Here is a 144,179-nt window from a genome sequence, read left to right on the forward strand (position 1 = left end):
GCAAGCTACTTAACCCCATTGCCTTGAAAAATCTTAAAAAATCTAAATAATGAGACAGAATGGAGCTTAAATCTAAGACTTTTGACTGCCAGTCATGACTCTTCCCCATAGAGACCAAATAGCTCTGGACTTCAAAGGCAGGTCTCTAGGCCCTTGGACAACAGTACAAACATTAAAAATATCCTTCAACCAGATGTTCAGAACTCTCATCTTCCCTGCAGGTGGGGAAGAGCCACTCTATGGCTCTTCATTTTCAGGTTCTGGAATGGGTATGAGTATGGAAGGCAAATCAAGTTATCCCAGGGCCAAGAGAGGCTGGTTATGCATGTTTAGGAGAATTGATGGAGCTGTCTTCTCTTACTGCCAATGCCAGGAGCTGAAACCAAAGACATCAGGAGGGAATCTCTTTCAGGATCCCTACCCATGTGCTTAGGGAATGTGGAATCACTATAAAAAGTTTAGTCATTTTCTGTGGGTGGTCAACTTTGTTTCAGCTCACGAGGCCTCCTTTCCATGGGGTCTAGCAGAAAGCATCAGCATGACCTCTCTTTTTCACCAACCGCCCTTCTTCCTCATCAAGATCCAATTTGATTCCATGGTTCTGAAGCCAAACTGAACCTCACACCTGACTTCACTTCAGCAGCACCTGCCCAACCCCTAATTAGTGACCACTTTTAAAGAAAGGACTTCCATATGGCCCAGATGGCATTTTTTCATACCAGACAAGTAACGATGGATATTGGTTGGAAACAGGCCAAACTGTCTGCAAAAACTGTGAGAAATTCAAGACTGACATCTTGGAAGGCAACTTTTCCTGCCCTACCCCCAACGAGGTATATGAACATCTGCCAAAATTGGGTCTTATGAATGTTGTTTTCTCTGGTTATCTTCTGATTGGGAGGGTGGCTAATGTAGCCAAGGCCAGCCACCTTTCTTCTGCCCACATTGAGGCCCTGTTCTAGATCCTGCCCTGAAGTGCTCTTCTGAGGAGAGGTGTTTCCTGGAAACTTGTAATGAGAACAACTCCCCTCACTTAACGTTTCAGAAATATCCACTTGCAATTCACAATTATAAATCAAGAAATGCATTCAATATCTATAATCCAAATATTTACTTCACAGAATGAACAATTTCTTTGATTTAATCATATTCTCTCCCTCTCATTCTTCTTCATCCTCCCCATCTGAGAGAGAGAGAGAGAGAGAGAGAGAGAGAGTGTGTGTGTGTGTGTGTGTGTGTGTGTGTGTGTGTAGACCTGTTTCCTTGAGCCTGAACTTACTTCCCAGGATTATGGACACCAGATAGGGACTTTCCTGTTTTGGGGGTTTCCAGTGTCTTTTCCTCATAAAAACATGGGAGGCTATACTCATCCTACATTCTTTGAGAAAGCACTTTATATGCTTCAATTCATCTCTTAAAGGAGAAGGAGCATAATCTGAGAAGTTGAAACAGTCCCCAAAGGCCTACTTTGAATATATCATGAATGGGAGACCCTAAGGAAGTCATTTAGCAGTGGACAGAGCACTGGCCCTGGAATCAGGAAGACTCAAGTTCAAATCTAGCCTCACACACTTGTCACTAGCTGTGTGACTCTGGGCAAGTCACTTAATCCAAATTACCACACATCCAGCGCCATATCCAGTCATCCTGACCCATATCTGACCACTGGATCCAGATGATTCTAGGTTAGAAAATGAGGCTGGTGGAACCCCTTCACCGAAATCGAATTCTCATGAATGTCATGGAATTACTTCCCTGATATCATGGTCTTCTTTGAAAACAAAGGACAAACAACATTAACAACAACAATTCTAGGCAAAGCAGTGATCAAAGACAATAGAAGGACATTTCTTTCCCAGTATTTTCCTAAGTTAATGAAATCAGAGGTCTAGCCCTATCCAGTATCCACAATCCAGGAAGCAAATTCAGCCTCAGGGAAACAAGTTTTGATATACAGAGACAGACAGACAGAGACAGAGAGAATATAATCAAATCAAAGAAACTGATCTTTCTATATGACTATATAGATCATATGATTATGATTGAATGCATTTCTTAATTTTTAATAGTAAATTTCATGGGGTGGCTAGGTGGCGTAGTGCTTTATCCACTGATAAAGCACCTGCCCTGGAGTCAGGAGTACCTGGGTTCAAATCCGGTCTCAGACACTTAATAATTACCTAGCCGTGGGGCCTTGGGCAAGCCACTTAACCCCATTTGCCTTGCAAAAAAAACCCTAAAAAAAATAGTAAATTGCAAGTGAGGATTTCTGTATCATGTGATTTAAGCTATAATTTAATATTTGTTTATTCTAAACTTCCCAGTATTACTAAGCTTTTGGAAGACTAAGCACTGTATTTTTTTGCTATGTAATCATTGAGTCACTTTGGTACAGTGGTGAGAGTGCTAAACTTGGAGTCATAAAGACCTGGTTTCAGGTCCATCTATTGTCCCAAGAGCACCTAAGGTCATAAGTAGCAGAATAGGTGTTGATCTGTCTTCTCATCAGAAGGGTCAAACTCCTCCCACACCCTACCCCCAGTAAACCCAAACCCACCCATTTCCCTCTCCAATGTACCTGTTTACCAGAGTTATAATGAGGTTGAATTTTGTGGGTAAAATATTTTGGAAAGAGAATAAGCCCAGCACTTTCTTCAGCAATTTAAAAATGAATGTTATTGACTGATCCATATTCTTTTCATGTGCACCAAAGGAGGAATGCAAGGTCATTTCCAAAATGCCTGTGGATTTTTTTTGAGTGGTAATTTTTAACATAAAAAATACACAAACATTTACTTTCAAAATAGATAGAGTTCCATATATATGAAGTCTATTAAGAGATAATGCTTAGGTTAAGAAGTGTCATTTCCTCCACCCACCCACCCTTTCCAGGATGGTAACTAATGCAATCAAACATAATTTTAAGCAAGGGCACTTTTTAAAAGGTACACTTCCTTCACAGCAAGCTCCCTTTTCCATGTTTTTTCAGCTGCATATACATCTTGCTTGGAAGGGAAGGCACTCAAAGACATCCAATTTGCAAAAATTAGGAAGGACTAAAGAAGCAGCCTGAGAAAGGGCTTGATGATGGGGGAGGGAGATTTGATTTCCCAGTGTGGCTATTGGCATACCATTCTCTATTCCACCCTATTAGAAAGGAAAGGTCTATGTGTAGGTATTAAAAAAAGTCACCATTTGAGGAGGCAGAGTCAAAATGGCAGAGAAAAGGTAAAGACTCCCCCCAAGCTCTCCCCCAAACTACTCCAAAAACTTTAAATAGTGATTCTAATCAAATACTGCAGTGGCAGAACCCACAAGAAGACTGAAACAATTTTAAGGTCCAAGAAGATCCAGGGGGAAGGGTCTGCTGTTAAAAAGGACCCACATTGCAGCCTGGACTGTGTTGGAGCAAACCCAAACCAGACCAAACCATCCTGGATCCATGGAAGTGGGGGGCGGTGCTGAGTCCTCTCAGCCCAGAAATTGTAGGAAGATCAGAGGGAAAAGTCTGCTGCCCTAAGGTGAGAATGCACCTCAGCTAGCCCAGGCCTCAGCAGCGCAGACCCAATTCCAGGACCAGGAGCCCTCCTGGAGAACCATTGCATCATCAGTAGCAGATTTTTCTAGGACGTTATATTATAACTATGGAGTTAATGGTTGAGAGAAATGGGAAGGGGTAGATGGAATGGGGCAAGCTATTTCACATAAAAGGTTTTGCAGTGGAATGGAAGAGGGGAAAGGTGAGGGGGAGTGAGTGAGCCTTATTCCCAACAGAATTGACTCAGAGAGGGAATAACATACACATTCAACTGTGTATGGAAATCTATCATCCTAGAGGAAAATGGGTTAGGAAAGGGAGGGGGTGTAGATAATAAAAGGGAGGCAAGATTGTGGGAGGGGGTAGTCAGATACAAAACTCTTTTGAGGAGAGACAAAGTGAAAAGAGAGAGTGAAGATGATAAATGGGAATGGGGGGAATACAGTAAGGCAATAATAACTATGGGGAAAAATATTGAAACCACTTTCTCTGATAAAGACCTCCTTTCTCAAACATAGAAAACTATGTCAAATTTAAAAAAATAAGAGCCATTCCCCAATTATTAAATGATTGAAAGATATGAACAGATTTCACATGAGGTTATCAATGCTATCTATTTAAATCATTTTTTGAATGTCCCAACTCACTATTGATAGGAGAAAGGTGAGTCAGAGCAATTCTGAGGTACTACCTTATATCTATTGGATTGGCTAATAGGACAGAAAGAGAAAATTACAAATGTTGAAAGAATTATCAGGGAAATGAAACATTGATGCACTGCTGGAGAAGTTGTGAAATGATTCAACAATCCTGTTGGGCAATTTGGAACAATGACCAATGGACTATAAAACCATGCCTACCTCTTGTTCTAGCAATGCCACTACTAGGTCTATATTCCAGAAGAGATGAAAAACAGGAAGGGAAATGACACTTTATATATATATATATATATATGGATATAAATATAGATATAGATAGAGATAGAGATAGATAGATAGATATAGATAGATATCAATATAGAGATATAGGTATATACATATATAGATATATGTAGATACATAAATATAGCTATTTACAGCAGCTCTCTTCTGCTGGCAAAGAGTTTGAGATTTAGGGAAATGACTGAAGAAAGTGTGCTATATTATTAAGATGAAATGCTATTCTATTTATAAGAAATGATGAATGGGATACTCTCAGTAAAAATAAAAACATTTACATGAGCAGATGTAATGGGAAATTTACTGTATACAAAATAACAGCAATTTTGTAGGATGAACAGCTATGAATGACTTACCTGTTCTCTCAATATTGGGACCCTAGAGAACTCTGAAGGATGTATGAGAAAAGAAAGTCATCATCCTCACTGTCCCAGAGTATCAAATGCTGCCATTTGAGACATGGGACAAGTAGTCCCATGATACCCATTTTAGCATACATCTAATTTAGGTTGAGAAGCCATTTTCTTAGACAAGAAGATATAGAGAAAAATCTTTCAACATTCCATATGATTTGTACTTTTACACTCCTGTCCCTTTCACCCTTCCTGGACTTTCATAGCACAAAGATTTGGTGTAAAAATTAAAAAAAGGTCTGAGTTGCCAAGTTTCTCTTTCATAAGGTGAGCAGCAGAACAAAAATTTGCAGGTCCTTGCTACCTTCCAAAATTCATTAAACTCCATATCTGGGAAGAATGGGAGGGTCAGCCATATATGATTTTGTAGAAGGAGTCATTCCAACATGGTTTATTGGATCAACTCTTGTTCAATTTCCCAGTTAATAAAAGTCTACATTTCACTAATCTATTTAACCCATTAGGAAAAAAATCTCCATTTATAATAAAATATATGAGAAGGAACTCTTTACATGAAAAGAAAATAAAGTATATTCAAGAAGTATCAGAGGATCAAGGAAAGTAAAATTGATCATTTTTAGATGAAAAACTATATGCAGTCCTTAAAATTTTATTCAGATACAACCATGAGTCACATCCTCCCTGCATGAATTTGGCCAAATTCACCTCTCTGGGCTTCAGTTTCTTCATCTATAAAATAAGAGATAACATTTGAGTTGAGGTATCATTTGAAGTTCCTTCCAACTCTAAATCTATACCCTTATTCTTATGTTCTGTATTCATAAAATTTTTAAAAATGACTAAGAATGTTTTTTTTTGTTTTGTTTCGTTTTAGTTTTTGCAAGGCAAATGGAGTTAAGTGGCTTGCCCAAGGCCACACAGCTAGGTAATTATTCAGTGTCTGAGACCGGATTTGAACTCAGGTTCTCCTGACCCCAGGGCCAGTACTCTGTCCACTGCAGCACCTAGCCGCCCCTAAGAATGTTTTAAGCAACTGTTTCAAGTATCATTTTTAAAAGACTGAGAGCAGTGGAAGCTGAGCCTAGAAATGAATTTTAAATGAAATCTTTTTATATGAGTTTCCAATAGTTCCTAGACCACAAAGACCCCTTGTCCACAGAAAGCTTTCAAATTTATTCTATTGATTGGTCTGTTGAAGTGTTTCTGAATGAAACAAAAAGCCAGTTGCTTGTTACCTGGCGTACATTGTCTTGGTCAATGCCTCCTGACAGAATACCGAGCCCCATTCCTTGCAACTCTGAAGAACCATTAAGCTTTGGTAAATGTTGCATCTCACATCCTAAGGAATGAATTTGGCTCTTTAATTAGTGGGTGTCTGGTACTGGGCTGGGTTCCCACATTAACCATCTTTAGGTAAAGCTGTTCAAAGACAGTGCTGGTTTGGGATCAAGGTACATTGAAAATTAAAATCTGAGAACTTTAAAAAGAGTAGGAAAAAAGTTTGTAGCATAAATTTTTGAAATGAATACATTTAAATGTATTAACCAGTTACCATCCTGCCAAAAGAAATTAGCTTGTTGTGAAGTATCAAGGTGACAGATATTCTTTGGAGTATTAACTGTGTAGTTACTGCTGAACCTCCTACCTCACCTTTTTCTATTGGAGATTTATCTAAGTAATATGGCATGGAAGTATATGATCTGTCATGATGAGAACTAGTCATTAGCATTATGCTGTACACCTCACAGGTGGATGGATTTAAAGAGAAAAGGAAAAGAGTAAAGAAAAATTGATGACAATGTTGAGATATTTTTAAAATTTTATTTATTTAAGGCAATGGGGTTAAATGACTTGCCCAAGGCCACACAGGTAGGAAATTATTAAGTGTCTGAGGCCGGATTTGAACTCAGGTGCTCCTGAAACCAGGGCCCATGATCTATCCACTGCATCACCTAGCCGCCCCAACAATAAGGAGAGTTTTAAAGATCCAAAAAGATAGGACTGACTGTTATGTTGCATCAATTACAACGGTTTATAATGTGATTTTGAATAAAGGGTTTGTTGTTTCTGTTTGCTTGTTTTATTTACCTTTAGTAAAATCTACGTTTGGAGGATGAGGAAAATGTGTCTAGTTAGCATAAGAGTTTTAGTCTACTATGAACTCAATGGTTCTATGGAACTCAAGAAAATGGATGTGACCTTGGACTGATTGGGAGAGACCAATATCTGTAGAATAAGGAAGTGATGATCTTGCTTTACTTTGAAAAGGAACAGGCCATGACTGCTAGGTCTCTTGGCTTAGTACCATGGAGATCTGGGATCCAGCCCTACCTGTCACTTACTGGATCTATGAGCTGGGGAAAGTCACTATCTCACAGGGCTACAGATCTTTAATCAGCAAGGTGAGGATAATGAGGGCTATTGCTTTATTAGTTGATTGTTAGGATTCAATGAAACAGTCAACATAAAGCACTGACAAACCTCAAAATATGAGCAAAATGTTAGTTATTACTATTGTTCTGTCCTGACCACAACAACTCTAGAGTATCAGATTTATTTTCGGGGTGATGCCCTTTAGGAAGAACAATGGAGAGCATTCAGGAAAGGGCAACAAGAATGGGAAACAATCTCAAATCTCTGCATCGTAAGTGTTGTTGGAACTGGTATTGTTCAGTTTAGAAGAAAGGAGACTCAAAGGAAAGATAGCAGCTTTATGCAAATATTTGGAGGGCTATTATGGCGGAAAAGGTTATACATGTACTCTTTGGCCCCAGAGGGCAGAACAAGAAGTAATGGTAGAAATTGCAAAGACAACCAATTATATTTGACCTCAGGAAAATCCACCCAATGATCAGAACTATCAGAGCTAGAATGGGCTGTGCTACAAGGCAGGGGGTTCCCCCCTTTGGAAGTCTTCAAGAAGAAGCACGTGACAGATAAAAGAGCCCAATGCATGCAAGGCTTTTCAAGTGCTTTAAAATGCTATGAAAAGCTGTTATTTTATTTATTATTATCATTGCTGTTGTGGATACCAGCATCAACAATATTTATTAAGCATTCTTGTTCAGGTTCAGGTTGGCCTAGATTGCCCCTGTGGTCATTGATACCATATGATCTTATGACTATATGAAAATCCTATTAATGGAGGGAGAGAGAGAGATAGCACGTATTCATCCATGTCAGTCGTGCTGCTTCCCAAGTTTTGCACTGAACTTACTGTGCGGATCCATTGCTGTTCATAAAATATCTGAATGAATTTTAGGGGCTGCTGTGTGTGGGAGCACTGTAAACTATCATCACCTGGTGTCCTTGAGCACCAAGTGCCATCGGAGTGGACCAGGGACAGGGAAGCTATTTAAGCATTTGTATTTGGTTCAGTAAATGGAGATCTGGGAGATCTTGGAGTACTTGGAGATCTTGGCCAACTTGTCTTCCTTGTCTCCTGCCCCTTCACCATTCATCTGCGTAAGGATAAGCGAGTTCAGAAAGGGACTCAACATAATGGCACCCGAACAGGGACACAAAGGAGGAGCTATCTGAGTGGAGTCCGAGATAAGGTCCAGCAGATACAAGCAACATCCCGGAGCAGAGGACTATGGAGAATGTAACAGATTGATTTGTTATCAGGGGGGTGATTAAGGAAATTGGAATAAGGAGGTATGTAAAGTGAATATGAGAAAACAAGTATTCAACATTGAGAAGCCAGCAAGAAGTGGAGTCTCCAAGGCAGTGCTGCAGGGGGATGAAGCTTCTTCCTCAGCAGCAGTCCGTACCAGCTGCCACTAATGGGGTTCAGAGGACCTGCTTGTTTTTCCTTTTTGGCTGCAGCTGCTGGCCTGACTTCACTTTGCTCTTTAAGCACAACCCAAACCCCTAAATCTGTGGGCAACTTTAGAGACTTCTCATTGATGCAGACCCTAATGCAGACTCTGACTCCAACCCTGATGCTTACAACGAATTTCACTCCAGAAGGCACAATGAATTTCACTTTCCAGTTACTGCTGGGGGCACCTTGGCTGTTGCTCCAGCACCAGAGGCTGTGAATTGTACACCAACTGTGTTTCCTGTGTTAAGAGTAAAAATGTCACATGCTATTGGACAGTTTGTAATGGTGTTGGCCACTGTTCAGAAAATGCAACAACTCCGAATTCTATCGTTGTTAACAACTCAAGTAATTTCAAATGCTCTCTCTCATTCTCTGCCACCCCCACCTTCTGCAGAGGGAGGTAGGAGGGAGAAGGGAAATCTTCCTTTTTGGAAATTCAAAACTCAATCTATGTCTCAAAAAGCTTATTTAAGAAATCAAGGGACCCCCATGCTTTCTTCCTGGTTTGGGGAGGAGGAGGGGGTTGGGTAATGACTATGTTTTTCAATAGATTATAGATTGGGAAGCTTTGTGGTCAATTAATTAAGGAAAAAGGGAAGAAGACTTTTTTCTGGGATTGGGGAATTTAGATTTTGTCTTTCCAATGAAGCCTGTGCCTATGGCTTATATTTCTGTTGACTGGTCTTCATTGGTATGTTATGTGTATATATGTGTATTTAAACATCTACAGGACATTTTACATCTCTCCACTGGCCTGGAGAGGTGGGAAAATGTTTCTGTATTCTGACATCTGGTACTGGCCAGGTATCAATCTCAGCTTGGTAAATATGTGTCAAGAGAGGTGTTTCTGTTCTTTGTGTCTAAATTCTTTTGTGTGTGTGTGTGTGTGTGTGTGTGTGTAATTCATAAGGAAATTGTTAGGATAAATTGTATTTCTAGGAATTTGGGAATATAGAATTACATATGATCTTACTGATTTCTTTTGGGAAAGAACTATTATTTTGTAAAATTTAATAACTCATGTTAATTGACTTGGATACTTAGTTGTTTTTACTATTGTTTAATTGACATTTGTTTATATTATTTTTGAACTTTTGTTTACAACTTTTGTGGTATCCAGTATGTAATTGAATTAAGGAATTTCACTTCAAAAAAGACAAAACGGGAGATTTGTTAGGGATTATTATGTGTGGGAATACTGTAAACTATCCTCATCTGGTGTCCTCGAGCACCAGAGTCTTGTTTTACTAAGTGCCACAGGAATGGGAGTGGATTAGGTACTGGGGAGAATATTTAAGCACTTGTATTTGGTTCAATAAATGAAGACCTAGGAGATCTTGGAGATCTTGGAGATCTTGGTGCACAGGAAGAACTTGCCTGTCTTGTCTCCTGCCCCTTTAATGCTCACCTGGGTAAAGGCTAAGTGAGTCCAGAAAGGGACTCAACAAATGAAAACCAAGGCTCTAACATAGACTAAGTTCAATGCCAAAATTCCCTCCACTACTGTTAAAAATTATGCTATAATGATATCAAATTGGCCCACAAATTCAATATTTTTGAAACTCCTAAATTCTATAACTGATCTTAAATAAGTCCTCTACTTACAGAAGCTTAAGTATTCTTAATCTTTAATGTTCATTTACTGAATTTTGTCAATTCAAAAAAGAAAGGAAAGCCATGAAGGAAGCTTAAGCAAATATTATTTTGAGTCATCATCAAACTTTTGCTCCCTGACAGTACTAACAAAAAATAAATTTGGAGATGTTTGTAGTTTCAAATTCTTCAGTATTTCTATATTTTTGTAATATAATATATTTTTTAAAAAACCTTCCCTTTATCATGATTTTGTGCTTTTAGTCTTAAATTTTCACTTGGCCAGAATAAATACAGAAGAAAATGTGAACCAAAGGACAAAATAGATAGAATGCATAATTAAAGGGATTTGTTTTTCCATATCTCATGTTCATTATGGGATCTATCTGTGCATTTCAATGGTATCAGTGCCATGATGCCTTGAAAAAAATGTAATAAAAATGTATAGGGGGAAACAACTTTGGATAGAATAAAAATAGAGCAAAAATTTTAAATCTCATGCTTAATGAGATCTAAGAAGTTGGATGAAGACCCCATTTTCCATGAACAATTTGTGTTGAGTTTTGTAATAGCATTAAATTTTTCCTCCAAGTCCATGGCAAGACAATTTTTAGGAATAATTTTTATAATATTTTGAGTTCCAAACTCTTCTCCCTTCACACTCCTATATTTTAAAGTTAGAGGCATTTTGATATCGGTTATACATGTGCCATCATGGAAAACTTATTTCCATATTAGTCATAGTTGTGAAAAAAAGAAACAGATCAAAAGGAGAAAAAAAAGATGAAAAAAAAGAATAAATTGATTGAAAGAAGTATGCTTCAATCTGTAGTCAGAGTCCATCAGTTCTTTATTTGGCTGAAGATAGCATTTTGCTTTATGAATCCTTTATACTTATTTTAAATCATTGTGTTGCTGAGAAGATTTGAGTCATTTCATAGCTGATCATCCTATACTATATGTTGCTACTTCTGTGTACACTCTTTTTCTGGTTCTGCTCATTTCCATTTTGCATCTGTTCATACAAATCTTTCCAAATGTTTCTGAAATCATCCTGTTCACCATTTCTACTGCACAATAGTATTCCATTACATTTATATATCACAGCTTTTTTCAACTAATTCTCAATTGATGGGCATCCTCTCAATTTCTAAAATTTGGACTGCTATTAATATTTTTGCACATGTAAATCCTTTTTCCTCTTTAAAGATCTTTTTCGGGAAAGACCTAGAAGTAGTGTTGCTGGATCAAAGTGAATGCACAATTTTAGAGTTCTTTGAGCACAGCTAATTGTTCTGAAGAATAATTGGATAAGTTCAAAACTCCACCAACAATGCATTAGTGTCCCAATTTTCCTTCATGCTCTCCAATGTTCATTATTTTCTTTTTTTGTCATAACAGCCAGATAGGTATGAGGTAGTATTTCAGATTTCTTTTAATTTGTATTTCTCTAATCAAATGTTATTTAGAAGTCTTATTTATATGTTTATAATTAACTTTGATTTCATCCTATAAAAACTGCCTATTTATATGATTCTCAGAACTAGAGTCTGCTGGTTCTTCTGACCATGCTAAGGCAAATGGGGATCCTGTCATATATTCCACCAAAATAAGGCTCAGGCTCTATTACTGGCTTGCTGACCTGGAATACTTTCCTCTTTTACTGGAGAGAGAGACAGTATTTTCTTGACAGTCTTCCAAGTTTCATGGGCTAAACCACTGTCCCCTCCTATTTTTTTTCTGGTTCCGCTCTTCCAAAATTTGTTTTCAGTCATGATTTTATGGTTGTATGGAGGTGAATATGGGAGAGTTATAGATTTAGTACTTGGCTTCTGTCCAGAATCTTTTTTTCTTTTAAATCCCCATTGCTATCTTGCCAGAATTAAAAGTAGAAATGGTGAAATACTGGAAGAGAGAGTGAGGAAAGGAGAGAGAGAGAGAGAGAGAGAGAGAGAGATCTTAGATATTTCTGGCAAGCTGAAAGCTGAAAATGTGAAAATCAGACAAGAGGATGTTTTCTTACATGTTTAGCAGACCAGTTCTGCAAATTCCAAATGTTGTAAAAACATGTATATACATACCAACTTTCAGGAAATCAAAGGAAATATGTACTATTTGAATCTCTTGTCCAGTATTTCATGTGAACAGACCAAACCTTTCATCAGAATCAAACAGAGGGAACTTCAGAAGCAACACAACCATGTGAAAGAAAACTTTAGAAACAACATAAACAAGATAATGTATATTTTCAAGATAATTCCTCTTCTTTATTTTCAATGAAAAACTTTTAGTGTGAACATGAAGCCCATATTCTAGAATGTTAGCTCTGCTGGAAAATCTCTAATACATTCTTTTAGTTTTGTGTATGAAGCATGGAGTGGATCTATATTTGGCAAACAGTTGAGTCTCAGGAAATATCATTTGGCTCAAATGACATATTTAGCTCAAATATCCCTATGGACCTGTTAGCTCATTAATGAGAATGTTCCTTGAAACAATGTCAGCCTCAGCCTATCCGTTCCTGTCTAGGATCAGCACAAAGGCCATCCAAGTATCACCTGTAAGATGATCCTCATTGCCAAGAAGTAAGAAAATCCAGCGACTAATTCTTGGTTGCAACCTTAAGGGATTTAGATATTACAGGTAGCTTCCAGTGAATTTTCCAGTAATAATACTAGTAGTAACTGACATTTCTAAAGTCACTATAGACATGTCCTTTGGTACTCACAAGTACACTGTAGTGGAGTTACTTTAATTGTGATAATATCTATTTTAAAGATGATGTCAGGAAGACATGAGTTCAAATCCAGCCTCAGACACTACTAATTCTGTGACCCAAGGTAAGCCATTGAATTTCAGTTTCTTCAACAGTAAAATGAGAATACAAACAATGCCTATTTATTAGGTTTTTATGATGATCAAATGAGATATTTGTAGAATGCTTTGCACAATGCCCAATATAGAATAGGCTCTATATAGATGAAAATGTCCTCCCCTACCTCTTTTCACCCTGCTAGAAGCTGGCACCAAACAACCTGAAGAAATGTTTATTGACAGCCTGGTTCAGTTACTAACCAAGAATACTGTACTAACAGTTTGTTATTTTTGATATTATGTGCCACAATTGGGAGCTGCATGAGAGGAGGGATTGTCTCACTTTTTCCATTTATATCCTGATCATTTAATACGATGATTTTTATATATTAATCACTTAATATATTTTTTCATTCATTCCTTTTATTTCCATGGTTCTCCCTATTAGTTAATCCATTTGAAGGAATATAATGACAGTATTGCTAAAATTGCATTTATATATGTATGGCAATAATGTTTACAAAATCATATTACTCTACATGTGTGTTTACATACATAAACATTGGTATGTATGTGTATATATGTGATTTGGTGATCTCATTTGAGCCTGACAGTATCCTTTTGAGTTGTTTCCTTCAAAGTGATGTTGAGTGAGCTGAGTCTCAGTGGGATTGAATTTTTGATGGTCTCAAGGCTAATGTTACAGGGGTAAGAGATTCAGTCCTGGGTACTTCTCACTCTAAAGTCAACACTTCTCTAAATCATTGTTGTATAGAAAAATGGCAAAGTGATTTTCTGTGTTGTTTTTCCTTCCTTTCTCTACCTGTCTTAAATGAAATCCTTATAGAGCTTTGAAAAAAAAATCATCCACTAATTTATCTTTTCAAATTTTTGCCTTTGGAAAGTTTGGTTCCATGGAGAAAATTGAATCCCAGTCTCAGGCCCCACTATATGATCCCCAGAGAAGAAACTTAATCAATGCAGAGTAGTTCAGGCCAAAGGAAGGTCAGAGTTCTCTGGGGCCATGTTGGAAAAGAGCTGAAAATGAGTGGGATCATTGTAACAGCCATGCAGTAAGGTTCCTGTTTCCAAACCCAGCTGGGAAAATCTTCCTAATCAAATACCCAGACCACTTACTGAGCAAGAGGCATCCATGCTCAGTCAGGAGTCAGGACCAGAGCCAATTTCTTATCCTGCAAATTTCCATAGAATGACAGGACATGAGTCAGAATTACATAAATTACATAATAAGAACCCAGGTTCATCAGAACCCCAGTTCAGAGGAAAGGGTTCTAGCTTTTTATTAAGAATTGAGCCCACTTGTGAAGTCCATTAAACACAAGGAATCACACTAGCATCTCGGCTGCCAACAAGACAATCTCTCTTCTGGCAAGGACCTGAATATGCTATCAGACTGACTACAGATTCTGGGCAATTTGGGCCTTAAACCCTTCAGAAAAGGAAGAAAATATTTTTATACAATTTCTGAAGAAGTGTGATTCATTCTCATTCTTTTTAGGTGTCCTAGCAGCTCACAATTCTTGTTTTTAAGAAATTCTTTTAAAACCCTTTTGTAGTAGAAGGGAGGCAGTGTGGTGCAGTGGATAGAGAAATGCTAAGAGTCAAGAAGAGCTGAGTTTACATTTGGTTTTAAATATTTACTTGCCATTTTGCCCAGGATGCTTTAAATAAACTCTCTGGGTATTGTTTCTGGTTTCCGCATCAGAAAAATAAGGATAGTCAGAGCACCTATTCAACAGAATTGTTGTGAGGATTAAATGATAAAATATTGGTGAAGGGCTTGGCAAATTACCTAAAGTATTGAAGAATGAAAGGCAGCTCATTTTAGTAATTTAGGACTGTGGCCTCCCCTTCTCTTTTATCATGTATACAAATGTTTCTGCCAACTTTTAAAATGGGTACAACTATGAATCTTTCTTCTGAATCCACATTTCCAGGCCAAATCAGCCTTGTGACTCTCACTTTGCATCCGGAGAGTCATTTTTTAGCTCTACTCTGTATCCTTCCAATTTCACTCCGCCCCCCCTCCATGTGTAGCCCCAAAGAGGGCACAAGTCTTGGACGATAGGCTAACCCTAACCCTATACATAACATCTGGGTCCATACTATGCTTAGTTGCCAGTATTCTGAATCACTCAGGCTAATTGAATGGCTAGACTATATTTCTGATTTCTATTTAAACTATGGTAGACTACAACACTTGGAATACTTCTTCCACATTCACTCAACATTCCTTTCTTGCCTTGGATTTCTGGAAATTATTTTCCTGCCCAATTGAATTACTTTTCACTTATCCTTATTATACTTAAATCTATTTACATCCTACCACTTTCCTGACTTGTCAAAACTACTTTGGATCTCTGTCCTTCTCCACCCACCCATGACGGTGTCATCAATACTGATGGATGCTTGAGTCCATCATCTCCGTCATGAATGATAACATTCTAATATGAGTTGGGCTTCTAAAGAATTTGACTAGCTAGGAATCCCAATGTTGACACAGAAACTAGATGAAAGGCAAATACAGACAATGGCTGACCTGGACCTAGAATTTGGGAGAGTATAATCCAAAGAATTTAGAGTAGAAATAGGACAGAGCTCATGGCCAAAATTACTGCCAGGGAATTTAGCTCATGAGAAAATGTGTGCTTTTAAGAATGAAATATTGATGACAAGTAAAGCAGATTCCAACAAAGAACAAAATCTAAAGTTGTCTAAATCATCTTAGATTAAATACACTATTTTTAAAAAGGAGTAAGCAAAAAATGAAGGTGGGAGCTAAATCAGGTAACTGAGAATGAAAAGCAAAAGGGGGGGTAGGAAAATAAAAATTGAGGGACAGAATTACTCATATTTTATGTTGATTTTGCTTTAGCTCCCTAAGGGAATTCTTGGATTTACTAGGATAAAAGAAATTGGATTAGTAAGTAAGGAGCCGAAAGCCAAGGTGAACAATAGTAAGATTGTGTTTTTATAAGCTAAACAATTCAAGTCACCAGGTTTGAAGGAATTACAATTGCAAGATGATGTGGTATTGAGGTTTTGCCATCATTCTTGAAGACCATGATATCAGGGAGCTGAGGCCATGACAAGCACGTGAACTAGATTTGAATGAGGGGGACTGTGCCAAGTCACCAGTCTCATTTTCTCTTCTGCAGCCATCTAGGTGCGGTGGTCAGATATAGATAAAGCTGACTGGAGTTGGTCCTGGATAGGAAACAATCAGGGTTAAGTGACTTGCCCTAGGTCAAATGTCTGAAGTCAGATTTGAATTCAGATTCTGAGGATTGCAGGACTGGTCCTCTATCCACTGTACCACCTAGCCAAAGAGCTTATAATGAGGTAATGGCACTGCAATCAACCATCTTAAAAATCTGGTGGAGAGCAGAAGAGAACTAAAGACAAATGATCATCCTGAATGACTGCAGAAAAGTGAAAAGAGTGGATACTTCAAGGTCTACATTACTTAGCTTTATTTTAATTGCTGGTAGTATTGAAGATCTTGTTAAAGGGTTGCCATAGCAACATTTAGCAAAGGAAGTTGGGATCAATAATATTTATCAAGGTTCAGTGAGAATAAGTCATTTCAGGTTCCCTTCATCCACTTTATAAATAGGGTAACTAGATAAGAAAAAATGTAACCCTGGAATTTGGCGAGTCATGTGACAATATTTCTTGTGACATTTTCATTCACTTGCCAAGGAGACTTAGGCATGATGTCAATAGAAATTGAATGACTGGACATATAGAATGCCAATGGTTTGGTGTCAACCTGGAATCAGATTCTTAGTGGCAACTACCACACCTCTGCTTTTTCCTTTTGCTATTGGACATCGTTCTCTCTGATCAGATGAAAGTATCTATAACATTCTCTTAAAATTTTCAGTTAACTTTGAAATTGGAAGGGAAAGTCAGACTTGAAAATGCTCAGCATGAGCCATGTGGAAAGAAAGGGAAATTAACAAAATAAATATAAAATGTTATATGTGGCTTCAAAACATCAATTGCTCAAAATATATGGGAGCTGTCTAGAAGGCAATCTTGATAAAAAAAAATCAACAACTGCAAGCCCAAAATAATACAGAAATAATTCACAGTAGACAAAATACTATAATCTTGGATTTTATTAACAATGTTATAGTATTTGGTTGAAAGGAAATAATATTCCTATTGTACCTCAGTCAGAAGAAATCTAAAGCTTTGCATTAAGAGCTGGGTGATGCCACATATAAAGAAACTAAACACTGGAAATGGGCATAGGTCCAGATAAAGACAAAGATGATAAGAGAACAGACAACCATGCCACCAAGTAACTATTAGAACAACTGAAAATAGTTGATCTGGAAGATAGATAACTTAGAGGAGACATAGTGATTTCTTTGTAGTATCATAAGGGTGGGCAAATGCAAGAGAAACTAGATGTATCCCTCTTGGCCATGGTCTTGTGGTTGAATGAGTGAGAGACGCCAACAACATAGATTTCTTCTCAGCAGAAGAGAAAAAGAATTCTTGGTTGTTAGAACTTCCTTATGTCAAAAGGACTATATGAGGAGTTAGAGGGAGCCACTTCTTTTGTGGCCCTCAAATGAGAGTTTTGTGGATTCTTGAATAGAAATTCCCACCCAGGTCATTGTTAGACTGAATGGACTTTGAGGGTTCCCTCCCAACTTTGAAGTTCTATGGTTCTGCTAATACACATATTTATCTCTACTGATAAATAGGATGAGAGGATTGGGGATGGAACCCTATTTCCTCAGCTTCCTAATGAATATCTAAGTGGAACAAAGAAAAATCTGAAGATCTTCAGCATATATTGATAATTTTTTTCCTTCCTGTTTCATTGTATTGTCATGTTCTATATTGTTCCATTATATGGTATTTTTCCTGGATCGATGATTTTATCGGCAGAGAGAACTCTGGTAAGGAACTACCTCCATCAATATAGATAGACACCTGTTACATATCACATACCATTAGGAAGCTGGATGTTTCATTGCTTTTCTAGGATTCCCCATTCTTTTTTTTCCACTTAAAGTTTTACACAAGGAAAATCAAATTGATTTTAAAATCTTGTAAAACACTCAATAAACAGTATAAGCAAATAGATGGGCATGACACGGAATCAAATTAACCCACTGCTTCCTTTGTCATCTATGTTCCAATTCCCTAACTGGAAGTCCAACAGTCTTGATGATGCCTATGAGAAGACAGTTTATTTATTTCTTTCTTGTTTGTTCATTTTTCACACAATTTTCTTCTGACATCTACTTCATTGAAGACTGGCAGGTAATTTTAACTTGCCTTAATTTTTTTTAAAATAAAATGAAATCATATTTTTATCACTCTGTGACAGAAAATCCAATTATTTATTTATCCGTGCACTTTTTAAAACTTCAATGAAGTAAAACCAGCCTACATGTATAGAATCCATAGGATCATAGAAAATATTGAAATGTGCTTTCATTCCTTTTGGTTGCCTTCATTTCCTTAATGAACATTATTTTTCTCCTAAGACTTATGAGTTTCCCTAATGAATCAAGGCAAAATGAAACAGATTCAGCCTAGAAGAAAAGCTCAGTTTGACAGGCACTGGTTTAGTTCATTTCAAACTAAAAGAGAAGGATTTTTCTAACTGCTCAGCAATTGACATTAGTTTTTCCTATATTCTTAGAAAATCACAGAAATAGCATTATTTTAAAAGGATCATTTATTAAACTTTTTTTATTTTACAAATTACAATCATGTTTTCTGTTAAGGCTTTGGTGTTCTATATGGACACACATATGAAACAACATTGTGTTGCTTTATGAAGATGAGCTTAAGCTGGAGACAGTTTCTTAACTACCAACTACGCCTTAGAATTTATCCCTTGTCATTCAATGTCATATTGAAAAATAGCTACAAAAACCAAAACCTTCCCTCTGGTGAATTGATTTATTCCCATTGTAGAAGTCATACATAATATTTTACTGAGATGACTTTGGGCAATAGTTGGCAAACAGCTCTTCTGAAAGATGACTACCTTTTATGATCCTTAAAAAAAAAAAAAAACAATTTTTCGAGCTATAAGATAGGAAGAATCGAAGAGCTAGGTAAGGTCTATAATAGCCTATTAGCAGCAGTTGATAGAAAATGCAACAGAAGATTTGTTTTGTCTGTGGTACAAGGAAGGTGTGTTCCCTTTGTCTTCATCCTCCTCTACTGGAAGAAACCCAAGTTAGCATGTATGTTCTGTCTTTGGAACAAGAAAACAGAAGGGAGACAAGATGAAGATTGTCATTAGGAGTGTCTATTGCCATCAGCTAATATGAATGCTTTGCAAAAGTTAGTGAAAACAGGAAAATGCCATAAGGTAAATATATACAGAGTTAAAATACATTTCTTATCCAATAAACAGTGATTCGGGGCCCTGGGACTGTTCAGGATAAAATGTCTCCTATGTTGCTCTCCATAGCAATTTATTTTTCAGTGCAAGCGAAGCAAACAAAGACCTGCCCATCGTCCAAGGCATGGCCAACGGTGCGGAATGTTCCAAGCAAGTCCATCTTCAGCATCATCACCATGGAGGCCCCTCGGAGAGAAGTGGCGATGGTTGTCAGCCCTCTACGGCTCAAGAGGCGCCCCCAGGAGAAGCCTGGCAGGCTCCTTGCCATCGTCTCCTCCCCCTGTAAACCGTGTCTGGGTAGGGAAGGCTGGCCAGGCTGGCCTCTCTGTCCTGAGATCGGGGCTCGCTGGGCATCCCGCGCTCGCTATCATAAGTGAGCGTGCTCGGAGCTGTGGTCGCTGTCGTGGCTGTCATCGTTGGCTAACGAGTCCCCCGTGTGTGGGAGGCCAGTGGCCCCGATGCCAGAGAGCTCCGAGGGCAGCAGGGTCCCCTTTTTCACATTCACCAGTTCCTTTTCCCGGGCAGCTGCCCCTTGCTGGCCTCCCTTCACTCGCTTCCATTTCATCCTCCTGTTTTGGAACCAGACTTTCACCTTGAAAAGGACATAGAAGAAAAAAGAGGGTGGAGGGGGAAAAGGGGGACAGAGTTAAGTCTCAAATAGACATTCTTATGTCAAAAAGGGGGGGAAATATATGTTGCATCTGCTACTATAAATTTAAAATGGATACAATGCACTAAACTTAAGAAATTTCCATTACATACACACACAGCAGACAGAAAATTCTGGTAATTTTTATTAGCCATGGCTGTAGGAGAAGAAGGGATGAATTCATACCCAAACAAGAAGCATTGAATATGAATTCATTCGTGGAATAAGTAAACAAAAGATAAAAATAAAATTTCAATTAGATCAAACCAAAACGTTTTTGCATGAACAAAAGTAATTAAACTAGAATAAGAAAAGAATTGATTAGGAAAAAAATTTACAACAAATATCTCTGGAAATATTTCTGATATTTAAAATATAGAGACAACTAAGCAGATTATTCTAGGTCAAAAATTATTTTCTAATAGATAAGTGATCAAAGGATATGAGCGGTTCACAAGAAAAGAAGTCTAAACTATTATCAGCCAAATGAAAGTATGTTCTATATCATTAATAATAAAAGAAATGCAAATAGAAACAGTCATAAATTTTTACCTTATATTCTACAAATTGGGAAATATGTGAAAAGTTGGGAATGGTCAATGCTGGGATCATGCTAAGGAGAAATGGGCCATTAGAGAACTGATGTTGAAGCAGTGAAATCATCTACCCCTTCTGGAAATCAGTTTGGAATTATGTAAAGAAAATGACTAAAACTGTTCATCACCTTTGACACAGAAATTCCACTGCTAGGCATATATCCCTGGAGGTCAAAGACAAAAAGAAAGCCCCACCCTGCCCCAAAAAAATATTTATAGTAGCATATTTTATATTATCCAAGAACTGGAAGCAAAGTCAACATCCATTTTTTGGGAAATGGCTAAACAAGTTGTGGTCCATGAACTCATTGGAATGTGACCTTAATGCCAAAGGATGAATATGAGCAACACAGAGATGAATGAGGAGATGTCTATAAAATATTGAAAGGTGAAATAAGCAGAATCAGAAAAATAATAGGGGAATAGGAAAATGAAAAAATGAATAATAAAAAACTATAATGATCTAGCCTAGTCCCAAACAAGAAAAAATGCTTCCTCCTATTTCTTTAGGGGAGGAGCATATGCATCTACAACAGCATAAAATGGGAGATGCTTTTTCTAATTGTTCACAACTGCAGGAATCCCCCCCCTTCTTTTTTTATTCTTTAAGGGTGGCTATCTGGGAGAGAGAGAAAGGGAGAAGCGATACCATGGAAATGAAAGTGATATAATCATATCAATAATTATTTATGTAAAAAGAATAAATAAACATTACATCTTGCTACAATTCTTTAGACCTACTGAAATGCTTTGGAATTCATTGGAGGATGCTCAGAAAGGCAAGATTTCAGCAAAAAGCGAAAGTGCCGTGTTATGTTAGATCTGGTCCGGGTTCGGACGGCCCATTTAGGCCACTTCTCACTGGTTGCAGCCTTGTTGATCAATGAATTCTCCAAACAGTCATTTATCAACTGGAGACCAATGATTCTATCAGTGTGTGGTCCCCAGATCCACACGGCTGCCATGGAAACTACTTTTGGAGCAGCTAGTATATGTCAGGCACTGGGTCAAGTACTGGAAACCCAAATACTTCTTTAAACCACAAGGAAAAGGAAAAGGAGAGCCCAGGAGACCCCATATAGCTGCCTATGCAAATCTTATGATATCTTCCCAAACCAGCTCATGTCCCACGCGCTTCACAGCAGGAGTATGCACAGTGATGTTGGGGCCCAGGGAAATCAAGCCCTGGGATCAACTTTATAATCTAATGATGTGAAAATAATTAACAATGATTAAATTATAATTAAATCTCATTATTATTGAATCAAAATCATTATCAACAATAATTTAGCTTACTATTAAGAATTGTTATTACTAATAATACGAGAAATCATTAAGACTAATTCTACTACATTGGAAGGAGATAATATAAAGTCTAGCATTTACTCAGTTATTTATGGTTTGTGAGTTAATATATTAACTCTATTTTCAAAATAATTTTCAATTCATGCAATTATTATCATCATTTTGTGCGTAAAGCAGACAAAGGTTAAACAGAGAATCAGCATCTCAGGCAGGTTTTGAACTTGGGTTTCTTCTAATCCAGGTCAACAATCTATCCATTGAACCCCAACTTCTTGGTTTATCTCGTTATTCCTACTAATTAAGCTCCTAATTAATAACTAGCTGTTTCTAAGCCACTAACAGACTTTGCTTCTCAAATTTGAACAATGTCTAATCTCTGCAGTCTGGGGCTACAACTTTTTCTATCACCTTCCACTCCCCCAGAGCTCACTCATTGGCTGCATCACACATGTGGATCAGATCTGGCATATTTTGTGGGATTAGTTAACTTTCCCTGTGTCTGGTCTCCACAGCCAGACCACAGACTTCTAGAGGGGAGGAATCTCTAATGCTTTATATTCTCTATAGGGTGTGTAACCATGCTATGATTAACACTGTAAAAGAAAAAGCCAGTTCCTGCCTTCAGAGAGCTTACAATCTAATTGGGGAGACAAAGACAAGATCCAAATTCAACTCATCAGGGAATTGGCAGAGAGAAACCACCATGATGAAAGGGGTCCAGGAAAGGATTCTTGGAAAAGGGGAGATGAGTTGAGACTGAAAGAAAGCCAAGAGGAGTCAAGAAGTTAGAAAATGCCAGACTTGGGGGACAGCCAATAAAAGCACCTGGTATCTGGAGAGTCAGAATATTTTGTATGAGGAACAGGGAGGAGACTGAAGCATGAGTACAGTCAAGGTGAAGTTAATAATACTTTACAGAAAACATGAGGAGAGGCAGAATCCTGTATCGGGTCTGGGTCCTCTGTCACCCTACTGCTGCCTCCTGCTAGGCCTGCGCAGGTCTCTAAGGGAAACAATGTTTTGATAAGAGGATGGTTCACATTTTGTACCTCATGATCCAGTAGAATTTCCTGGGCCCCTGGGATGCTCAGATCATATATTTAGATCTGGAAGGGACTTTAGGGGTCATCTAATCCAACCTCCTTATTTTACAGATGCAGAAATTAGGACTGAGACATGAAATATCTTACCCACAGTCAGAAAGTAGGAAGGGGGAGAACAAAAATTCAAATTCAGATCCTTTGACATCAAATTTTTCTCTTTGTGGCAATGTTGCCTAAGGTCTATAGATTGAAAGAAGGGGTAGTTCTTGAATCCAATTCTTCCTAATTCCAAACTAGTCCTCTAATCACCATGCTAAGAGAAGGGAATTTTCATACCAGGACTTCCCCACATCAATTACAGTTACAGCCCCCAAACAAAATAAAATCAGATGAAAGTGCATTTTATATTCAAATTTGTACAATCACTCCCTGGGCTGTGGATATGAAAGTTTCTCTACTAACATATCATAAGCTTCTCTATTAATATTTCAAACTTGTGCAAGTGCACTTGGTCATGCCATTTGGGAATTCCATAATTAAGACGAGGTAAAAAAGTATTTTAAGCCCGCCCATCCAAAACCACTAAGCAGGCCCAAAGATAAATAGACTCAATTGTCATAGTGTAGTTTCGAACCAGCAAAGTCCACTCAACCCTGTCCAGCCTCATGTACCAAAGCCCCTTCCTCAGGGTTCCCTTCTGTTGCCCTGATTCATCAGGTCAAGTACCAAACAACTACCAGGCCAAGTCCAGATACGAACCACTCCTAATAATGCCAACACAACAGAACAATGCTTTTAACTTCACTCAAAAATGTACAGCAAAAACCTTCAGAAGGAAGCATTTAAACTGGGCTTGTATCACGCACTGAAGATAAAAAGAAAAATAGAATTTATATAAAAAAACAGAGAAAGAGTAAGATCTGAATTCTTGCTTTTTGAATATATCACTCAGATAATGGGAACGCTAGATCCAATTTAATTATGTTCTTCAAATGGCATTTAACGTTGTCTTGGATTTTTTTTTGCTGGAAAAGGGTTTCACTCTTGGCTCTACTTCAGTCTTTCCATGGAAACTTAAGCAAATGTTCCTATTTCTCAGTGTCCAGTTCCACATTTGTAAGAGGGAGACATCTGGGTTTCCCAGAATCCTCGAGGGGACATTTTCTACAGAGAAAACCCAGAGGGGATGAACACACAAAACACCATCCTCACCAACACTTAAGTCTAAAAGAAAGTCCTTTAAATTAAGTCAGTGGGATTTTGGCAGGAATTTGTGAACAACTGACTAGCCAAGCCACAATTTATATTTTTCATTTTCAAAATCTACACTCATTTCCTTTCTCCCCCCTATGTGGATTATATCCGTCTGTGAAATGCCCTGTCCCATGTTAAAGAAGGAGCTGAATACAGGGGTGACTTCACAAAAACTCTCCCTGCCTATTGCATTGTACTTCCTGTCGAGTGGTTTGTCCATTTTTATTAACGGCTCAACAAATTCAAGAAGAAAAGACTGTCCCTGCCCACAGCTAGTATCCAAAAACTATGGGGCTGAAACCCACTGCATGTTTAGCTAGTGATTCTAACATGAGAAAGGCCTTTTGAGCAGGATTTCCACAAGGGATAGATATGCATATCTGAAAAAAATGAACTTATTTTGGAAGTTGTAAAAAGTGAATAATAGGGAAAGAAAAAAGAGGTGTGGAAACTTGAGCCTGGTCTGATGAGAAACAGGAAAACTTGTGAAATCCAGCTTCTTCTCAATTAATGGCTTGTACTGTCCTTTCTGAGTTGGATCACAAATGTATGGAATTGAGAACCTTTGCTAAAACATAGTAAATGGGGGGATGGATGGGAGAAACAGGAGAGAACCGAGTCACAGGAGCCCCGGGAATTTTCTTGAGCCACCCCATAAATCTGAACAAAGAGCTATCCACAACAAATGATGATGATGTCATTTGTTGTGTTAGTATCAAATAACACCACAAGAGTTTTTAGAAAAGAAGACCTGCTGTGTTTATCCAGGATCCTCGCAGAATGGAAAGCTTTGAAGAAAACAGATTTTAACCTTTTAAATGATGGCAACATTATTGTTTGAATTACTATGGTAAAGATAGCTCCATGCCTTAGCCAGCAAGCTTATATAATGAAAGTGTGATTTGTGAAATTTGAAATAAATCAGATGTGGGTTCCCTTTCTTAATACTCTGCACTTTGGGTAAGTCATTTTCTTTTTCCCTGTTCAGGGCCTCAGTTTTCCTCCCCGGTCAATTGGTACTGTTCTATTTAGCCATCCAGCAAGATTTGAGATTCTCAGGGATTAATAGCACCTTTTTGGAATTACTTTATTTCCATACTAGTCTGTTATTTCTCAGCTCTATTTCCTAGTGTAGCCCCAATAAAAGGAAGAAAAGGAAGACTAGACCTTTACTGAGTGCCTATTCTATGGCGGTCATTGTGATAAGTATGTCACAAACATTATCTCATGAAAGCTTCATAGGGAAGGAACGCTTTCATTACGATTATTTTTTAATCCCAAATTCCTAGACAATTGCTCCATTTCAGTATTGTTCATTATATTTTAAGCCCAAATTCCTATGACTGAAAATGAACATATTTTGTTATGTCAATTTTGACAGTGGCCTCAGTTTTCCTCATCTACAAAAAGGGGGGGATTAGACCCCACAGTTTCTGAAGTCTCTGACTAGAAACCACACATAGGATATTATCAGACCTGAAGTGGAACAGACCCTCTTTCACATTCGCAAATGTCCATTTTGGAAGCCTTCAAGCACAGGCAGCATGGATGAGCTAGGTTGCAGGATAGAATAAGTTGGCCAATGAGGTTCCTTTGTTATGGAATCTGAACTCTGTGAAACTCTGAGTTTTCATTATCTTCTTGCTATACAGCAGTACCTTCAACTTTTGAGTGATTCCCTTTGAATGGAGAACAACGACAAAACATCTAAAACCGAAGGTCCCCACAGGTACAATGGCATTTTCTTGTGTTCTCTTCTCTCAGAGCTTCTATGCCACTGTGCTCTCTGGTTTCCCTCCCACTATCTGACGACCCTTCAGCCTCTTATACTGGATCTTCATCTGATTACTCCTCTTTTCATAAAGTATACTTGATCACTTGCTAATCTTACCAGTCCCTATGGATTCAATTATCCCTTTTATGTAAATAGTTTCCAGATCTATCTGTTCAACTCTAGCCTCTCTCCTGACTTCCAATCCTGCATCTCCAACTACCTAGAGACATTTCACGCTAGATATGCCACAGATACCATGTAACTCAACACACTGGATTGAATTTCTCATTTTTAATCACCATCCTCTTTCTAACTTCCTTTTTTCTGTTGAAGGCACCGCACTCTTCCCAGTCACTGAGAATAGAAACCTTGTCATCATATTCAACTTTCCAGTCTCTCTTATCCCCCTATATCCATTATTTTACTAACTTTTATCAACTCTACCTTTGCGGTCTCTTCCATATAATTTTCCTTCTCTCCTCTGAAATAGACAATAACACCTGGACTGCTTCAATAGCCTCCAGACCTGTCTACCTGTCTCAAGTCCCAACTTTCCAATACACCCTCCACTCAACTCCACATTGACTGGCCTACAACCAATGCTTGACCATGTTACTCCCCATCTCAATAGACACCAGTGACTTCATAGATTCAAAAGAAAAAATCCTTTGTTTAACTTTCAAAGTCCATTTCAATCTGATCCATATCCAACTTCCAAGTCTTTTTATACTTTTCATCCCTCCATATGAACTACAATTCAATGATACTGGTCACCTTACTGTTCTTGAATCAGACATGTCATGTCCAGACAGAGCATTTTCCTTGATTTTTCCTGTGCCTGAAAGTCTCTCCCTCCTCATTCCCCACATCCCATCCACCCCAGCTTCCTTCAAGTCTTTGCACCAATCCTACCTTCTACAAGAGACCTCTTCCAGAGCCCTATAATGCTAGTGCCTTTCTTCTGAGACTGCCTCCTCTTTATCCGATGTTTGGATTTCTTATATGGACATAGTTGTTTACAAGTCATATCCCCAAGAGAAGGTGATCTCCTTGAGGACTTTCCAGTGCTTAGCTCATGATAAGTATTTTATAAATGTTGGTTGGCTTGACTTGACATAGAAAATGAAGGCTAGAATAAGAAAACAGAAATGAGCTCTGCAGGCAGCTTCAATGGCCATCTGGAGGTCTCCATTTTACAGATGCTGAAAACAGGAGCCCAGGGAGGAAAAGGGACTTTTCCAAAGTCCACCATCCAGCCAAGAGCAGAAACCTCCTGATATGAGACCACTCTAACTAGCCTGTTTTTGCATATCAGCCTAGGATGTCCAAAGATGGATAGCACTATTTTGATTAGAACATCTGCTTATTGGCACAAATACCTACTTCCGTTTCCTTAGTTAATGACTTGTTTTGCATTCATATCTCTCAAGCTGATGACTAGGCTGTTGTTTAAATTAGTTAAGGGACACATGACCCTGTATCGAACATCTCCTTGGGAACCATGCTGCCAAGAGAAACTCATTGTGGATGATTTCTTTACATGATTTATATTGGAAGCAGAAATTACATCACTGCCTTCATATAAATATTAAAGGAGAGGAAAATGTGATACAGTAAATAATCTCCATATCATTGAAATTTACTCTGTTATAGTAAGTCATTTAAAAGACAATGCCTGAATAAAATCTTAATTCCACTGTATAGGGTCCAAATTCTCTTCCTGTCTTTTTGTAAATGGACCCCCTTTCTGGAATGCATTCCTTTTCCTTCAAGACACAGCTCAAGCACCACTACCACCACCACCACTTTGTCTTCCTCCTCCTCTTCCTCTTATTCCTCCTCCTCTTGCTCCTCCCCCTCCTGCTCCTCCTCTTCCTCCTCCTATTACTACTGCTACTTCTGCTGCTGCTATTCTTGCTACTACTTAGAATAACAATAATGACAACAATGATAATATCACGAGTAATAAAATAGCTAGTATTCATGTGGTGCCTACTATTCGCCAAGTCACCGCACCAAGCGCCTTTTAGAAATCATTGGATCTGTTCAACAACATTAGGAAGTAGGTGTTAGAAGTCTAATCAGGAGAGGGAGGGGAGGCTGGGTGGTGCAGTGGATAGGGCACCTGCCCTGGAGTCGGGAGAGCCTGAGTTCAAATCTGGCCTCAGACACTTCAAAATTACCTAGCTGTGTGGCCTTGGGCAAGCCACTTAACTCCATTTGCCTTGGAAAAAAAATCAGGAGAGGTAGATTAAGTGAATAGAGGTTAAGTGACTTCATCAAGGTCACACAGTTAGTAAGAAAAGATCTGAACTCAATCCATCCACCACACCACCTAGTTGCTTTTTCTTTCCTGGTCTCCTCAATCATTAGTGCTTTCCCTTCCAAATGACTTCATCAATTTATTTTAGATTTATGTGTAATGAATTAGATTTAGATTGTATTTCTTTTGATTCACTTTGGAAAATATTTCTAGATTATTCATCATCTCAGGGCAAGGGTGAAGTATATTGAAGACTTGTATTTATTAGTTATCTAATTCTTTCCCATTCCATTGGACTCCTCTGAGAACTTGGCATTGTACTTGCTAGGTCTGGCTGCTTCTGGAGGATGGGGCCTCTCTTTTGCCTCTTTTGGTATCTCCAGCACTTAACACAGATTGAAAGAAAAAACAAAGCCTACTTGAAGTTTCCATTCAAGTGGGAGAGAACAACACAACATGCCCAGGGAGGGGAAGCTGACACCTATGCATTCATGGTGATATACCTATAAACTGTAAGAAAGACAAATGTTTCTGTACAATTAAAAGAAAATCCTCTGACCATCTGCCTCTGTGTTCCTCCTTAGTCACCTGCATCAGCTGGGGTGCTGTGGCTCCTGACATGTGCAAACCAAGCTCACAGCAAAGGAACCTTTACCATTTGATCTTTAGGTCACTTCTTAATGAGTGTAAGCTAAATGAAGATGGGTGTCTCAATGCAGCCAGAGCCATCTCCAGGGCCTCAGTTTACCTTTATTTCCCTAGAAACGGCCTCCTCCTGGGAGGGCTGTGAGTGGAGGAGGGGGAGTTCTCACCCTGCTGATATCATCTAGCAAAGCATCCAAATAAAGGATAAAAGTATTCCAGTCAACAGCAATGAGAAGACTGTAACTGAGTCACTGATCATCCAGGAAGCCCACAAGCATGACGCAGTTGGGGCTCTAGAGACACAAACAGGACAAACAAAAGGGCTCCTGCCTTCACATTCCACAGGTTATCTGACTGCAGCTTCACAATAGCCTGTAATATAGAGACTCTAGGTGTTTGTTCCCTGACAATACACATGAGGAAACTGCAGCCTGGGCCACACAAACAGTAAATAGCTGAGACAAGATTCACATTTAAGCCCTATACTATACTCAGGTCCTGGACTTTTCTTCCTTCAAATATTCTCCTCTAATGAGTGGAGGCAGCTTGGGATGTCTGCTTCAGTAGAGAGAGTTTAAAAGTCTGAATCAAGAAGACCTGAGTTCAAGTTTGGTCTGAGACATTTACTGGCTATATGACTCTGGGCAAGTTAATCCCTGCCTCAGTTTCCTCATCTGTAAAATGGGAATAAGAACAACACTTACTTCTCAGGTTGTTGTGAAGATCAAATCAAATTAAAGGGTTTAGGGCAGTGGCTGGAACATCCTGGGCACCATTTCAATATCATTACGATTACTATTTATTTGACTGACATAGGGAAGTTCCTGGTAAGGAAACTTCTGCCATCAATGCAGGTCAGAACATTTTCTACAACTTAGAGCCTGAAGCAAGTTTTGTAGACCATTGAGAGGTAAAGTCAGTCAATAAATCTGTAGACAAAAGGAAAGGCAAAGAGAGTTCTCCTCTTAGTCATCTAGAAATAGAAGAATTGGAGATAATCAATGAGGGGGAAGAAAAAAAGCCAAAGAATAAGCATTTATAGAGCACCTGCTGTGTACCAGGAACAGGTTAAGTGATTTATAATTATTATCTCATTAGGTCAATAGAGGAAAGTCCTTAGAATTGAAAGGATTGGGGAAGACTTCCTGCAGAAAATGAGTTTAAGCTGACTTGAAGAAAACCAGGGAATGGAAGCCAGGAGGTCAAGATGAAGGAAACATCCCAGGCATGAGGAATAGCTGATGACAATGCCCAGAGCCAAGAGATGGAGGGTCTTGCTTAAGGCACCCATAGACAGATGGTTTAAGTTTCTTCTCAAATCCCAAAATTCATTGTGTTGACAAACTGAGAAGTGATTTTATTCTGGTCCCAAGGGATGTACACTGGGCAAGCATTCATTCATAGGAAGTGGGCAACGCCAGGAGAGCAGAAGGGTGCCAAGGTGAGGAAGCTGATTTAATTTCAAGTTCACTTGATTCCTTTAATAATGCTACGATTCCACCAAGTACAATTGCTCCTTGCCACTCCTCCATTTCTAGTCCATAAGCTGTAATTCCTATCAGATGACGGACTCTTTGCTTTCAGTCTGTCTAGAATTTGTTCTCCTTTGGTCAGTACAACAGGAAAAAAGGAAAGCTAGAATGACTGCTTCCTTCTACTAAAAAGAGATTTCAGGAAGGAATTTGTGACTTTCAGCAAATTCTGGAATGAGGCTTGAAATTAAATTTTCCATTTTTCTTCATTAAATTCTTTTGAAAAAACTTAAGTTCCAAGGGTCACTTCCTCAACTTAAAGGGATGGCTGACTGAGTGAGGAAATGACAGGAAATACATTCCAATTTGAGTAAGTTGGGTCATTCTCTTACACCTGATATTTCATCTGACCTACTATGAGCTGAAATGGCAGCCATGCCTTCCTCTCTGGTGTCTTGACCTCTAGCAAATGGCCCTTTGAGGTGCTAACAGTCCCTAAAGAGGATAGCATAAGGGCCAACAAGTAAATGAGCAAGTAAGTAAATCTAGTTTCTGGATTACTGTTGCACAATTGGTGCTTCTTTTATTTTTATGAGGATTGAGTCTTCTTAGTAGGAGGGAATTGGATATTTTGTGCTACCTTCCACCTTCTATTATTAGGATAGAGAAAGATAATAAAAATGATTATCATCATCCTTGTTCTCATCAATTGGGTTTTTTCCATTCACAAAGCACTTCCCTCCCTTACTGTAACCTGTGACTTGGGTGATAGGAAAAAGGGGAAACTGCCCAAGAATTGCCTAGTGTAAAGGATGAAGTGTGAACATGTCTTAAGGCTGCTGAAATATTGAGTTACATGCAGCCTACTTCAATATTTATGAGTTCCTATATTTAGGAGCAATATATGGAGGCAGAGTATGCGGATCTGGCGCAGACATCACTTTGAGTATTTTGGTGGATTGAGTATAATTGTTCCTGATGAAGTATTGCTATTCATGCCCAGGGATTATTTTAATAGTTTGGGTGTTGTTAAGAAATATTTTTTGAAAAAACCAAGCTAATATTTTCCTTGAATCATGTATTAAAAAAAGATTTACAGCACCTTAAGCAGGTTTCCTTTTTTAACCATGTCTAGGGTTGAAGTTATTTCCTAAGTAGAAAACAGCTCTGATTTTAGAATTGGTCATGAGTAATATACAATCTACATGATATAAATGTGTTTTATTGCTTATTATGATACACAGCGTGTCCCTTAAGGAATAACTGTCCTGCCGTGTGTGTGTTTGCATCAGACCTGTGCACATATATACATATTTGAGATCATAGATGTGTATGACTCTGCATTCATGTGGACCCAGGAAATAAACAAATGGCAGGTTCAGAAAGTAGCTATGCTTTAATATAGACATGCATACATAGTGTGATGAGTCTACTTGGATATATATTGATATTTTTAATCTATGTATGCATACAAATAGGTAAATAGGGACGTGGGATGATAGAAAGACGAGATAGATGAGAGAGATTAGAGAAACGTAAGTGAGTGGACAGATAAACAGAAAAAGCAAAGTAAGGAGACAGCTTCAGATCCTGGATAGAAGGACAGAAATGGAAAGTTAAGAGAGACAAGAAAAAATTAATGGATAGGCACATACCTAGATAGGGAGCTAGGGATTGCTCCTGTAATTTCATTAGTACTGAGAACTCCTCAGTGAGAAATTCTCTCCTCCAATGTAGGTCAGTTCCTTCTCTGAAGCTCATAAAGCGTTGGCTCCAGGAGTGGAATCAAACTCCAATAGAAACTGGAGCCATGAAATGGTGCTTAAAGATCCCTGTGGCCACATATTGACTTAGAAAGTGACAATCTAATATTATCTGTGTTCTGTTGAATTTTGGTTTATTTTCTTAAATTTTTTCCCAATTACATTTTAATCTGTTTCAGCTACTCTGGGGAGTGTTGTGGGCATGTTTGACAGCTCTGGTCTAGAGTGCTCAGAGTTGAGAGGAGTTGGTCAAAGTCACATTCCTATATAAGCACACAAGGTATACATATATATATATATATAGATAGATATAGATATAGATATAGATATAGATATAGATATAGATATAGATAGCTATATGTATATTCATGAATGAATAGGTACAGATGAGGTTTTGGTCCACATTTGTATAGAAGCAGCACATCTATACACAAACATTATTTGCCTATATCACATATGCATAGTCTGTATGTAAAGACATACTTTAATGCATATTTTTGTCCCAAAATTGTCTCTGTTGCCATTTGTAAATTTCCTCAATGTCTCCCTTGCCAACACTGTATGAATGACAGCACAGTCTCATGGAACAGGAGTCTAAGGCAAAAAGGGAAAACTGGGTTTGGCTTTCAGAGCAGATAACTCTTTCCTTGCAATGGCACTCTCAATAGTTTGATGATATAACACTAGGTTGGTGTGTGTGTGTGTGTGTGTGTGTGTGTGTTGCAAAATAGTATTAAAAGTCACTGTGGTTTAATACATGTAAAGTACCAGACTTGGGGCCTGAAGTCTTGGGTTTAAATCCTGCCTCTTATGCCTCAATAAGTGACCCTGGGAGAGATGCTTACCTTTCTGAGGCCTCAGCTTCCTCAGCTGTAACAACAGAGACAACAAGGTCCATTTCTATCTGAGGTCTTTGATGACCCTAAAGTCACTATGTCTCACTTCTAACTTTATACCCATGAACCTACTCACAGTCTAAGCTATAAATTCAATTCCATTTCACAAACTTTCACCATGTACCTAGTATTGGTTATATCTGATCAAGAAAAGGAACCTTCCCTGATTAAGGGCTCAGAGCACATGGCCACATGACTTTAAGGCCCTTCAAACAAGAGCATTTATTCCACAGTGCACTCAAAACTACTGTCTATTTGAGACAAAAAAAAAAGAATCATTCCATAACAGCCATCAAAAAACAGAAGACTGTTTTGCCAACAGTTGGCTTAAAACCACATGGTGATTTATGAGGAAACAATACAATCTAAGCCTTCTCATTTCCATTAATGTAATATGATCTGACTAGGTGGGATTTTTCCAATTTTGTTGGCAGAGGTTGCATGCCATGGCTCTGTTTATTCCGGTAACCCAAGCTGGTTTATGAGATTGCCAAGTTGCGCCTTTAATTAGCTTGGTGAGAAAAAGAAAAAAAAAGAGATCTTGTGCAGTGGAAAGACCTTTCATCCTTTCTATATTAGGCATTTCTCTCCTATAAAATTGGCCCTTGGCCACCTCTATTACCCTGATGCAGCTGCTTCTTCTTTTCAGCCCACAGGAAGATGTGATGACTCGGTGAGTATGTTTCTTATGCATCTGGACAGCCTCTAAACCAAGAGTGAGTTTGCCAACCTCATACATAGCCCACATAGTGGACCCAAAGACCAGCTGCTCCAAAGTGCTCTAAAGTCAGCTGCCAATACATGAAGAGATGTGTCTAAAATGGGAATGTAAGAATGGATCATGGGGGAAAGGAATTGGAATTGCAGGAACCCTCCTCTGCTCAGAGCAATAGGGTGAGGCTGAACATCTGCAAGATGCTATATTTGATACTAAAGTCTCTTTCTTTACATACCAAAAACTCTTCTCTAAGGCCTGTGAGTTAAGCTGGAATGACCCATAAATATGAGGGGTTTGTCCAGTTGGGGCCCAAGGGGTTGGTTTTTCTTACTGATTCAGTGAGCTCTCCTAGCCATGATGTGCCTGGGACATATTAGGCTGCAGAGAGGGGGGGAGACAGGGAGGAAGAAGAAGGAAGAAGAAGAAGGAGGAGGAGAAGTAGAAGAAGGAGGAGAAGGAGAAGGAGAAGGAGAAGGAGAAGGAGAAGGAGAAGGAGAAGGAGAAGGAGAAGGAGAAGGAGAAGGAGAAGGAGAAGGAGAAGGAGAAGGAGAAGGAGAAGGAGAAGGAGAAGGAGAAGGAGAAGGAGAAGGAGAAGGAGAAGGAGAGGGAGAGGGAGAAGGAGAAGGAGAAGGAGAAGGAGGAGGAGGAGGAGGAAAAGAAGGAAGAAGAAAAAAAAGATGATGAAGAAAAAAGGAAGAAGAAAAAGAAGAAAGAATACTAACAAGAAAAAGAACCAGAATGAAAAGAACAAGAACAAGAAGAGCATCAAGTCCAAGAACAAGATGATGATATTGCAGAAGATGAAGGAGGAGGAAGAAGAGGAAGAGGAGAAGGGATGGATGAAAGGAATGAAGGAAGAAAGGGAACAATGTAGATGGCAGACTGGTAGCTAAATGATCGAGGAGTGAGTGCATAAATACAAATATTTCTCAGGTATTTTTTCTAAGTGCTGAAGATACAAATACCATCCAACAAGATGACCTTTGCCCTCAAGTGCCTGAAATTCTAACGAGGAAAGACAGCATAAAACTGATATGGAAAAGGAATTAGCAGGAGAAACAAATAGGTCAGCCTAGTGAAGAGATGGCAAAGACATTGCATGGGGACCTGAATCCAGAGGTTGTAAGTCAAAGATATGGATACCTTAAGATCCCAGTGCATTAAAGTCCAACTGGGAGAGGAGGATGGACATGTTGACTAGAGAATAAAAGGCATGGTAGCCACCATTTACATTGGCCAATTGGCATCTTGATGACTTCTGTTCAATTAAAAATTGCCTACTCTGTCCCGGGCATTCTATTAGGAACATGTGAGATCACTTGATTCCTATGTCTGCCAGCCCCAGCAGGGAGCAGGGGAAAACCTTAGATGGTCTCAACTGAGAATCTAGATCTTAAAGACTTCTCCTTGAGCCCAGGCTGAGTCGAGGCTATAAAGATTAAAGTATATTTAGATGCCACATCTTAGAATTCCTTCATTATACAGATGAGGTAACTGAGACACGGAAGTTAGGTGACTTGTCAAGATTATGCTGATATGAGGTGACAGAACAGAGATTTTCAGTGGCCGGTCCATGACATTATACCCTCAGAGCTTCCATTTTCTCTTTATGTGAAATTATATTGAAGGATGAAAGGAAAGATAAATAATATTTGGGAGTGGAAGGGAGAAGAGAAGAATTTCAGGAAGAAAAAGTCAACTAGTTTCTTTTTAGGTGCTCAATCCCCGCCCCTTCCTCACAGACACCTTTCTTAATGGATAATCCAATGTCCCAGGCACACCATGGCTAGGACTGGTCACTAAATCTAAGAGATGAAGTTGACAATGATTAAGAAAGAAGATGAGACCATTTCTTATTAAAGCAAGCGGTAGGGAAGATAAACAAGTCCAAACTGACTTCACAAACCTCAGACAAGCATCTCCAGGGCTGTTTCAAAAAAGTAAAGTCTCGTTTTTGCCAAGAAGTAGGAAAGGTCTCAATCTCTACAGATAACTTCAGGCTTTCCTTAGTCATGTAAGCTCAGGACTCTAACTCTGCTTCTGGCAAAGAGCCCAGGGCTAGCATCTTATCATCCTTACATTTGGACAGAGGCATGACCGAAATTTGTTATTTCCCCCATGTGTGACATAAAACATGGTCATACTTTCTGTGAAAATAAATGCCTTCATACCAGGCCCTTGATGTGCATTTCCCCTCTCTTTTTTTCCCTCTCACATAAAAATAAAAATAAACAGATGCAGACAGATGCCCAATACAGAAAAGAATGATTTTCGATCTGCTGAGCACCAAATACCCATATGGCCTGGTATCTAATATGGTAGAAGAAAATGGATTTACAAAAATAGAAGGAAAAAATATCCTTCATATCTTCCATCATTGTATGGTACCTGAGAATGGTACCTGTCTATAATTTATGATCTTAGAGAAGAAAAATCCAGTGTTTTGTCTGTGATATAGTTGGTATTATAGGTGTAAGAACCAAGTGTGGTGGTCTACTCACTTCAGCACGCTGACTCAGGGATGTCTTAGACACTCCTCATAATCAATAAGCCAAGATATGAAATAAAGAGCTCTAAAACTTTGTAAACTCTAGACAATCAACAAATATTACTGAGTACTTCCTGCATGCTGGGCCCTGGACTAAGTGCTAGAGAGAAAGATAAAAAGAATGAAAACCAAAAACCATCCTTGCTGGCAAAAAAGCTTGCAACTATCTCCATTCACCTGCATACATTGTGTATGTGTGTTGGGGGGGCACACACAAATAATATATGCATATTCTATATGTATCTAAATCTACATAATCCCTATATCTATATCTATATATCTATATCTACATCTATATATATACATATATATGGGTTCATATGTATAAATATATATATGCAATTAGCCAATAAACAGTTATTGTATCCATTTGGTTCCAAGCAATGGGGATAAACACATTTCCTATTATTTAAATACAAGGTAATTGAGAAATGAGGATGAGGGATGAGGGAAGATTTCATGCAGAAAGTAGCTGAGGAAGAGAAGGGCTCTTTGAGGTGGAGATAAGGAGATGGTTACATTTGGGACATGTGAGACAGTCATCATTGCAAAGCCTAAAGTTGGGAGATACAGGCACCGAATGGTCAGTTTGGCTGGATCACTGGCTAGAGAAGGAAGAATAATGTCCAAAGATGTTATGAAGGTAGTTTGAGGACAGGTAGGGTGGGCCAATCATTATTTTAGCAACAGTAGTTAACAGTAATGAAGAATAAACTGTTGATAAACAAAGCTACAAAAATATGGTCTCCAATGTGGATCTTTGAGTGGAAACCCAGAAGATCATGAGAGAAAAGGAGATAATGATATTTATCATATAGAAGGACTGGTTCTTCTAGGATGGGTGTGTCTGTGTGTGTGTGTGTGTGTGTGTCTACCTCCTTCCAGTGTACAAGAACCTTTTCACTGAAAAATGCATGTGAGAGTTCAGTCTTATAGGAAAAAAGCAAAGACAAGATCAAATATAGGATAGGAACATTCTTAGGGTGAGTAAAATGGCAAAAGCAGATGGTACAAAGTGAAAAAAACATATCTAACTCTTATTCTGCATCTGTCTTATCTTTTGAGATAAATGATCATAGACCTGGAAAGATCAGAACACAAAATGGAAAATTGGAAGACACCATCCAGGCTGGAAAGAGAAATAGAAAAAGAATATGAACTGCTCTTGAGGAGTGAATGGGTTATACTTTTCTGCTTTTAGAATGGAATAGAGGCCAGCACAAAAGAGGGCACATGGGAGGTGAAAGTTCCACTGTTCTCTTCCCCCATCAGACCTAATCCGCTGTATCATGTTCAGCTCTGTGAGCCTCATTTTGGTAAGAATATTAATAGATTGAGAATGTCCAAAGGGTAACAAGTAACCAAGATGATGAAGGAGCTTGAGATCACACCCCATGCAGAACAACTGAATGCATGGTCAACCTGGGCATATTTCAGAACTGGTTGGTTTTCTGGCATCTGGGAAGAGAGAGTTTTAGGGTTTTAGGGATGGACAAAAAGTAATAATTGTTTCTAAGTATCACTATGAGGTGAAAACCACATGTATAAAAGAAACACAATGACTTTGAAGACCTTATAACATAAAATTAAATATTAATAAAAGATCCTGAAAAATGATTAGAAATAGCCAGACCACATTTTACTGTCAATTCTTCCTAGTAAGAACAAAGGTTTATAACAATTATCTGCTGATTAGTCATAATACTACAAGGGAGCAGCATAATTTAAATATATAAAATACTTTAAAGAGTCAATGATTATCAAATTATGCTTTGTTCTGAAATTTATTTTAAATGCATTTGAACTTCTTAGAAGTATGGGTCTTTCTTACATTTACCTTCCATTATCTGGTTTACTCACATCCTCCCTTGTGGCATAGAAGCCTTCATGACTATTTTAAAAGGAAGACACTGAGATTCAAATGGATGGTTGCTCTTTGGCAAGCTGGCTGTGCCTATCCCAGTTCAATATATCTATCAGGCTACTTCCAACCCCAAGCAAGACCTAACTTTGGAGAGGAGAGCTGGGAAATTCTTTCATTTCCCCATTCTGCTTCCCAACCCAGTTCCCTACCACATTGCACGTTATGCTGAGAACACACTGTTCTCTCAGAATTTGCCAAATGTATCCTGGAGCAAAGGCTGTCATTCGATGTTTGGACTTAAAAAGAGATTCTGAATTACAGTGAACAGAGAAAACTGGTATTCCAAGCTACAGTAGGTTGGCAAAGCCAAATTTGAAAATGAGGCTTGCAAGTTAACCCGAAACACGGTTGACCTCTCACTGACTCCTCTTCATACTCTCCATCCTACTTGGTTCTCTTTCCTCATAGATCCAATGCCACTCTATCATCTCTGCTCTGTAGATGACTTCATCTCCTTCCTCCAGGAAGATCAAGGCCTTAACTCAAGATTGTATTTCAACCTCAAAATCTCATAATCTGTTTCTGCACATCACCTAAATTCTTAACTAATTTTTTAACTTTCTCATGGATTTCTGTGGTAATTTAGTAAAGCCATGGAACCAATCTCTATTTTTTAAATGGTGAAAATACAGTATATACATATATATATATATATATATATATTTATATATATAATGTATTTCTTCTCCATTGAATGTTGCCTTCCCCCCACTTCCTTCCCATGTATGTCTCAGGTTTTCTATATAAAAAAGTTAAAGTTAAATATAAGAAAACATAACTTGACTATATCATCTTTCAAACTCTTCATTAATATATCTCCAATTAGAGAGTGCCCTAATAGTATTTATACATTCATCACCCACTCACTCTCTCTTTCACATATCTGAAAATAGGTTACTGTCTCAGCGTGCATCCAAAAACTCTTGTCACTCGCAAAATGATGTAAAGTGATGTGAAATGATGCATCTGAATAATTCAGGGCATCACACACAAACTTCAATGAATTGATGCAAATGGACAGAGCAGGAAAAGAAACCCAAAATGCAGGAAGAACCAGGGGAAACAATGTATTTAATGTCTATAGCAATCTAAGTGGGAAGACTATCTCCTCTAGAAAGAAGGAAAAAATAGAAACTTTATATTATGAAATTCTAATAAACAAGCCCGATCCAGTAGAAAAAAAATACATTTCCCCACCTCCCTTTCTTGTAGAAGGGGTGCTAAGGAAATATATTTACATCGTAAATATTTTCTGAATTTGATAGTGTTGGCTTGTTTTATTGAGGAGCTCTCTCTCTCTCTCTCTCTCTCTCTCTCTCTCTCTCTCTCTCTCTCTCTCCCTCTCTGTCTGTCTCTCTCATATTCTTTATTATGAGAGTTGGCACCCTAGGGAAAGGGAAAAAGAGGGGGAAAGGATAGTAAAAGGTAAAAAATAATACATCAATAAAACAAATTTAAATGATATAAAATATTATTTCACAACAGTCTGATACTATATGATGCTGGATTTTACATTCCTCAACATTAAAAACAATTTGAAAATCCTTATAATTTCTGAGAAAGTATACTTCTTTTATTTATTCACTGGCTAGCCAAGAATGGTCCATGTTAGTTAAACTTTACAGTGCCTCTCCAGAGATGAATCTTCAGTCACAATAACTTCTCATTTTCTCACTTAAAAGTGTCCCCTAGATTCTACTCAAAGACTTGTTCAAAGACTCATTGAGAATAGAGGAAAATAGGAAATTTCCAAAATGATCATATCTCATATTCTAATATTGCGTCATAGTTTCCCAATTAAAAGCTAATTGACCTCTAGCATCATTCTCACCTGTCTTTCTGTGAGATCCAAGTTCACTGCAATTTCATATCGCCTCAGCCTGGTCAGGTAGTTATGATGGGCAAATTCTGCCTCCAACTCCCGGATCTGCTCCTTAGTGAAGGCTGTTCTTTCCTTTCTGGGCTTACTATTTACTTCTGACTTGTAATTTCCTTCCTGGGAGTCTGAAAGACAGAGCAGATTATATGCAACATTATTAAACTATTGGTATTAAAGGTATTGGCTGATGTACCCTCCCTCTTTGCTAGTGGAAAAGAAAAATTAGATTGGTTGCAGAATCAATGATTGTCCTACTCTGGACTATCGATGCCCTCTTCACCAACCAAGTTCAAATCATGTCGCACATTAAAAAAATACAGAATAAAAACAACTTTTAGCAAGACTCACAGACTATTCATATCTGCCACATTCCCAGAGTTGAGTGGGTGAGATCTACCTAGAGGCTTGTGTCAAACTCCTAATAGCCTCCCTCACCAGTCAGCAACTTTGAGGCAAACCAGCCAAGCTATAAGGATCAGCCATTACCCATGAAAATTTGATCCCAATTTGGTTTTAAATGTAAAAAAAAAAACGAAAAAGAAAAACTTTTATTCTAAATGTCAATGTGGCCTCTTCATTGGTTGAGGCAAAATCATTTAGGAACAAAGAGAGAAGAATGCAGAAAGATTCCTTTTGTATGGGGGGAATTCTGGAGAATACAGTGAAACACTCAAAGTCACATAAATGGAAAAAACTGCTGAACATAATTGCAAAGAGATGAACAGATGGAACTTTTTTAAGGTGCTTTAAACCAAGGCTTAGGGTCATTTGGGTCACATAGTAGACAGTTTTTGGTTTAGAAATCAGAGAGACATCTGAGTTTCAATCTAGCCTCAAACACTTGTTAAACTATGTGATGCTCAAAATTTTTAGTCTTGGGTTCAAAGATCATTGCAGTTTGTGATCACAGTCATGAAATTAAAGGATTCTTTTTTCTTGAAAGGAAAGCTTTGGCAAATATGAACGACATACTAAAAACAGAGACATTAGTGTTATGAAAGCCCTAAAACTGAGCTCAAAGGCAAAAGGAAAGAGGGACAGCAGAGGATGAGATGAATGAATGGTGTCATAGAAACAACAATCATGGACTTGGAGAGACTTGGAGATATAATAGAGGTTAGAAGTGCCTGGTGTCTATGGGGTCATGTAGAGTCAGACACAACTGAACTATTAAAGGATGACAAACCAAGACTTGAAGGTCAATTCTGTTGAACAGAGGGGAACTTTTCTTCCTCAAAGTTGCAGTAAAAATTTTCTTTTGTTGTTGTCAGTTTGGGTTTGTCATTTCATTGTATAAGAAATTTCTGGTGAGGGAATTTCCTCCACCAGTATAGTTTAGCATCTCCTTTGCAATTTCTATTTCTTGGGAGTTGCATTGAGTAGTTAAGCAATTTGCCTAGAGTTAAACAGACAGGACCAGACCAGAGAGGCAGTGTCATATCTTTGATACAACAAAGGAGACTGAATGTGGATGTCAAGATTCAGACTGTATAACAATGGGTAAGTCACTCCACCTTCTTAGATGCAATTTCTTCACCTGAAGGGATAAGAAGTGATAATCTCTAAGGTTCCTTACAACACTAAATCCACAATCCCATGATCCTTATTCACAATGAACTACCTAAGAGCATTTTTTTCATTTTTTCCAACAACCCTGGGGTGTGATAGCATCAAGTCCATGTACAAAGGGCAACTTGTCAAAATTCAGAAGGACCATTATTCAATTAGATGCATGTCAGAATATGTTTCTCCAAAATTTCCCTATAATAAAAATTCTCCAGATAATTGCTTCATTTTCCTACCTGTGTATATACTTGCACTCAGAATCAAGCATTAAGAAATGGTACTTTTCTCTGACCACATCTAATTACATTTGTTAGACGTATTATCATGTTTTCTTGTAGGGCACAAAACTGAAGGCTATTTATCAACATTCATTTCCTTTTTGCTATGATCAAAGAATTCCTTGAGAAGTAGCCAACCCATTTTTGATGAACTTTTCCACAGTTAGACTGTCCTTTTTACACATTGTATGCATTAAGAGCAACATTGTGTGATGATCCATGATGATGGACTTAGCTCCTCTCAACAGTTTGGTGATCAAGGACAATTCTAAAAGACTTGTGGTGGAAAATGCCATCCACATCCAGCAAAAAAAAAAATCTCTGGAGTTTGAATGCAGACCAACAGATATTATTTTCATTTTTTAAAATTTGTTTTATTTTTTAACTTTTTCATCATTCCCCCCTTTAGTTCTGATTCTTTCATGACATGAATAATATGGAAATATATTAAATATGATTGTACATAGAGAACCTATGTAAGAATTATTTGCTGTCATGGGGAGAGGGGAGAGAAGGAAGGGAAAGCCAGTATATTAATCAAAATATACTTGATTGGAAATATGTAATGGGTAGGAATCTACTCCAGAATGTTTCCAGTGATGACCTGTGTTTGAGAAACAGTATAAGAGTTATCACTGAGAAAATGTGAAAAGGAGAAAGATGGGCTGACCCTTATTATATGAGTGAGAAACAAAGATGAAGAGTTCAAGTCTTCCATTGGTACCCAGAAAGTACAGAGACCCTAAGTATCTTAGAGGGAATCCTTTCTGAAAGACCATGAAAACATTAGATAAAAAAAGCAGTAATGGTATGTGGTCTTCAACCATAGAGAGAAAAAGCACATTATAAAAAGGGTCATAGATTCTGGCCTCTATTTGGTATAGTGGATAGAGCACAGACCTGGAGTAAGAAAGATCTTCCTGCAAATGTTGCCTCACATGCTTGCTAGCATTATTACCTTGGACAAGTCTCTTAACCATTGGCTTTCAATTATATAAAATTGGGATAATAATAATGAACTCTAAGGGCTATTGTGAGGAAGAAATGAACTAATTTTTATGAAGCGTGTCACATGAATTCTGGCCAGCTGGAAGATGCTCTATAAATACTACTACTGATGTTTTCATTGGTGTTGCTATAGCCCTAAAGCACAGGACTGTTAGACAGACCCCAACTCAGATTCACTTTGTGAGCAAATTGGTGTAGTTTTACTCATCCTTCACTAGTCTTTGTGGCCTTCCCCTAAACTCGTTTGACTCCATTTTGTATTCATGACATCTAAACTTATTTAGATATGGCCATGCTGCCCCTGCGTTTGCAGGGGCAGTTGTTTGAGGGCAAGGTTTGTTTGATTTGTGGACTTTTTTCCCCGGGGTCCACTATTCTACAATGTGTAGTGTAGACAATAAAAACTTGTTCATTGCTCAATTTTCCAGTGTATCCACAGTGTTGAACACAATGGCTGGTACATTGTAAGCATTTAATAAAGGCTTGCAGATTGAATGATCGATGAACATTGTTTTCTTCCAAATGACGATTTTAAGTCCAAAGATGTGGAAATACTTGGAATATATATATAGATATATAGATATATATAGATATATATATAATAAATCTCAAATATTTTGGATATGTTCTCCTTTCCCTGCTGACGTATAGCCTGTTAGAAGTTATCATGGACTGACTCGGGGCTAGGTCATGGTTATATTCTGGACTGGTTCATAATTATATCAATTCCTCTGACTCATGATTAACAGGATTGGAAGCTGACTCAAGCAATGCGTTCTGGAGCCAACAAGAGCAAGAGTCGATTTTCATCAATAGCCACTCTAACAAATCACAGAATGTGTTTTCCTGACAGGTATACAAGCTATATCCAGAATTCTGTATAAATCACAAACTGCAGTTATAGGCTCATCACTAACACATATGTTTATGGGCTCCATGCCTTGACAGAGTCCAGGCAGCTACAGTAATCTAGAGAAGTAGTGGCTATGGATCACGCATCTACTGATTGGCATCTTCCATCCCTTGGGGGAAGACTCATGTCCATTATGTAAAAGCAGGAATTAGGAGGAGACAGAGCCTGGATCTAGACAACATAAAGTCATCTGGCATCATCCAGATGTTTTATCTATGTTATTATTAGATGATGATCAATATTCAGGTATCTCAAAACCTCCAGATGTTCTAACATAATGTAGGCAAAACTCCCCAGTGAGTGGCTGCATTGTTCACTTTTCAGCTAAGAGCTTAGGATCTCATAGGATCTTGCATAGCTCATATTCATGCTCAGAAAAGACCTCTCACACCCGGCTCCCAGCACGTACACTTCTGATGCCAAACTGGACGAAAGCCCTGTCCCCAGGCTGTGGGTCACTTTTCTTTGATGGGGCAAAACCCTCTCCTTGCGTGTAGAATAAATGTGGACTCAAGTGGGAGAGCCAGGCTATTTTTTTCATAAGCAATCTGATGTGAATGATTCATAGTTTGCCTGTTTCCTTATGTAAGCATGAATGAATGAATTCACATTAGGGGAAGCTTGGGAACTTGTGTTTATTTTCATTTCTTTGAAATTGACATCCTTTAACTCTTTGTGATAATCACAACTTCCAGAAAAGCGGCTAAATCAGTGCCCCCAATTCCAGGGCAAGTAGGTTTGTACATGGAACAGATTCAACAGCCAATGGTGGGCTTCTCAAAGCCCTGACCACCATGACAAGTTTAAATCCCATAACCACTTACTAAATTTCCTTTCTAAATATAAACTGTCTAAAAACTACTGCCCAAAATATAGTCATTTCCATAGTGGTCATTCAAGTTTAGGGTAATTACTTATGGGAAAATTAAATTATAAATAATCTAACAGAGATTGAATCTGCTCCTCTCCCGTCAGCTGCAGAAGCAATGGGGAATAAGAGTTTGAAAAAACAGCAGATACACCAGATGTGTCAATTACTAAACCCTAACAATATTTCCTTTTTCAAAACTTGCTCTCTAGGCTTTTTAACATAAAGTTAAAAAAAAAAAACTTTCCCCCTTTTTCCCCCCATTAAATACAAGCTCCCTGGAATAGTGTTTTTTGGACTTGTAACCTCCATAAACTTGGATTGTTTTAATTTCCAAAGCCATAAATCTTTTTCTTTCTTTCCTTTTCTTTTTGGAATGTTTCTTTTTAACAGTCTCTAAAGGATAAAGACTGGGAGATCCCATCTCTTTCTGACCTTAAGGTCTTTGTTCATATCACCTGACTAGCTTTTCTTTGGTGGAAAATGGGTGGGAGACTTGGAAGAGGCTTTTGGCAGATTTCAAATCAGCGTCCATCTGTTTCCCAGCTGTTTCAACTGAGGCAAAAATCTCTCAGTTTTCTTCCACTACCCATATCCTAAGCCAAATGGTAGGTGTTGGGGGGGGGGATTTAGAAACTGCATCCCTTCGTTCTACCTCTCAGTCTCAAGCAAAATATCACCATCTGGCACAATGCAATTTAATGTAAAAGGTCACAATTTGAGTATTCTCACTTGGAGACCTACATGTGCACATTTAAGAAAGAGTATGTGAAAATTAGTGCACACAAGTATTCCTATACAGATATACAAATTACTCTCTCTCTCTCTCTCTCTCTCTCACACACACACACACACACACACACACACACACACACACACACACAAACCCTCCTTAATCTTTCTTAGAGAAATGTTGACTTATGGGTTCAGGTACTGGTTGGCGGTCCTTGTTCCATAACCTTTGGCTTGCTGAGACTATGCTAATGGAAGAAGTCTGTGATACTTCCGTCAAGGATACAAATTGCTCTCCAAGGATCAGTTCTGTCTAGCTTTTAGAACTTCTCCACATGTGACTTTTTATTTCACCCAGGGCAAGGCAATGCCAAAAGATAATAATGTTTTATTAGAGGCCAATGAGACAAGGGCCCTCTGTTCATGAGCAACATGTTATGGTTTTAAGCCAAAGAGTATCATTAAAGTCTGACTGACAAGAGATATTGTAATACAAAACTCAAGTTCCTTCACTGAAAAGTTAGTGTGGTGGTATGTGTACTTAATAGTATAATGAACCATCACCACAGATAACTTTGACCATAATGGTCTAAGGTTCAGATTCTGAAGAGCAGATGAATATAAAAGTCAATAATATTGTTCCCTTATGAGATTTCCCTTAAGAGAAATATGCCATTTTACATGAAGCATTGCTAAGTTGGTTCAGAAAAAATTATTCAGCGGATGAAATATAGACCTTAGTGTGGCAAATGGTAAGACACATTGAATATAAGGATAAGGCCATCTTGTTCTTTCTCAATATTTGGAGTTTACAGAATGGCCTCTAGTGTAGATCATGAATGTGCACTTTGGAAATTGCTGGAAAGAAGTGGATAGTAGATACTAGCAGAATGAGAAGTCCATATAGTGGTAAGCAGCAACAATGACCCACTTTAATAGAATCATAGATCCATCAAAATATTGAGGGTCTTGATTCTTATAAGGTGTTTTGCATTTTAAAAGATTGCCTTGTAATTTCCTTAAATCCTTCTACTTTATATTTCGTTGATTAATGGGTGTTTGAAGCTGTGAAAAAGAAAGACAAGCTTCAGGGTCCCTTCCTGGTTTGAAGAGCATACCTGGAGAGGGTCACTAGATTTCCTTTGGGTTGGCCTGTCAGGTTAGGTTCAGAGAGGTTCAACCAGCTGGCTACAGAGGAGGGATGAGGGGAAGGGGAAGGGGAAAGCAGAACAATTCACAAATATGACTGGCAAAGATGAAAACAATCTGTTTCTATGGAATAGGGGTTGACACCAACAAAAATCCAGATTCTTGAGAACCAAGATATACTTATATTAGCAAATTATCTCTTTTTTGGTAAAAACAAAGAGACCAAAATTGCTTTCATGATTAATGAACTCATAGTATCTTAAAATAATAATTCTTTTTTTTTAGGTTTTTGCAAGGCAAACGGGGTTAAGTGGCTTGCCCAAGATCACACAGCTAGGTAATTATTAAGTGTCTGAGACCAGATTTGAACCCAGGTACTCCTGACTCCAGGGCCGGTGCTTTATCCACTATGCCACCTAGCCCCCCCTAAAATAATAATTCTGGAAGTTATGATGGAAAATTCTGGAACAGGGATATAAAAGAATGCCAACTTAGACCAAGATTTTTAATCTTTTTAACATGATCTGATACCTAGCTATCTATCTCACATATCTCAGAGTTATATGCAAAAATTGAACTAACTCAAAATTTTGTTATATTTCCTATCCTTATATATTAGACACTGAAAAATCCAGACATTTACAAGGGTTTTATGAGACAAAAAAATAAATCTGATGAATGATTATAATTCCTACATTAGTTCAATCCAAATTATTGAGGCTTTTATTGTGAAAGGGATCACTAATGAGGAATTTTAGAGTTGGATGGAAGCAATTCTTTCACTGATTACAGTGAAACACAATTCCAGGGTTGAAGAATTAAGACAGGAGCTTTGTAATCTCTTTTGTGGCATGGGACGCCTTTGGGAGGATGAGGAACCCTATGGACTCCTCAGATAAATATTCCTAACTGCAAGAATTACAATGAAGAGGGTTACAGAGCCAAACAAGGCTAGGTGAAGAGGGAAATTTGTCACCATCATACTTCATTGACTCCCTTTAATCTTACCTGGGACATCTTGGGACTTCACATACCCCAGGTTAAGGTCCCTATTTAAAGTCTCAAGATGATTCCTGATATGCTAAGACAAAGTCAAGGACCAAAGCTAGCAGAGTTAGAGCAAGAGATTTCATTTCTTCATAGGCTGAAATTCTTCTTTGTTTGGTTCCCTCCTGATATGACATGAGTACTGTACTTAATGAACAGAATGTCAGAGCCCTTATGGGTATAATGAGACTAACATCTGATTTTCCCCCCACAAACATTATACTATGCAAAGGAATGATGTAAGGATGAGAGTAGGTGAAGGAAGAGAGAAAGGAGATATTTTTTCTTAAAAAAAGGTTTGGTGAGGAAGAACACAAAAATCTGGAAACTTCTACTCACTATAAAGTCATGAATACAATGAAATAAAATAGAAATGTATAGGGAAAGGTGCCACAAAAGGTCAGAATATGAATATGGATGCAAAACAAGGACTACCCTTTAAGCATTATTAAAAGCCAAAGTTCATGCACTTCAATTGAAGACTTTTCCCAAATGAAAATCATGTAAACAAGCTAGAAATGTGCTCAGTAGCAGTGGACACTGGGATTAAGAGAGACTCCAAAATGAGATTAGTTTTACCCTTTGGATTCAAAAGTACACTCCAGTTCAGTGATGGGATCATTGTGGTCCATTGTGCTCCATCAGAACTTGGCAAACACTGCTTAACAACTCTAGCCTGGCTAGATTCACTTATAGGTCTCCTCTAACATTGGACTGAGAATCCCCTCCCTGCTCTGTTCTCTACAACAAGATACCTGAGAAGTAGCTGATTGACCTTTCCTTAAAGCCTCATAGTGAAGGGAAACCTGCACATTTGTTCCAAGTTCTCTGCAATGCTCTTCTACCTCAAAGCTAACTCAGGTTTCCCTCAAGATTCAGCTCAAAACCCACCTTTTGTAAGAGAGCTTTCCTAGTTCCTATTACCCTTCACCTCCATCTAGTGTCTTCATATTCTGAAAACGTTCAATTTACTCTCTCTCTCCATATGTATAATATAAACAAGTAAATGAGCTAGGTTTAGGGTTAAAAGAATTCTATTCCCTAGTCCTAGATTGACTTAGCTTTATTGACTCTATTTTTTTCCAGATGAGCAGCTGTCTGGGTATGGATACCACATTCGGACTTAGGAAATCAATTATTTAACTCCTTGTGTCTATTCAACTTTGTCTGTTCACTTCAATTCCATCTTTTTTGTTGAGGTCTTTTTGAATCCTGACTCTATCATTCTGTATTTTAGCTATCTTTCCCTTTCAGCTGTAGGGCAGACACAAATATGATAAACATGTCATCTATGCCTTCATACAAGTCACTGACTGACAATGGGTGGAAATGAAAAGTGATAAGGGAAAGGAAAAGGAGGGGGAGAAGGAAGAAGTGAAGAGGCAGAGGAAAGGAAGTAACTATCATAGATCTTTAAGATCACTGGACTGGAGATCTCCCTCCAAAACCACATCAAACCATTCATGACTACTCTTCCAATCTAACAACCCTTCATCTAGGTCCAAATTCCCTTAATTTTAGTCACCTAGCACACATTTCCACATTTCTTCTCCTTTTGAAAAGGGAGGGAAGGACAGAAAGGGGGGGAGAGGGAGAGGGAGAGGGAGAGGGAGAGGGAGAGGGAGAGGGAGAGGGAGAGAGAGAGAGAGAGAGAGAGAGAGAGAGAGAGAGAGAGAGAGAGAGAGAGAGAGAGAGAGAGAGCCTTTGACACCCACTTTACTACAACGTGGAAAACTTCTACTTGCAGCATTCTAGAAAGTCGGTAATCCTGTCCATAAAGCAAATGTCATGAACCTACCAAGACCATTTCCTGCTGAAGTCTGTTATTTAGCTCAATTTTAACCTTAACATACTCTTTCCCATTAAGGGTTATTCCATTTCCAAAATTTTTCTTACTCTAAGCTTTTAAGACCATCTGAATTGAGAGTATTCTTCCTCTTCTGTCCTCACCCTAATTCTGAACAAATGACTCCCAAATCCTTCCCTGTAGAGGCAGATGAGTTGGTCCTGGATGTTTCAGAACAAGCCTTATAAGCAAGAATGATGATATAGACATCAATTATACAATTCACATGAAAAATAAATTTTAGATGTAGGTGGCTAGGAGTTAATTTACCCAGATACAATGTTAGGTAGGATTGGATTTTTCCTTTCACAATATGCTGCCTAAATGCCTACAAAGATGAATTATTTTGAAATCCATTTTGCAATGTACTTGTAGTTTCCCTACATCATAGTTCTGGCTGCTTTTGTTGATTACTTCCTCAACTAGTGTTCATTAAAGCATCCTCACAGTAGGTAGGTGACCATCATTTTCAAAGATAACATTAATGCAGAACAAGTCACAAATGATGAAAATGTCTTAATCCAAGGGACAGTAAAGAGCAGTGTTTGTGATCTGAAGGCCAATGTACCTAAGGTCAGGGAAGGAAGCCAGCCACAGGAGAATGCCTTTATGTGTTTGCTTTTCTTCACTTTCAGGGAGTTATGAAGACTAAATATGAAGGCACAGAGGGATTGCAGTCTGTACCACTGGAAAAAAATACACTATCTGCTAAAATTACTGATTCATAATAACTTAACTAAGTTTGGGTGATTCAAACTTCATCCAGGATAGTCAGTACAAAAATAATCTAACAATTGAATTTTAATTTTTATTTGACATTATTCTATTTACACAGTCATAGAATGTTAAATCTGGAAGAGAATTCTGAGATATTCTGGTCTAAGCTTCTCATCTTAAAGATGATCATGATGAGGCCAACAGATTGGATAAGTTTTCCAACTAGTTAGGAATTTACCTTAGCTATCAGGGGATAAAAGTCATTCCAGAACCAAAAAACATTATTTTTGAATTTAATAAGGGATCTTCTTATTATGTCAACCAAACTACTAATCAATCTACAAAAATTTATTATGTTTTTTTACCATGGGATAATTACTGTGCAAGCAATGGGGGAATTTCAAAAAGCAAAAAACAAAGAAACAAAAACAACAACAAAATAAATGTCTCAAGCCTGATTTCAAGAAGCTCACATTTTAGTGGTGGCGACTGCTCCCCATCAAAACTTCACAAGAACCAACAGGAAATACCATCATGGTGTCCTCATTTAAATTACAAGTTTAAATAGACCATCATTCTATAAAATATAATGTTTTCATTTACTAAATATTAGAAAAACTAAAACAAAATCCTAAACTGAGGAAAACTTGTAATTGAAAGAATTGTACAGATTTCATTTCTTGGCATAACCCATCTGATGGAACCAAGAGTAAATTGATAGAACAAGCAAATGAGAGTTGAACACCAAAATACAGGATGCTGTATAATGTTTGGTCAGTGAATAGTTTACATATTGCCCAGCAAAAGTTTATTTAATTCTGAAAACTGATGAACCCCTTCCCCAATGAATTTACATGTTGTTCTTGGCATTACAAAGACTAAAGTTGACAATTTAATTTTGGTTTTCCAATGAAACTATTGAAGTGACATTTTACAACTCCCAATGGGAGCCATGGTTGATTTTGGTTTCTTATGAAACTTTTACTGGGAACTTTGACAAAACTTACCCAAACCTGGCAAACCCAAAAAACTGGCTGGACTCAGTGAGTTTTTCAATTGAGTCCTGGCAGCCTGTGATAGAGTTTAAGGTAAACATGAGTCAGATACTGGCAAAAAAAAGGAAGACCATCACAACAGCTAGCTCATACCCATCAAGAGGGTAGAAGTTAAGTCAATGGCTTCCTATGGGGTCAATCCTCCTTTTCCATGGCCTTCTCGTGGCATTGAGCTACCCCTGGCCACCAAGAGACTATACTAAGGGCATTCTATCTTAGTAGGGCCTATCGAGCTGGAAGGATTTTGAGCTGGGCCTAGTGATGGAGTGCCACTGAGGAAATCTTGCTCAGAGCCAGGAATTCCTCTCCAGAAGACTGGTCCCAGGAATTATTAGGTTTAGATCTTCATGTTACACCATACACAATAGTAAGTTACAAATGGATATATTAACTAAATATAAAAGCTTTCTATCATTTTTAATGGAGAACCAAAGAAAGTACCTTTTACAAGTTTGGAAAGAGGGAAAATTTTTATCAGGAAAAAAAGATCATTTTAATTTGTAAAATTAGCAAAACTTTTATATGATTGAAATCAGTATCATTTGAACATGATCAGAAATTATAAAATAAGAGAAAAACCTTCATAGTAATAGCCTCTAATAAATTCTTGATATAACTAACTTTTACACAGAGCACTAAGGCTTGGAAATCACTTTACATATATTAATACATTTGATTCTCACAACAACCCTAGGTTATAAGGACTGTGATTACCCTCATTTTCCACATGAGGAAAGAGAGCCTGAGATTTAGTGAATAGCAAATGTCTACAAAGGAACTGGAACATTCAAGGCTAGTCACAGTGCCACTTATTTGTTTAACAACTGAAAGAGTTAGATAGATAGATAGATAGATAGATAGATAGATAGATAGATAGATAGATAGATAGATGATAGAAAGATAGAACATGCCAGAAGTCTTAGTGCTATTTTAAACTTTCATTACTAAAAACTTAATAATTTTAAGTATTAATAACTTAAATGCAGTAATATTTTGAAGACATCAATATAGTGAATTAATAGAATTATCTAGAAATAAGAGCCATTCTCCCAAAGATATGTGACCAAAAGAAATGCACAATTTCAAATAAAGAAATGCAACTTTATATGATGGTCAACTATGAATGACTTAACTATCTTTCAGCAATACAATGATCCAAGATAATTCCAAAGGACTTATGATGGAAAATGACAACAACCTCCCTAGAAAGAACTGATGAAGTCTGAATACAAATTGATGCATACTACTATTCACATTATTTTTCATGGGTTTTTTTTCCCTTTGGCCTGTGTCTTCTTTTACAACATGACTAAGATGTAAAAATAATTTACATGATTTCACTATATTGCTAGCCATATTTAGGAGGGGGTGATGAGGTAGGGAAAAATTTGGAACTAAAGTTTTTTTTTAAATGGAATAAAACTTATCTTTATATATATATATATATGAATATGTGAATATATATGGATATAGAAAAAAATATTCCAAAACTCTAATAAGTAAACTGCAAATTGAAACAATACTGAGGTTTCATTTCATACCTATCACTAGTCAGAAATGGACATTATTCAATTAGTATTGGTGAGCCTATGAGAAGATAGGTACAAATACACTGATGAGAGTCGTAAATTGATCCAAACATTCTAAGGAACATTTGGGAATCATGTAAGGAAAGGCATTGAACTGTTCATGCCCTTTGAACTATTACTACCACTATTGAACATAAAATAATGTCTGCCATGTAAGATGATAGGCACAGTTATATTCTTTGCTGCAGTTAAAAGAAAAAAATAGGAAGCTAATTGTGGTATATTAATCTATACAGACTTAGTGAATAATACATGGAATGGAATGTTGTTGTAATAGAATACTGCTGTTTCATAATAAAAAGCAAATTTTGAGAATTCAGAGAAACCTGGGAAGACTTACAGAGCAATAATGCAGAGTTGATGAAAATAAAAGTGGAACAGTATATCTTAACGCAATAACCAATAAATAATAGTAAAAACCATCAAAGTTTGTTGAATTGCATGGAATAAATAGGAGAAATGAAACAAAACTACCTCCTTTTTTCTTCTTGGAAGAGAGGCAGGGGAAAGGCTGGCTGTATGTGTTTTTTGGTTTGTTTTATTGTATTATAAGAGTTAGCTACAGGTACTCAAAGGCAAATTATGGGGGTACAAAAATGGTAAATTTTTTCAAGAAGCTTGATTTTAGGGGTGAAAGGAGCTGGCTTCAAATTGCAGTTCTGGTTCAATGTAAGGTATCACTTGCAATTTGTGCCACCTTGAGAAAGCCCCTTCTTGTCTCAGAACTTCAGTTTCCTATACTGTAAGATAAAGGGATTGGACAATCTGTCCTCTGAAGTCCCTCCTAGCTCTGCCCCAAGGATTCATCTCCAGCATGGGTATGAACCCAAAGGGCAGAGTAATGGCAAGGGTCTGGTGGCCATCTAACTTCAGAAATGGTGGGATCTTTGTCATTATTGGACTTTGTATGACATGTGTCATCACATGTGATAAAGGACAAGAAGCATTCTTGTTGGGTTTGTCATGTTTGGAACTCTAGACTGGTCAACCATCATGGGAAATAGGTTCAATGCACTTTTCAAACAAAACTTTATACAAAATGCTAGTATCCCATAAGTCTTAAACAGTGGCTTCCCTCAAGCCATGAAGAGGTCAAAGTAGAAATCTCATATTCCATGATCCAAAATCTAAGCAACAGCTTAAAGTAAAAGCATAAATTGAAGCTGGGTGGAACCTCAGAGGTTCCTTAACCTTATGGATGAGAGTGCTAAAACAAAACAGGTTAGGTGTTTTGTCCTTGGTCACCTAGAGGAAAGAAGTTAGCATTTCCCCTTCTCTCATTGGCCAACATTTCCTTCTGAATGTTAACCATGTGCACTTATACATCAGCATGAATGAGATCTGATGAACCCTTCATTCACAAAGTGTGTCTGTGTGTCTGTGTGTGGGTGTGTATGGATGTATCTACAACTGGGTTCAGTTCTTTCTATGGAGGTGGTTATCATTTCTACCATAAGTCCTTTGGAATTATCTTGGACCACTGCATTGCTGAAAGATAGTTAAGTCATTCATAGTTGATCATCATATAAAGTTGCATTTCTTCATTTGAAATTGTGCATTTCTTTTGGTCACATATCTTTGGGAGAATGGCCCTTTACCAAGCACTCCTATCATCATTCAGTTGTGTTGGTCATGGTGATTCAATTTCTACTCCGTCACTTGCTGTTGATGCCCCTCAGACCGAACCCTGAGCTACATTGGGAAGCAAGTAGAAGCTTCTTGGGCTTCCTTACTGCTACTGCCCCCAGGATTTTGTGAGTGTCTGCAGAAAAGTTGTGCTATACTCTTGCACTCCCCTTGGGCCATAGCCAAGCATTATCTCTCTGTTTCCAAACTGGAGGAGCTCTCTAAGCCTATATGTAATAGTTTCATTCCCAGTTGGACTCTAGAGCAATGTTGCTAAAGACTACTCATAAATAAGAGTGTAAAGTGTTTTCCCATATGTCATTAAATGGAATGACTTACTTTCAGAGGCCATCAAATTTTTTTTTAAAAGTGTCAACATTTTAAAAATGAAAAATGCCATTTGCTATCCATACCATACCCTGACCTACTGGTACCCAGGCAAGATCAGAAAGAAAGAATAAATATTTAGATGGTGAGAAAGATAGAAACAAAAAAGATGAGAAAAAGAGATGAGAGAGGAACAAAAAGACAGAGAGTCATGGAGAAATGAGAAAGAAAAGGGGGACGAGAGGGAAAGGAAGGGAAGGAAGGAGAGGAAGGAGAGGAGAGCACAGGAGAAGAGAGGAGGTAATGAAAGGAAGTACCAAATAATCAATGGAGGACCAAACCTGGACCCCAGAAAACATAGGTTCAAACCCTGTCTTTGATCCTATGTGGTCATGGGGAATTCACTGACTCTTAAGGCCCCAGGTAACCCTTAAAACCTCTTGATTATAGATGAGATGTTTATTGCTATTCCTAGGTGGGCACAGGCACAGAGGCATTTGAGTGTACACAACATTTCTCCCAAATTAAATTTAAATTCTTTGAGGGCAAAGACTGTTTCATTTTTGCCTTTCTACTCCTTGTCTATTCATGGTAGAAGCTTAAGGTTGACTTGATCCCCTATCCTGAAAAAAGCATTTTAATTAACAATAAGAAAATGATGACTGAGAAGAAGATAAATCCAAATGGCCAACAGAGACCATCGCCTCCAACCCATTCCTCTACCAAGGAGGGTGACCAATCTATGTAGAGAGAGACAAATTTTAATATATACATATTTGAATCATTTCTAATTTTTCTTCTGGGCTGTGACTGACCATCTTTTGAAGCTAGTCCTGGATTTAGCAAAAGATGGTACAACATTATTGGTCAGATAGTTCTATATTACAGCAAACCCCAAAAAGCTGAGCATGTAGTTTAAGATCACTTAATGAGAAGTGTATAATCATGGCCAAGTCCACAGGATGAGCATGCTAATTCAACCTTAAACAGAAGGAGTTAATGCATTATGAGCATATATTAAAATAAAGAAAATTTCATACTCTCCTTAAAGGTCTATCTTCAGGGCTGAGATGCCCTACCTAAAAACCTCCAGTAGTTCTGAATGCCTCATTTGACCTCATCTCCATGCCAGTCCCCAAGTGTTGACCAAGGCACCAGAATCTATGGTCTGGAGTGATGACCCAAAGGCAAAGATTTGAAATTGGAGAACTGCCATAAAGCTCTGGTGGTCATATTATATAAACATCTTTCCTTCTCTTCATAACTAAGTTTTCTTTCATTATGGCAAATACTCTAGATGGCAGCTAACAAGAGAGTTTGACTACATAGCAGGGTTCAGAGGTATGAGTCCCAATGACCCCACTAGAGACTACAGAAAAATAGAAGCCAATATCCACAATCTGTTCTTTGAGGTCCCTCCTAGCTCTGTCCTAAAGACTCATCTGCCGATATCCATTTTCAATAAGTCAACAAGTATTTTCCTAAAAGAGCTGACACTGTGACGGGCATTGTGCCACTTGCCAAACACACAGGATGAAAAGCTCCAGTAGTCCCTGATTTAAAGGGCATCCATTGTAATGGGAGAAAGAATATCTAAATCAATCTGCACACACAAGACTACATAGATGAAAGGGAAGCTTAGAGGTGAAAGACACTAGCAACTGAGGGCATTAAGAAAACTTTTTGGGGGGTTTTGCAAGTCAATAGGTTTAAGTGATTTACCCAAGGTCACACAGCTAGTTAATTATGAAGTGTCTGAGACCAGGTTTGAACTTAGGTTCTGATTTCAGGGCTGATGTTCTATCCACTGTGCCATATAGCTGCTCTGAGAAAATTCTTTATAAAATGGGACTGAAACTAAGTCTTAAAGAAAGTTAGGATTCTACAAAGGTGACGTGAGAGGAACCAGCCTTCCAGGCCTCCTGAGCAAAGGTGTGGAGATTTGAATTGGGGTACTATGTGCAAGTAGCACCAAGATTAAGATTGCATTGCTGAGTGTGTAAAACAGGGTAGAGGGTTACAGGTTTTAAAAAGAGCCAGGTTGGGAAGACCTCTCATTGACAGAAGAAGGGATGTTTTTCCTTTGTGAATTTCCCAGCCATAGCTTCTTAGAGCTTTGGAATAGACATCAATGGCCTCATTCTCCTCTTCAATGATCCCATGCTCCTCACTCTGGTAACACTTTCCTTTCAGAAAAATTACCCAGAATTATTTTGGTTTTTTCTACTTAGCTACCATGTGAAAATTCATTAAGATACTTAACCATTTCTGCTACTATAAATTGGCAAACAAAAACAGAAACAAAGCAAACAAATGAAAGAGAATGATCTTGATCAGTGCGGAGGGATCCTTCCAGCAATATGCAGATACGTTTTGAAGCAGCCATCTGCATCCCGCTGATTCTGTGCCAGGTGACTTACCTAGTGGGACATCACTCCAAAAGCTGCAGAGAGTTACAAACCATTGCCCAGATCACAGAATGAAGGCTCAGGAAGAGTTTGATGGGACTTCTTCTTTGTGGTAGGCTACCATGTTTTACTGGGCTGAGGGGCATCTGTCTATATAACCTGTTTCTTCTGAGCCAGGCTGACTTTCTATTTCAAATCATTTATGAGCAGTTGAAAATTCAAAGGATCTATACTATGCAGATACGTTCTTTTAAAGGGACATGGAAAAATTAAGAAGACTGCCTTCCTGTCAGAGCTGGTCCCCCAGAAATTCTGGTTGAATTGAGTAGAAGGCAAGAATGTTTAAGATCATTTCTATGTCTAACAGGGCTTTGTAAACAGATGGCTACACCACAAGACTCTTTCCTTCATCCCTCAGCCTTCTAATGAATTGGAGGCCTGCATTAAATACCACTGTGTCCTTGGACTTCTGACTCACTCGCCCACATATAGACAGGAGCAGGAGACCAATAGAGCTTCAAGGCTGTGGAGAAATATCACATAGGACACTGGGAGCCACTTACAAACAATCAAAGTCAGTTTATTTGCATTTGAGTTCTAGTTCATTTTTTTAGTGAATTCTAGAACTTTGGGGGATTTTACCATTGGAGAAAATCCTTGTCCCCACCAGCAAAGGAGGTCCCAGTCCAACTAGGGAGGGGCAATTAGGCCTAGGGAGTAGCTTGAGGTATACCAATGTCACTTGTCCTTAGTGCCTTCAGTCTTGAAAAGGATCCCTCACTTGCCATGAATTGGATTGAAGTGAGGCAAAGCCTTAGAAAAGCACCAGCCTCACTTTCTCCTCCAAATTCATTGAAGTCCAGGGATAGAACAAAAATCAAGACCTCAGTGATGGCCCCAGAGTCAACAGGAAGGAATAATAAAAGATAGACTGGAATCTCTGTTAAACTCCTTAAGTCTGTTGTGTGGAGCAAGAACTGGTGCCATTGCTTTTTCTTGGACTCGAACCCAAGAACTGTATGGACCTTGAAATGTCTCTGAAACCCTCAGGGATCTCACACAAAATATTCTCTAGCATTACTGTAAAGAACAACTTCCATGGGAAGCTTGGGTGGCACAGTGGATAGAGCACCAGCCCTGGAGTCAGGAGGACCTGCGTTCAAATCTGACCTCAGACACTTAATAATGACCTAGCTGTGTGGCCTTGGGCAAGCCACTTAACCCTGTTTGCCTCACAAAAACCTAAAAAAATATAATTAAAATAAAAAAAGAACAACTTCCAGCATGCACTGGTAAAGGATCCACCTTGCTTGGAGTTCTTTATACAATTAACTATTTCAACACCCCAAAACAAAACACACACACACACACACACACACACACACACACACACACACACACACACCCCAGAGTGAACAGAGGCAAATCATAACTTCTCTGAATCTGTAAAATGAGGTGATTCCTACGGCAGCAGATATCACATCGTGCCGTCATGAAACTTAAGTGAAATTGCATGTGTAAAACTATTTGTAAGCTGAAAGACTCCCTAGTTATCATTATTATTTATACTGCTGGCTATGTGACCTTGGACAAGTCATTGGATTTCTAACTGTCTCAGTCCCCGCATCTATAAAACAGGGATAAAAAGGGGCAGCTAGGTGGTGCAGTAGATAGAGCCCTGACCCTGGAGTCAACAGTACCTTGGGTTCAAATCTGGTCTCAGACACTTAATAATGACCTAGCTGTGTGGCCTTGGGCAAGCTGTTTAACCCCGTTTGCCTTGCAAAAAACAAACAAAAAAAAAAACAGGCATAAAAATAGGATGTAACTCCCAGGATTATGGTTAGGAGAAAATGAGAAAATGTTTATAAAGAGCTTTGTAAACCTTAAAGTATTATAAAAAGATAGTTATTATTATAATCATTAGTGCTATTGTTATTAAAGACTGAAGTTGGACGGATATCCATAAATTGAGAATGATTACAGATGGTGTTTCATTCACATTTCATTCTGACAGGTAATTATCCATTAGTTTAATTAAATTCCTTTATTGTGCACAAAATGAACACCCTATTGAAAAAATTGGCTCACTACATTTCCCGCCTTTAAAATACACAACAACCTTCGACATACGGGCTTGTAAATTTCAGCAGCTGGATCCACTGGAAACTCACCCAAAACCAAGTTGGATCACCAATAACTCTAACGTCTCCATCCCCTTGGCCCTTCTTGGAAGCTTCTAGGAGCAGGGAGTAGAAGAGGAACATGCGAGTTTGAGAATGGCTTTACCTCAGGAAGCCAAAGAACCTCCTACTCTCCCTCATTTATTGAGGAACTGCTATAAATCCATGGGTTTCAGCAACAATGATACATAATCAAACCCCCAAAGCAAAACCTCAATATGAGCCCTCGTTGCTCCTGCTTTCTTTGAAGGTCCCATTTCTTGGCCTTCTCATCTTTCCCTACAATTTCCTCCCTTAGGGCCTTGCGAATTAAGAAGTGATTTCCCAAGGCTCATGGTTCAGACCCAACACTATAAAGAATAGGAAACCGGATTGCATGGAGCATGAAACTGAAGCTGCTGTAACCCTCCTCACAGACCATTAGCAATATTACCTGATGACCGGAGATTTGGCAAAATTTATTTTATACCATTGAACAACAAAAACAATTAAGATGAATAAGGTGACACACATGTATTTCAGAAATTAATACAATACTAAAATTCTTTTCTCTTAAAATTAAAATGAGACAAAGCCAAGGGAAGCTTCTTAATTTTCCCTAAATGTTTTATCATAGACTTTAGGTATTCATCTTGGCCTAAAAAAAAAATGATGTTTATGATGATAATGGTGATGATGGTAATAATAATGAAGATAATTCTATATTACTTCCAATTTTATCTTATTTAAATCCTATAACATTTAAGTTCCTATTGAGAAAAGTTCACTAGTGCAAAAAATCACAGAAATCACTATTCATTTGGTGCCTTTCCTTTTATCCACTTCAGTAATCATGACAACAAAGCACACTCCTTCACAAGACTGAATAGCATCTTGGGACCTCTTTCCTGGATCCAGGGATCTGGATACACTTTGAAGAGAGTTTGTGATATGTCTACTTTATTGGGAAATAAAAGAGAAGGAATATTTTCTTGCACCTTCCTCCCAATTTTCCAAAGTAAGAGCCCACAGATATGTAACAAAGTTCTAAGTTACTGCCCACAATCCAGGCCGTAACAGACTCGTTATGTCATGAGTAGTGTTACAGAAATGCATTCATCCTTGTTTCTAATTGTTAAAGTTATTTTCATTATTATCATTATTATTATTTAGATAATGGATGGCTCATTAGATAAAAGGGAATATTCTGAAATAAAAATGATAGAAAAAGAAAAGATTTCAATATAAAATAAGTTTAAAGGGTTTTTTCCTTTTTAATTTAAAAATAATTAAACTCTGAAATTACAGAAAGTAATAATAGATTTGTACTTTTAAAATTACAAAAAGAAAAAAGTCAATAGAACAATAAAACCTGCCCTGGGAAACTTCACCAATGATGTTTCAACGGAATAATTCTATTGACTCCAAAAATTATACCCATCACTTTAGGAAATTCCATCATTCCATGGGTGTTTTTTTCTTTAAATAAATGAAGTGTGTGTGTTGTGTCTGTGTGGAAGAATTCATATGTGTTCTGTAACATACAGACATGTATGTGCATGTTTGCATCAATGAGATTACGAAGCCTAGTAGGACATCACCAACTCAGCTGGCTGGGGAGGGAGGAGTCTGGGGCCTTCATCATAGCCATTCACGCCCCCCCATCAAACTGTCTCCATAGTCCATTAAAATGCCAGAGGCCTTGAGGAAGAACACAGACCTGAGCCCCCAGTGGATTTTGGCCACAGTTTCAGAACTCAAGAGTTAGAGCTAGAAATAGAACCTTGCTCCATGAGGAAAAAAAAAAACTACTTCAGCATTATGTTGTACATCTGTCCTCCCTCATCTTCATCCAGGTCCCTCTGAGTCACACGAGGCACAGGAAGGAAACAGACATAGATAGAAACTGGAGAAATAAACCCTGTCCCCAGATGAGGCTGGGTCCCCTGCCTCCCCCACCCCCAACTCGCCCTGTGACCCTGACCTCTATAAAATCGGAATGATGACAAGTATCACTTATTCTTCTTCTATGTAGTGATTAATGAGATAAGATCTGCTGAGGAACTTGAGACCCCGAAGCACCCTTGGCTGAGATTTGAGGTCTCTCTCTCTCTCTGTCCCCAGCTCACTGTATTTCTATGCCCTTTCCAAGGCTCCAATGCCTCTTCTGGGAAATGGGAATTGGAATATCTGTTCCATGTCCTTCACAGGTGTGTTATGAGGACCAATAGAGGAGCCATAAAAACATGATTAGAAGAGAAACGCAAAGTAGGTATTTCATTCAAAGAGCCAAGATTGAATCCTGCCTTGCCCATTTATCTCATTAATCATGTGACCTTAAACTGATCAACAAACCTGAGTTTCAAAAACAATGAGATGGGGACTTGAAATTCTAGAATTCCATGAGAAGCTATCAAAGGGGATTTAGAAGTCACTTTCCTCTAAAGACTTCCTAGGGGTTCTTTTCTGTGAGGGGAAACAAAGTTGGGAGGAACCTAGCAGAGCAGGGTGAAAACATTAGCCCCACCCCCAAGAGGCTTAGAATGGGTCACTGGAATGAGGGAATTGCAATCAGACCAATTTCTAGGTGACTTCTATCTCACCTTCCCTTCCCTTGTTTTTTCTTGCTTCTGTTTTCTAAGAATAAAAGTTGCCCTTTCTTGGATTGCCTTCCCGATCTGGATTCCACCTACCAACCTGATCTTCTCCAGTCCTTGTACTGGCAGTGGTCCACATGACATCCCACCCTCTTCACTTTTCAAGCCACTATTGTTTGTATCTTAACAAGATTCCCTTCACTTTTCTAAAGTCTTTCTCCAGGACCCAGAGGAGCTGCCCCGCCTTCCATAAAACCTTCTAGGATCTCTCAGAGAGTATTCCCTGACTCCTCAAATTGTCAGAGTCCTTAAAATAGACTGCTTCTTGGCCTCCCTCACTATCTCATGCTTATTTGTAGATATGACATATTCCCCCCATTGGATTGTAAATTCCTTGAGGACCAAAACTACATGGCCTTTGGATTGGACAGCCCTGTTCTTCCATTATTCGTGTTTCCTTTGCAGCTCAGAACTTTGACCTTCTCCTTCCTCCTAAATGTGGATTCTCCCTCACAGCCCTATGGACCCTTCTGTTCCTTTCTCTCCTCTCTTTACAAGCTTTCCCAGGGTGATTTTTATCAGTTGCCAAGGGATCAATTCTCTCTAAACAAATAAATCAGAATTGTGTATACCCATCCCTAATATTACCCCTAAACCTTACAATTAACCAGGTGGACATGACCAGGTGATTATTCCATGGACACCCAAAACTCAACATCGTCCCAAGTGGAACTCATTAGCCTATGCACCAAAATCAATAAAACCAACAACACTACCAAAACTTTTCCTTTCCTCTAAACTTACTTTTTTTCTTTTGAGGGAGTAATAATACCTGACATTTTGTAATGATTTTAAAGTTTACAAAGCATTTTACAAATATTAGTTCATTTAACCCTTACATCAATCCTGGGAGATGGGCACTCTCACTACCTACATTTTAAAGATGAGAAAAATGTAGACTGAAGAGAAGTTAAGTGGTTTGCATAAGGTCACCTGGTTAGTGTCTAAGGAGGGATTTAAACTCAGTTCTTTTCAATGACCTTGGAGTCCTTTACTTCTTCCTCTCCCTCATCATTTGTCATAGTTCAATCTGTCTCAAAGTCTTGTGGCTTCTGCCTCTACAACATCCCTTCAAAAGATCCATTTCTCCATTCATCGTTGATCACCAATTAGACTCAATTAATAATGTTTAATATTAAGGAAAGGAGAGTATAGAGGCAATAGCTTAATTTGAGTTCAAATCCTGGCTTTGTTAATGGCCAGTGTGTATGACCTTGGGCAAATCACTTAAGTTCTGTTTGTCATTGTAACTGAGCTAAAAAATGAATCAGTTGGGACAGTTACCTATAAGCTCTCTTTCATCTCTAATTCTCTAATCTGATGTGCAATCATGGAATGAATTAAAAGCAGACTCCCACAAGTGAAGACCATGTTTCCATGAAGACATTGATTCAAGTAAAACCATTGATTTTTTTTATTCATAACAAAATATTTATTCAAACAGCAATAGAATATAGAATTTGGAGGATAAATGAATTTTTCTTTGTTTATTCCTTGAAAGTCTTTCCTAATGTGAGCTACATGTGTTTTATTATTTCACAAAAATATCAACTGAAATATGAAAGAATTGTCCTCATTTCTATATAGAGGTGCCATGAACATCGTATCATTGCAACTGCCCATCAGCCACAAAGATGCCAGGAGGAGAAGAAGAAGAAGATAGGAGGAGAAGAAGCCTAGGAGGAAGAGGAAATCCAGATAACCAATTAGCCTGAATGAACACAGAGATGGATGCAAATTGGTCTTCAAAAATGTTCCTTTACAAATCCAATCATCTCTTTTGAAACAAAAATCTTGAAAATTCTTAAACAAGCTAATGGGGAAGTTCAAGAGTATATGGTCCTGAATCATTCTGATTCAGTCAGGCCTAACATCAAGCAGGCTATGATTGTTACCAGATTTTTGCCTTAGGTTTTTCTCTTGATTTTTCTCCTCCCTCTCAGATCACTATTTCCCTATTCCTTTCTACTGGAACTGATCACTCTGCTGCTCCCAGTGAATACCAGACTGCATCAGTGATCAATTAATTCATTTTCATGGTTTCATGTGTTTCTGGATCCCAAATCTATTTCCAATCCTATGCTATCAACCATTGTCTATTTCCAACTTCTCCTGAACACTTGCCTTCAAATGGCTCACTATCGTTTTAAATTCAAATTGTACAAATGGGAATCATTATCTTCCTCCATCAAAAATATGTATATATGTATGTATGTATGTATGTATGTATATGTAAGGATGCACTTTCCCTCATTTTCTATTTCTATCAATGGTATTTCTAGGATCCTGTTCAACCAGACCCAAACTATTGAAGGAGTCTTCAAATCATTGTTTTCCTTTAGTCCCCAAATCTAATCAACCATCAAATCCTATGTCTTTGTCTTTAAAATATCCCCTAGCCATCTCTTCCTGTCTATTTCTATTACTAACGCCCCCATCCAGAACTTTGCATACCATAGTGATCACTTTTCATCTTCATCAGTCTCCCAGTTGCCTTCCCTGATTATAGGCTCTTCCTCTACAAGTCATCCTGCACACTGCCAAGGTAATCATTGTTGTAGACTGCTGTCTGCTCATCATTCCCTTAACCCTGGATTGTAAAGCACCACTCTATTTCTTCAGCCTTATTTCCTGTTACTTTGCATAAGTGCTCGGGTCAGGCCTAGATCTTCACTGTCCCCTGAAGTTATATGGCTTCTGGGAGCTCATTTGTTTTGCTCCATCCTTGAAAAATGCATGGCAAGTAGCAAGGGTTTAATCAATGCATGTTGCCATGTGGATGAAAGTGGAAAGCTCATTTGTGACTCATTCCGCAGTCTTCTCCATCCCCTTTTGTCACCTTTGGATCACATCTGATTTCAGAGTTTTCAACTCCAGCCAGTTTTCACAAGTGTTCTGGTGTGGGAGAAAGGATCTCTCAAGAACGAACCTTCCCTAGATTCTGATTTGCTTGAGCTATTTACCCACCCCAATTTCATTTTTTATTTAAGGAAAAGACTGATGATTTCACTGGCAGAGGAATTCCTTGTGAGGTAATTTTACCATTAAAAATTAACAATGGCTTTGAAAACTAGTGTCTCCAAAAGGAGCCCAAAGAACAGAGAAACTAAGTAATTGAGCCGGATCCCCCAGAGGGGGACCTCAGGCTTCCTGAAAATAATCACAAAAATAATAGAACATGTTTCTAGAGGTTTAAGGTATGAAGATCTCACATTTGATCCTCACAATAACCCTGGGAAGTAGGTGCTTTTTTTATCCTCATTTGACAGATGAGGAAGTTGGAGAGGCAGGGAAAGATTAAATAACTTGCCCAGAGCTACACAGATGGTAATTATCAAAGGCAAAATTTGAACTCAGGTCTTCTTGAAGTAAATCTGTGGCCAAGTTCAGCCTCAGACATTTACTAGCTGTGTGACCCTGGAAAAGTCATTTATACTTTGCCTGGCTCAGTATCACTCAGTTGTTGTAAGGATCAAATGAAAGACTAATTGTTGGGTGGCTAGGTGGTGCAGTGGATGAAGCACCAGCCCTGGAGTCAGGAGTACCTGGGTTCAAATCTGGTCTCAGACTCCTAGTAATTACCTAACTTGCCTTGGGCAAGCCACTTAACCCCTTTTGCCTTGCAAAAGAAAATTGTCAAGTGCTTTGCCAATCTTTAAATATCATATAAACGATAACAATTTCATCAAACTAGTTCAATTGTTTTTGCTTTTCCTCATTATCTTGTGTTTGCTTGCCAACTCATCTTTTTCACCAATCCAGTAAATGTTTCTTAAGCATTTCCTATGGATGGGGCCCTGGGCTGTTTGGGGAATAAATAGCACAGAGATTTGGTCAGGTTCTATGATTCCATCGAGTAGGTATTAAAAATACACACACACACACACACACACACACACACACACACAGACACACACACACACACAGACACACACACACACACACACACACACACACACACACACACACACACACACACACACACACACACACACACACACACACACACACACACACACAGACCTTCAACACCCAGGTAGGATGTAAACTAAATGCATCCTAAAGGGGTCGTGCTATTTCTCTTATGACTTTGCAGTGTTGATACTTAATATTGTCCTGGGCCATATCTGGAACAAAGGAAGGAAGGAATGTCGTGTTCAACCACAATTTGGGACTTGAATAAGTTTTGTAATTTTTTGAAGAAACATATACATATACATATATATGCATGAGCATATATTTATTTAAATACATATGTGCCTATATGCATGCCTTTGTGTGTGTATGTATGTGTATATATGTTTCTTCATAGAGGAAATACTTTCTAACTGGAGAATATTAAGGGTATTTCTAATATACTTCTCCCCCCAAAAAATCTAGGATAACAAACTAGAAAAAACCCCAAGTAGAAATGGAATTTCCCCACACAATGCCACTCAGGAACAATCAACTAAAGCATTCAACTCTGGTTAGCTCAACACAAAACAGGATAGTTCAGGTTTAAGCTCATGGAGCAGATTGGTCCAAAAGGAGAACAGTCCGGAATTGCCCAGCATTCTCAAGAGAATGGAGTGGAGAGGTGGGAAACAAGGCTTCCAGCAACATCAGATTTGAAATAAAGGAAGAAAGACAGAAAGAATGAGAAAATGAGGAGAGGAACTTTACAGTTTCCAGGCAGTTGGTTGTTTCAGGGATGAGTAATGTTTGAATCCCTATAGGAATCAAGCCGACTTGGACTTTCCACAGCCTTCTAAGCCAGGTCTCAGAGATCTTGGCTTCAGACAATAGAATGAGCCCCCTCTCTCTCCAAAGTTTCCAAGTCCTTTTTAATACCTAAAAAAGTGGACAAACTGTTTTCCTTTGTTCATTTAAAAAATCATTTATATGTATTCATTTGTTTTGGAGATTTGAAAGAGTCTCTCAAAGTCTCTCAATGACTATATCCTCTGTGAAAATTCCAAAAGTGGGAGTTACATGAAATCTACCAAATTTTCCCACAAATGAGAAAATAGTCCACTTGGAATCAAGATGAATTATCTATATTCTCAAAGCCAGTATTAAGGTAAGAGCCCTGGAAAGGGGAAAAAACACACAAAAAAACTAGAAGCCTCTCTATATATTTTTGGTTCAAATTTATGATTTCATGAGTGTGAAAAACTCAGAATGAAAATTTCTCCACTGATGTAGATTAGCAGGAGTAACATAATTTTATAGATTTAGAACTGGAAAAGCTTTAGAGGTTGTCTATTCTCTCATTCTAGTGGTGCGGAAACCAGCTCTCAGAGAGGATACATGATTTGTCCAAGATCAGATAGATAATTAGCAGAACTGGGATTTAAACCCAGCTCTTTTAACTCTAAATTTGGTTCTCTTTTCCAATAAAGTCTTAGTGAATTTTATGGCCCATTGCAAAGGGGGTGGGGAGGAAGGAGAGAACAAGCATTGCTATGTTCCGAGAGGGGCAGGAAGGTAACTCAGTGAATAGAGCACTGGGCCTGGAGTCAGGAAGATCTGAGTTCAAATTCATACTTATATACTCACTCACTGTGTGTCCATGGTCAGCTCTCTTTGCCTTTGTTTGCCTTAATCCACTGGAGAAGAAAATAGAAAACCACTCCAGTGTCTTTGCCAAAAATACCCCATTGACTACACAGGCATGCCATGGTCCATGAGGTCATGAACATTTGAACACCAATGAACAATGGAACCAGGAATGTCCCAAGAATCACGCAAATTGCTTCACCACTTTTGTTCTCTCTTGAGAGGTTGACGCACCCAGGATCACTACAACAGAAGGACATTTAAACCCCAATTTCTTGACTCCAAATCTGGCTTCCTTCATCTCCTCAACACACTGTCTCATAAAAGAGTATGACATACCAGGAACATAGGAAATCATTGTGTTATCATTACTTAAATAAAACAAACATAAAGGAATATTTGAGTTTAAATACTTGGCCCCACCAATAATCCCCCCAAATAAAGCCTACAGCCAGGTTTTAAAACTGGGTCCAATAAAATCTGGTTATGATTAATTCCTTTGGATAGACCTCTTACAGGAACCAGAAATAAAGAGTTGGTCCAAGGGACTGAGGTCAAGAGGCCTCTGTTTAACCAGACCAGATGCACAGCACACAGACCTAATGTTCTTTGCAGGCTATAGTTCATCGTTCAGCTGAAGACCATAGGGCCCTTTCCAAATGGGAATTATCTTCATTTTGCAGAAGGAAAATAATGAGGTCCAGGAATATGAAATGTAAGAGTCAAGTATGAAATACAAATTCTCTCTTATTGTAGCTCAATTTGCCCATTGAAATTGGCTTTTATTTTGCCTTTTCTGTTTTTAGGAGACATATACTGCAGCTATAATGACATAAATAACAGCATAATAGGAAGAAAAAGAAACCATAGGAGACTACAAAGGCCAACCCTCTCATCTTAAACATAAAGAAGGTCACTTCCTAAGGACTCAAAGAAAATAAATGATCTCTACAGGATCACTGACTGAGAACTCAAAGGTCAAAAAAGTGGTACGAGGCTGAAACAGGATTTGAACTCAGGTCATTTTTTCCTCCAAGTCCAATAATGAGCATCATACTCTATAGTTCTCTGCTTGGAGGAGGCTGTATCTTGGTTTCCATTCCCAGTGAATACTATATATCCAATCTCAGAGTTAGATTCTCCAAAGGAAACAAGGAAACTTGAAATTTGATAGTCACTGGAAAATCATGAATGGACCTTTCATACTGAAAGCTGAAGGAATTTACTGCCTGTTGTTATAAGCTCAACAGCTATTCCCTTTAAAATGGAATCAGAGAAATGTTTAGAAGGAAAAACAGGCCCTGGTCTGGTCCAGTCAATGCCATGGGCCCATGGCAGATGGACTTCCTGCTTCCTTTCCCTTTCTCCATTTCCAACGTTTTGATGCGCCAGCCTTGCTTGAAGTAGTTTCCAAAACCTCACCATTCACTTCTTGGCTGGGAGTCCTCCTTTCCCTCACATGCAGCGATTTGAGGTTTGTTTGAATTCCTGCTGGGTGGAAGTCTATGGTACTTTGGAGCAGGTGTGACAAGGCTGAGGCCCCTTAAGTTTCAACTCGTTTCCATTCACTAACCACTTTATCTCAATGGATGCAGCAAAAGGGACTTTTGTGTTTCTTGGCAGTCCGTGGCTTCAAAGAATTTAATCGTGATTTGTTTATTTCAAAGGAAATGGAGACCAGTCAGTGATGACAGATTTATTGGTTAAATGGACAACACACAAGAATGTTCTTGCAATATAGACCATGCTCGAACTGCAATCAAAGGGGTCTGGGCAAGATGGAGAGAACGCGAGTACGCGTGCTTTGACAATTCCAATTCATCTGATCCAATACCATCAAATATGTATATTCCTCTGGTGTCCACACCATGAGATTCTAGAATCTCCTAAAATAAGCAATGAAATAGAAAGCTACTGAAAAAATTGGGTCTAAAAGAAATAGTCCTTATAGACTCAAAATCCAACGACTTGGATCACTGAATCTCTGCTGGAAAAGAACTTTGAGGGGTCACTGAAAGAAAACAAAAGGTGTCACGTCCCTTGCGTTTCATTCCAGGGATTCAAGAATGCTTTGGGTGTTTGGAAAGAGGCCTAACAATGTGGAATATACATCATTGGTTTCCACAGCCATGAACTAGAGAATTTTCCATAGGAGTGATGAAATGAGAACCGTCTCTTTATCTCCCTAAATATAACATGACTTATTCTGGGAACCATTGTTATTGTGGGTGACATGGCTGATCAAATAGTCTGGAGGAATAACAAATGAGAATTTCCAGTACTAGAAATGAGTATATCTATGTGAATAATGCCCATCAATGTAACTGAAGACACAAAAATAAAAACCTTATCCCTAGGTTAGAAAGTAATTACTATAAATTTCACCATAATATAATTCCAAGGAGAAAGACTGATCTCATAGTTGGATATAAAAGAATGGAGAGTCAAATCAAGGATAAGCTGCAACTTTTGTCTATAGGAAATGAGCAATTCTATCCATGACAGAAAAAAAATCTGGTTAAAAATAAAAGAGAAGACATGATTCCAAGATTTGTAATTCTGAAATAAAAGATGACTTGAGAGATAGATTCAGGTTACACTTTTTTTCCTAGAATCTCCTAAAATAAGGAATGAAACAGAAAACTCCTTGAAATTGGGTCTAGAAGGAATAGTCCTTATACACTCAAAATCCAACGACTTGGACCATTGAATATCTGCTGGAAAAGAACTTTGAAGGGTCACTGAAAGAAAACAAAAGGTGTCAGAGTGGTTAGAGTGCATGTACACGTGTGTGTGTGTGTGTGTGTGTGTGTGTGTGTGTGTAGAAAATTTGTGTTCTCAGGAGAATATTGTTCATATGAAAAGCAACGTTGTGTGATGACCAACTATGATAGATTTAGCTCAGTAGTTCAATGATCGAAGACAATTCTAAAAGGTTTGTGATGGGACCTGCCATCCCCATCCCAGAAGAAAAAAAATTATGGAGATTGAATGCAGACTAAAGCATACTATTTCCCTTTTTTTAAACGTATAGTTTTTTATTTGCATGTTTTTTTCTTTTGTTCTGATTCTTCTTTCACAACATGCTAATACATAAATACATTTAACATGATTGTACCTATAAAACCTGTATCAGTTTACTCACTATCATGGTGAGGGTTGAGTGAAGGGAGAAAGAAAAATGTGGAACATAAAATCTTGTAAAATTAAATGTCAAAAGTTATCTTTACATGTAATTGGAAAAATAAAATCAAAACAAATTAAAAATAAGATCTCCAAAATATTAAATTAGTCTTCAATATATTTGTGTTCAGATCTTTTTGAAGCTTCTAGATTTTAAACTCTTTGAAGAAAAATTCAAGAAATAACCTAGGATCAAACATCTAGTTTGATCTGAAATGGAATCAATGCATAGCACATTGAAATGCTTGTTTCATGCATAAATAAAATAATTTCATTGAATGAAGGAAAGATTCTCAAAATCAAAATTCTGAAATTATCTGAGAAAAGAAGAGGGAGATATCTAAAAATACCAAGGGAAATTTCTTATAAAATCTTGTCTAAAATGGTCACGTAAAAGAGATAGAAGAATGTAAGATACATTTTATTCTTATCTCCATATGCTAAATGTCTACTTGTACTTTAGAAATAAATAATAGGAGAAACACATAATTAAAATTAACACACCCAAGCACACTCACTCTAGAAGCCCAGAGGCAACCCCTCACTCATTCCTCATAGTCTACCAGGGGTGTTTTTCTTATGCCAAGATCATGAGTCCCTAGTAGTATGGCTCTTCCATTAATAACGGCAATATCAACTAGTCAGCAAGATTTAATTTTTCAAAAGCAAATTGCCAAGGGGCAGCTAGGTGATGCAGTGGATAGAGCACTGACCCTGGGGTGAGGAGTACCTGAGTTCAAATCCAGACTCAGACATTTAGCAATTACATAGCTGTGTAGCCTTGGGCAAGCCACTTAACCCCATTGCCTTGCAAAAACTTAAAAAAAAAAAAAGCAAATTGCCCCAATTGTGATATAGTAAGAACACACAAATACATACATATACCCATGTGTGCACAAATTCTACTCCTTAGCCCCCCCACATATTTTATTTATTATGATTACCCACACATATGCAATGAATGATGGGAGCCCCAGCATAGATAGGTGGCTGGCTGGTAAATGGTGAAGTTGGGGAAGTTTGGAGATAGGCAAGTGTCCTAATTGTCAAAAGAGGAAATATGAGTTTTTTCAGGAACTAAATTTTGTTTTTTCTCATTTGGTCCCAAGTATCATTTTCCATCAAATTCTAGAAGTATTATTCAAAAGATGGCTTATTGACTTTTAGGGGGGGAAAATAGTGATACCTGAGTCAGCATAGGTTAATTAAAAAATCACACACTTTACAATACAGTGAGTCCTGTATTTATATATAGTTATACAGCTATTATATATATATATATATATATATATGTATATATATAATTTTATTTATTTGGTTTTTTAAAAGATCTAGAAAATGATGAGAATTCTGATGTAGATTACAGATTTTTTTCTGGGCAGATGATGATGATGATGATGATGATGTTGACTTTCATTCTCAAAGAAGACTATGGTGATGCCATAAGAAGATGAATTTAATGGGGGGGGGGTGCTAAGTCACCAGTCTCACTTTTTCCTCCAGAGTCATCTGAATCCATTGACCAGATATGAATCAATGACTGAAGATGACCCTGGATGCAAGACAATCAGGATAAAGTGACTTGCCCAAGGTCACAAAAGCTAATGTGTCAAGTGTCAGAGGCTGGATAGGAACTCGCCTCCTGCTGATTCCAAGGCCAGTGCTCTGTCCACTGTACCGAGCTAAACACCAGCTAGATAACAGGGTGCTGAAGCCCAATTAGCAACAGCTGCACAAGTTCATATAGAAGAAGAAGAATAACAATAGCGCTAACATGTGGATCGCTAAAACCGTGAGGGAGTCTCCTGAAGGGTGTGCTGCAGCGTTTTGTTCTCCGTTCTGTCTTTTTATTGGTATTAGTATTATTATCATGAACCAATGACTTAGAAGAAGAGCAATCTAAAATTAGGGAGAATATTCTCTCACCTATTACTTGGTGATAGTAGTATCTGGAAGCCCTTCATCATAGTCCCTAATGAGACACTTATAATCTTTAAAGCATTATGCAAATGTCAAATATCATAAAAATATTAATGGCCCTCTCTTTCCAAATAATCAAACACAATCTTCCTTGCTAGCTGGGTTTGAAAAAGATGTCTCAGATATCTGATAACTGGATGAATAAACAGAATGAAAAGACAAAAATGTATCAACAGATCAACAAAAGCTGAATAATATCAGTTACAGCTTTCCTGAAACAAATAAACAAGGAGTTGCTTTTATGCACATTGCACATAATTATCATTTGTTGTCAACATTTTTAATTAGCCAACATTTTCATCCACAATACAGTAAATGAAAGAAATGTCATGTGAAAAATAAAAGTGTTTGAAAAACCTTAAATCAACTCTCCTTTAAAGTTAAATACTATTATTATCCATGGCATCTCAGTACATAGAAAAGATTATTACTTGGTGCCAAAACATACAAAAGGGACAGAATGATCCCATCATTCATTTGAAAGTCTGCAGAGACATCAACCACTGAAGAGGAAGTAATTAGAGACAATTAATTTGAAGATTTGGTGTCTTATTTACCTCGATCATTTTTTTTTCCTGTGACCTCCCATGGAATCCCATGGAAATGGGCTAACCTCAAGTTGAACCTATTTGGAGATGTATTTAGACAATGACTATTAGTAAATGAGATTCTCAACTTGAAGCAAAAGCAAAATTCTAGTTTGAATGTTTTAGAAGATGTAAAATATATAATGTTCAATGATAATAATAATAATAATAAAACTCTGGTAGAATCAAGTGTACTTGACTGGTTCATTTAGTCCTGACCTAGGATTTGATCCATTGATTCAATTCAACAATGATTTTTACAAGCTAGAGTTGAAATTCAAAGAGGGCCCTACAGCTAGCATGTGTCAGAGTGCGAGACTTGAACCTTGTTTTTCCTGACTCCAGTCTGTATCTCTAGTCATTACAGCCTGCTGCTTCTGTTCAGTTCAGGCTTTTCAAATGATCAGATTAGTATCCATAACATCTTTATATAGGACTACTGGGAGAAGCTTAAATTTTTATTTATCTGGATTCTAAATATGAAGAAGAGATTGAAAAACTGAGTGTTCTGTAACTTTGGGAGCTAGATGATGCTTTGATAGAATATCAGACCTGGATCAGAAAGAGCCAGCTTCTTGAGTTCACATCTGACATCTGACCTCTGACACTTACTAGCTGTGTGACCCTGGGCAAGTCACTTAACCCTGTTTGTCTCAGTTTCCTCATCTGTAAAATGAGTTGGAGAAGTAAATGATAAATGAATCCAGGATCTTTACCCAAAAAGACCCCAAATGGGGTCACAAAGTTTTAAGCATGGCTGAAATGACTGAACAACAAAACCTCTGGGAACACATTGACTTTTTATTTCTGGGTTGTGCTTTTAGACTGAGCAAAAGTGATGTGACTGAAAAGCAATGGCATGAATTCCCCAAGGCCCAGACAGAAGTCCTCCATATGGGATGGGGGAGAGATTGGACATTCCCAGGAATGTCCACAAACAGAACTTTTTTTCCCATATTGATCTAATAGAGTTCTGGTACCAAATGGTGCTTCTCAACTCCATCACTAGGCAGAGTCTTATTAAAACTATAAAATATAGATTAAGAAAGGATCTCAGGGCCAGGTAGATAGCACCAGCTGTGGAGTAGGGGGACTTGAGTTCAAATCCAACATCAGACACTTAATAATTGTCTAGCTGTGTGACAGAAAGAGATGAAAAGTGAGAAAAGAAGGGAGAGAGGGAGAGAGAGAGGGAGAGAGAGAGAGAGAGAGAGAGAGAGAGAGAGAGAGAGGATCTCATTAACATACACTGAGACCCAAGGTTTTCTTTACCCAGATTCCCTTCTTTCATATTTTTTTAAATGACTGAAACAATGAAATATTATCACTATAGCAAAACCCTTGAATTAAAGAATGGTCACACAAGAGGTAGGAGGACAAGAAGACCATGGAATGGTATTATTGTGCTACAAGGTTTAGTGAACACAAATAGATACAGAGAAGCATGGAGAGATTAATTCAAACTAATGTAGTCAAATTAGCAGGAGCAGAGAAACAATATATGCAATGACTACAACAAATATCAATGAAAGGAATAATCACAAAATAATCAAAATTCAATGATTCAAAAGTATAAGGAATAAGTTTGAGCTCCAGAAGAGATAGCAGAAGACTCCTTTATCCATTCTTTTGCAGTTGGTGTGGAACATTTCATATTATTTTCATGGTTCAATTTATTTTCTTTTGCTTTTTTTCTTGCAAACTATTTACTTTAAAGAATAGCTTTCTGAAAATGCAAAGTGGCAGATTCAGAGGATAATCTAGGCAATTGGCAAACAAAAAGATATAGATGTGTGTGTAAGGAGAGAGAGAGAGAGAGAGAGAGAGAGAGAGCAGGCAGGTGAAAGGGATCCTAATCAAGGTCTTGACATTCTCTGATTATATGATTTAAGACAACAGTGCCTCAACCTCCTCATTTCAAGCAGGGGACTTTTCACTACATGATCTAGAGAGGTCGGTCTAGTACGTACTTAAACTGCTGAGAAACCAAACAAAAATGGGGGAAATTCTGATAAGTAATGCTAGCTAATTTTCATTGCAAGCCTATTTGACCTCCTCACCTTAGTCTTTCTCATGTTACTACCTTCCACTGATATTGTCCTTTTCTCAGGAGGCCCTCATTTTTTTTTGAAGAAGAAGAGGAAGACCATGACATCAGGGAAGTGATGTCATGACAAGCACATGAATTAGATTTGGGCAGGGGAGGCTATGCCAAGTCATCAGCCTCACTTTCTTCTCCAGAGCCATCTGGTTGCTCTGGCTAGCTATGAATCAGGACAACTGGACGTGGCCCTGAATGCGAGGTAATCAGGATGAAATGACTTGCCCAAAGTCACACAGCTAGTAAAAGTACAGTGTCTGAGACCAGATTTGAACTCCTATCCTCCTGCCTTCAAGGTCAATACTCTATCCCTTGCACCACCTCGCTGCCCCAGAGGGTGGGGGGGGGGGTGGAGCAAGCAATCTTCAGGATAGCAAATAAACCAAGCAAAATGCAGATCTCTGCCCCCTACTTTCAGAAACATTTCCTTTAAATGGAGATGAAGGAATAAATCCACATTGTCACTCAGGTCCAGTTCTGACAACTGGGCATCAGATGGCATAATTTAATGACAATCCAAGATGGCATAATTTAAGGACAACTCTATGACATAGGAAAGTCCCCCATCCCCAGGACCTGTCAAGACTGAAAAGGCCGCCATCAGAGAAGTGTCCAGATGGAAGGAATTTGTTTAAGTCTTTAGGAACTGAAATAATTTTATTAGTAACATAAAACTATCACCTGAGCCTTAATGACCCAAGAGCCTACTTAATGGTCGCCATCAGTATAGTCAGTGAAGAAGAGCAGGAAGTAAACCAGCTTCAGAATTAGAGGGCAGCAGGGTGAATTGCAGATCTAAAACGTACATTCATGTGAATCTGGCTACCCTAGGCCTCTTTTCTGACACGTAGTCTCTTTATTTATAAGATAAGCTATTTGGGAAAAATGATCTCTAAAATGCCTTCCTTGAGGCTGGAATCTATTATTATTGTTGTTGATATGGCTGTTATCATTAATTCCCCTTTCTAGGTACTTTCACTCTGTCCCTCACAGAGGTGCTGAAGCAGTTTCCTTATGAGAGCCCTTTGAGGGGCATAGTCAAAATCTTAATTATAAACATTTTGCAAATGAAGACACAGGCTAAGGGAGGGTTATGACTTGCTAGAGTCATACAATCTGAAAGTGCCCAATTTGGGAAATGAATCAAAGTCTGAAGTCAGATCTAACACCCTTTCCGTCCCCCCAAACTACCTCTCCTACATTTCTTCTGCTCCCTACCAGGTTTAGTAGCCACCCAGGGGAAAATGATTCCACAGAATGTATGCGCCAGATCTGGGGACACACTTGGGGAAGGCTTGCACTCTAACCTGTTGGAGGATAAAAAAGAAAATACGAAACATCCTCCATACTCATGAAGCTTACCATCCAAAGAGGGAAGCCACATAAAACTACCATACAAGGTTTAGCCTGAAAGTTGACCAAATGGGCTCAAGAAATGCTATGATAGTTTGGATGAGAGATATATTGTTCTATTGGTCAGTATTGGTGTGAAAGCTTTCAAGGAGAAGATGATCCCATTTGAGCTAGCTTTAGAAGGATGGGCAGGGGATGGATGGATGGATGGATCAACTGAGCCTCTGACACTGGAAGAACCAGGGAAGTGTGGTGGTTGGCCTATGGAAAAAGTTAACAAAAGAAGACAGGCAAATATTCACAAAAGGGAAAGAGACTATAATATGAAAACCACAGGCCAATGAGCTTCTCGTCATCTTTTGGAAAAGTTCACAAAAGCATGGATTCTGAGAGTCCCTCAGCAGTCTCTAGTTCAAGCCATTCCTAAAAGATTCCTGACAATAACATTGCCAGCAGCCATGGTAATCTACCCAAGAATATGCCAAAAGGTATATTAACAGGATATTTAAGGCAAGAGAGGCCCTGATTACAAAAAAAGCCAGAATAACTCTGCTCAAATAGATTGTATTTTTGAATGTGGCCAAAATAGGGATTTGTTTGACTCGATGATGCATATCTGTTTACAAAAGTTTGGATTGGATTTCTCCCCCTACCCCTTTTTTATTTAGGAATATGGGGAAGTAGAAGGGGGAAAATACTTTATATTTGAAAAACAATTTAAAAATAGACTATGTCTGCACAATCTCCATTCCTTTTTTTAAAATAGGTTTACTAACCTGGTAGAGAAGAAAAAAAATGTGAATATAGTTTATTGAGACTTTAACAAAGCTTTTGCTTTTTTCACACCCTATTTTTGTGATAATTATGGAATCACAATGATATTAATGATGTACCACTGACTGGGTTGAATGAGGCCCCAGGTCTAAGGCCCTGAATCAGATGGTTATCTAAGTCTAAGAACAGTCAGGGTCTATCTTGTTGAGTCAAGATTTAGGGAATATTGGGGCAACTAGGTGGCACAGTGGATGGAGCCTCAGACACTTAATACTTACTTAGCTGTGTGACCTTGGGAAAGTCATCTAACCCCATTGCCTTGCAGAAACAACACCAAAAAAAAGACTTATGGAATAGAGTGGATAAATTAGGATTAAATTTCCCCACTCTCTGAAATGAAGTGAACTGCAATGAATTAAAGTCCAGACATCCTTGGACTCTAGGGGATTCAAAGAATACTTAGTTTCTAATTCTATTCCCTGATGGACTCCATGGATTGAGGAACCCTCAAGTTCACCATTAAGTGTGACCTAGAATAGGTTGCAGTCCTGGAGGTTCCAAAGAGACTGCCCAGCAGCTTCTTCTTCTGGTCTCTGATTTGAGACATCCTTGTTGTTCCAGGACGAGAGAATCTTGTGGTAGGTACCTATGGGAGGCCAAACCCACCAACAGGTTCACAAAGTCCTCAACCTTTCCCTAAAAGGTAATTTGCCCCTTTGCCACAACTTGAGGATGAGGTTTACCCCTGTTAATCAACAGCTTCTCTATAATAGTCTCAACTGCTAGTCAGCAATGGACTGCTTTGATGCCACCTTAGGAAGTTCCCCAAAGAAATCGCTCACTTTACCACTTTTGAAAAGCTTTTGCTATGTCAAAATGCCCCTTTAACAAAATCATAATAATGGTAATAATTGCTTACCTTTATATATCCCTTACCATAAGTTAAGTATTTTATAATTATTATATCATTTGAAATAACAACAACCCTGGGAGGGAAGTGCTATTATTATTTCCATTTTACAAATAAAGAAACTGAGGCAAACAAAGGTTAAGTGACTCTTCTAGGGTCACACAACTGGTATTTGAACTCAAGTCTTCCAAACAATTCAGATCCAGAGTGCTGTATTCACGCTACCACTTCATGAACCCTAGATGAAGAAGCCTCAGGAAACCTCTGTCATTAAAGGAAAATTATATCTAAGTCCCTTGAGTGTTAATGCCTTTCACAAACAGGTTTCAAATCTGGTTTAAACTGATGCCCTGATTCTGCTCCTACCTTAATGGGTCCCCACCTATCCAAGGACCTGACTGCCAAGGTACCTAGCTTTGCATAGTTTACCCACAGTTCCAAGTGTGAAGGGTGAGAAGGGTGAGGAATGGAATCAACCATTGGTAGAAGGAAATCTTATATTGACACTAACAAGATTGGCTTGACCCAGGAGGTTAAGGCACCTCTATTGATGGAGTTCAATGGTGGCCTCAGATCATCTTAAGTATGGCTTGCTGGGTCCTCATTCCTGTGGAGTCCAAACCCTTCAGACTTGGCAGATGTCCCAAGGCCCTCTGGAGCAACATGCTCATTCCTCTGACCAGATTTCATTCTGAATTGAGATGAGGGACTCTTCCTCTATGGAATTACATCCTCACCGAGTCTCCTTCCTGCACTATGACCAATTCAATCCCTTTCTGTTAACTAGAGGATGGTCTAGAATAGTCTCCGAAAACAATCAAATACATGAAACCCCAACCATTACCAGTGAACTTTGGCCTCTTCTCTCCTAGTGGAAGGCACTAATCAGAGTTATTATTCTCCATTGTACAGATGAAGAAACTGAGTCCAGAGAGTCATAAAGATTCCTCACTTAGGGTCACAGAGCTAGCCAACATGAGATGGCAGATTCGAATGCAAGTTCTAAGGATTTTTCCCATTGAATCTCCTAGGATTGAATTCTCCCTTTCCCGGGAATCTTTGCATATGTCACTGGCTCATACATTGTTTATTGTTTTTTTGCATCAGCATAATTTATTGGATTTAGGGCACTATGAGGATTGTAAATTGTGAATCCATGATTTTGTGTTGCTTTTTTTCCTAAAACACTCAATATAATCATAAGATCATGACATCATAGATTTATATCTATATGGTCATTGAATACAACCCTCTTATTTTACAGATGATGAGACTGAGGTCTATGGTCACAGAGGCAGCAAGTACCTGAACTAGGGTGTGGGTTCAGATCTGGTGAGGGTAAGCACAGCCCTTCGCTCCTTAACCTTTCTGTGTACTGGTCATCTTACCTTGACAAGAAAAAGCAAGTCATTAGGGCAGTAGTCTGCCTGGGGGGTGGGGAAGACATCTGTTATAACCTCCTAGGGAATTCTCTATGTAGGAAATTCCTTCTATCTAGGAAATTCCTTCATTAGTGAAGTTCTTAAGAAAATAAGTCCCAGGAAACTGAGGTATCCAAAATCTGAATGTGGCCATCAACAGACCTGACCCAGCTTTGAAAGTGATTAGGAAATAGTTAATAAAATAATGAAGAAAATAAAAATACAATTGAACATAGATAATGCCGTAGGTGTTTTTCTTCCATCAACATGAAGCCTGAAGGAATCTTTATAAAGAGATGAGTGTTCACCCTCCCCATTTTCTGGGATGTAAGGGAGTTAGAATATAACCCACTTCCCCAAATTTCCAAAGAAAATAAGCATCAGCAGCAATGTCAGCTCCTGGGAGTCCCTCCCTCCACTATATTTCACTGTCTCTAAGTCAGGAATCCTGATATTCTGCCATACTCTTCTCTAAAGAGCTCCAGGAATATCTAAGCCACATCAGCAAGATTGGTAATAATCTCCCCCATCTAATTGACTCTCAGTTCAACCTTTAATTTATCCCACAATTAACATTGAAACTTTACTGAGTCAAGTGGCTGACCAGTCTGGGTCCTCATTATGTAGTCTTGGACTCTAGTAGGCGTTTGATCATTGCAAATGCATCATCCGGTCCAGATGTGCTTTCATGCAGAGGGCAGATCTCCGTACTCTTTCCTCTGCCCTATATATTTTTTTCCTTTTTCCTGCCAGGATGAATAAATGCTACTCATTTCTTTTTTTCATTGAAATGGGTTCCAATGGACTCTCCCGTTTGGTGTGTTACCTGTTTTGCAATTCTGGAATATGGGTCATTGGCTTTGAAAAACTGAACCTTTTTCAAAGACGAAAATTTAACTATTCTGTGTCCCTAATTACCACTGTCTGATTCTATTAAGTTTTCATATTTTTTCCCCTGGAAAAACTAGCCTTGTTCCTGGCTTGTTCCCCACCCTTTCCCAGAAAAATGTTCTCCTCCCTATTCCTCAAGAGGCCTAGAAGAATCTCCCTAGTTGACCTTACATTCTTGAATGGGTTTTTATTGTTTGTCCTCGTGTCTTCCGAAATTCATTTTTCCTCAATTCATCCGGTCTTTATCATTCATTTGACTTTATTTTAGGTTGGCAGTTCCATTTTTATGATTTATTAATCCAACCATTTTTCCATTAATTCTTACAACTCCATGAATCGCCCTGTTTCCCTACTATGACTGCTTGTTTCGTTTTGTTTGGATTTTTTTTCCTTTAATGTTCTACACATTAGAGACTCCAAATTTCACTCAGAGGTTTTGCTTCTTTGTTCCCCATGCCCAAGTCTCACTGAGAGTCATCCTATCAGTCTTTTTTTACCTCCATTAGGATTAGCTACATGAAGCAATATTTTTGTCATCTTTATTGACAATATTGCATTTCATAATGTTAATTATAAACCTAATTCTCAGATCTGGTTTTCAGAATAGTCTATTCTAGCATTTGGGAATCATTTGAGTGGGAAAAAGTCTCAATGCTTTTGCCTTACCCCCTTGGTGTTTATTCCATTCTCCTTTTCTCCTTCAAAATGTGAGACAAAGAAAATTGTCTCATCCATTCTGTTCTCCAAAACAGTACTCCTCTTCATCTTTTTTTAAAAAAAAATCTTCTCCTTTTCCTAACTTCTCAGTTTATATTGAAGGCATTCTCATCCTTCCAGTCATTCAGATTTTGAAAAGGGATGATTTCCTCTGCCTCTGCCTCTCCATACCACTCCCCATCCCATACAATCAACTCTCAAATCTTTTTAACTTTATATACGCCCATACTCACTCTAATTTAGTCTCCCATCCCTCTTTCTTGGATTACTTCAGTAGCCTCTTTAGTTATCTGTTGCTTTGTTACCCTTTTCAAAACCATCCCACAACAGTCAACAGAAATTTGCTAAGAAAACAGTCTGATCAACTCCTATCCCTGCTCACCTCAATCGGTGGCTTCCTGGATGATATATAAATGTATTTTTAGGATATAAGTTGACTTTCCAATTCAATTACAGTTTGCCTTTCTCGGTTTATTTCATATGTAGAATCAGGGTACTTTGCTGTGCTTCCAGAGAGATGGACATTATTGCAAAGACCTTTGGGTAGCTAAGTTGAACCTTGCCACCTTAAACAATGAAGGGATAGTGATTTCCATGGGTAGCTTTGCTGCCTTAGGACAAATCCCTGGATGGCCTTATGTAACTTGTAATCAGTTTTCTGTTCATATTTTATCCCTTTCTCAGAATATGAAACATAAAAAGACTCAACTCCTGAACTTCACTAATTCTCCACCATTCCACATGGAATAGCCCTCTTCCAGCTCACTTTGTGCCACCTTCAGGTGATGTTTTGGCATTCCCAAAGGATTATACATTGGTCAACTGTCCTCAGTCTGAGTTCAACTATAGTATCTCTTGATATGTCTATAGTCTGTCTTTGCCTTTGAAGTTCTAAGAAATAATGAATAATTTCTTGGTGAAACAAGAAAATTCAGAAATTTTCTTCCATCCTTCATGACATATTTCTCTCCTTCATGCATACAATCTCCTAGCTAAACTGCCTTATTGTTCCTTGGATATGACACTCCATCTCTCTTCTCTGTGTGTTTGCACAGGCTGTCCCTGATGCCTAGCAAACTCCCCCATCCTGCATATATTAAACTATATATATTTAGAATCACTAGCTTTGTTCAAAGCTTAATTCATGTTCCTCCTACAGGAAGGTAGTCTATGCCCTACCCCCCCCATAATCTCCAGAGTACTATACCAGAAATTTCTTTACATATGGTTTGTATTTAATTTTTTGCTCCTCTTGGTTTTCCGTTATCAGAATGTAAATAGTTTAGAAACTTTGCCTTCCCCCTTGGTGTTTAGAGGTTAAAAAGTGCTTTCCCATGGGAATTTTATCCTCATCCTCATCCCCAAATATATCCTCTGGCCTGTAGTGGGTGAATATAAAATCAGTGTGGATTGGTTGATTTAAAATATTAATAAGTGTAAGGATTATTATTGTATCTTTAAAAAGACATTCCATCTCATAAACAGTGTCCTTAACTCTTTTTCCCCCTCTCCCTCTTGTTTCAGCACCCTTTTTCAAGAGGCCCTAAGTTCCAAATCAATCTTTGCCACGTCTTAACTGTGTGAACTTAGAGAAGTCTCATCATTTCTTGTGCCATCAGTTTCCTCATCTGAAAAAAAGGATCTGGATGAAATGGTCTCTAACATTCCATTCAGCCCTGAGTCTATGATCTGTGATTTCTCCCCCTCACACTTGTACTATGGTTGCATGGAGAAGTAAAGTCAGGAAGACCTGGGCCTGCCTCAGATATTTTTTGACTCTGAGCAAATCACTCATCTTCTCTAAAACTCAGTGTTTTAATCTATAAAATGGGGATACCAATAGCCTTTTTCCTCTTAGTATTATTAGGGAAAATGAGCTCAAGCCTTTAAATCATGTGTCAAATAAAAGCATCAGATAAATAACTTTGAATAATGATGGGATTAGCACCTATGCCTACAGCCTGGAACTGACTCAAGCTCCAGATTCACATTCCCAATGTTCCTACAGAAAATTTGGAACCCATGCTCCAGAGTATTCCAATTCTATCCCACCCAAAATCCTGGTCATTATCCTATTCCTCCCTCCCTCTCCCCAATCCTGGCCCCCACCCCACCCCCTGCTGCCAGGGACCTGTTTCTCTTCCAAAAGCCCCTTGTCTATCGGTCCAGTTCATTTGCCCACAAACTGTGTTCAAACCTCTGAGGCAACTCTTAGAACTGATTCCACCATCTCTTTCCCACTGTCCCCCTCCCTCTCTAGTCAAAGCCCTCATTTACCACCTGTGGGGAAGTGGCTAGAAATCCTTATTCACCTCCCCTTTTCAGTTCTCTCCTATCTCCAAAATGTTCTTCATGCCTCTCCCGGACTTAGCTCCTTCATGTCCTTATCTAGAAACATCACTCCTCTGCTCAAAACCAATCGATGCCTCCCTCCTGCCTGTTCACTAAAGCTATATGGTGTATGGGTGCCTGACCTGTGTAGTGGAGCCATCGGAGTTCATATTGGTCTGATCAGCCACAGTCAGACACCAGATAAAGTTCACACTGCTTTGCCTGGCATTCAAGGCCTTCCACAATCATGTGCCTTCATACCCCTCTGGGATTATTTTATGTCTCCAAGTCTTGGATATTCCAAACAAACTGAACTGGGCACAAGCCCAATCCAACATTCATCATAATGTACTATCAGTTTCCTCCTTTTGTCCACACTCACCCTTCCATCTATTGATGGACTCCCTCCTTATCCTTTAAGCCCCACTTAGGCTGCCTTCTCCTGGGGTTCTGATCCAATCCTCACAGTCCACTTTGCACTGTCTGAATGCACCCATGTCATAACTTATTTTGGACTCTTTAAAAATAGCATGTGACATACGGCCTTACAGGACTGTGTAGACTTCTTAAAAAGAGTGCCCTGGCTTCTCCCTTGGTTCTAGCTAGTACAAGACCCTGAAAATATTCTGAATACATGGCTTCTAACTTGGTTAGGAGAACTCAGCTCTTTTTTAATTAGCATCACCCAAAAAGGGCCACAGAAACACCAACCAGTCTCCAAGGTAGCTCTGTAGGAAATCATTCTGACTTACCTTTAGGATCTAGTTAGATATATACTGAAATAGCGTTTCACAGATCCCTTTATTGCCCAACCACAGCTGCCCCTGGGTCTGACCCAATTATCAGCCAATCCTCATATCAGTCAACAGAGTAGATAGATCTTGGTCCCAGCTGGAAGGCAGAGGGGAGAAGGCTGTAGATAATCCTTCACAGTGATAATTCCATCCCAGTGAATGGAAAATGTCTGTAGAAGCAGAAGCATTAAGGCTACTGAGCAGACACAGCAAACCAAGAAACAGATGACAACAGACCACACCCATATCCAGGAGATGGAAATCACACATATCAGGACAAAAGTCATCAAGCAAATCCTGTGGGAGTACAATATGTGGGAAAGAGCCCCAGAGTTAGAGGCAGAGGCCTACATTCAATTCAGCTGATCGTTACCTGGATGTAGATGAGTGGGGTGAAGGGAAGACGTAGAGACAGGAAGACTTGTGAGTTCAAATCCAGCCTCAGATAGTTAGTGACTGTGTGACTGAGCAAGCCATTTATTCTCTTTCAGTCTCAATTTTCTCAACTGTCAAATGGGGATAGCACCTGCCTCAAAGAGTTATTATGAGAATAAAATGAAATCATATTTGTAAAGTTTTTTTGAAAATCTCAAAATACCCCAGAAAAGACAATTAGTTTTATTATTATTTCAGTGAAAATGTTCTGGAGCTTACATTCCTGGATCGAGTCTTCAAGAACACCATGGCAATGGAGGCCATTTCCAGCTGAGAGACCTATAAGAACCCAAGTGCAAAGGAGCTTGGAAAGGAGAGAGGGCTAAAGGTTCCAATTTCAAGGGTGTATAAAGATAATGGGGATGTAGGGGAAGCTTGGACCCACTTCACTACATCCTTCTGCCTCTAATCAAGAGAATTTGCATTTGATAGACCCATTCAGAAAAGATTACTGCTTCCTACTTAGATGAGTGAAGAGCTGAAAATGGTGGGAAATAGCTAGATGGAGGAATATTCGGTTCTGCTGACCAGGCCCAGTGGGAAGAGCTGGTGTTCCAAAGACAAATGTGAAACTCTCCAGTATCTAGATGGGGAAGATAATATATGTGTATATTGTCCATAAGGAAAGTGCATGGAATAATTTGAGGGAGCCACTAGCAGCTGGGGAGAGGGATGGGTCCAGAAAAAACCTTTGGGAGGAAGTGGTTTTTAAACACCATTTTTTTTTTTGCAAGGCAATGGGGTTAAGTGACTTGCCCAAGGTCCCACAGCTAAGTAAGTATTAAATGTATGAGGCTGGACTTGAATTCAGCTCCTCCTGACTCCACAGGCGGTGCTCTATACAAATAGCTGTCCCTTTTTAAACACTTTTAAGGAAGTGGAGAATTCTCAAAGACAGAGGGGAGGGGAGAGGGCTATTCCAGACATGAGAAGCAATCTGGACAGAGACTCGATGTAGGATCTCATTGATATTAATCAAAATAAGAGATCTTAAACCAATAAACAAACTGGTTGATAAGTACTATGAAAGGAGGAACAGAAAGGAAAGGATGGACCTGTGTCTCTGTAGTGCAAGAGGAAAATGGGCTTCATGAGCGGTGGGCAATGAAAAAGTAAAAAACAACCTTGAAGTCGGAGTTTCAGGGGTGACAGGAACTGCAATTAGAGGTCTCTCATTATCATGGTAAGTTATTAAGTGTCTGAGGCTGGATTTGAAGCACATTCTATAGTGTGTAGGGTCAGAATTTGGGGAAGAAGAGGAAATGAATTGGAGCTAAAAAGGGATGCACCCCTAAGGAGTGCAAAGGGAAGTATGAAGTGTTCAAGCTCTCTTGTATTCTGGACTGCCTCCTCTTCCCTCCCCTCCCCTTTTGGCTTGTTTCTTCCTCTCTCTCTCTCTCTCTCTCTCTCTCTCTCTCTCTCTCTCTCTCTCTCTCTCTCTCTCTCTCTCTCTCTCCCTCCTCTACCCTTGATCTCCGCTTATCTTCTCTCTTCCCCCCACCCCCCACCTCTCTCCCTTTCTTCCAAAGTTCTTTCTTTCTTTCTTGGAGCTTTGATCTTTTTTTGATCTTTTTGCCCAGAAGGAGCTTTGGTTTCCTTCTTTCCTCTCCTCTCACTTCTTGGGTGGGAGGAACAGAGAGTGGGAGCAGCTCCTCTATGGATAGGAGAGTCACCTAGGTCGGGCCAGAGACCCATTTCCTGAGATTGCACCATCAGCGTTGCGTTGTCTGTTCTGCTACTCGACATGTCTGTAGTTGGTTGTCACTAACCCCCCCACACACACACACAGAGACTTCTCCATTTGCAGAAGAGTCTTTGATGAATAAAGACAACTTGCCATAAGGTCATTTCTTAGCTTTGACAAAAAGGGCATCTCTGGGATGGGATTCTACATCTTAAAATACCCATCCCAGAAGACCTCAGTGCCATCCAGCAAACCACAACTGGATCTCGGGGCAAGAAATCTCATACCTCCACTTCAATGCATATTTTGTAAGCATTCCCTTATCTTTGCAGAGCAGGAGACACTGCAAATAGAGAAGATATAATGATGAAATAGGAAATGGACCTTGCCTTCATAGTCCAGAAGAAGACCTCTTTAAAAACATAGAGAAAGTAGGAACAAATTGAAAAGAAAAATAATAATTCTTCAGCATAAAAAAAGAAATTCAGACAAAGAGCTCTGGAAAGGGAGATCAATGAAGGCTTTTTATAGGAGGGGAAGAAGTAAAATGTCAACCAGTCAATGTCAGAAAGGAAGGCAGTTCAGGTGTAGGCTAGGGTGTGATAAAAAGTTTGGAAATGGGATCGACAAAGACCCATTCAAGGGCGGCTCAGTTGATTTGTGATCAGATTGTAACACTGGCAGAGTACCAAGGCTACAGGATAACCTTTTAGTTCCTGAAAAATAAATAACCTGTAAAGGCTATGAGAATTGTGTAGCTTCTGTAAGAACACAAGTTATTACAGAGCAGCTAGGTGGTGTAGTGGTTGGAGCACTGTTCTGGAGTCAGGAGGACCTGAGTTCAAATCCAGCCTCAAACACTTAATAATTGCCTAGCTGTGTGACCTTTGGTAAGTCACTTAATCCCATTGCCTTAAATAAAAAGGAATACAAATTATTCCCAAATTGATAAATGATCAAAGGATATGAATAGTAAGTTTTCAAATAATCAAAGTTGTCTGATGTTAATATAAAATAGTCTAAATCACTATTGATTAGAAAAAATGCAAATTAAAAACCATCAGATTGGTTAATATATATATATATATATATATATATATATAAAAGGAAGATGATAAATGTTGGAGGGAATATGGGAAAAATGGGAAACCAATGCATTATTGGTGAAGTTGTAATCTGTGAGAGCAGTCTGGAACTACATCCAAAGTGATATGAAACTATGCATACCCATTGACTCAGCAATACTACTGCTAGGTTTGTATCCCATAGATTTAAAAGAAGAAGAAAAAGACCTATTTGCACAAAAAATATTTACAACAACACTTTTTTGGAGTGATAAAGATTGGAAACCGAGGAGATACATATCATTTGGAGAATGAGAATACTATTTTACTATAAGAAATGATGAACAGTGTGCTTTCAGAAAAACCTGGACAGAGTTACATGAAATGTTGCAAAGTGAATTGAACATAACAAGGAAATTATTATATAGAATAACATCAATATAGTACAATGAAGAAGTATGAATGACTGAACTATTCTCACCAAGAAAATGATCCAAGAAAACCCCAAAGGTATGTATATATGTAATCTATTACTCTATCTATAGACAGATACGGAAGGAGAGCGCTGCATACCTTCAAGTGTCAGTCCTTTTTGTTGCAGCATAGGTCAGCTAAAAAAGAAAGTCATGGAATGATATATGCAAAGATATTGGGAGAGAAGAGAGGACTCTCAAATTTGACAAGTCATTCAGCATGGAAAAGAAAGGATGAACAAATAAAGTTGAAGATTTGAGCTAATGCCACTAACAAAAGTCTGAACTCAAATGTTGATGATAAAGAAGGAATAAACTCTGGCTGTACCTGTTGAAGTCTCTAATACAGACTATTATGTAGGGGAGACATTGAGGTAGCCGTGGATATTGATGGTCCATTACCAGCTCATGTACTTCAAGTTGGTCAAGTTACAAATTCCCTGAACCTCAGTTTACTCATTTTTACAATGAGAGAGTTGGATTAAATGTTCTAGCCACAAGCTCCAGTCTTCCTGGAATTAGATGACCTGCTTTGAGATTCTTTCCAAACCGCAAACTCTATTCATCCCTCATATAGAGAAATTATCTCTACTGAAAATAACACTCGTACTGTCCAGATGCAAACATACAATCACAAATCCTAGATCCATAGGTCATAGATTCCTATATGGGATCCATATGAAGCCCATAAGCTGCAGAGAGAGGGTTTGACTTCACTGGCATACTGATCCCCAGTTAATGATTTAAGAGTTGACTTTAAACCCCACAATTATGCTTCTGTCAATCACAGGCATGAAGGAGTGGGGTAGCCTGGGCAAGAAACTCTGGAGGGAAAGGATCATTGTGTTCTGTTCTTTCAAGGCCTCTCTGTCTCTTGATGAAGCAAGGATTCACGTCAATCTGCTTGGCTCCACTTGGAAGAATCAGGATTCAATTGGTAGGAATTAAGGAAAATCAAAGCTAAATTTAGGAGAAACTCTTTTATAATGACAATTACTCAAAGTAGAATGAACTGCCTTAAAAATGTTGAAGTAAAGAGCCCTACCCCATCATTTTTAAAGGTGAGGTAAGCCCCTGCTGGGGATGCTGCAAAGGGAACCCCTCACCTTCCCCCTGCAATCAGGTAAGTTAGACTCTTTTGTTCAGTCATGTCAGTCCTATCTGATTCTTCATGAATTCATTTGGATGTTTCTTGGCAGAGATCCTGAGGTGCATTGTATTCCCTTCTACTGGTCATGTTACAGATGAAGAACCTGAAGAAAAGTGAATGTGACTTGCTCAGGATCATAGAGCTCGTTAATGTCTGAAACCGGATTTGAACTCAGGTCTTCTTGAATGTAAGCCTAATGCTTTATCCACTGCACCACATAAATAACTCTGAAATCTCCCCTGATTCTGAGGTTCCATTGTTCTGTCATGGGCCTGGCTGTGGAACATCAGGTCCTCGTGGAAGGCAACTCCAGGGGAATATCTGAAGGCAATGACATGCTAAAGTGGGCCAATGCAAAGGTAATACTTACATTGGAGGGACCTTGAAGAAAGGGTACCACTGATACCTAAATCATGAAGAGCCAAAACAGGGAAAGCAAATTTTGGACCAACTATGCTAATGAATATTGATGCAAAAAATTTTAAATAACACATTAACAAAGAGATCACAGCAAGTTGTCACTAGGATAATACACCATGATCAGGTCAGATTTATATCAGGAATGCAGGAAAGTTTCAATATTAGGAAAACTCTCAGTATAATTGATCATATCAATAACAAAACTAGCAGTAATCATATTTTTCTCAATAGATACTGAAAAAGCTTTTGAACAATATAGCACCTATTCCTATTAAAAACACAAAAGTATAAGAATAAATGAGTTTTCCTTAAAATAAGTAATATCTATCTAAAATCATTCAGCAAGCTTTATATGTAAATGGGAAGAAACCAGACGCATTCCTCAATAAGGGGAATCAGGGTGAAAGAAGGATGCCCATTAATCACTACACTTATTCAACATTGTATTAGAAATGTTAATTTTAGCAAAAAAGAAGAAAAAGAAATTGAAGGAATTAGAAATGGGAACAAGGAAGGCAGACTCATTTTCTGCAGAAGATATGATGGCATACTTAGAGAACCCTAGAATTACACCTGAAGAAAGGTGAACAGGAGTCTTACCTACACTTACCTACTTCATTATTCATCTGTCATGGAGAAGCAAACTGGTTTTGTAATCATGATATGATACTTTAGAGTCAAGAAGCCCTGAATGTCATTTATAAGCTGTGTGACCATGGGCAAGTCACCATCTTTCAGCCTCAGTTTCTACATCTATATAAAGGGGGTAAATAGCCCCTACCCTATTCAACAATAAAAGTGTATTGGGTCCATATTTCCAGCAGAGTACCAAACCTGGGAAAATACAAAGACAAAAATGAAATCCTTTCTACCCTCAAGAACCTTACATTCTTTGTGGAAGCTTCTAAATTTCTACTGTGAGCATTTATGCCTAGAAATCAATACAGAGGCTAAAGCCTGGCTTGATTTATTGTTTTGTTGACTGGACTTGAGGAAATGTTCAAAGAAATCTTCAGAAGGCAGATTGGATTAAAGGTGTATATTACAGAAGCATAAATGCATGTGTGTAAATATACATGTATGAATATGGGTGTGTAATGCATGTGTGCTGGATAGCAACCAAAAGCACATTGCTACATGGGGGGATATAGAAGATACGTGCAAATCCAGTAGAAGACAACTTTACACTTAATTTGTGTTGACCCAAATACTTCTGGGAAGCAATCAGGAGACTGGAAAAGCTGGAAATGGAGAAATACTCTTTCAAAGACGGCTTTTCTTGAGCTTTGCTAAGTCGTATGCCCTTTGGATGACTGGTGACATCTAAGGACCCTTTCTTGGTGTAATGTTGTAAATCCCCACCCCACCCCCAACATCACTTCATAGGACAACAAAGGCAATAGATTGTGTTGGAATATACTTATGTTTCTCTACGGATGGAGCAACAGATACAAAAGATCCCCAGCCCCAAATTAAGAACTTTTGGCTAAGAGCAGCCATCTCAGAGTCATTAGAACTAGGTTATTGCCCAAGAGTTCAGCCAATCCAGACAAGAGTCTTTGTCACTTAAATTTAGTCTTGCCAGCCTGATGGCAGAAACTTGATCTTTAGATCCTGCTGCAATAACTGAAGAGACTAATACTTAGCACAGTGCGTGGCCAAGGTGCTTAGAGTGCCTTTTGACTGGTTAAGGCTTTGAATCAGTTTTACAAACAACAACCCTTGGAGGAATCAGAACCAAAGATCCGAGTTCAGATCTGACCAGGACCTAAGGAAAGAAACTTAGCTTCACTTGGTTTCAGTTTCCATAATTGTAAAGTAAGGCACAGGACTGGATGACTCCTAGGGTCCCTTTGTGCACTAAAGCTAAAGTCCTAGCTCAACCCCCACAATTTACAGGTCAGGAAACTGAGGCCAAGACAATGAACTCTTTTGCCTGAAGTCTCATAGTAAGTGATAGAGCCAAGTGAAGTAACATCTCTCTAAGAACACACTGGGACCCATCTCATTCTACCTTAGAAAAGACAAATGACTTTTAGAACAGACTTTGATGGAGAAGTGAGAACATGAAGATGTAAGAGGAGAGTGGGAGGGGGACTGAGGTAGAGAAAGGGGAAATGGAAGTAACATCTGAAAGTCAAAGTTTGGTATCTTCATAAGTTTGTGGAGAGTTCTGGTTCTAAATCCCAAACCAGAGTTATTTGTCTCGGCTTATCTGTGTGTGTGTGTGTGTGTGTCTTTGTGTATCTCTCTGATTCTCTCTCGGTCTCTATCTCTTTAGTTCTCTGTCTCTGCCGCTCTGTCAATGATTCTCTCTCTCTCTCTCTCTCTCTCTCTCTCTCTCTCTCTCTCTCTCTCTCTCTCTCTCTCTCTCTCTCTCTCTCTCTCTCTCTCTCTCTCTCTCTCTCTCTCTCTCTCTCTCTCTCTTTCTCTCTCTCTCTAACTATGAATACATATGTATGTTCACATACATGTATGTATGTGTCTATAAGTAAATATATATGTATATTGCACATGCATGAATCCACATAGCTCTTGGCACAAGGAAGTGTTTGCTTTCCAATGCTGACTTTTGAATAAAGCTTCTATAATGGAAAAGAAGAAATATCCCTAGAGATTTGGAACTTGCCTCCGATGGGGCATGACTACAGCCCACTTGGATCTGTCTTCAAATATCTCGGCATGAGTGAGAATCCCTTGGGCTTTAGTGACTAATTGTAAAACATTTGAGACAAACAACAAACTTGCCACCTTTGCTCCAGATCTCCCTGAACATCTGTAATAGAGACAGGATGGAGCCTCTTGTTTGTGGGTACAGCTACCACTCCCTGAGAGCCTAATCATCAACAGGAGGGAATAGAACACAGCTTGGGGGAGAAGGCAGATCACCACCTCAAGAGGCTCACCACCTTTGGGGCCTGTCCTATGGTGAGCCTGCAGGTGACAATGCAAGGAAAGCAAGGAAGCAGCGGCAGGTCTGGGCATCTGGAGGCCCGGCCTTATGCTTTTTGTCACTGGCGTCAATCTCTGCTCCCAGTTGTTTGTCTCCAGATGTTGTCCTGTTGAAAAGACCCAGATGCTCTGATGCAGGCAACCACTGCAAATGAAAAGGAAATCTACATTTGGCTAGAATTGAATTGGTAAAGAGAGAGGGCCAAAAAGCAGGGGATCCCATTTTTCCCCAGAGAAGAAGCTTGCCTTTTCCTGCTATGAATGTCAAAAAACAATTATAAATGAGGGATGTCAACCCAGATGAGCAATAATGAGTGTGTGCTTAATGAGCAAGCCAATTACTCAAATTTTCTAGTAGAAACTTTGAAAACATAACATACATTTTTAAAAAATAATTTATAATTTGATAGTAGTAACAGAAGGAAAGCCCTAATGGTCTATACTGAAAATTCAAGTTAGAAAGAGGCTTTGGAGGAGAGGATCTGAACTTCTACTACTACTACTGCTAACTGCTAGGTCATCATTTTGTTCTCTTTAGCAAAATGTTTCTGCTTACAGGAATAAAATTAGATGCCTAAGAAAGAAAGCAACTGTCTGCTCACCAGGTCTTGGATGGTGTCACATCGTTCAATGTTTTATGAACAAGAGAACATACAGCTATTGCTTGTCTCCTCCTTCAGGTGTTACAAATTGAGTGCCTCAGTGTCCCCTTAAGGGACTTTGCAAAAGCTGAAGTTGTTCCTGGATATTCTTGTCCAAGATATACCAGGATATTGCCACACACATACACACATTTTCCTTTTCAAATTGCCATCTGTCTCAAAAAATAAGCATTTGGGCATCATCTCTGACAAACTGCTCTGTTCTTTCCACTCCTGCTTGAAGTGTGCCCTCACCTTTACAGCATCCTTGTGTTATTTCTGTCCTCAAGTCATAGGAAGAGTGAAAATTTTTTTTGGTTCTACATTATGTCAAAATATTTCAGAACAATATGCAAATAAATAAATTGAAGCAGAAAAATTAACAAAATGATGATGATGCTGATGGTGGCAGTGGTGGTGGTGATAGTAATGATGGCCAGGTTGTGGTTGAAAGGAGAAGGGATATGGTTAGGCTTCTTTGAACATAAATCCATCCTGACCACACAATGGCTATTAATTTTCTAGTATCATCCATCCTCCAAGTTCCAAGTTTATTTATTTTTTGTTTAAATTGTATAGAAATGATTTAGATTTTATGTTATGGGAGTCAGCCTGGTACTGCAAAAAGATTGTCATATGTCAACAGCACCTGGAATCAAATGCGGCCTCTCTTTTTTCCTTCCCAGTATGATCATGCACAAGTAATTTAAACTATCTGGGTTTCAATTATTTTACTTATAAAATAAAAAAAAAACCATGAAGTAGACCTCTAAACTCCCCCCAAAAAAACTTCTTGGATAACTATGGAAGCCCATCAAAAGTCACCAAGAATTTCAAGGGGAATAACCTCCCACTTCATTCTGCTTCCATCTCTTTTGGGTATTTGTTTATCCTCTAGATTTCATGAATTGTACTTTATTTCAGTTTTTATTTGATGGATCAAGTAGGTTCTCTGTTCTCAGATTTTCATTTGAATGTCTGGCTCATTCCAAGCCAAGCAAGAGATCCCAGATAGAACTCTCTAAAAATAACAGAATATAAATATCTCTCCTTCAGTTTCTAAAATATACTGAATTTTCCTACAGCAAAAACTCAAATATATCTGACATCCTTTATAGTGGAAGAGAAATGCTTACTAAAACAAAGAATGAGTCCAAATAAGATGGAAACCATGAAGTGCAGGTGGTGAAAATAGTCATTTTCAATTAGAGAAATTAATACAAGTCTGTGAAACACTGGAGAGCAAATGGTCCAACAAGATGAGAATCTTGATAGACTTTGCTTTTGTCACCTGGTCATGAATATCATGCTCTTAAAATATTTTAAAGGCTTTTTAAAAATTGTTGGACATTAAAATTAATCTGTGGACATCATTACCTTAGGATGATGTCTTTTTAAGATAGATTTTAAATTGTTCACTTACAGTCATTGAATACATATTAGAATTTAGTATTTATATATATATGTATAAAATATATGTATTGTGTGTGTGTGTAGTGTGTATGTGTGTATGTAAGCAGTGAAAACCAGCATGAGCATTAAATTAATTGGGAAAGCCTAGGGAGGGATGTATAGTTTCTTCCTGCCTCTTCTGGCAGTGGTTCTCAGCAGATTAATATGAATCTTATCCAAATCCATTTACATAGATAATATAGCAGAGGCCCAGCTTAGGGGCACTCTCTCCTGACCATATATATATGAATGTGAAAATTTATATTGACATTAAAAGTATCTATAGCGTTCAACCAAATCACTGATGAACTTTCTTGAAAATTGGAAAAGAAGAGAACTTTCTTACAAACGTATGTGTGCATCAGATCCATTCTGATTTTTTCATAATTGCTTGTGCTAATAACATGTGAAATACGGCACTCTTTTCAAATAATCTCCCATATATGTGTGTAACATTCTTGGATACTTCAATAGATTTCTGTCCTCAAGTAGCCCATTCATTACATGTGATCAGTAAATAGAAATGTGTATTCTGTTTCAAGTATAAACAAGAAAAAGAATTCTCTAAAAATGTTTTTCAGTTTATAATGTATTCAAGGATGATACAAGCTAATGTAAATATTAGCAAATAGCATTCTGAAACTGAAGAAAAAATTTCTACAGAAATTTTGTGGGGAAAAAAAAGAAAGAAAACTTGGGAAAACCCAAAGTCCAGTTTTGGTAAATTGATTATTTTGGGATTTTCATTAATATATATGAAACTGACTTGCCTCAATTCAGATTGTGTAACATGAGCTGAAAAATATTTCTTCAAGTGTTCTTCCAGCAGCATTTTATAACACAATGATTATTGTGATTCTGTGTCGTTAGTTATATTTTAAGGTTCCTTTCGGTTGTTGTTCTTTCTTTACAGAAAATTTTTCTAATGGAAGAAACCGAAATGGGGAATTTCCTAGTCTAAAGCAGCTTTATACACGGAGAGAGAGAGAGAGAGAGAGAGAGAGAGAGAGAGAGAGAGAGAGAGAGAGAGAGAGAGAGAGAGAAAATAACCAAGACTTCTACCCTACATCACAATCTCAAAAAAAAAAAAAGATTTCTACCCTTGTGACTTTATTGGCTTTATTTATGACACCCTTCCATGTTTATTTTGAGGTCTGGGATTAGCTTCCTAGCACACTGAGCTCCCCAAATCAGCGGGGAGAACCCTCAATTAGACGGCAACTAATTAATCCTTGCTATCACACCAGAAATCCCAAGAACAGAACAGATAGTACTGCTGGGGGGGGGGGGGGGGGTGCTCATACAGCCCTGCTCAAAACCTTGGAATTAGTGACTAAGAAACTGATTCAGCCCCCCAATGATTTTAGAAGCAAATTGGTGTTGTGAATCCTGACCGGTAGGGCACTGTTTCGGGAGCAGCCTCATTCTGCATTAGAAATGAACATCGGAGGTCGGAGCCCTCCCTATGGGTATGGGTACGGGTTTCCCCTGCCTGTTGCCCTTTAACTGAGCAGAGAATGAGCCTGAAATGAAGTCCCAAGCAGCCAGGGATACACCAAGATTTGAAACCAGATTTGACAGGAGTGAGGGAAAGCAGCCTCTGGAGACACATGCCTATAAGCTGCTTAGGATTTCTTAAAAGGGCTGAGGGGAGGAGGAGTAGTGAAAACTTCATCATTCCTGGCCCAGTCCTCCCCTAAAAGGTCTGATGACTATTCAGGATTTTGTTACCCCACAGATCCAATAGCCAGCTGCGATGTTCTAGGGAAAATATACAAGTGTGTTTGTTTGTGTGTGTGTGTGTGTGTGTGTGTGTGTGTGTGTGTGTGTGTGTGTATGTATGCGTGTGTGTGTGTTGGGGGTGGACATGAGGGTCCCATTGTGTCTACAGACCCTAGGAATGGAGTTGCAATTAATGAAGAACTGAATTATTCAGATAACTTGGAAATCTCATGTCTGGTTCGTTTCATAAGCAAATAGTTAAGTTCCTTGACTAAGTCCCAGACCTCCCTGGGCTTTGGGTTGTGACCCAGAAGCAACTCTAGAGACCTTCCTTCTTCTTCCCCATCAGGAAAGTCCTAAGGCACTTTGATGACTTGTTTTAAATGAAGACTTCTCAGTCTCGTTTCTGTCCCATATCCTTTTGTCTAGTGAAACCTATCAACTGACTTCTCAGAATCAAATTTTTCACTCCATTTAATAAAATGCAGAGGATCCTAAAGGAAATCAATTCTATTAAAAGACAGTGATCAAAATATTTTTAAAAAGAAGTTCTCAGAACTCAGGTTGAGAAGCCCTGAATTAAATAATTTTTCAAGCATGCTGTTATCACAAAATATAGTTTAATTAAATTTACAAGCATCCTTAGGAGTATCTGGTTTTACCTGATCAATTATTGTTCACTAAGGAAGATCCTGAAACAAAACTGAAGCCCGTCCATCTCTGTTTCTCAGTCCTCCTCAACAGACTTTCTGGGGAGGCTTTATCCACAGCTAAGGTCCTGTACCAATCACAACACCTTTCTATTTCTTTTCCATGCACTACCCTTTTGCAAAGTTGACATTTTCCACATCCATCCCCCATTAACCACCATACAAACAAAAGCCACAAACAACTACATTTTGAATTCCCTCCCCCTGCCCCTCTCACAGTTCTAATTGGGAAAAGTGAATGACTTCTCGTCCAGTTTTGCTTCCATATTCAATGAGAAGGGGTTGTTTGGGGTTTGGTTTGGCTTGTAATTCTCAGAACCAACTCTATAGGCCACGAGTGTGAGGCTTCACAGCCCTGAGCAGAAGACTGTATAAACTGGCCTTCTCCACAATTCTAGCATAGTTAGACAAACAGGGTCCTCTAGAAAAACGGCAGACATGAGCCGAGCGTGAGGCACACTCCTCGGTATTCAAGGAACTGCTCTGTTGCCAAGATCCCAACTCAGATCACCAGTGAGGACTAGGCTGGCAAAGGACTCTCCGAGCCCCAACAGAAAGGAAATGATGGCACTTTGGTAGGTTCAAAAATCTGAAAGAAAATCCACATCCCAAATTCTATTCCTTCCACAATTTTGAAGTCTAATTTTAGATTAGCAGATTTCTTTATCAGACTTCTGGTCACTCTAGTATCCATCTTTCACACCAGTAACAAGCCAATCATTGATGTATTCTTTCTTGAAAATGACTTTATTTTTTTCATGAAAACTATACAAATTGGATCTTTCTGGAAAAATCCAAGCCTCCTTGGGTTACAGTAGTTCTCGTTTCTCTGCAGTTTCAGTCCTCAGCAAAACCTGGATTCAGATCGGGGAATCAATCCGCTTTGCTTCTTTCTCTCTGAAAACTACAGCTTATTCCTATTACCACGGAGTTTGGAGGGCACTCAAAAGTAATTGAAGCCAAGCAATTCACACTATTTATAGACTCTTTTTTTTTCAGAATCACCTGCTTTCTACTGATTATTTTAAGTACAGTTGTAAAGTTTGGATTTTTTAAGAGGCCCTTTGAAGACAGAGCAGATGTGGGTGCTGCTAATGATGGTGGAAGCAAGGTTCAAGACTGCCAATCTGTTTAATTCACATTGAGGGACTGTGGAGTCTTCTATTCTACTTGGCTATTGTCAAAGACTAATAAAAATACTTTTGGAAGCCCACAGATTATAAACGTTGGCTTCTAAATTCGACTAAAATTAAACAAGAAAGTGAAATTGAAGGCTAGCTTTCTATTAGAGCGTGTCATTTACTGGGGTTTTTCTACCATGAAAATGATAGCAGGTTCAAAACCAGTGTTTGTAAACCTGTCTGGACTCCATCTATCCATCAACATGATATGGATAGCATCGATATAATATATATATATATATATATATATATATATATATATATATATAATGATATGGGTGTATCCAAACCTATTACTTCGAGAATAGAATAGCTACTTTTTAATGGCATGTTAAGGTTTGTGAAACAGCAAACAAATATGACCTCATTGATCCTCAGAATGACTATGGGTGTTGGAAGCTATCATGTGCCATGTGCCCAACCCCCCATATATCTGGACATCTTGTAATCTGTAATTGTATAGTTACAATAAATTCTTTTATAAGTTCTCTCTCTCTCTGTGTCTCTCTTTCTCTAAATATATATATATTAATCTATATTTTAAAATATAGATTAAAATATAAAATTATATGCAACTATACAGATTATATACATACATTACAAATATAAACACATATGTGTATGTTCTGACCACATGCTAGTGAGGACAATGTTTCATCTACAGAAGATTTTGTTGGTTTTATTTTTGCTATGAATTGCTATACTCCTTCTATAAATAAATTTGACATGACATGACATAACATGACATATGCCAAGTCCACACATCCAAATAAATGAAGACTGGCTTCTACCATGCTGTTTTCCTCATTAAACTTTACAAAGTCATATTAAATGATTTAAGTTTTAGTTTTTTAGAAATGCAGAAAATGCTTGGGGTAAACGGAGAAACAGAGAACATGCGTAAGTTTCAATAATTTCCTATTTTGTCCTTTAGATGATGTTGTTCTGGATCAAGAAGTGGGGGCCTAGAAGCGACTGGGTGTGCAAGGTAACCCACAAAAGGGGGAGGGGAAGGGGGTACCAGAGAGAGAGCTGAGGTTAGAACCTGAGCTCAGGAAATTTCAAGAAGCAATCAAGGAAAAATTAAAAGATGGGGAGAGGAGAGGAGAGGAGAGGAGAAGAGAAGAGAAGAGAAGAGAAGAGAAGAGAAGAGAAGAGAAGAGAAGAGAAGAGAAGAGAAGAGAAGAGAGAAGAGAAGATTGATAACAGTAAATAGTGATGGCTGCAGTTTGCATAGCATTTTCCAGGAGAATTCCCTGCCTCTGCGGCTAAAACTTGGGAGGCTGTTTCCATTCAGTTAGCTGAAGATACTTCGGGGCTCTTCATCCAAATAAACGATCACTACAAATCCCAAGTGAACCTCTCCTGGGTGATGACTAATTGGCATTTCCCACTCCAACTCTCACTCAGTAACCCGTATGGGCAGCAGCCGACACAAATTGTCTCTAGTTTGGTCGTTCTCCAGACATGAGCTTCTGCCGGCAAGAATTTAAATTTGCAAGATCCTATTTTGTTATGTTGATGAGCCTGGGCCAAACACAAATATATACCATCTTGCTATAAAGGGCCAATTTTCTCTGGAAACTTTCACTGAAGAGAAACGAAGGGCATTCTTCCTCCCCCCCACCCCATTCCTATCTTTCTCCAATCAAAATAATTCGTGTGTGAGAAAGACAAAATAGCCCATTGGTTTCAGTCGGTAAATAAACGAACAAGTCCTCCAGTGACCTCCTCATTTTCAGAGCTCTGACGATGGGACCGAAAATGACTTGCATTGCCAGATAGTCCAGTGACATAAAACTAATTGTGGTTAGAAAAGAATTTTCAAAAACACTTCTATCAAGGCTGAATTTGGAATGTGGCTCCTTGCCCCCCCCCCCCCATCCTGAAGTAAATACATATCGGTAGGTTTGATCGATACTGTTATTTGTCACTGTTGTGAAAACATTACAATATACAGATTTTCCAGTCCACCAATAATGTAGGCGGAAATTGGATTGTTTTTTTCTTAAAGAAGCCCTGATTTGGAAAGTTTGGGTTCACCCCTAGCGCCGAGGAGAGGAGAATAGATTTCGAAGCTGTGATAAGATGGTTTGCACACACCTTACAGCCTCTGAAAGACTCCTGCCTGGGACGGCCCGGCCTCATCCTGAAGAACCTTTGGATCCCACCTAAAACCCTGTAGCCCAGAAGATCCCCAGCTCCTTAGACTTCAGTATTGTTCTGCTCATTTTTCAAACAAGCCGCACGATAGTGGCAGTCCTTAGGGTCGAGGAGAAAGCCAAGTTCCTCATCTGGCTGCCCACAATTCGGCAAGAGTTCCGCACCCCCAAGTCGCTTCCCCGTTTTCCCCGCGGACTCCCGGGCGATGAATTCGACTGCGACTTCCCAGGAGCTCCGAGAGGCATTATTTTTGCCTTTCTTATCGGGGAGATCGGGGCCCCAGTCTCTTTCCAATGACTTCCCTATCGGGGGACCCGCAGGGTCTCAGGTCGGGCTTTTGAGGACCGGCTCACCAGGCTCGTGGCAGCACCCCCAGCTTTTGGACCAGTCCCCCTCCGCTTGTCCTCCTGGTTCTCGCTCTCTGGGAAACCGCTTCCCCACATCTCTTCCATCCCTTTTTGAGGAGGTGGGAATTCGGTGCTCCACAAAAGCACCCCTTAACAGGGACAGGCACCCAGAAGCAGGGCTCCCCAAGGCACGGTTAGTTGGGTGCCGGTTCCTTTGGGAAGCCCACTAAGGTCTGGCCAAGGGCAGCTTTGCAGATGGCCCCTCATACTCCCCCTGCTTAGGGATCCCCACTTATATGTTCACTTTGGGGTGCCTAGGTTGTTCGCCTCCTCTCCCACCAGGATTAGGGCACTTTTTCTCATGCGCTTCGCCAAGTACCACGGCAATGCTTCCCAAGATTGCAAACCAATTTGGAAATCCAGTGAAGCATCGAAAGAGAGGGAAGGAGGGCCGGCTGGGGGCCCTCCCCGGGCGTCCCAAGGAGCCCCACCGAGGGCCCAGCCTCAGCAAGGGCCAGGGGGAGACTCTGCTCCACCCATCTCCCTCCTTAGCCTGGAGAAAGTCAATGCAAACCCAGCAACTGAGAGGAGGCGCCGTCACGTGAGCTCGAGCTGCCCTGTGTTCTACCACCCAGACCCCGTCCGAGTCCCCCTCTGTGTCCAGAGAGCCAGGGCGCCCCCCGGGAGCGTCTGCGCGCGGAGAGAAAGGCTCGAGGCCTTGGGACCCCGACCTCGGAAAGCCGGGAGACGGCCCAAGTCCTTGGCTGCGAGTCCAGCTCGCTTCCAGCCCTCGCCACATCCATGACATGTGCGTGTGTTTGTATGTGACCCTCTGTCTCTGCATCTGCGACCTCAGGGAGTCGGAGAGCCTAAGGGTCAGTGCTGGGACACCTGCGCCTCGAGGGGCCCACGCGTCAGTCTCCAGAGCAGCTCATCCGTGTGTCTCGGGATGGCCGTGGGGGCCGGTGGGAGTCCGTGTGTGTGCGCGCGTGGGTGTTTGTGTGTGTGCGCGCGTGTGTGTGCGTGTGTGTGCGCGTGTGTGTGTATGAGTGGGTGTGTGTACGTGTGGGTGTGCAGGTGTGTGTGCGTGTGTGTATGCGTGTATGTGTGCGTGCGCGCGCGTGTGTGTATGAGTGGGTGCGTGTGTGTATGTGTGTGCGTGTGTGTGCGCGCGCGTGTGTGTATGAGTGGGTGCGTGTGTGTATGTGTGTGCGTGTGTGTGCGCGCGTGTGGGTGTATGAATGGGTGCGCGTGGGAGTGCCCAGCCCGACGCGGCCCGGCGGGTGTCGCCGGCGCTCCCCGCAGCCCCCCGACGGCTCGGTCCTTACCTGAACTGTCGCTCTTCCTCTTGGCGGCCCTCTTCTCCGCGTCCGCAGGGGACAGCGCCTGGCGCCCGTAGTCCCCGGGCGCGCAGGCCGCCCCGGTGGGCGCGCTGGCCCCCAGGCCGCCCGACGAGGCGCACAGCCCCTGGGCGCCGCCGGCCAGCTCGGGGCCGCCGCCGCCGTCGGGCGGCAGGCACAGGCTGTGGCGGGCGGCGGCGGGCGGCGAGGCCAGGGGCGGGAGGTGCCAGCTGCCCTGCAGCGCCTGGTGCTGCGGCGGGGGAGGCGGCGGGGGAGGCGGCGGGGGCGCCTGGGGGTGATGGTGGTGGTGGTGGTGGTGGTGGTGGTGGCCGCGCGCGTGGTGCTGGCTGGCGAACATGCCCTCCTCGTTGGCGTAGCCGGCGATGATGCACGACGAGGCGGGGGGGCGAGAGCTCGGGGTAGGACATGTGGTCCGAGCGGCCGTGGAGGGCGAGGGACGACTGCGAGAAGGGGTGCAGGCCCTGCGCCGCGCCGTGGGGGCTGCGCAGGCAGCCGAACAGCGGGTGCTCCATGGCATGCGAGGCGCGGCTGCTGCCCGGCGGCGGGAGCTTGCGGACCGGCGCCTCCACCGCCGCTGTCCCGGCTCAGGCGGCTGAAGACTCGGGGGGCCCCTCTCCGCCCCGGCTGCCCCGCCCCGGCCGGGACGGGCTCGGAGCAGCGCGGAGGGCTGGGGCTGGCCGTGCGCGCGTCTGTCGGGCCGGCCGGCCGCCGGCTGTGCCCGCCCCGGGCAGGGGCCAGGGGATGGCAGGGCCGCAAGGAGGAATCGTCCTGCCTCGCTGCTGCCTTCGGACGCTCCGATGGCAAGGGGAGGAGGAGGAGAGGAGGAGAGGAGGAGGAGGAGGAGGAGGAGAGGAGGAGGAGGAGGAGGAGGAGGAGGAGAGGAGAGGAGGAGGAGGAGGAGGAGGAGAGAGGAGGAGGAGGAGGAGGAGGGAGGAGGAGGAGGAGGAGGACAGGGCGGGGGGGGGGGGGGGGGGAGCTGAGAGAAGGTGGTCCCAGAGAGCGCTGCCTGCCTGCTGCCGGCCTGCGAGGGGAACAGCTCGGGGAGGTTATAAATAGACTGTAACGTGAGCTGGGGGCTGGCTCAGGAGCCCCGCGCTGACCACATGCGGACTCCCTCCCAAGCGGCCGCCGCGCTCCCGCCGGCTCCGCCGCCGCCCTGCCCCGGCTCCGCGGGGCGCCCCTGCAGCTCCCGGGGGCGCCCCGGCTGGACCGGGGCAGGGGGCGCCAAGACCCTTGTTGGACGGTCCGGGGGGCCCCTCCCCCGCCCGGCAGAGGTCGAGTTAGATCTCTCGGGTGCCTAGGTGGGCATGTCCCCCCCACGCACACACACGCGTGCACACACGCACACTCCCACCCGCCCGGGCCCCCCGGAAAACCGGGCCCCCCCCCGTTCCACTCGGCTCTTTCCGGGGCAACTTTGTTTCTGCTCGTGGTTACTGGGTCTGGGCACCTTGTCGCCCTCCGTGCCCGGCTGCAGCTGGGCGCAGCCGGGGAAGCCGTGCAGAGGCCTGGGCCCGCGCGATGCCCCTGGGCCAGGGGCCCCGGAAAGCCTGCTGGCGGCTCCTTTTTCGGGGGCCCGACAGGGGCCCCCCTGAGCTGCCGGGGCCGGCCAGACTTCCAGGGGCGGAAATCGGCCCCTATCTCTTGGGGGGAAAGGATGGGGCTGCGGGGGGAGGGGGGAGGAAGGAGGCTGGAGACGGGGCCCCGCCACCTCTGACCCCAGGGCCCCCGCAGCCTCACCTGCAGCCCCAGGTGGCTCCCCGCCGTCGCCTTGGACAGCCAGCCCTTTGTCCCATCGTGCGTCCACGGGGGGAGCTTGCCCCTGGGCAGCAATCAGAGACAAGCGGCCTGCCCCGGCCGCCGGGTCAGCCCCCCCCCCCCGCCCTAGCGCAGGCCTCCCCTCACCCCCCACTCTTCTGGGAGGGGCCGAGCGGAGCCCCCCGATCCCTCCCTAGGGCCCTTGCTTCCCGGGAGAGATGCTGTGCCTCCCCCAAGGGCAGGGACCTCGGAGGCCCACGGGGGCTGCCAGCCCTGGAGACTCAGCCGAGGCGCGGGATCGGCTGGGATTCCTCCCACGAGTGGGCACTTTTCCCCTAGGGAGCCTGGCACGTCCCCCCAGGCCCCTCTCCGGCCTCCCTCCGCCTCTGCCGGGACTGAGCCCCCCTTTAGGATGAGGGCACGGCCCTGCCAGGCCCCGGGCAACTCCGTAAGCCCCTTGCCCACCTGGGCTCCTTCCCGAAGACTGAGGCTGGTGCCATGCCAGGCCTCCTTACTGTCCTGGTCGCGCGTGTCCCTCCCGGAGAGGCCTGGAGGAGGCCCGACGGGCCACCCAAATGGAGCAGCCGTGGGGGAGGGCTGGGTCGCTCACGAGGGGCCCCAAACTTCCCCGAGGCCCCTCCGTCGGGTTCTGCCTGGGACAACGTACGGGTCAGGGTGGGCACCCCCTGGGCACCCCCGAAAGATCACCTTGGGATGGGGGGGGCGGGAATTCCGCGCTTGCTGAGAGCCGCTTTCTCCAACGGAAATTGAGCCCTTTTCTGGGGGAAATTAGTTTTGCAGACTTCGGTTCAGAAACCCCAGGCCGACTCTGGTCCACCAGCTGCCCGCCCGCCCGCCCGCCCGCCCGCCCGCCGGGCTGCCCCGCGCTGTGGGGCCCTGGGGCAGAGCTGGGAGCCGGAGCCGCCCAGGGAGCCACGGTAAGGCTCGCGGGCCCTGACTCTCCTCCGAGGGAGCCCCTGGCCGGCTTGGGGCCCTCCATTCTCCCCGAAGCCCAGCCAGGGTGCAGGGGTGCCGAGGGGGCGGGGGGCGGCTGGGTCCCGCAGGGCTGAGACGCCGGTCTGACTTTCCTTGTGTTTCTGGTTTCAGAGAGTAAACGCGAAAGTGCAAAGGAAAGAGAGCGCCCCGGGGCTCTGGGCAAAGGCGGGCAGGGGGGCTGAAAGGAGGATCAGGAGAAATCGGGGGCACCCTGCCCGGCATGGCCAATCCGCATCTTTCTGCCTCCCAGGGAGACTGAGTTCCGTGGGCCCGGGATTGAGCGTTGAGTTGAGCTTTGGGAGAGTGTGGCGCAGCGCCCTGGAGAGACCCCGGGCCGCTACCCTCCCAGTTTCTCCTCTGGCTTGGCCCGCCCTGAGCTGGTTGCTCTCCTGGCCCACCCCTGGGTCAGACGCTACTGCCTGAGCCAGGAAAGGGTCCCGAAATGGCCAGCCACCTGGCCCTGTCAGTCAGCCGAGCAGCCGGCCGGCCGCCGGGCTGGGGGGGGGGGGGGGGAAGGCACAGGGCCGGATGAAAGGAGAGAGACCCTGGTCCAGTCCCCAACTTAAAGGGAGGTGGGGGGGCGAGGGCATTCGGAGCCCCCGGCGGGGGGGGGGTGTAGCCTTCTGTCACGCAGGGGGGGCTCTGGCCGGGCACGCATGAGGCTTCTTTTCCCAGTCACAGAAGCCGAACTTGGAATGGAGAAAATTCCAAACAGGTTACTGTGGATGGACCTGGGCACCCCGATAGGCAGACGCACGGGGGAGCGGGGCTTAACGGTTGTGAACTCCAAAAGCGGGGATCCTGCCTGGCAGGAAGGGCTTTGGGGGGCATCTCAGGATTGCCCCATTTGGAGAACATGGCCCCAACTGGTGGCTTTGCGTTGATGCCATCCAGAGTCGAGGAGAGCTAGGAGGCCCGCCGCCGTGCCCGTCATTGGCCCTTTCTCCATCGGTTACAGAAAGCAAAACGGACCCACCAAGTCCCCCTCGCGTGGCTAACCGGGGAGGTTCTCGATGAGTGATACTGATTTCCAAATGCCCCAAGGCTGCACGTTTATTTTCTTCCCATCTCCCGAGGTTCCTAAAAAGTCACCTCAAGAAGCCTGGCATACGAATGGGCATGGGTATCGAATGGGCATGGGTATCGAAAGGAAAGAGTCATTTAGGATGAACCTCAGTTTCCTCCTCTGGAGGGATTTCCTGCCAGAAAGGAAGGTGTTTCCTCAGCATGGGGGCAGGCTGTGAGCAGGGGAGCTGAGGATTTAGTGGATCCGAATCCCTGGGGTTGGCACTTCTCTGGCCCTGGCCAAGTGTTTTCTTATTCATTCATTCATTCATTCTCACAAGGCTCCAGGAGTCTCCCCTGGCCGGCCCGACCCTCTTTGGGGCAGATGCCGATGGCAAAGAGCTGGTCTGGTCTGAGAATCGGCCCCAGCGATCTGGATGCTGGGAGAGCTTGGTCCTTAAAGGACCCAGGGATGACAGCCTCAGCCCCCATGTCTTCACCATCGCAGCCCCCCAGATCGAAGCTCGAAGCAATAATACAAGCAAACCAAAACAGACAGAAATGGAGGCAGGGAGAGTACTGGAGAGAAAGAGAAATGCTATCCCCCTCCATTTTAAACTTTGGAGAGCGGTAGAGAGAATTAATCTTCCTTAAAAAATGTAAAAAAAAAAACTCCAACCCCAAAATGTAAAAAGCCTTTTAAACTATAATCTTGCTTATTCTTTTTCGATGTTGGCAGGCTTCTATACAGCCAAAATGCAACATTTCAAATTCATTAGGAATTGGCAATATTAATTCAATTTTATAAAAGACTTGGAGACAATTGTGATCCAATTGACCTGATGGATTCATTTTCTTTGGAAACAAATGCAGACACATCCTGTGTATGAATACTTCATATGTACTAAATCTATAGAGACCAAATATAGAGAAAAATTTCATATTTAATAAATAGACAAATTAATATGTTCTAAATATATGGAAATATTTAATAAATCTATAGAGACCAAATATATAGACAAATTATATATATATGAAAAACATAGACAAACAAATATATAGACAAATATAGATCTAGATATATATGTGCTGCCAGTCTCCCTTCAGCAATGTATGTATAAATCATGTGCATGTGGTCATACAGGTTTCTAAGAAAAATCAAATACCTACCAGGAAAAATTGTTTAATTCTTAATTGTGAAGAGTCCCAATATAAGCATATATTTTAAATAGATTTCTAGATGTTTCAAGAGGAGGAGGTAAATGAATTCCCCATAATAACGGTGCCCCTCTTTTAAAATATAGGGAAAACTTTTCCTTCTATATCTATGTTTAGAAAGCATGTATCTATAAAATGATTTATGAATATGTATCTTACATATTAATATAACTAAATAGCAATCCAAGTATTTCAGAGAGGAGAGACGATCTGTTTTCCTCTAGAACTCTCCAAGGAATCACATTTCTTTCCTTGTCTTTGTTTAACTGAGCAGAAGAATTTTTAAGAATCAAAACCAGCCATCCTCCCAATGGTAAAAATCTGATTTATAGGAAAATGCATTTCTCACAGCTAAAAAACAGTCACCCAGTCACAACAATGAACACAACATCCAGAAAAGATGTAATGATTTGGCATTACTTCCTCCCAAGTTTCCATTGCCCCTGCCCCTTACCAGTTTATAGACAAAAGACAGAGTTTCTTATGCTCCCACCTGGTTAGTATTTAATCAGGACTCATTGACTCAAAAAGAAAAACGTAAGAAATCAACAAATGCCCCATATGTGAATGAAATCGGAATACACACATTCAGACGTTACTGCTGGAAAAAATAGAAGCTATTTAAGCCCTTGCTTCTCAGAGTTAGACATCCTGCATTGAGTTTTACACTCTACACTTGGATTTTAATGAATTCACTCAAAGTTTCTTGAAGACAAGTTCAAAATGTCTTCAGTAGAAGACACTCCCCGCTCCAGGGATGAAATGCATGCAATTTGCTCCTCATACCAAAAGACAAAATAAAATACATCAACGCGAATCCTTCAAAGATGAATTTTAGAAGTGTATATTCAAAGCAAAGCAAAATAAGACTTTACCATAGAGATGATGGAGCATGTGAGACTTGAGTTTTTGTAAAAAATAATTTTCTAGAAATACTGTTTCATGATTCCAGCAATTATAAATACAGGTTTGCTCCTGTTCTTGTTAGCACCCTCTTTGAATGTGTAAAATCTCCAGGTTAGCTTGCTCTTTCGGATCACCTGCTTTCAAGTTTGAGTCCCAGCGACCCTCATACATCATGTTTCAATGGAGAGACACCTTCCAAGTCATCTCTCCGACAGTCTCTCCCCAATGGTATAATTCATGAAGCCTCCTTTCGTAGTCATTTGAATTTAATACACATGCCTTCATTACAGGGAATGGCTTCATTGAAAAATATTGGAAGCCTTTCTGTTTTTACAGTTTCTGTCAGACTCCTCCATCAACAGGTATTTAGATATTTATTCCTTGTTTTTAGGAGTCAGTCTGGGCCCCTCTGGCAGAGTAATTCTCTTAGATATTTCCAGTCTGAAAATATTCAGTTACATATTAGACAACATCACAGATACATTCTGTCTACACTGAAGAAAAGTGGAAAATTCTTTTCTCCTGCTGCTTAAAACTACTCTATACTTCTTTTTTTTTCTGGTCATGAAATCTGCACAAATTCATAAATCTCCCAGCAAACTTGGCCTTGGATGAAACCGGACCTTGGCGCTGTAGGTAAAGCATCCATGCACAGCTTTTAGCTTTAGGTTGCTAGCTGACCAAGACAGAAGTCCCTGAAAAGGACTTGGGGAGATGATGTTGGCAATAGACAAGTTATTCTTTTGTCTTTCAACTTTTTACACTTCATCAATTTGCAGCTAGCTTTATCCTGAAAATATCTACTTCATTCATTTTGCCTGGGAGACTGGACTCACTGAAGAGTCCGAGAGATGGTTCCAGAACCTCCCCTCGCCCTTCCAATATAGAGTTGGTTCCATGCTGTAATTTATATAATTCCAAGAGAGGGAAGGAAAACCAGGCACCTTTGATGTCAAATACTTTGGTTTGCAGGAAGAACAAAATGCTATATGGAGGTATATTAAATATAATTGGAAGTTAAGGCCAAATACCTCACTTATTACAATAAAGTCATTTTTAAGGGATTTTATAAAACATTCGTGGTTGACTGAACTTTATTGTTCCAAGGCCTAGGCACTGGGTACTGAGACTCATTCCTACCTCTCAAATGAAACAGTGCTTTGAAATCTTTAAGGTCCATATAAATGTCAGCTATTATTAGCAATGAGTAAACAGCCTTCCTACTCCTCCCTAAAATAAGATCTTAGATGTAGAGAGCTAGAAGGGACCTTAGAAACTCAGTAGTTCAAAGATCTTATTTTATAGAGGAGGAAATAGAGGACTGTTGAGGTCAATTGACTCATCCAAGGTCACATAGGTAGCAAAAAAAACAGGTCCCATGACTCCAAATCCCAAGCCTTTCCCAAAATGTTCTAATGTCCTTGGAAATTATTCAAAAGACAGAAGATAAATGGAATAAGAAAAGGAGATGAGGGCAGGCCAAAAGACAAAGAATGCTTAGATGACATGTAGGATGGAACTATTTGAGGACAAAAATAAAAACAGAAACAAATGTTTTTGACAGAAAATGACTACATCCTAAGGCATAAAGACACAGTAGCAGGAGCAAGAGGACACCAAGTTCACCTTTTCCTTCAAATAGAAATTCTTTTAAAGTAGTCAATGATCAAAATTGTCATTTAACCATAAGTTTGGTAATTTTCAGCTATAAAAGTAATACTAACCCTTTTCAAATGAGGCAACAAAGGAAAGCACTCCAGCTTCCAGAGAAAGAACTGGAACAAACAGTGTTACTTTTACTTGGAGGCAGAAGTCTTGGTTCAGATTCCTTCCCTCTTATTTCCTAACTGTGAAACATTGAGTATTTCAAGGAGCCTTTCAAAGCCTCAGTTTCCTCATCTGTAACTGGACTGGGTGATCGCTAAAGTTTCTTCTAGCTCGAAATCTAGAATCATATGGAGGCACTATGCTAGGTACAATTTAAGACAAAAGGTGCCTGCTCTCAGAGAGCTTATATTCTTCTGAAGGAGATGTTCACAGAGAAGGAAACCAAGTCCATAGCAGGAGGAGGTGGAGAAGGGGGAGGGGAAGAATAGACCAAGAAGACATTGGAGGCATTAGGCAGAACTCCTTTGGGGAAGCATGGGAAGACATGGGTAGTCATTAACTGGAATGAAAAATGGGTCTCAATCTCTACTAGAGGAAGGGATGCTCCTACTGGGCCATATTCTAAAGAACAGTATTAACTCAGGGTCAGTTTTTAAAATGACTGCAGAGGACTAAAATGACATCTGGGGTTCAGTCTTTATTCAAAAGACAGAAGGTAAATGGAATAAGAAAAGGAGATGAGGGCAGGCCAAAAGACAAAGAATGTTTAGATGACATGTAGGATGCAAACTTTTAGGTGCCTTCTTTGTCTCCAGCTCAAAGTCTTGATGCTATGATCTACAGTCTTGTGTTGGGCAGCACTGACTACAGTGTCCTTCAGAGAGATACTCTACTGATTCATTATAGAAAAGTCTCATTGCAAAAATTGCCATTCATAGTATAACTATAAATTATAAACTCTAACTATGAATGTCTTAGATTATGGTTCCTGTCTGACGCCATGTCTGTACGATGGAAACATCCATCAGGAAATGATTGATCTTGGATTGGGGGTCAACCCAATGGCCAGGCTATGTTGGTGGCAAAGGGTTCTAAGGGCAGCTTGAAATACTACATCAAGGATGGTCTCTAGCTCAGGCTATGGTAATGTGCTTAGACCCCAGGACTTCCCAGAATCAAATCCCAAGGCAAACCACCCAATTATCTGCCTGTTGAGTCAGGCAAAGTCATATGGAGCCCATTATCCTTCTGTTTTGGAGTTTATACTGGCTCCCCAGTTGTGTCTGGGGAGAACCCGAGGTGTTGGTTGGATGAATGAAGCCATTAATGGACTGGGTCATGCTAAATTAGAATTAGATTCTTCCCCTAAGTGTAAAAGTAGACATCAGTTAAGAAGCATCTCTCATCAATGGCAACATTTCATCTCTGTGATGGGGTGGGAGCAGCAGTGCAAAGGAAGGGGCCTCAGTGGAAGATTTAACAGGTAAGACCCGAGTACAATTGTAGATGCTTTTCACTCCTGGGGGCACCAGTGAGCTTCTTCTAAAGCCAGGAATGTTCAGAGAACTTCAGTACATTAGGTATTTCTGCAGAGGACTTACTGTATGAGGTACAAATGGGACTTAAATTTATACTCATGATTCATTAACTAAATGGCTTTTCAAATGTTGGAAAATGTGTTCCTTTGCCCTTGGTTTGTGATCTTTTCATCTCAAAGATTTTTATACTCAAAGGGCTTAGAGGTTGATAGCAAGATGTGAACCCCTAGGAGATAGGAGATGATTTCATTTTGTTTCTCCCATTCCTATACTAGGGCCTTAATCAGTGTCTGTTGAATCAAATGACTCTTCACATATGTGATCTCATTTTATCCTCACAATTTTGTGACTTGGGGCGCTCAAATAGTGCATGGCATAGACGTGGCACTGTGGAGGGAGCACTGGGTCTGAACTCAGAATTTGTTTTTGCAAGGCAATGGAGTTAAGTGGCTTGTCCAAGGCCACACAGCTAGGTAATTATGAAGTGTCTGAGGCCAGATTTGAACTCAGGTACTCCTGACTCCAGGGCTAGTGCTCTATCCACTGCACCACCCAGCCAGCCCTCTGAACTCAGAAAATTTGAAGACAAATCCAATCTCAGACATTTATCAAATGCTACTGGATGCCTCAGTTTCCTCATTTTTCAAATGGGGATAATAGCTCCTGTCCTCCAGAATTCTCATGAGAATAATGATATATTTGTAGAATGCTGTTCAAACCTTAACACGCCATACCAATGCTAGTTTTATTATTATTATTATTATTACTATTCCCATTTTAGGAATGAAGAAGTAGAAAAGTCTAAAAGAGATATAGTTTATAAAACATAAACCTAGAATTCAAATACAGGTCTCCTAACTCCTATTCTAGGTCCATCCCTCATGCCAACAAATAGAGATTTTAGAACATATTTGAATTAACAGCTACAAGCAAAAAAAGAAAAAGACTGGGAAAGCTCCAATGATTATTATTGACCAAATGACATCATGATGTCAGGGTCCATGTAGTATGTTCAACGGTGGCCAATCAGACCAATGCAAACTCAGAAGTCTCAACCACAGGTTGAGCACAAATAGCCCAAACGAACATTTGGAGGGGAGATGTCTCTAAACTTCCACGTCTCACATTTCTTTTTGACCCAATTTAATTCTGCTTGTCCCCTAGAGCATAGAGTCCTCTTTGATGGAGACACATTATGCTGGGCTGTCCTGTGCCAGTGCCTCCCATGAATTCCAAAAGCCTTCAGAGAAACTTTGTGAGTCAACATTATGGGTGATACCTTTTGACTCACACATAAAGTGGATTTAAATGAGGCAGAGTTGCTGGAAGTTATCAGTCTCCCTCTCTTCCAGCTCATAGTCCAGTGACAAGACAGAAGTCAAACAGCTGGGAATGGCTCTGTGTACAGTGAATATCTTTGGCAAATAAGCAATATATATATATATACAATTCTCTTCAGCCATTGCTCAGTCAAGTGGATAAGTCTTTTCATTGAAAGTATTTATTATCTTTACATGATGTGGATTGGGTTTGTAGGAGTGTCTTTTGATTACACCAATTTCCAAACTTTTTATTTTAATTATGAACCTGACTGAAGGCAAATCCACTGATCTTTCACTGTATGCAATTGGGAAAGTAAGCATAGGGCATCTAGAGATGAAAAGGCCATTGATTCAAAACATTTAACTTTAGATTGGAAGAAACTGAGGTCCAGCTAATTCAGGGACTTGTTCAAGGTCACAAGCTTACAATTATCAGTAAGGATTTGAACTTTGCGTCCTTGCTATTCAGAGCCAAGACTTTTTTTCACTGAACCATGCTCCAGACTTTATTATGTCCTGGTGGGGGAAGGGGAGCTCTTGGCCAACATGATGAAGGAATCTTTAAGCTTAAGAATTGGGAACGATCTTGGAAATCGTCTGATCCAGATCATGCCTGAAGCCCAAATCTCCTCCACAAAACCCTTAGCAATTCAGTGTCCCATCTCGATCTAATACAGCCAGAGGGAGAGAACTCATTAGTACTCAAGGTAATCTCCCTCTGATTTGGGACAACTCGAATTTGTACAAAGTTCTTTATATTCAGTCACAATGAATGAATGAATGGATAAGCAATTAAGTAAATGAATGAATGGACGGATTAATGAAAAGATGAATAAATAAATAGCTAAGTAAACAAACATGTATGGATGAATGAATAGATATGGATGAATGGATGGATAAATATTGTATAGAGATATGTATATGTTCAAGTATGTGGATATGTGGAAAGAAAGGATCATATTTCAATAAAATCTTTCTTTTACAATCTTATCTATGTTATTTTATACATACATACATATTAATTTTAAAACAAATGTTCTAAGAAGGCATCTATGGACTTCATTCCATTGTCACCAAAGGAGTCCAGAACACATAGAAAGGTTGAAAAATCTCTTTCTAGAGCCAGAAAACAAATCCAACCCTTCCATGTGGGAAATCTTTAATTTGAAGGATGGTTTTATGCTCCCCAAGATTTTCTTTCCATAGGCTAAATGTTCCCTGGACCATCCATTAGTCTTTTTGCTCCCAATAGGAGTCCCAGGCAGAGCATATAAAGAGCTAAAACAAAGTAATGGTCACCAGGGATCTGGTTCCAGGTACTGAAACTGAGAGGGGGCTAAGAGTCCTTGAACTGCTTATGATGCATAAAGGCCACAGTGTATCACTTAACAAAAAGAACTTCACTTAAATTGGAAATTATCAAATGATCTGCACCCCCTTCTCTTTGCCACTCCTCCTTGGAGATGCCACTCCAGAGAAGTTTACACACACACACACACACACACACACACACACACACACACACACACACTTACACATACACATACACATACAACACATACATATACATACACATGCACACCCAGAAGTTCCATGTTGTCTTGGATGTTCTGGTCTTCCAGGACATTGTGTCCCAGCATCCCTCCCCTTTATAACTCAATGGACTTTGACTTGAGACCATTTGATAATGTATTTCCAGCTAATTGTCCTCAGGGGAAAAAGAGTTAAAGTTCTTAAAACCTATGAAAGTGGAAAATATTTCCTCTATCATATTAATAAACGGGATAAGGGGAAAGATAGAATATTGTTCTAAAAAGTAAAAAAAATAAAAACAAGCTAAGGAGGTAGCAAGTCCCTTTTTCAGAATGGTTGTGTGCTAATCAAGTGAGCAGCCTCCAATTAAAGAAAAACCTGGGGAAGGTCAAAGTTCCAACAAGATTTTATGGAAAAGTGTTTTCTTTGGATAAATTATAAAGAGACATTTTGGAAAACCATGGTCTTATGTAACCATTAGTACTTATCTTCATAGCTTCCAGATACTATTGGGATTGAATAATGGTCACGTGATAGGCCAAATAGTGAACAGTGAATTTAAGTGGAATCCTGACCAATTTGTGTGTGTGTGTGTGTGTGTGTGCACGCACGCGCGCACACTAAGAGATGTTTTGAAATTTATAACACTTTTTAAGATAACAAAATTAAGGTAGTTAAATTTTGATTTTATTTATAGCCAAGAATTGGTTTGAATACCTTAGTGTTGATTAGGCAATCTTGATCCGAAGTAGGTCCACAGACTACATATTTATTCTGTGCTCTTTATGTGGTTAAAGTCTCTGGGAAAGGCAAAATCCAAGTCCCTGCCCTCAGGGAGCTCACATTCTTTCCAAATGACTTGATGTATTCAAGCTGTATATCAAATAGAAAGCAAATGAAGAAGATGATGATGTTTGTCTGTCATACTAGAAGACCATGACATCAGGAAGATGATGCTATGTCATGCCCATGAGCTGTGCTGTAATGGGGGGGGGGGGCGTTACTGTGCTGTCTCCTCTGGAGCAACCTGGGTCCAGTGGCCAGATATAAATCAGGAAGACTGCAGATAGCCCTGGATCAGAGACAATTAGGGTCAAGTGACTTGCCCAATGTCACACCGTTAGTCTTAGAATTCAAGTCCTTCAAACTGCAGAGCTGTTGCTCTATCTACGGCACCACCTAGCTGGCCAGCTGAAGGCAAGTAATCTCAGGAGGGGAGGCATCTCAGGTACAATTAGCATGCTTTCCATGTAGAATTTAGGTCCAAGGAAAAAAAAAACTTGCAATAGCGGTCATACATTTGGATTTATTTTAAAGACACTCACGGGCACTTGTAGGAATTGAAATTCTAATTATATGATTTGACATTCTACAGTATCTCCTCTTGGGCTCACACGATCATCCCCAGAGATCTGTTCTCAGCAGGGATGGTCTTATGAAAGTCACTAAAAAGTGCATATTGAGAACAATAAGAAATAAATGTGGGAGCCCCCCTCCCCAAATACAAGACACCATTGTTTTCTCTACCTAGGATCAAATGTCGATCTCCCTGACCCAAACTTCATTCACATCTTGCCAATTCCATGAAAAACCATATTATTATGCCCCAGGTCAGGGCTCTTTCTGTGGATAGTGGATTTCAAGGGCATAGAGATTGGGGGGCGGGGTGGAAAAGTCCATAAATTTTAGAAGCATACCTTAATGACTTTATTTACTACATTTGCTTTCTTTTGTAATTTTATGAATTTCATTTTATACACTTAAAAGCATTTATTCTGATTTCAACAGTGCACTAGAGAGATCTCTCTCCCTGGTTCTTTTTTTTTTATTGTGTTCTCCCAAAAAATAGACATAGAGGAAATCCTCACCAGTCTGAAGGTTTGTCCTGCAGTCATTTGTTATCTGCTCAGTGTCTGAATGGGCCTCCAGGGGCTTTGCTTTCCCTCCTGTCTCTCTCATCCCACAAGTCCATGGAATGACTTTCAGAATGTTTACCATTTCAAGGTTCAGAGCTAAAATCTTAAATCAATGGTTGTCAATGGTTGTCAAGCCTTTTGTTTCTTTTCTTGTTATTTCTTTGGTTGTTTTGTTTTGTGACTTTGTGAGATTGTGTGTATGTGTTTGTGTGTGTACTCACAATAATCTTTTGACAAAGGAATTATGACAGTTGAGTTGAGAAATATCAATGTACGTTCCACACAAATCATAGAAAAAACTGAAAAAAAAACTGATGACACACAAGGAAACCTGTTGTTCTTCCTTTGAAAATCATGTCTGAGATTTCTGTTCCTCTTTTTCCCCCTCTTTAAAGTACTGAGCAATGATTAGCAGCATGATGGTCTTGAAGTCACTAAGACAAGGTTCATATCTTGCCTCTTAGTTATGTGTAAGTCACGGAGCCACTTTTTGCCTCAGTTTCCCCATTTGGAAAAAAGGAACAACCACAAGAATAATAACAAACACAATAACTCTCTTTTTTCTCTTTTTTCTTTTGGCTACAATAATTCTCATGAAAACCTTACATGTCACCTATTCTTCCTCCTTCACTTACTGACTGCAGGTTAACATTTTTAATTTTCTTTAAAGGGAGGGAACAAATATTTATTACCAAGCTTTTCTTCCCCCCTCCTTCCCCTTATTATATATATATATATATATATATATATATATATATATATATATATAAAATTTCCCCAGCAGTTCATTTTATAAACATTATCTCTTTCCATTTTCAACTCAATCTTGAGAGGTAGATTCTATTATTATGATTATTTATTATGATTATGAAGATGATGATGATGATGATGATGATGATGACCATTTTTAAATTGAGGTGACTGAGGTAGACAAAGATTGAGCTACTTTCACAAGGTCACTAAACTAGTGTCTGGGGTCAAATTTGAATTCAGGACTTCCTGTTTCCAGAGCTCTATTTCCTGGGTTGCCAGCGGAAGCAATTTTCTTCTCTCTATTGGTCATTTCTCCCATTTCTGGGATCCCTAAATTTTCTTGGATCCATATTAAAACAGCTACTTTAAACATCATTATCTTATAAGTGAAGTAATCACTTTAGTTCATGTAGAATTTTATTGCTTGATGTAATTGAAAACATCCTTTAGGAAGCAAAGCAGGAATATTTAAATCGATTTAATGATTGTGAGTAGACAGGGCAGGAGGGCAAGCCCAGAGTCCCAAATTAGGAGACTTCTTGATGGGTGGAATCCAACAGAACTGACATTTTTATCTGTGGAACTTGCTTGCTTCCCTCCCCTTGGCTTATTTGTTTTACATCTTCTACTCTTTTATTCACACACACAACACTCTCATTATACTGGACACATTGCAGCTGCAGGAACGGGAGGCATTTAAAAACATACCTTGACTCAATGATGAGAGTATTTGGCTCGAAAGAAAGCCATATATCTCCTCTTTAATATGTCAGACGTGGCACCAGTCCAGAGGTGAGTACAATAAATTTACACTCTCCGTTTTGCATCAACCTAACTCTCCCCAAATCTCGATCAAGACTATGAAAAGATGTGCACATCTCCTCCTTCCCTTTCCTCCCAATGACTCCACTGTGTGCTGCTACAAATATATTTGGAAGCAATCTGTCCCTGGAAATTTCAGGAACCATCATATTAAAATCCACCATGATTCCCTCAAACCACCCCCACTATGAAGCCAAGTGGAAAGAGCATTGCTACCAATCAGAAGTCCTGGGTTTAAATCCCACCCGTGACCCTCGCTACTTGTGTGCCCTTGGGCAAGTCCCTTAATTTCCATGGGCTTTTATGTCTTATCCATAAAATGGGGGCAGATGGAATCTGATGACCCTTCCAGGAATAGATCAATGTGTCAAGAACCATTGCAAACAGTTGTGTTCGCTTTCATTGAAAAAGATAATTTAAATTTTGCTTCCAGATTTGTGTACCCAGTGGGAAAACCTTACTCTTTGACCATACCTAGTAGAGGAGAGAAATAGTCTTGGACTTATAAAATTTGTCTCTGCCATTTACTATCTGTGAGACCCTGGGAAAGTCATTTCCCTCTTGGACTCTCAGTTTCTTTGTCTATAAAATAAGATGATTTCATGAAACGACCTATAAGATTCCATTCATAGTAAGGATTTGCTCAAGATCTTTACGTCAGTTGGTCACGCAACATGCATTTATTAAAAGTTTACTGTGTGCTGAGCACTCTACTCTGAGCTGGGGATACTTCGGTTCTGCCGAGTATCAGTTGGCAGGCATGTCCAACTTCTTCTGATCCTCTTTTGAGGAGTCGTTTTCTTTGCCATTTCTTTCACCAGCTCATGTACATGAGGAAACTGAGGCAAACATGGATAAGTGATTTGTCCAGGATCACACAGCTAGTAAATTATCTGAGGCTGAATTTGAACTCAAGAAAATGGATCTTCCTGATTCCAAGTCCAGCGTTCTGGACCCTGGGGTGCCACCCAGCCGTCCTATGCTAGGAATTCTAAGAAAGTCAAAACTAGCTCCTGCCCACAAGGAGATCCCATTCTAATGAAGGAAGGAGAGCAAAGGAAGATAGAGAAGGAAGGAGGGAAGGAGACAGAGAGATGCAGAGACAAAGACAAGAGAAACGGTGACAGAAAGAATCAAAAACACGGGGAGACAGAGAAAAAGTTAGAGATAAGATAGAGAAACAGAGTCAGAGACAGGGGCACAGAGAGAGAGACAACCACAAAGACAGAAACAGAGACATGTAGAGGCAGAGATGGATATATATATATATATATATATATATATATATATATATATATATATATATATATATATATATGTATATATATATATATATATATATATATATAGAGAGAGAGAGAGAGAGAGAGAGAGAGAGAGAGAGAGAGAGAGAGAGAGAGAGAGAGATCGTGTCTTTTTGTAGTAAGCATCTGGAAGACAAAGGCCATGTCTTCTTCTCCTTGGCATCTCTCATAGTGTGAGGACGGTGCTTAGAACATCTTGGACCTTAAGTGAACATTAATCATGATATTTCTTCAGCCAACAGACATCTGTTGTGAATCAATTGTTTGCGGAGGGCTGGATCGGCCACTCTCCCCCTTCTGCCACTTTACCTGCCTCTCTTACTTTCTGGACCAGGATAATTTCCAAGGGACAGTTGTTAACTTTGCGCACTCCCCCTTGTAATTTTACTTTCATTTCTATTTTGCATTAACTTCCATTCTGTATCATCATTTGACTCAAACTTATTGAACATAATATGATGTCTGGAACCTAGTGGGTACTAGAAAAAATATTTATTGGATTGAATCAAAAGGAAACAAGAATAATTTATCATTTTTCTGTGTTTGTTTTTTTGGGGGGAGGGCTTTTCTTTACTCCACCTATAAATTTATTATACTTGGGGTAGAAAGTCTCATTTGTAATTTATAATCTTAGTGAATCATCCAGGGACAACCGGGCAGTATATATGCTAGAGGCAAGATCTGGACCAGGAGAGGTCTTTATCACTCCAAGGCCAGAACAATGTTTAGAGTGTGGTTTGTTGTCATATTCACATACTATCCACTTTAATCAAAGAATAAAATTCTGAGTAATGTATCCATAACACAGGCTCTAATACCATGACATATCACTAGTGGATCAACACTGGAAGGCGGTTTAGAGGTAATCTAATTTAACATTGCCATGAATCTCCTCTCTAGATTACCTGATGGGGTCAATCACAGCCTGGGTTGAACAATTCCATGTCAGTGGGGCCCATTTGACTTTTGGATAGCTTGTCAGGAAGTTCCATACACTGAGCAACCCTGGGCCTTCTGACTAATCAGCTTTTCCATGGAAAATGCAATTGCATAAGATGGAAGGTCCTGGAACTCAAGGTCTTAGAATTAGATCTTAAATGTCCCATTTTTCCAGAAGACAATTCTGTAAATAATACTCTGGTTTTTATTTTTCGAAATTTGCCTTTTGCACACCATTGAAATCGTTGCTAGAAATTAAAAGATGTCCTTAGGTATGTATGCACATTGCAGTTTCAATTAGAAAGCTGATTTGAAATTCAGATGTAAACCCAGTAAGTTTCCAAAGCACATAAGGGAGTCATTTGGAGTTTGTTTTTGGACTTCCAGATAAATGGCATTCATGGAGCTGAAAATACAGATTTTTAAAAACTGCTCACCTTGACATTTATAAAAATTCCTTCAGGTGTCCTGGCTTGGACTGTGCTACTCAGAGTATACAAATTTACCAAGTGATGGAATGTGATGATTATATGACACTGGCTTTTGAATTCAAGAAATGACTTTAGAGATATAGATTCATTTGTTTTAGGAAATTACAAGCCACGGAAGACTTAATTATACTTAAGGGAATTGGTGAAGAGTCATCAAAAAAATTCCCAAGGATGTGACAAAAAAATATCAAGTTCTCAAGGTTGGCCATAAACATAGGACCACCAGGAAAGCAGAAGGCTCTCTACACTGCATTCGCTAGAAACTCTAAAATGACCAATTAAGACAAAGAGCCAATACTTACCTGGCCTGAATTTAGGGCATAATCATTGATGATTGATGATGGCAGCATAATACCATAATAAAAACAAATTTTGGATAATATAGATTGTGAAAATCAAATGCAAAATGTCTCCTTTAATAAAAAAATAAATATAAAAACTACAACTCCTTTTTAAAATGTCTATATTTTAATCAGTGTTCCATCAATCCTACCTGTCTACCCAATGGGAGAACCAAGTCAAAAAATTACTAAAGAGGTCCAATTTAATTATAAAATATTGCTTTTTTGAGAGAGAAACTTTGCAGTGTTACATTTAAATGGAATCCTATTATTTACAAAAAGCCACTGGGTAAAAATGAATGCTACTTTACTCCTATACATGTTCATGTATGTATTTATGTGCAGTGTATCGATTTACATAGATATTTGTTGTGTAGAAAATCCATAAATTAATTGGAGCACTGGTTAAGGTGATGTTCAAAATCAAGATTTTTTGTGAGAGATTTATTAGTGAAATTGATTGCCAGAATCGAAATATTCAAAAGCAAATCCAACAGCTCTAACCCTGCTCCACTATCCAAAGGGAAGCAGGTGCTCATTAAAAGGAAGAAAAAATTGAAAGCAGCCTAAGTTTGATTGTTTGGAAAGTCCCCGCTAGCCAGCAGCTTTTTTTTTCCTAATGGTTTTACAGTCCTCTCAAGCTGTCAATGGGAAAAAACAGCCCGGCATTCCACACGATCCAAGTTAGTAGCATAACAGGTTTCCCAGGGCTGATTGAGATTTTAACAAAAAAAAAATTAAGTCAATCTAAGGGACAGAAATGAAGGCACTTTGCAAACACATTGTCCCATATCCAGCCCCAGAGACAAGCTGCAGTTGTGGCTGTGAAATTTTTAAACCCATCAGTGAGCTTTTTTTTTTTCTTCAAAAAAGTTACATTTCAAAAATTGTTGAATAATGACAAATTTTAGCTTTCTACAAATTTTTACCAGTTGCAAAAAATTGTGAGGGTTTGATCTCACAACTGTAATTGGATAGGGAGGTTGCTCTTTAGTGTCTCCTACATCTGGTGCTTTCTAAAATATAAATAATTTATTTTAGGGACTGTGCAGAAGTGCTCAAAAATACTGGCCTCCATATCCACCTAGGAGCAGTCAGAGTTTGTTCTCATTCACCTGGAAATCAAAGTTTTTCCACTTAAGTATCATTTGGGGAGACTGTCACTTTTTTCATGTAATTTATTTTAAAAAACCCAATACTTTTTTATTATAAAATTCGAACCAGGACAATTGAAAAACAAATTCTAAACATTTTCAAACTAGGGACACTGATCTTTTTCTTGTTCACGGATTTTGGGGGAATCAAGAAAGACTCAGGAGGAATGGTGTAAAAAGACCCTATTAGTTAATATCTTGGAACTATGAGTTTTAAGATAATGTTTTCTAATTACAGCTTATAATAATCAAAGAAAGAGTGACCTCATAAACAGATTTTCCACTAATCATAATGGACACACAGAACCCTTTAAAGCTTAGAAATATTTTGCAAAAAATTATCTCCCTGGACCTCAAGGCAGCTCTGTGAGGTAGGCAGTTCAGCTGGAATCCTCTTTTTTAGAGTTGAGGAAAGGGAAGCTTAGAGAAACTGAATCATTTCTTTATCCAGGGTCACCCAGCTGGTAAATACCAGAGTTGGGATTTGAATCCTGCCCTTCCAAAGTCCAGGAATAGCAACCTGACTATAACTCTTTGATACCCAAGGGACTTCCCTTCCTTTAGGACTCCCAGAGGCCTCATTCCCCACTCCCTGCCCCCACCCTCACCCCACCCCCCACATGCATTTCTGGTGAACGGTCCCCTACAAATGGTAGGCAAGATCCAGATTCTGAAACTGAGCATTATTTCTCACAGGGAGATCTGAAAAATGATTCCAAAGAAAACTGGATCCTTGGATTGAGAATTGGCAGTTATCTGTGGTTTTCCAGGGGCTTTATTTACCTGGCTTCCTCTGTCACCCGGCAAAGCCATATGGCTGAGGTCTATTTATTATCTCCACCAGAACGTCACTCCTTCCTTATCCACAAAACGAAGAAGCTAGGGGTAACAATCTCCCTCAACAATTGCTATGATGAATGACTAATAAACGTTATCATGAAACATTTTACAAGGCTAAGAGTGAGCATTAATACGAAAGTGGTATCTATAAAGTGCTATGAGACTGCAGAATTGATTTTACTGCTGTCGGTAGTTTCTGTGATGATGGCTGTTGCTGCTGCTGCTGCTGCTGCTGCTGCTGCTGCTCCTGCTGCTGCTTCACTTACCTCAATAAGAATGGGCATGCTATAGGATTAGTATGTTTTCTTCCTTTATAAATGAACCTAGAGTTGGGGAGGACCTGAGAAGTCCCCCCATTATCTAGAAACTGTGGAATACTGTCTCCATTTCTCTGGCTTTAGAGAAACTTTAGACCAGGGATTTTAAAACTTTACTTTTTCCTCCATGAGTAAACTTAGAGCTCCTTTGGCAGACTGGCGAGCCTTGTTTTTTCAGAATCACGGACTAAATGCATATTAGAAAAGAGGAGGATGACCAAGGAAAATAATAATATTGAAATATGGTTATCAAAATATTTAGAAAGCAAGTTCACAGACCCTAGCTTAAGGGGACAGAAGAGAAAATTCGATCATGAGAGATAACCCTAGATAAGAAATAAAAAAATGTTTATTAAAGCATGAACTTTTATATCTTAATTTTTTAAAATCTTGTTTTCATTACTTGAAAAATATTTTCATTGCTAACTTAACCGAAAAAAGAAAATGAGGTTTTCTGTATAGAAAAGGACTATGCATGAAAGTGTTAGGTTCCATTTTAGGGAACGATCTTTAAATATACATATAGAATGTAACATTAAATATATCAATCCTATAATATATATATATATATAAATATGTAAAGAAAATATGGAATTCGATAGAAGGGGGGAAATGAGCAACAAAGGCAAAGCAAAGGATCCCTCTTCCATCGAATGCCAAAGCTGTCTGTTCATTCTTGTAAATAATTTCTTTGAGGCACCATTTGACTTAGTGGAATTAGCTCAATTTCCAGCTAATTCTAACCCAAAGATCTGGATACAGAAGTTCACGTCTGTTTGCGATTTGCTGAGACATTTGAGCCGCCACCTTCACCTCTAGTTTTTTTTCCTTCACTCTGTCGATTATGGAGAGTGAGGAGGGAATAAATCGGCCCCACATTCTAGTCCAGAGCCTAGCAACTTGTACATCAGTCGCTGCATGTGTTTTCGTCCCTTCTGCTAAAAAGATTGCAGCTCTGGGGACTCCCTACACGAGGCCAACAGGCACCATTTAAATAAGAAAAATACTGGCAGTGCTGTCGAGAGAGAGATGGCAAGAATAATTCTTTGGTTTGATGATTTCTGAAATGGCTTTCCCTTCTCCATGGTGCCTCAGTGGGTCTCTGGGCTTCCTGGGCTGCTTTGCTCAGATGCCTCTCTAGCAGAGTTGGAAAGTGGAGGGGAGATGTGGGGAGCTTCTCAGCCCCTGCTTCCAGAGCAAAGGGTTTTCCTTTCAAATGTGGCTCCAGCATGAAGGACACTGTACAAATGGCTGGGTCCAGGTTTTAGACAGAGAGAGGGAGGAAAGACTGGAGAACCAGCCTCTGCTGAATCACCAAAAGAAAAAAAAAATAGCCCTGTCAGAAACTAGGGGATAATTGAGCGTGTCTTCACACATGGGTTCCACTGAGCTCCATCTTTTTAAAGAAAATAAAGGAATTTGCTTTATTTCTTGCCTCTTGGTAAATCTTTAAGAGTAACAGGAGATTTTCTTTTCTTGTCCTTCACTCCCATTCCCTCCCCACACCCCCAATCTCTTTCATTTCTCTTTCTCTAGTCCTTGCCCCATCTCCAACCTTCTTTATTTTACGTAGCTAGATGAAATACATTTTTATATATTATAACAGAGAAAAGATGTCTGGTGAAATCATTGTGCTGCTGTTTTAGACATACTAGGAAGGTCACCGAATGCATGCTGCATGCTAGCCAGGGAAACAAATTAACGGAAGAAGTGGAGTCGGCACAGAGCCCTCGGATGCCCGAGCTCTCGCACCAGGAGAAAAGGTGCAAAGCTGAACGTGGCCATAGGTCGAAGAAAAAGCCCGCTATCGATATATTTCTATCTTTTGCGATTGAGCTATAGGTGATCAAGGGTTTTCCATCCTCTCCAGGCAGCCTAGTCGTTTTATTTATAATGATCATAGCTATCATTTCCGAAAGGACATTGCTTTATTACATCCGTAACCATAATAGCAACCAGGATCGAAATAATTCTAATGGAGGAGGTTGACAGCTGTTCCTAATTTGATATCAAACAGCATAGTCTGGAAAACTATAGGTGCAAAACCCTGAACCCATAAACTGAGTTCCAGAGCCAAGGTGAGGGAGCTCCCATTGGCTTTGTTTGGAGCATGCATGTGTGTGAGGCCATGTGATGGCATGTATTCCCAAGTGTGACTATGAGGCCTTGATTTGAACTGAAATTTTTCCTGAAATTGGTAGATCAGAGAGGATGAAAAGGGTCAGAGATAGAGAGCTGTGACATCATGTATGTGACAGAGATTTGTTTCAGGCTGATGGTATGTAACTCTTGCAATCGATTGTTCCTGATGGTCCAGAGCTTTCTTTCATCATTCTGGGCCAGTGTCCAGTGTTGTTGGCAAGAAAGGTGAGGGGCCTCTTCTGTTAACTACATTAAGCTTTTTCCATCCCCCTTGAATGATCATGCCCTCCTTCCCCAATGACTACTTTGAATGTATTCACTGTTAAATATTGATCTAGGCTCTCATCTTCTCCATTGGAATGCAAACTCCTAGAAAAGAAGGGTTGCTTCATTGGGGTGCTGGCATCCTCAGAGCCAAGTCCTTTGCTTAGTGTTAAACGCATCCTGATTGACTGACAAATTGAGGATAAAACGATGTCCAAGCTAATCTTTGATCTTAATTCGTCCCAGGTCAAGCTCAATGGAGAGATTCTCATTCTCTTTCTTCTCAGATGGATCTAGGATCTTAATAATTCTAATTTTCACTTTATTCCTGCAGATCACCACCCACCCATGTCTGTCCATCCTATGGGACACTTAGCTATACCTTCCCCTAAGTTCATCCCATAAAGGCATTTACTCTTACTCCTAAAGGCTTTCCTCACTTTCTCTTAAAATTGATAGCTCAGTTATGGAGTCCACAGACTATCCATGGATAATCCCTTAATTTTACCACTGTAACAGCCAGGGGTGTGCTAGAGCTAACTTTAATTAGATTGTAAAATTCTCACTATAGGGGCGGCTAGGTGGTACAGCGGATAGAGTACCGGCCCTGGAATCAGGAGTACCTGAGTTCAAATTTGGCCTCTGACACTTAATAATTACTGTGTGGCTTTGGGCAAGCCACTTAACCCCATTGCCTTGAAAAATCTAAAAAAAAAATTCTCACTATAAGCATTCATATCTCTAAAATCAAAGATCCTTATAAATCAGAAGTAAATTGTTGGTGTTTTTAATCACAGATACTGGTACTATTGAAAGTCCTAGATTTGTTGGTTTATTGAAGCTTATTGAACTGTTATATTTAAGAAAGTGTTAATAATGCCGATGAAATTTAAAAATGTGTCTCCTACTTTTTTTTTCTTGGAAATATGATGATTAAATATTTACTGTTATACAGCTTCAAATAGCCCATCTTTTTGGATCCTTGTTTTGGAGAACTGAAATTCTTTTGATAGTTCCTCTTTGCATAATATTGGTTGTCTATTTTACAACCCACAGTGAAGAGTGGAATTCAGTGAGTGTCAATCACAAGAATCCAGCATGTTGGGCTTCCCCATAAGATCAGTTAGGTGGCATGGCATCCCCCTTTTCAAAGGACAAAGGATGGTCAAATGGCTGCCTTACGTCTAAAAAGAAACCAGCCAACACAAGTGAGAATGAAGGACGGGATCCCAACTGGCAGCAATGTAATTGAGTTTTGGAATATTCTATGAGGTTGTAACTTTGGAAATAAAATGGGGGGGGGGTCAGTAGCATGTCTCAGGGCTTAGGAAAAGGCACAAAATCAAATGTTTTGTTTAAAACAATGTATATTGTTTTATGTTTAATAATGTACAATAGAAATCATTAAATTTTTTCACTGTTCTTTACATTGAAATGGAAGGATTTCAGCATTTAAATTGTCACTTTTCAGCCAGTTCTTCTGAGTCTCATTTTGGTCCATTCATTTTCCCTGACTTTTCCTCTCATGTGGTCAGAGTTGGAGTGGGCTTGGTCTGTCTGGTTCAGATTGTTTCACTTTGCATAATTCCATAAAAGTCTTTCCAGATTTCTTTGAATCCCTCATACATATTGGTATTAATTTCATTTTAATATTTTATTACATAAATGTCCACAATTTATTTTCCCTTCTCCCTATTGCTGGACATTGAATTTACTTCTGGATTGTGGTTTGTTTGTTTTTTAAGTCACAGATAATACTACTATAGAAAGTCCTTGAACAAAAGAGTTCTGTTTCATTGTTGTTATTTCATTCTTTCTTTTTCACAAGCAATAATGAAATGACTGCATTAGACTGTAGGATTCTCTTTTTTTTTTGTAATTTTTGCTGCATATGATCAGCTCTCCAGAAAGATTCTACACATTTGAAATGTTAACAACAGTGAATGAATATTCCAGTTTTTCCGCAAGCTCTGTAGATTGGAACTCATTACATTTTAAGACCGTTAATTAGTATTTTTTTTGTAAACCGAAAGCAATATTGATTAAGAAAGAACAATTGAGAACACTTCTTAGGATATTATTACAATTAAACTCCTCGACACTAGAGTTGTTTCAGTTGGGAGGGCATTTGTATCTCCAGCATTTGCATAGAGAAAGTTTTTAATAAATGTTTGCTGATTGATTCCTTGAACAGTATAATATTCATTTGTCTGATCCTGAGGGTTTTTTTATAGAGCTGGTCAAGAAATGATTTCCTGTCTTGTATTACATAAACTAGGAAGGGGTGTGGTAGTTCCCATTTTGCTAACGTTCCCCAATACAAAACAATTTTAAAAGTTATCGTTATTTGAGTGACTGGTCCAATTGGAAATTTAAAACCAGCACACAACGATCTGAAAGTAATGATTGGGACGAAAGCCAACGTTAATAATTATTGTAAGTACATCCCATAAAACACCTTGGCTCCTTCTCCTTTGAAATGAAATAAAATGACCAAGTCACTACTGTTTCCCCTGTCTGTGGGATCGGATTTTTCAGGGAATTTCCATTATATGATACTGTTTCTCTACTTAAATTTTTCTGTCTGATATAGATCCTGTCCTAAACAAGAAATCTCCCTCAAGGGAGGAGCCTTGATGGAGTTGGGATTTCACCCATGTGGTTGGAACCTCAAGGGATGCCCATGGCAGACTCACCATGCCTTTTCATCCTCTGTTCTCCCAGGAGCATCCACTCAACCCACTGGAAGCCTTGCTCTGTGGAAGTTGTTTCTTGCAATCAGCATTATTTATGTAGCCCCAAAGCTGTCCAATGGGGTGCTGCATTTTAGCCTCCAGGCATCCCAACCCCCCAGCCCTGGAATGCATGCCCTAGAGGCAGGAGTGTGCTGCTAAAAATTTAACAATCAGGCTGGGGGGTGGGGGAGATCTGCCCCCAGGAACGTTTAAGTTTCATTTTCTACTTCGCTTTCTGAAGTCTGGACAATGAACAAAACACCGCCAAGGCCAGATTTATAGCTTTTGCTGATTTCTGAGGTGCAAATGTTCACACCGAAAACTCAACAGTCCAAGATTGCTTAGACTGGCTCGGGCACATCCCTCTAACACCAGCGCCCCGAGAGCCAGGCAACTGGGCGAGAGGCTCCAGCCTGTTTAACTGTGTCTGCACTCACTCGGGTTGGGGTTTTGTTTGGTTTCTTTTGATAAAACTGCAGTTTAGATTCTCTCGTACCTGAGAGTCCCCTGAAATGACTGCAGACTGCAATCTATGTTTTAATCCTATCCAGTCAGAAGATAAAATGCCCGTTGTGTTCAGGGGAGAGAGGGAGAGAGAGAGAGAGAGAGAGAGAGAGAGAGAGAGAGAGAGAGAGAGAGAGAGAGAGAGAGAGAGAGAGAGAGAGAGAGTTTCTTGGCTCACAATATACAACTTTTAAACAGTAGCTTCCCAACCCTAGCCTGCAATTTAATTAAAGCAGTAGTCTAATGCAGAAACCAGCATTAATTAAGCTCCTATTATTTGTCAGGCACTGGAAATGCAAAGAACGGAACAATCCCACTCATGGATGCGAAGTACACGTTTTCTTTATCTGCTCCTCCGACTGTATCTTTGGGGCGGGGGGAGGTTGATGAACAGTCCAGGATTGCAAACCGAAGTTTGAGGCTCCACCCTAACCTGAGGAGGCAGACACCCTGATTTCTCCAATGCTTGACCATCAAAGCAAATTTTCGTGGTTGTGTCATTTCTAAAGCTCGATCAGAGAGGTCTCAAGGTTCTGCCGATGCCATCAGTCAGTGTAGGACATGGAGCAGGGAGAAGGTGTGGTGGCATCTGGCCTTAAAACAGAGGTCGGCTGCTCATGACCTCTGGAATCATCCAGGCATCCCTTCTGCAGTCTGGGTTTCTCTTCTTTTCTCTAAAATTAAAGAAAGTAGCACTAGATGGTCTTGAAAGTGCATGCTAGTGCCCAGTCCCATTCCTTGGAGAGTTGTATTTCCATAGTCAGTGGTTTGGTATATTTTAGAGGATTGGATTATAATTGGAGGAAATAGTGATCCATGTTTGCGTGTTGTCCCATCCCATCCCATTAGAATATAAGCTTTTTGAATGCTGCGACTTGCTTTTTGTTGTGGTTTTTATCTCCAGTACACAATAATCAACAGCCTTCATTTGTTCATTGTCTTCTGTGTAGGCATGAATTATACTTGATGAATTGGATTGAATCCATGACTTCAGTAGAAGAGTTCATAATGATACCTTTTCCTTAACAAACAAAACAAAACAAAACTCAAAACTCCACTGTCTTTTCTTACTGAGAAGCAATGTGGTACAAGTGGATAATTCAAAGTCATGGAAGTCCTGAGTTCAAGTTCAATTCTGTTTGACCTTAGGTAAGTTGCTTCCCTGCTCCAGCGTTCTGGAACACTCTAATACTATTTGTTGCATCAAGGTGTCAACCTGCTGTGGAAGAAGAATTCTTACCCCTGAGTTACTAACAGCAATGAAAAAGCAAAGCAGGTCCAGTTCCTATCCTAAGGTTTTTGTTTTTCTATTGCTTTCCTTCTTGGAAATATCCATCCACACCCATCCTCCCTTTCTTCAAAACCCTCAGAATGAGGTCGTCCACAGCAATAAAGGAAATCAGCTAAGTAAAGCCACTCAGTTCAATGACTGTAAATGATAAAATACATAGTATTGTTCCCTAATAGTCCTCCTTCTCTTTGCTCACAAAGGATGAAAGCCTTATCAACCTTTTCCCTTGGATTATTAGTGAATTTTTCTTTGCTCAATTTAGTTTCCTTTTCTTTTCATGATATTTTGTTTTTGTTGTGTAATTGTGTTTACTGTTTGTTGGGCAACTGAGTGGTGTAGTGGACACAAGGTAGGCCTGGAGTCAGGAAGACTCATCTTCCTGAGGTCAAATTTGGTCTCAGAACCTTACTAGCTGTGTGATTCCAGGAAAGTCACCATCCTGTTTGCCTCAGTTTCCTCATCTGTAAAATGACCTGGAGAAGGAAATGGCAGACCATTCCCAAATGAAGGTGGGAAGAGTGCAACATGACTGAAAAATGACACAACAACAAAATTGTCTGTTGGATTCTCTTTATTTCATTCTGCCTCAGAAGCCCAGGTTTCCATATTTTTTCCCTGAATTCCTCTTGTAATCCAAAGGTCTAAGTTCATTTTGAAAGACTTTTCTTATGGGTGGACACTTGATTACCCAATAACCCAGACCTGCATGAAAGACCGAATTATCAAGAGCTAAAGGGAAGAAAGATCTTTGCCTCCAGGCTTCCACGTTCCAGAAAAAATGTGGGCTTCAAACTCTCTTCAAAGAGAGAGGTTCTGAAAGGAGAGAAAAACTCTGAGAAGCCATTCTATAGAGAAGTCGACCCAATGTTTTCCAGGTTTCTCTAAATTTGCTAATTTGTCTCTGCTGTGAAATAATATTCATTACCATTTGTTTGACCATTCCCTAAGTAATGCACACACACAGCCTCTTTTTCCTCTCACTTCTTTGCCACCAGAGCAAATATTTAGTATTTGTTTCTGCCTTTGACCTCCTTATGGTAGATGCCCAGAAGGGAGTTCACTGGGTCAAAAGATGATGCCTTGAAAGGGAGAAGTTCCATGTCAGAGCAGCCAGATTTCTTCCAAATGAATTTAGTAACCCATGATAAACTTCTTAGAAATCTTGAGCTATCTATTAAGAAGTGAACTCATAAGTAGACATGGAAAATCCCTATTTTTCCAATGGTCAAATATTTTGAACTAGCGTTGACTGAGCTACCAAGATAGTAAAGGAAACAAGTCTGAAAGATATATTTGTTTTGCTCCCATCCTTTCTCTAGTTTGCTCCCTCCACCACCCTTTAGGTACCTTTTCCTTTTCCTTTTCTCTGATTTTTTTGTTTAACCAATGGGCATGAACATCCAAGGCAAATGAACCATGCTAGTTTCAGTTTTTAAAGGGTAAGGGGCCTTTTTTTAAAAAAAAAAGTCTGTTCTCCCCTCGTTGCATTGCTCTTACCCACCCAAGGTTCAAGAATGGAAATATTTCACAGTCAAAGAAAACAGTGTGATGGAAAGACAAGAAGAACATTGTTTCTTAGTAAGATTTGTGTCTCTGAACCTGCAATATCCATCCCAGTGTCTGGGGTGGGGTGGGGTGGGGGTGGTGGAGGAGGGAATGCCTTTCAAACAAACAAGAGACCTCAGGGAAAATCTGAGGCCTGGTGAAGTGCTAGGAAGCAACCTGAAGGTCAGGGCCATCCCACCAAGAGGTCCCAAGCAGCTGGAGAGGGGAGCCACCCATCCTAATTCCCTCCTCCCTCTTGGGATGTCATTTTAGGAGTATTCTTAAAAGTCACCTGGAGGATTTTGCTTCTGGAGAATTTGTAGCCATTCAGCACATTCCACAACTGGCTTTTTAGACACCAGAGCTGGTGGGGGTTGGGGGGGGGGGGTGAAGTGCTGTTGACATTTGAGGCAGAAGCCAGGATGTTTTCTTTTCAAACAAGACCAGGTTACCTGAAAGCACTGTCTCCCAGCCACAGGTCAGACTGGAGTGGGAGGGTGAGAACTCTCACAGGCCTCTGGGGACCTTCCTGGTCACATACCTGGGAGGGGCTCTGCTGAATAAGGATGCTCTTTGGAAGACAGTGGCAACAGGGACCTTAGAGCCCAGAGGGCTCTGAGTCTGATATCCAAATCTGAAAACCAGGCATGATCTCAGAGGCCAATGAGTCCGATCCAAATACACCAAAGGGCTCCTGCCAGTACATGACCCACAAGGTTTGAAATCACATGATTCCAAGGCCTTACTCCTAAAAAGAGACCTCAGTGATGAATTAATCCAGTCCTCCCCCATTGTACAGATGAGAAAACTGAGGCCCAGGAAAGCTAAGGGATTTTGTCTGAGGTCATAGAGATAGCTGGAAGCAGCAGGCAACAGTGGAAGGAACAGAGGATTTGGGGGTGGGGAGTGGGGAGTGGGGAAAAGACTTTTGTCATCTTTACTCTGATATTTACTCTCTCTATAACCTTAAGAAAAATCAAAATCCCAAATCTTCTTGGTCTTAATATACCAATTTTCATAAAGAAGAAGTCTGGTTAGAACTTCTCTTCCAACTTTTAAATCAATGATCTAGTTCAAGAACCGATCCCCCCTTTTACAACTGATAAACTGAGGTCAGAGAACTTTGGCCCCTTGCCTAAGGTGACATAGGGATTCGATAGGGAAGAAATAGAGGGGTTAGTTAGGCTGGCTGCCCTCTGAAATGGACAATTCGCTGGACTTCACAGGACCTTGGTTTCCTCATCTGTAAAATGGGGGAGGTATGTCGATGACCTCTGAGGTCTTTCTAGGTCTCCAATCCCATGACTCCAAGGGGGCTGTGAACCTTCACTCCAAGGATCTCCAAGTCCCTTCCTTCCTGTCTGTTTCTCCATGAACCCCTGGGTTCAGTCTGTTTACTTCCTTCTCTCTCTTTCTGAAGCCACCCTCACAATGAGGGCATTAATTTCCACTTTCACCCCTGGTCTTCCCTCCCATGGAACTCATGGAGCTGAACCCAAGGCTGTTTTCTCCCTTCTGGCAACATAGCCAGGTTCCCACAATGAACAGGATGCCCTATTGGCTTGTGCCTGTAGTCCTGGGCAATTGCATTGAGAGGTGTGACCTTCCTACCTCTGCTCTCAAAAGAGATGAAGCTTGGCCCTCATGCTAGGAATATTAACCATTTCTTTTGAGGTATTTGGAAACCAGAGTCTCTCTTGGATGCAGTTATTCTAGAAGATGGTAGATCATTCTTTTTTTTTTAGATTTTTGCTAGGCAATGGGGTTAAGTGGCTTGCCCAATGCCACACAGCTAGGTAAATTATTGTCTGAGGACACATTTGAACTCAGGTCCTCCTGACCCCAGGGCCAGTGCTTTATCCACTGTGCCACCTAGCCGCCCCTAGATCATTCTTAAAAAAAAAAGTCTGTATGGAAAAAGTGGGCAGGTGGAGCTGGGGAAAGGGTATCATGTTGATGGAACCTAGGAGTGGTTGAACCTTTGACCTGTTTGGATGATCAGAGGATCGAGCATCAGGGTAGAGAAATGGGAGGGTAAATGTGGAGAGACTATGTCCCACCCATGATGATGCCCTAGGGTAAGACTGTCTCTCTTCTAGTGACAGTTCTGATGGAAACAACTGAACATATAAGGGAGGGAATAGGATTGTTTACAGGGATAGCAGAGGGGAACAGAGATGTATTCAAGGGGGAGGAAACATTCAAACAAAAATGTGGGGGGCACAATGGACTTCCAGGTGGGATTCAAGTGTCCTCATATAAGAGGAGGCCTTCCGTACTTAAAGCTGTTTGTTCTTGATCTGGATATTCCCACTAACCCTTTTTGTCTCTGTCCTCAGAGAATGGTTTAGGCTTCATACTGAGGCTCTGATTTAGCTAAAAGATGAAAAAAAGCCTCAAAAATATGTGGTTTTACATCTGAGGGGGCCCAGAGCAGAACTTGATCTTTCCAAAATCAACAGTCAGTTGGCTCCAGGCTCACCTTTTCTGACAGTAGCAGAGAAATAATTTAAGTGTTTCAAGAAAAATGACCATTCTGGGCCAAACACATCTCTCTTTTGTGCCTCCATTATTTCAAAAGCAGAGGCCCTGAAAAGCAGCAGTATGGAGAAGATGACAAGAATCTCAAGGATGGCAGCTCAAGGAGGAACAGCGTGTGGTGTTCTTCTGCCAGAGATCTATGGTGTTCTACCCCAATGAGGTCTACTCTAAGGAGTTCAAAGGAGTTCCCAGTATTTCAGGCAAGGGCTAGCCAGACCCCAGCTATTCCTCCTATCTTGGCCACCAAGGTGGTTGGTGTTGCTTCCCATGTTCTCAAAGGAGATTTCCTCAATCCAAGGCTTACATCTAATCTGCTTTATGTATCACCAACAGGATGAATGAAAACTGTATTTCAGGAGATGATAAGGTCCCATTTGTTCAGCTGCCACCATTAAGAATTTTCCAAAAGAGTTTTAAGGGCCCACAAACTCTCAAAATATTGTTCTTAGGAAGAGGGAGTATTTGATTCACATTTGAGCCAACCTCAGAAATGTGAGGGCCCTTTCCTTTTTGCAAAGGAAGCTTTTTATACTGAGGTTGACCCCACAGAGAGAGCAATTCAGGCCATAAATGTGGGCAATTTAAATTAGTCTTTTGGGCGAAAATCTTTCTGTATTCAAGTCACTCAAAATATTACCTCAATGTAACCTGAACCATTGGGAGTAGCCAGACTTAAACTGGTGTTATGTTTTCAGTAGTAAAGACTGATAACTTGATAGTTCCCTGGGGTTGGATGCTTATGGGGAAAGTCCAAGGTTGACATTGCATGGTATTTTCCTGCAGATCCCCAGGGCTGGATTACAGATGAGATAAGTAAAGCTGTAGAGAGGCCTTCCATCTGACCATGGTTCTCTTCAAATAGATGGTGACAATGGCCAACATCCCTGCAGGCTCCTTAGTTCTCAAATTAATATCATCTTGTTCCAGAAGTTGGGGGTCAAGAAAACTTGACTGGAAACATTTGTTTAATACTTTTTTTTGGTAGTAAGTAGATTTATTCCATTTTCTGAATGCTGCACTTAGACAGAGGAGGAAACCTCCATTCAGTTTAAGTTTTCCATTCCTTATTTCTTACAGGACTTTCAGGAAGTATAGAATCTCTAAAAGGACCTTAGCTTGGTCTCTTCTATGTCCTTCCCTGTTTTTACAGAGGATTCAATGAGCAATAGAGAAGTTAAACATCTTGGGACAGGTTTTATGAGGAATTTAGAACATTGGAAGGCGGGTCCAGGAACCAAGTCTCTGTCTTCATTATTTTGAGGGATCAAACTCCCTTACTGTAGTAAGTCATCTTATGACCTTGGGGCTTAGTAAGCATCTAGTGGAGGGTGGTTGTTGCTTTTTTCCTCTCTTATCATTAATAATATTGACAATAACCGCTTTTGTATGACTCTTTAAGGTTTGCAGAGTGCTTCCCAAATACAATGAGGTCCAAACAAGAACCTAAGAAGCAGGAACTATTATTATCTCCATTTACTAGTTGAGGAAATGGAGGCAGAGAGAATCTAAGTAACTGGTTCAGAGTCACATAGTTAGAAAATGTGACATTTAAACAATATCAATGAAGAAGCAAAGCCAGATATTCCCATCTGTCTTACAGTAGAAATCCTTCCTATAGGTTGTCTCTTCTACTTTAACGTGAGCTCCTTGAGAGTGAAAACCCTCTCATTTTTCTACTTATAACTTCAGAGATTCATACGGCTCTTGGCAAATTTGAACCACTGAAATAATGTTGCATTCATTCCTTCAAGTGTCCCAGGCAGGATTATAAACTCTTCCTAGCTGCAGGTCCAGGATTCTGTTTGGTGTACCACCTAGCTGGAGCCATGAAAATGAAAACAAAAAAGTGAAAAAAAAAACAATTGCAACAATATCTACTCACACACACACACCACATATGCACACACAGACATTTTCATACATACACACACACACTCACACTCACACTCACACTAACACTCACTCACACAACCACAAACCTCCAACAGCTTTGAGGATCTCAACCCCAAGAGTAATCTAGGGTTACTTGGTTCCTGGGGTCTGTTAGAGTCAAGCTCCTTTCCAATTCATTGGGAAGTTTGCAGATGTGGTCATGTGGCACACACTTGTGGAAGGACATTCAGAAGTAACAGAATAAAGGAATGTACTGTGTATGCACCAGACACGTATGAACCTTGTCAATCAACCAAAATTTAAACACTTCTCTCTCTCCCTCTCCCTCTCCCTTCCTCCCTCTCTGCCTCTCTGACTGCCCCATCTCATATTTTGGTTCTCTTTAATATTCCTTTTCCCACCAGTTCATACGTGAAAAGTTCCTTGCCCACCATGCAATCCATCATAGCCCTTCGGTAGACTCACAGTTTAGTTGATCCTCCATTTCTATCTGGGCATCCAAAGACTCGCAAACATTTAAAGTCTATCACCTCCTCTCTTCCCCTTAACTACTTTGTATCTAATTTGCATATATATGTATACATATATATATGTGTGTGTGTGTGTGTGTGTGTGTGTGTGTGTGTTTCAGGCATAGGGAATAGCCATTGGATCCATGCTGTCTGACATGTACATATATACATACATATATATATATATATATATATATATATATATATATATATATATGTCCATATTGTCTCCCTAGGAAAATGTAAGCTCCTTGAGGGCAAGGACTGTGTTTTGTTTTGCACTCTGGTCCTGGTGCAGTGAGTGCTTTTCTTTTGCTCTCCTTCTGGTCCTTTTCCTGCTGCCCTCCCTTCTTTATCTCTTTCACCTGCTCATATTCTTCCTGAACATTTCACTTACATGTTCCCAGACATCTGTGCTTGGTCTTCCTCTGTCCTACCCCTACCATCTCTCTCTGGTATGGCTCATTTTTTGGTCTAATGGATTCAAGAATGATCCCCATGTAGATGGATCACACAATCTCACATGAATTCTTCCATCTTTGTTTTTTTTTGGTTTGAGAACCTAATTATGAGATTATAATGGTGAAGATTCTGTCAGTGTTGATCCCATTAAATCCACCATAAGCACTGGCCAGACATTTATTCCACTCCAGGAGTTGGGAATGAGAGCTGGGGAAATCGGAAAGGTAGAAAATAGGAGATATGCCATAATACTAAACTTCTGGGAGTCAGATTTCAGTTGAATCTTAAAATTATATTTTTCTTATTTTTAATATATTTTAAAAGATTTTTTCTCATAGTGACAATTTACTAAAAACAGAAAGTAGCAGCCCCACCAGAGATGGAGCAGTCTTTACAAGGCTCCAGTGGACAAAATCCTAGGTCAGATGAGTGAGGGCCTGAATTTAGATCTTAGCTATATCACCATCTTCCTTGGTGACTCTGGGAAAAACCCTTTAACTCACTGTGGCCTTTGTTTCTTTCTCTGTAAAATGAAGGGTTTGGATTCAGTGGCTTCTATGGTCCTTTTTGCACTCAGTTGCCCTCTATGATCCAAGTCAATTTTCTTCCCAATGCTTCACATGTAAACAAATGAATTGCAGCCCATCAGATACCATAACAATGCTCGGTATGATATTTTTAAAAAGGCTTAGAAGATTTAGCCATATACATGGGACAGACACATCAGGAATAATCACTGAATGAAATGAATGAGTTATAAATGGATGTTCCAATGTGTCAATCTTCCTGCAAACTGACACTGTAGACTCTCAAATTTGTGTCTGGTTTGGGTGATCTGTTCTTAATCTCTGAAGTATGTTCAAGACATCTGAAAATCCAAACAAAGGAGAATCCACCAGTAAAATGTGGACAGAGAATAACAGGCAGCAGCTATCCTACCAGCATCCTATGTGTCCTCCATCATTCCCTCTGACTGTCCTAATCTATAGCCAGGCTCCCTTTAGACAGATGTCTGAAGAAACTTCCCACCATCTTGGACTCCAAGAACATTATCTTCTTCTCAATTCAATTGTCACAGCATGGATCCAATGGTTATACCCCAAGCCTGAAATTCTTTCTCTCCTCACCTATACTTCCCTGGTTTCAAAGCTTCATCCTGCTGTCACTCCCTAAACCCTTTTCTTTGAGATTCTCTTCTACATAGTTACTTTAATCCATAATTATTTTCATGTTGTCTTCAATATGAGTTCCTTGGGGACAATGAGGACAATGACTGTGATTTTTATGTGTCTTTGTATCTCCAATATTGAGTATAGCACCTAGGAAATACTTCACCCTTGTGGATTATTTTAGCAGGTTATCTCTCATAATAAATATTAATTGATTTATGAATCCTAATATGGAAACATTGATTTGTGAAATCTAATTTAAAAAAGAAAAGGATTTTTTCCTTCTAGGATGATGGAGCAAATCATATTAGATGGAATGAGGCAAGCAAGTTCCACATGGACTAAGAACTGAGCTTCAAACATGGAATCCAGAATGGTAGAAAGAACTAGACATCCATTTGTGTGAAAGGGAAACAAAAAGCGCTGAGGCTTTAACGAAGGCAGGTAGGATTTCAAACAGCAATTTGATGAGACAAATAAAAACATGTGTTCTGTGCTGTCCTGTCCAGAACAAAGGAACTGGTGACCCTCTGTGCTTGGCCCTACTTTGATCAGTCCATCCCTGCAGCATTGTGTTCGGTTCTGGGAGCCAAAGGGAATTTTGGTTGAAAGAATCACTCTATCAGAGAGGGTAAAGACTGACCAGAAAAAGATATGGAATATTTATGTTTTTATGACAGGCTGTCAGAGAGTAGAGTGATCAGACTTGCTCTCCTTGTCCCTGATGGCAAAGATAGGACCCATGGGTTACGATTAAAGAGGTAGATGTAGGAGGGATAGGGATCAGAACTTCCTTAAACTTGAAGCCGTCTGGAGATAGAAAAGTAGGAACTCCTTCCCACACGCCTTTGGAAATCTCCCAGTCTACTATGGACAGCTAGATAGAATGGGAACAAGTCCATTACTGGTAGGGTTCAGCCTTAGATGCCTTCTGAGATCCCCCCAAACATGTGGGTTCTGTGATTAAGAAATCTGGACATTCCCTCTGTGAAAAAGAGAAGAGCCAATCTGACCCCAGTTGGAACAGATGACTCAGAAAAGCATAGAGAACAAGGGGCATTACCCTGCCCTCTCAGGCTCCCCTTCTGCATTTTTCAAATAAAGGATTTGAACTGAGTTTAAAACCCCTTGCAAGGGTTTGGAGTTGCAGCACCAAGGTTCCGTGGGAGTCTAAGGACTTTCCTTCACCTTCAGCGACAGCATTTATACCTTTATTCCTTAGAAAAACCTCACCTTACCCATCTTAGACTCTTTCACTTTGCATTCTGGGAAAATTAGAACTTTCAATCCAAGGCCTACATGCCTTGATGTTGACTTAAAAAAAAAAAGAGTTCCTAATTAAACTATTGACCAGAGAAGAGTCTCCCCAATGGGTTTTAAACAATGAAAGGAGTGGTTTCAAGAAACACAGTTTTTCCTTAGCACTGGGATTCCAAAGGGCTCTGAAGAGAAATTTCTGCCTCCCAAAGTGATTTTTTCCTTTCTTTTCTTTTTTTTTCTGGGTGGATAAGACTGAGCTCTCATCTGCAGAAAACATCTGGCAGAAAATCTGACTCACTGCCAGAAAACATCTGGTGGAATCTTTACTTAATAACAACTGAAACAAAATATAATTAAAACAAAAAGCTATTCTGTTTGAGTAAAGTCTTTTCTCAAGTTTTGAGAGACCACTTTTCAATTCTGCCTCTAAACAAAACGAAGAAGCCCAGGCTGTGTCTAGACTAGGAAAAAAAAGTACAACAAACTTACAATGGCATGGCGGGTCTGGGATTTTCTGAATGGGGCCAAGCAGGGGACACACTCGATGGCTTCAGGGCGGGTTGGAAAGACACAGGGAGAAAAGGAAAAAAAATGAAAAAAAAAACCACATTGAAACTATGTCAAAGCTGGTCTGTTAATACTCTATCAAAAGATGTTGGACAGAACTGGGAAGGATCTTGAGGTCTTTTATCCAACCACCTCATCGTTCAGAGACAGAAACCAAGGCCCACATAAGTAAAGTGACTTGTCCAAGGGCCTCTCTGGTGGAATGTGAACCCAAGATCTTGGACTCCAGATCCAGGTGTCCTCCATCCAGTACAACAATGATGCCCAAGGTCATCTTGCTTGGTCTCAGTCGATAAACATTTATTATGTCCTATCATGTGTCAGACACAGTTCTAAACAGTGAAGATGCAAAAAAAAAAGAATCAAAAGCCAGTCCCTGCCCTTCAGGAGCTTGCAATTAAGCTAGCTATTGGGAATGCAAGGATGAGCAAGGTATGGCTATACCCTTAAGGGACATAGTTCTAGTTAAGTAGATAGTACATGAAAAGATAAGGAACCATAATTCACATTTCTATGATACTTGTCTATATAGAAGGCACTTTCCCATAGTGCAATTACCATTAATCAAATTTTACAAATGGGGATATAGAGTCTTAGAAGATTTAAGTGACTTTACCATAGTAACAATATTAAAAAATGCTTCAGATCTATAGGAAATATGTATTTTTAAAATAATGATTCAGAGGTCTGCTGAAATCTAGTACAGTGAGTTGCACTGGGAAAATCTCTTCAAAAAAGAAAATGTCTTATGAAAGTAGTCTTCTTTTATCTTTTAATAATGCTGTTATTACCTACTGATCACCTCTCTTCACCTTGTCCCACATGGAAACCTCCCTTGTAACAAATAAGCAAAGAAAGCTATGTGGTGCCATGGAAGAAGTGTTGGACCAGTCATCCGAAAGACCCAGGTCTGATTTAGCCTTGTTCATTCACTGGCTATGTGACTCTAGTGAAATCATTTACTCTGGCTCAGTCTCAGTCTTCCCATATGTAAAAGGGGATTAGTAATAGAACCAGATACATAAGGGAGTTATCAGGGTGGAATGAGTTGATTATGTGTACATAAGTCAAACAAAAATATCCAATACTTTGATCATATCTGAAAATGTATTCCTTTTTTCAGTTTGGGACAAGCATATATGGAACCCGAGGAACTAAGGTTAAACCATCAGGAAAAGGTAAGTGTAACTCATAGCCCAAAACTCCAACTCCTAGTTCTACAAGGTACCTTGAGAAGCTAATCACAAATCATTCTACTAAGTTTCTGCCTCTACTTCTCACCCCCCCCACATAGGATCTCTTCCCAAAAGTCTACCTATAGTTCATATCTAATGAATGTAGGATCAATAAATATAAAGGACTCTCATTATCCATGCAAATACTCAGGCTACCCAGATCCAATGTTACACAGGCTTTGTTGCACTGAGTAGAAAACTGGATTCTTACTAGAATCCATATATAGTCAAAACAACTCTTATTCTCTTTTCAGTGAGCCTCAATTCTCCCAATATCCTCTAAACCCACCTCTCCATCAAACTTCCCTTTTTCTTCAAAAAATATTACCACCATCCTTCCAAGTCAACCATATCAAATCAGGTTCCAAGTCCTGTTGATTACCCCCAGTCACACTATGCCAATTCAAATGACTATCATTTTATCTTGTGCATTATTCCAAGAGCTTCTCAATGGGTCTTGCTGCCTCAAGTCTCACCCCTCTCCAATTCATCCCCTATATAGATGCCAAGACAATCTTCCTAATGAACAAGCACTTTTAACTAATTCTCTCTCCCAATCAATTTTTTTCCCCATGGCTTCCTCATCATTGTTTCTAGGATCAAAAACAAAGTTCTTGGTCTGGCATTTTAAACCCTCCACAATATGACCTCCACCTCCTTTTCCATAGGATAGGATATTCCCTACTCTCACGGATTCCATTGTTTTCACTCATCTTGGACTAATAGTTCTCCCTTTCATTTCCATTTTTGTGTCTCATACACAAATGGACCTCTTGTCTAAAATGTGCTCCCTATTAACATGGACTTTGTAAAATTCCGAGCTTCTTTCCAAATACAGTTAGGTATATTTTAGACAACTGAGAAATCATCAAAGTGGTTGCAATGGACCAATAAGCCTTAAGGGAGAAAGGGTTTTACTAAAGTTCCAAAAATAGTTCTAAAAGGAACTTATGCATCTTTTTATGGGGCAGAGACATTGAAATGTAGGGAAAAAGGCCTCATCCTCTTCTCAATTACGCCAATAAACTATGATCTGCCAGTGAACTTGAGGATGCCAGTGAAGCACAAGGGCTCATCATTTGTTCATCTCTCACTGTTGGCATATGATCAGCAGATTCTCTTCTTCAGCCTTTCATGTCTTTATTGATAGCCTACATTGCTTTTTCTTCCTATTTCCATATTGGTTACATGATAAAACCTTTCAAGTCTACCATGTCCCTCTCCCTTGCCCTCTAGGTAATATTCTTTCATCTTCTTAAGTCAAACAGACTCTGCCTGGTCATGCCCTCTGTGTAAAGTTTAAAGTTTGGCCAGGTTATCAGTGATTATGCAGGATAACCTTGAACCAGTGTTGAAATCATAAATCACTTCCATGACATCCTCAACAGGTGGTCATACAGGCTCTGCTATAATAGTCCATCTCAGGGTGGTGGAAAAGTATAAAATTTAAGTAAAAGCACTGGGGACTTATTCCAGTTGCATATATCCTCCGGAATGATATTTTTCTTCGTGAGTTAACTTAGTATAAGGAATAACATGTTGGGCTTAGACCCTTGGCATTATTGTCATCAAACTTATAGGCACCAGAAGCCCAGATTATAAGAGACATTCAGTTTTCTGGGTACTTTGAAAAGTGTAAGCATATCTAGTAAGTTTAGTGTTCATGTTTCATCAACACCTGGTCCCATCCCAACAATATACAAAAAAGAGTCATGTTCTAGAATATGTGACAGTAACTGAAGGATTCCACAGTGCAAAAAACTTGCTAACCACTGCACTAAACATAGTGGTTTTCTGTGAAAATCATTATGCTGAAATGATAACTTTTTGCAAAACAGTTGCTTTCCATAATATCACAGATTTATCTAAAGTTTACAATAAAATCATGGCTGCTTGCAATTGAGAATGATTGATTTTAGTAGACTTGGCATCCAGTTACAAGGGCAGAATGCCAGATTGTATTTCATGTGGGCTCTTGTCCAAAACAGGGATCTACTATTAGTTAGCCAGGCAGAGACTCAGGAGAAAAAAGTTGAAGTAAATTAAACCTGAAATATATCGTAAACCTATTTTCAGGTCCATGGTGAGAGAAAAAAGAGTAGCTGAATATTTTCTTTAAACTTTATGTAACATACAATCATAGGGATTTTAGTGATGGAATCATGGGATCTAGTCCTGAGGGAATCTCAAGATTAGAAGAGGCAGATAGGAAGTATCGAGTCCTATGCATTCCTGAATTAGACCCTTTCTATAATATTCCAAACAATTGGTCACCCAAGATCTGTTTCAAGATTGTCAAAGAGAGAAAACTGAGGAACTCCTAGAGGTAGCCTGTTCCATACTTGGAAAGTATTTTGTTAGGAAGTCTTGCCTTTCATTGACCTCAATTCTTTCATTTGGCAGCTTCCATTCATGGCTCCTAGTTCTATCATTTGAGATGAAATGAAATGGCACATCTAATGTCCTTTCTACCTCGGCACCCTCCCAATCCTTAAATGCAGTTCTTATTTATCTACCATTCATTCCATCAAAATGTCATGAGGATGAACACATAACATTCTTTTGACCATTCTTTAAAGCTCCTTATTATTCTAGGCTGCCCTCCTCTAGAAACTCCAGCTTATCTTTTCCTTTCTAAAATGTAAAGAATTGCACATCACCTTCCTGATAGTTTCTAAACAGGATAGAACCATTCCAGATTGCGTTCCTTTTTCTTGTCTTCCATTTCTCACTGTTAAGTCATGTTGAGAATGGACCTTCCTAATGCACTCAGATTTTGTTTTTCCACATGAAC

The 144,179-nt window shown here is 39.9% G+C and overlaps 1 protein-coding gene across 1 annotated transcript; it reads right to left on the reverse strand.

The window, feature by feature from the left end:
* Window positions 1-13,694: 13,694 nt before the first annotated feature.
* MEOX2 (mesenchyme homeobox 2) lies at window positions 13,695-103,016 on the reverse strand. The gene is given in 4 exon segments (XM_074195412.1): window positions 13,695-20,081; window positions 40,171-40,343; window positions 102,472-102,889; window positions 102,891-103,016. Coding segments are annotated over 4 exon segments (942 nt in total). The 3' UTR covers window positions 13,695-19,856.
* Between the last annotated feature and the right edge of the window lie 41,163 nt (window positions 103,017-144,179).

The sequence above is a fragment of the Macrotis lagotis genome, chromosome 7 (assembly GCF_037893015.1).
Source record: "Macrotis lagotis isolate mMagLag1 chromosome 7, bilby.v1.9.chrom.fasta, whole genome shotgun sequence".
Classification (NCBI taxonomy): Eukaryota; Metazoa; Chordata; class Mammalia; order Peramelemorphia; family Peramelidae; genus Macrotis; species Macrotis lagotis.